Here is a 144,179-nt window from a genome sequence, read left to right on the forward strand (position 1 = left end):
TACCCTCAATAGCCTGAGGTGCCTGAACATCCTATGGCATGGGGTTGTACACCCTACCATAATACAACTGCTGTGATGCCTGTCCCGGAGGCTATGGCGGTGCTGGTAAAGCTGGATATGTCTATCCCTGAATTCGTGGAATCTGTGGAGTGGGTAAAGGTACTGGCACCCTCTGTTCCTGCTGCACATGCTATCCCTATCCTGTTTTAGGACAGTGCCTAGAAGTATGACCAAACTCTCCACAAGTGTAGTAACTTCCCTGGAAAGTGCCAAATGGCCTCCTTTATAGATTAGCCTATGGCTGACCCTGTCCTGCCTGTGGTCCCCCATCCTGTTGCCTCTAAACAGGTGCCCCATTCCTGTGAGCATCAGAACCACCATTGTGCTTCTTCTAAAACTGTTGTCCCTAGAATTTCCCCTTGTCATTGTGCCGGTGTCTATTGCCATTCCCTTTCTCAACTGACTGATTAGCAGAGTCTCTGTCACCCCACTTCTCACCCCTAGCCTGTCTGGAGTCCATGGTTAACTGATACTGCTATAAAGCGGCGTCCACTGTCATGTTCCCTCCTCTGGAGCAAAAAGAGACAAGCATGTGAACTGCTGCTCATACTCTGCCACTGTCATGTTCCCTATTCTAGATTAAGGAATTCTATCTTCATAGCTGTCCTGACTACATATGGAAAATACTTCTTATTGAAGCGAGCACTAAACTGATCATAAGTCAATGAAGTCCTCTCCTCTGCGGTGGTAACTGACTCCCACCACTGTAGTGCATCTCCGACAAGCTTAAATGTAGCAAGCATCTGCTTCTGAACCTTTGTGAACTGAACCATTCAAAGATGTCACTCAATATCCTTCTTCCACTAATGAGCTACTTTCGCATCGGTGGAGCCTAAAAACTCAAGTGGGCTCCCCTTTATGAAAGAACTCTTAGCCTTTTGGTGCCTATTGAGCCTGTAGTTGATTCCAAAGTGCATCTGTTATCCCTACTTCTATAGCCCAAGCAATGAGGTCATTAAGATGAGGAGGATATTCCGGATCTCTTCCCTGATCCTGAGTCTGCTGAACTTCCTCCTGCTCTTCATGTGACTGACCATCATCATCCTGAAACCCACGCACCGCTTCCCTTTGCTGCCTTTTGTTCCGTCTGATTCTAGCGTTAATCATTCTGTTAACACAAAAAGACAGACATCAGTATGATTTAAACGGACCGTAAAGGAATATGACAAATCCTAAACTTAAGCTCTAAACAAAAGAATATGTTATGTGGAAGTGTTATACGATAGAATCCTAGAGACACTTGAACTTGGAGTGCTCTGATACCAACTGTGATACCCCTAGATTCTAGAGTCACATGTGATCAAGTCCGAGCACAAATCCGAAGGATACCAAATAATTAAGTATTTAAACAAGCATGAGTACAAATGACATAAAGAATAAATAACTAAGCTGAAAAGAATTCTAGATAATAATCCTTAAAAAATGTTAATTAAATAATCCTCCAATCGAATCCATAAATCCTCCAATAATAGAACAACTCGGGAATCCACCTAGTGGACCTTTAATAAAATCCCAACTGAAAGTAAACAACTAAAATAAAATCCAAAGGCAAAACTAAAACATAAATAGCAGTCCTATGTAGTCGGAAGAATGAGTGACCGTCTCTGCTCAGCACGAATAATCTCTAAGATTGGAACTGTCCAATACCTGAAAAATATAAGTGGGTCAGGCCCACGAACAAGTTCTACTGTACTTACAATCCAAATAGAGACCCGATAAGCAGATACATCCTAGACAACTCAACCATAACTATATAGTCCATATATGTATAAATACACACTATAGGACGCTCACTAGCCCATAGGTCTGTCTCAACCTGAATAGAAGGTAACATACAAATTGCACCTAAAATGGACATGTATACCTTAACCTACCATGGGACTAGATGTCCTATGTCCAGTTATTCATCCTAGGCGATATACGCACCCTAACCACGATCCTGAAACTCAAGCTCATATCACGGTACCATAATCATATATATATAATTCCATCCAAAGCCAAGGTAATGTCATTCAACTATTTGCTAACCTGACATGAATATAAGTAGGACTTAACTTTTATTGTTAATTCGTTCCCTTATTCCAAAGTATGTAGGACTTAGCGTTTTGAGCTAATCCATCCCTGATATGCAACTGTCCCATTCTAGTGCATATAATCTATAAATCTACTAATTGATGAAACAAATAATTAATCTAACATCAATTAAGTCTAAACAATTGATAATACAGATAATAAATGTAAACGTCAATTACTCCACAATAAGCACAATAAAAATCTATAAATAAACATGCTTATTTGATGCCACTGATACATGATTAAACAGTATAACCATTCACAGAAAAATTTCTAAAATAAAAATAAGCAATTTAAATCATCCGTATCTAATAACAGTATGCATATTTGTTTAAGAAATATATATTGTTCAAGCTATAAACATTATGTGGTTTATTATGCATTAATACACATTCCGAGAGATTAATCTACACCCTATAAATCATTTTAATCCTTCTTAGAAGTTCTTAATACACTCTGGAACTTCAAAATCTAAGCACTGTGGCCCAGAAACACGTCAAAACCACCAACCAAGCAAGGAGCCGCCTCCCCCATGGAAGGAGCCGCCCCCACCAAGCTTGGAGCCGGTTCCCCCCTCAAGGGAGCCGCCTCCCTAGCATGTAGAGCCGGCTCCCTTCCATGGGAAGCCACCTCTTTGAGAGGCGGGAGCCGACTCTCCTCCTGTTTTCCTCATCTGTTTTGCCTCCGACAACGTTTAAACCTCTCTATAATTCTTTGTTAAGGTTCATAGGGTTTCATCTATGTCCTAATTTATTCCATTACTCATAAAAGCTTAATATGAATCATTAACAACAATTACAACACAACAGAGGCAACAATTGATAAGATAAATCAATTTCTCTTTATAACACGTAATACAATTAAAATTTAGAATTAATATGCATACATGATCAGTTTTAAATATCCGATTAAGATCCTGGAGTTCATCTAGGCATGCACAAAACACGAGTTTAAGGAAAAGAACAAGAAATAGAACTTGCCTTTGATTTTAGTTTTGAAACCTTAAACCTTCTTTACTGATAAATCCGACGACCTTGGTTGCTTTCACAGACCCTCCGTTGCTCCTGGTTCAACCCACGAGCAAACTTCAACCACCCCTCCTTGGTTCAGCCCTTCGTCCTAGCCAAACTCTAATTCTCCCTCTCTGTTTTCCTCTCAAACCTCTCTGTATATCTCTCCGCCTCCACTGTTACATGAATATCTCAAACCCTTGGCAGACATACAACATATATATATATATAGGCATATAAAACCTAATTCTAATTATATTAAGAGAAGAAAAAGAAAAATAAAATAAATTATACATCTAAGTCTGCTAGCCCTCAACGTGGTAATCAAATAAATATTAAACACTAAGACTATATAATAATATATATTGAATATTACATCTGATTTAACCATTAATTAGTATTAATAATTAAATTTACCCTATATACATATATACCCATATATATGTGTATAACTATCCATGGGTAAAACTGAACCCATTTAATCTTCTATCCAAGTAATCCATAAGACCCCAAATGGTTGGTCCATTACTTCCTTAAAATAAAATAAAATAAACATTTAAATTAATTAATGTCAACTAAATACTAAACACATAAAACAGATAACACATAACACTTAATCACATTATTCAATTAATCAATTTATTCAAATAAAGCATACAATTTAAGTTAATAAATAATTCAATTAGTCACTTAAACAATTATACAAATATTCAAATAATAAACTTAAAAATTCACTAAAACCATAAAATAAATACCGAGACTATCCTTTTAAAATTAGGGGTATTACAGTAACTAAGCTGGCTCAATTGCCCTGCGACTTGGATTTGAGTTTTGAGGATTCCAGACTTGTTTTCAGGTGTTTTAATGGAGTTCTAGGGTTCCAATGGACCTAATTAAATACTGGAATGGGTATAAATATTAAGAACGCTAAATGGATTGACAAAGGAATGAGTAAATTAATTTAAAGGAAAGTTTGGATACTTATATGGCTATTTGTTTTTGAAGCATGTTTAAACAATTGATTAAATTATTCTATGATATTTATCATATGTTGACATGTTGTAATTGGGATGGAAAGTTTAGAGGATTATTTTATATCTTTTTGTGTATGCTTGTATTGTATTTATGTTGCTTATTATATGTTTTATGGTGCTTTTAATTCATGTTTATGGGATATGGTTAATTTGGAGGCATGGACTATTTGCCAAGGTATAAATATTTTGTTATTAATTTTGTATGTAGAAAACATACTTCAGGAGGCATGGATTATTTACTAGATATATAAATAAATTGTCATTAACTAAGTATGGACAAGAACATACTATTGGAGGCATGGATTATTTGCCAAAGATATGAATAAGTTGTCATTAACTAAGTATGAACAAGAACATACTATTAGAGGCATGGGTTATTTGCAGGATATAATTGGAATGTCAATTGGTTAAGTATAAATAAATATTATACTTGTGGAGGCATAGATGAGTTGCCAAAGCATGAATAAAAATGTTATATGAATTAGATGATTAAATAAACATCTTTGGTTATAGTTATGATTATGAGAATAGGAGAAAATAAAATGCTCTTAGGATTGAGTATGGTATTATTAATGGTTAAATAACCATTTGGATTAATTTTGGGAAAAAAGAGTTCCATGTGATGGGAACGGTTTATGGTAAGAATGGTCATGCTCATATATATATATATATATATATATATATATATATAGATGTATTAATCCACGGTTGTGGATTTTGGAGGTATTAATTATTATTTGTGATGTTATGTATTATTATTTATCACTATATTTTAAAGGCTAAAATTGGAATTATGATGGTTGTGGTTAAAGATACATTATTCATCGGTTTTCAGGGGTTTGTTAGAGGGAACTTGGTCGTGGGTTTTGACCCACCTTATTTTATTTTTCAGATTCATAGAAGTTCAAGTGTCGAGATTGAGGATTCACAGCTTGGAGGCTTATCTATCATTTACTCTCATTTATTTCAAAGTAGGATGTTGTTAAGTCATTTAACTTTAGTTTTACTAATGGATTTCGGATTAATGGATGTTGGTTAAGGGGTCCTTAAATCATAGGACTCCTGAGTTGTAACCTTTGGAGGATTTTTATTTAATGGAAATATTATTTATTAGTCTTCTTCAACGTTTTATTTATTCTTTATTATTCATCTTTTTATTCTGTGCTTGCTAAATATTAATTGTTTTGATATCCCCTAGTTTTATGAGCGTGGACTTGATCAACCCATGTCTCCGAAATTAGGGGGTATCACAAAACCATTCAGCTCGGATCTTCGGCAAGTAAATACCATACCCTATAAGCCAAGCTGGATTGATCCAATTATGATTTTCATACGAGATGGCGTGTTGCCAGAGCAGAAGGATGAGGCAAGGAAAATCAGATCAAATGCTGCAAAATATGCCATTGTCCATAATCAATTGTATAGGAGGTCTTTCTTGGGTCCATATTTGAAATGTGTTACCCCCTCAGAGGCTGGGCAGATCCTGCGAGCTATCCATGAAGGTGTGTGTGGCAATCACTCGGGAGGGAGATCTCTAGCACACAAAGCAATGACACAGGGATATTTTTAGTCAAACATGTTGCGGGATGCAGAAGAATTCTCTAGAAAATGCGATAAGTGCCAAAGGTTCGGACCACTGATCTACCAACCACCTGAAGACTTGCACGTAATGGCTAAACCATGGCCTTTCGCGCAATGGGGGATGGATGTGGTTGGCTCTCTGCCAAAGGCCAAATTACAGAACAAATACGTTCTGCTTGCAACAGATTACTTTACCAAATGGGTAGAACTCGAATCGTATCCTAGTGTGACCCAAACTCAAGTAAGATGCTTCATCTGGAGCAATATCATTTGTCGTTTTGGTGTGCCAAGATCGATCGTTATGGACAATAGGACCAATCTGGACAGTAAGCAAGTAAGGAGCTTGCTAGAAGAGTATGGAATTAATCAAAAGTTGGCAGCGGTTAGCCATCCTTAGGCGAACGGTCAAGCCGAAATCACAAACAGAACAATCTTTACTTGTATCAAGAAAAAGCTTGAAGATAAGAAGGGTATATGGTTGGATGAGCTTCCGAACGTCTTGTGGGCTTATAGAACAATCCCTAGACGACCAACCGGTAAAAGTCCATTCGTTATGGCGTATGGCACCGAGGCAGTAATACCAGTTGAGCATTTAGTTTAAACTGTTCAAAGTTTGGTATGGGATCGAAAGCAGAATGATAGAATGTTGAAATTTAACCTCGATTTGACGGAAGAGAAAAGAGATGCGGCAGCAATAAGACTCGCGTCCTATCAGCAAACACTTGTGAATAGCCACAACAAAAAGGTGAAGCACAGAGACTTTGCACCTGGTGATTTAGTTCTGAAAAAGAAGGTAGGAATTGTCAAAAAGATGATGTCACCCTGGGAAGGTCCATACAGAGTTGCAGAGGCCATAGGAAAGGGGGCATACAGCTTAAAGACCATGGCTGGTAGATTGGTTAATAAACCATGGAATGCCACGTCTCTAAAAAGGTACTACCAGTAAAGATTGAATTCCATTCTGAATGATGTTCATTTAGAACTATGTTCTTACAGATGTATCGATTCGTCAAGATTTATAAAAAAAAAGTTCATTTTGTTTCAAAAATTGATTGAGCAAATAACACTGAGTAAAAGCCAAGTAAGTGGCAACTGATACTTTGAGCCGAATGCTAAACACTTGCACAAAATAAAAAGTTAAGTAGCAAGTGGCATTCTAGCCGAGCACCAAGCACTTAGCCAAGTAAGTGACAAATGGCATTTTGAGCCAAACGCTAAACACTTGCACAAAAAGAAAGCCAAGTGGCAAGTGGTATTCTAGCCGAGCGCTAGGCACTTAACCAAGTAAGTGGTAAATGGCACTTTGAGCCGAACGTCAAACACTTGCACAAAAAAAAAGCCAAGTGGCAAGTGACATTCTAGCCGAGCGCCAGGCATTTAGCCAAGTAAGTAGTAAATGGCACTTTGAGCCGAATGCCAAACATTTACACAAATTAAAAAGTCAAGTGACAAGTGGCATTCTAACCGAGCACCAAGCACTTAGCCAAGTAAGTGGCAAATGACACATTGAGCCGAACGCCAAATACTTGCACAAAAAAGAAAGCCAAGCGGCAAGTGGCATTCTAGCCTAGCGTTAGGCACTTAGCCAAGTAAGTGGTAAATGGCACTATGAGCCAAACACCAAAAACTTACCAAATAACAGACAATTGACAATATTAAAATTCTCATTTCATTTAAGCACAAGACAAATTATGAATACTTGGCAAAACAAAATTGTCATTTCATTCATCATTACAAAATAGTCCACGAGATACAAAAGTAATAATGGAATGAAATGAAACAAGTACATAAGCCAGCAGAACTCTAGTCTATCAGATCTTCTCCTGTACCCGATCCATTGCTTGTTTCACCATCATTGACTGCCTCATCATCACTGGCTAATACATTGTTTCCTCCTTCACCATTGATCGTTTCCTCACCTTTGGATGGAGAATCAAGATAGATGACCTCCTTAGTTGGCAGAGCTCTATCAGTGGCAACAACGGCGGGAGGAACATTGATAGTGATGGGAGAGATGCTCAGAGGGCGAACAGGTGGGATAACACCAGAAGTTGCAATCTCATTACACTCAATGAATATATTCTCAGCAAGACAGGAAGTGGATCCTTGTAAACGTTCGACGGGTCAATTTTTAAAAAGGCGTCAACAGCATCCGGACTTGTGTAGGAGCTTGTTTCACCTTCGGAAGGAGAACGGTCAATGAAACCATCTCTATACCCTTGGGTATATCTAAGAGCCCTAATGTGAGAAAAACAAGCATGAAGAGCCTGCATGCCACCATCAACTCTACCTATAACATTTAGTAAATCAGTACGCTCGTTCGAGAATTTCTCTTTAAAAACAGAATGGGTCAGCCGTTTGGAAACTAGAGTGTGCTAAAGGTTCCCCTTCTCAACTTTCAGAGCATCTCTCTCTATCTGCATAACGTTTCTCTCAGTCTTCAGGACGTCCATCTCATCATGAGGGAAGTCTTGCTAATTCTTCAGAGCATCTCTTTCAGCCTTTAGAGAATCTATTTCCTTCTCTGATTATTCAGCTTAACTAACAACTCTGTGTTTTTGGCTTCTACTACCTTCATTCCCTTAACAGATCTCTCAAGTCCAAGAGAAAGGGCATTAACTCTCTTGTTTGCCAATTCAAGATTTTCTCTAAAAGGTGATCATCCCAAATAGAGTCTGCACAAAGACACAAGCGTTCTGGTAAGTACAAGTGTAAAGTGATTTGAACAAGAAAAACGAATGAAAGTTGGTACAGAAAAAAAAAGAGCTACCTCAACAGCCGCTGCGAGAAAATGGTTAAATATGTCATTGAAGGACATTTTTTCCTGGGTCTGTATATCCTGAGGGGTCCAAATGCCCTTATAGAAAGTAAATGAGGAGGCAGGATCCTTGAACACAGTGTCTGTAGGAGCCACAATTAACCTATCCTCCCATTTGAGTATGGGGCACCATGGAACCACAGCTGGGGAGGAGACAGAAGTTCTAGCTGATTCACCTTCTAGAATGCTTATCTGAGGTGAAGGGAGAGTGGTGGTGACCCTATAGGTTCTAGCCCTTCGAGTCAAGGGAAGGTCATTAGGATTGGAACCACTTTCAGGTTGGGGCCTCTTACCCAAACTTTTCTCCGAAGCAGCTGTTCAAACAGGAGAAGTTTCCTTAGTGATTGGGTCAGTAGGTGGAGGAACTTCGTTTAGAGCCTCATAACGGTTATTAGTTGGCAAAGTGGGTTGAACCTCGGTCGAAGTGGATACAAGAGGCTCAGAAGTAGGCTACCCAGTGTTCTGAGCCATAATCGGAACGGTTGGGATGGCTACAAAGGCAGTCGGGGCAGTTGTAGGAGTAGTTACAGAAGGGGGCCTCTTCTACTGAAAGAAGGAATCTGGATATGTTCCATAGTAGCACCAAGAACTGATATGTCAGAAAGGTTGTCCGAAGTAAGTAAATCAGTAGTAGAGGGAATGTCGTTCAGTACTTTCTCATTCAGATGGTCGAGTCTATCCCTACAAACGCTGAAAACTGATTCATTATGAGGAATGTGAAGGCAACGGCAAAGGAAAGTGCAGAAACGAGGAAGACATGTTTCACAAGGGCAATCGCCTTGTGCTTCTTATGTTTTTTTTATATAAGGGAATAGAACACTCCCCAAAAGTGGTTGAGATAGGGAAAGTCTGAGTGAAGGGAGTTCGCTAAGCTCCACTAACCCCAATTAAATTACTTCTCCAACCCTTTTTAGAGGCAAGTTTGTCCGTACATGTAGTCCATTTTTCAAGGGGCAAGAACTGAAAATACATGTCATTCGTTATGATTTTAGTGACTCGATAACAAAGAATAAGATCTATGATGTCAATATCTAGATTTCTGTCACTATTTAAGATCAATAGAACTGATATCACCCTAAGGAAATTGGGGTTGACTTGAATAGGGGCAAGCCCTAATTTGCTAAAGACGTAACAAAAGAATGGGTGCAAGAGAAATCTAATTACATTTAGGTGAAGGACAGAAAAGAGAACTTTTACGGGAAGAAGACCCTCACTAGATCTCTCATCTAAGTCCTCGGGATAGACCCTAATGGAAACATCGTTAGGGATTTCATTCTTCGAACGAAGAGCCTCTAAGTCAGGAGCCATTATAATGGTGGAGGAAATTCTTAGTTCTAGGGTTTCTTTCTTTTAAGAAAAGTAATAAAGAGAAAAATCCCCAAAAAATAACTGGGGATTGGAACTAACCTCAGGAAGAAGATCTGCAGAGTACACCGCAACAAAATAAAAGTAAAGAGTCATAAAGGAAGAACTCACCGGAGAAGACAAGGAGAACTCACCGGAGAAGGCTGGTTAATGGTAGAAGCGATTAACAAAGACGATGCTTGAAAGTGAAGATGAGAGAGATAGAGTAAGGACAAGAGCTGGGAGTTTGGGGTTTTAAAGAGAAAGCGGCTCAATATCCAAAGAATCATGGCAATGATGGTGCTTCAAATTTCAAAACATGGGTCTTTGAGCCAACCGTTCGCTTCCCCACGTCACCACCTCAAGCAGTCTCATCATGATTAAGTCTCTTCGATAATCTCACCCTAATCAATTAGGGAGAGATTATAGAGGCAGATGAGGATATCAAAAATGACCTGGGCCGGGCACGACCGAGATTACTAGAAACGGGTCTGGAAAGAACACTTCGTCCAATCAGATTATTATTTATCAGGCCCTGTACCCACTAAATCAGTCCTAAAGCCCAATCTAAGAGCAAAGGAAATGGGCCCATATTTAAGATGAGCCCAAAGGATCGACTCAGAGTAAAGAGTTAAGTAGGAAGCTTCTAGAACAATTGTAAAGGTCTATAAATAGACTGAAAAGAGAGGGAAAAGCGATTGAGATATTTTGAAGTGTAAAAACTAATCTTTCTAAATTGAGAGAGTTTGTTTCTTGCATCTTCAATGTAATACACACATACACACACATTTATGTTATTAAATATAAATGATGTCATTACAGGGATTTGACAAGAGCTCAAGTCCAAGAGTTCTTCCTATAGCACAAAACCCATTTGACCACTTCTCTCGCGCCCCTTCCTCAACTACATCTCCCTCCGGTTCTCCAATCCAGCCATTTCCCAGGTATTTCTTTAATATATATACATATGTATACATATATATGTATTTTATGTTTATGTATCTTCAAATTCATATGTATATGTATTTGATCTCTCTTTTGAATCTTTAATTTTCACCAAAAATCATATACAGTCGTTATTGCTTGTGGAGTCAGAGTTTTAACTACTACGTAATTGGTAAGGATACAACCACGTTTTAATGGGTTTTCGAAGTTTATTTTTACATTTTTTCTCAAGTTAAGCTGAAGTTATAGAATTACCTCTGTAACCCTCTCCCTTTCCTCGTTCAGGTTTAAAAACATAGGAAAGAGAGAACAAGAAACCAAAAAATCACAAGAGCACAAAAACAGTGATAATAGAGAGAGAAAGGGAGAGAGAGTATACAATCAAATAATACAGTAAAGTAAAAAAAAAAAACCCTGAACTATTGACTTTTTGCAACTAACCTCCCTAAATTAAAGATTGCCTCTCGAAATTATTAATTTGTTGCAATTAAGGACAAATACATCATAAAAGACTACTTTACCCTTTCTTTTTAAATTTGTCATTTCTTATTAAATTATTTTTTATTAAATTTTCTCTTATTTAAATATTAATTATACCATAATTACCATTTACCTTAATTTTATAATTAGTATCAATTGATTATAAAAATGGAAAAAAAAAAAAAAAAGATTTGTAATTATCATTTTCTAAAATGATTAACTTATTATAATAAAACTTATTATACTCACTTTAAAAAAAAATTAATATAAAAAATATCTTTTTTTTTTTTCAAACAATATTAATGAAAAATTAATAAATTACGTAAATAAAAAATATCTTCTTTTTAATGCAATATATTCATAAAAATTAAGAAATTATTTAATTGTTTCAAAAATTTCTATTTAAGATATTTATTTAAATAATTAATTTAAAAAATTAAAGGCAAACTTATGCAAATTTAATGGACTATATTTCATCAAATTAATATGAATTTTTTTTCATAATTTATTTCAACAAAAAAAATATATCAAGTATAATTTAATAAGAAATGGTATTATAGTTATTTAATGATAAAATAGGTAAGACAATAGAACATTTTGCAACTAAATATAATAACTTAGTGGTTTTATGCATGAAAATTTAGACATAATTGAGAGTTGTGTTTTTTTTTTTTTTTTTTTTTGAAACCCCAGTTTATATATATGCAACACACTCGTACGCGTTTATGCTGTTAAAACCCTTCAAAGCCCTATTCTTTTCTTTTTCTTTCTCACTTCCTCTCTTTTCCTCGACTAGCTCTCTTTTCCTCTCTCAAAGCTGAAGCCATCACAGAGCATCTCCACTCTGCTACTTCTTCACTCGTCTCGCGGAGTTCATCACAGATTCTCTCTCTTTCTTGGATTCTCATCGCCGGCCACCTCTGAGTCTTCTCCGTTCATCTTCTCCGACCAGCATCGTCGTCTTCCTCTCCGAATTCCTGCTTCTCTCGGATCTTCATTCGGGTAAGTCCCTCCCCTCTCTCTTCGTATATGTGAGTATCCATGTTTAAAAATTCTGAAAATAAGGTTTTTAATTTTCGAAATTACTGAAATGGGGAGTTTGGGTTTTGATGTTGATATATATATATATATATGTGGGTTGCTCTGTTGAGATATTATGATGAGGACAGTTTTGCATATATACATATATGGGTTGTGTTTCGAATTTCTGTGAATCTGTGATGATATATATGTGTGTTGTGGAGTGAAAATTGGAGGTTTTTGTTGTTGAATAGGATTGATAAAAATTGGGGGATATTATTTGATTTTATATCCTTTTTATATGCATTAATATTGAGGGATGAATTTGATCATTGTTGGATTGTAACTTGACATATGTGGATATGTGTTGCAAATTTAATAAATTTGGGAGGGGATTTTGTTCTATATGTGTCTTATGCATAGAAACTGAAATTTGGGCAAAAATTGAATTTTTAACTTCTCTAAGTGTTCAATGCATGGCCAAAAATTGAAATTTTGGACTTGGCGACAAACTGTGGAGAATATGCATGTTTCAATGGTTTATACATGTTCAAATGTGGGTATCTTTGTGTACACAAGGTGCTGATTTGTGGCAACTTGAGAATTTAATTGTCTCAACTGTTTGGCATGTTCAAATAATCCATGTATTGAGAACTGAAAAACAAATTTGTGTTATGTGTGGAGGGCTTAAAAATTCTGAAATTGAAACCTTTAATTTCTGAAGGTGTTCTATGTATATATGTGGGCATTTGGGACATTTTGGATAGTGATCTTCAATTCATTGATGCATATACATGAGGTTCTTTGAGGTGTAGTAATTCTGAAAATTTAAAGGCTGAAACTTGTTATATTTTGATATATAATTTCAAAATCTGAAAGTGAGATTTGATACTTGAAAGTTGATATGTGGAAATTGATTCTTGTTTCTATAAATGTCAATCACTCCTTATGCATGAATTCTTATGAGAATGCTTATCTACAATGCGTGTGAAAACAAAATCTCCAAAATTTCAGTTTTGAAACTAAGTGTTTAGAACTTTTCAGAAATTGTCCAAAGTGTCCATAATTGAAATAAATGTGTTCTATATGCTCTATGTTTGATATATCCTCCCAAATGCATGGTCTTGTGGGTTCATGAATGCAAATTTTTCAAAGTTCTTGATTTTAGCCATGTGAGGGCATTTCATGGGTTTTCGAAGTTTAATTTTACTTTTTTTCTCAAGTTAAGCTGAAGTTATATAATTACCTTCCCTCTCTCCTTTCTCGTTCAGGTTTTTAAAACGGAGGGGAGAGAGAGAGAGAGAGGAACAAGAAAATATAAATGATGTCGTTACAGGGATTTGACAAGAACTCAGGTCCAAGAGTTCTTCCTATGGCACAAAACCCATTTGACCACTTCTCTCACGCCCCTTCACCAACTACATCTCCCTCCGCTTCTCCAATCCAGCCATCTCCCAGGTATTTCTTATATATATATATATATATATATATATATATATATATATATATATACATATGTATATATGTATGTATTTTATGTTTATATATCTTCAAATTCATATGCATATGTATTTGATCTCTCTTTTGAATCTTTAATTTTCAAATTCACCGCTTCCGTAACCTCCTCTCAAGCCATTTCAGTCAGCCAACACCCTCCCTTGTCATGGAAGCCCAGAACCCGTCACTGCTGCCGCCGCCGACCACCCGGCTGCCATTACCATCCTCCCTTGTCATGGAAGCCCAGAACCCATCACCAGTAACTTCAGTGGTTGATTGCTCACACAGACCTGACAGTAATCCTAATATCCCATCATAAGACCTAGATGATAAAACAATGAGATGTTCTGTCTGTTTATGGATAAATGGACTGTATATCATGACTGTCTTATTTCTTGTTCCTTTATTATGGAATATGAATAAATAGGAGAGTTCCATACTCTTCTCTTTGTCATACTCTTACTATCCACACTAATTGCATGTTCCTTCCTTTCGATTAGTGGTCTTTGTTGGTTGCTTATTGGTTTCTTAATTTTGGTTCCTTTTGATCCAGCACTTCAGTTACATAGTTTCGATTGTGATATATGGTTTCACTTCTTTCCTCAGATCTCTATAATTATGCCTTATTTTATTTTATTTTTGTTTGTGTGTTTGTTTTTTGCAGGCCTGCTTTATCTCATCCTCCATGGGGTAATCAGCCAAAGGATGGGAAACTGATTGGTCTTGTTGAATCAGCCAAGGTTACCAGGCAGCTTTGCCAGCTCCCTGATTTAACAAGACCAATCAGTTTCCCATTCTTTAGGCACTTATGCTTCTGGAAGTAGCTTTCCAACCAAGCAACAAACCAGGTCCCCAGCTTTGCTATCTGCAAATGAAGTTACCCAGGAAAATTCTCATTTTTCTTGGAATAAATATAAAAGGTACAAGTAATTTTCGCACACTTTCAGCATCATTGATGTCATTTTCTTCTTGGCAATTTTCTAAAAACAATGATGCCAAAAGATGGTTGTTCATATGGGCAGAAAAGTATTTTGCTTTCTTTTCTTTTCTTTCTTTCCTTTATTTCTTTTGTTTTAACTTAAGATGAGCACCTCTTAAGATTAATCTTAGGAAAAGTAAGATTCACCTTTGGAATTCAACATGAAAGGTATCACAAACCTCAAATCTTGAACCTAGAAGGTTGTAATGGCAATCCTAATAGTTTATATTATCAAAGGGATCTACTTACCATTTTATTGAAAATTTTAGAAGTGCTTACATCCTTAGACCTAAAAAGATTGTGATGATGAGATCAGTACTGATCCTCAGAATTAAAAGGAGATTAAGCAGGCCTTTTTACTCTTTTTGATTAACATACATGTCTGAGTCCCTTTTGGAATTTATTGACAAGGTTATCAGAATGGAGAATGATGTAATTGAGCTCCTAGGAGATGAAGAGAAGATAAAAAATCCCTTTGTCATCCTTTCTGTACTAGAGAATCATAAAAAATCGAAGTATATGCCCATAGTTGTTAAAGGCGCATTGGGCGTGCGCCTCGGGCGCCGGGCGCATCAAGGCGCAGCTTCAGCGCCTTGAGTATGCTGAGGCGAGGCTGTTGACAAAGGCGCGTGCCTTTTGCATTTGGGGCGAGAGGCTCAAGTAGTTAAAAAGGCGCGCGTTTGTCTTCTTCCTATTATTTTTGCCTTTTAAACATTTGATGTGTTCAGATTCTTCTAACTTAAGGCTATGTTTGGTAGGGTGGCTTTGAAGAGGAAGGATAACATTAGTTATGAGGGAAAGGGAAGGGAAGGGAAGGATAATTGGTATTGTGTTTGGTTGATTAATGAAGGAAAAGAAGGGGAAGGACAATAATCATGTTTGGGAAAAGAATAGGAAAGAAAAGAAAGGGAATTATTTTATTAATTGACCATTATACCCTTCTATACTTATATATATATACTGTCTCTAGGCCCACAAGAAAATAAATAAAAAAATTTAGGGCAAATCATTTCAGCCTCCATATTCTCGTTCTCAACTCTGATATATATATGTGTGTGTGTGTGTGTATTTATATTGTCTCCTCAGGCCCACAAGAAAAGAAAAATAAATTTTAGGGCAACTCATTTCAGCCTCCCCAATCTCGCCTCCACATATATATATATATATATATATTTATTTATATTGTCTCCTTAGGCCCACAAGAAAAAAAAAAAAAAAAATTTAGGGCAACTCATTTTAGCCTCCCCAGTCTCGCCTCCATCTCCATTCTCGTTCTCCAGTCTGAACTTGCCCTCTCTCTCTCTCTCTCTCTCTCTCTCTCTCTCTCTGCACTACAAGAATCAGGAGTTCAAAACCCATCTATTTCAGTTTATCTATCTGTCTGCAAGAATCAAAAGTTCAAAACCCCTATCGGTATATCATTTCAGATTGTTCAGAAAATCAAAACTTATTTCTTTCAATTTCCATCGCCGCTGTTCTAGTTCGGGTTCGCCGTTCGCAAGCTTCAGCCGCTGGCCCGTCGTCTCTCACTCTCTCTGCAGCTGCTAACTTGTGTGTATATATAATCTTGATGGTAAAATTGGCATCACAAATATTGCTTCAGCCATTGCCTTCCCTTTCCTTCCATTTCCTCCCATTTTGGGAGGATAAGCAAATTACTGTGCAAAACTATACTTAACCCTCCAAAGCCTTCCCTCTCCTTTTCTTTCCTTCCACCCATTTTACCTAAGCACAACTTTTTAATCACCCTCCATCACCTTCCCTTCCCTTTGCTCCCATTTCCACTCTACCAAACTGAGCCTAAGTGGTGGGTGTTCCCTACCACTACCACCAAAAAAGTTAAAAGACCAGTCCAAATAAAAAAGTAAAGGAACCCAAATTAGGGCTTAATTGCTACACGAAATATTTGGGAGCTCTGGGTCTCTTCGTCAAGCTCTCTCACTCTCTGGTAACCTTTTTGTCTCTTCTTCTTCTTCTTCTTCTTCTTCTTCATCTTCTCTGTTTTTTTTTTACTTCTTTCTTCTCTAATTTCTTGTTTTTTCCTTCTTCTTCTCTGTTGTTTTTTTTTTTTCATCATTCTTCTCTGTTTTTCTTTTTTCCCTTCTGTTCTTGCTTTTCTCTCTGTCTGTCTTCTTCTCTGGCAACCAGCTTCTTCTTCTTCTGTATGTTTTTTTCCCTTCTTTCTTCTTTGTTTTTTTTTTTTTTTTTCCCCTTCTTTCTTCTCTGTTTTTTTTGTTCCTTCTTCTTCGCTCTTTTTTTTTTTTTCTTTCTCTCTTTTTTAATTATTTATTTATTTTAGCTATCAAGTATCAACATGCCTGTTAGTTTTTCATCTGGAGTGTGGCTTGTGAAATGCTGCTATTTTAGGCTTTTTAGCTGTGAAAATGCATGCCTGTAACACCTGTTATTGTTTTCTAATGTTGCTATTTTAGCTCTGAAAATGCATGCCTGCTATTGTTTCCTGTGGAGTGTGGCATGTGAATGCCTTCATTTTTTTTGTTCTTTGCTGTGAAAATGCCTGTTGCACTTTTTAAGTGATGATCAAGATGGTGCTATGTTTATTGACGATGAGGATGATATTTAGATCCTTTGGTGGTCTTCTTAGGAGTTAAGGATGAACTGATGAAGTGAACATTTCTATGTTTGTTTTAGTTTTTATTTAATTAGTTGACTTTTGCATCTTTATGTTAGTAATTAGTATGTTACTATGTTGACTATTGAATGCAAATATTTGGTTTAGTTTGCTTTTGCATCTTTATGTTAGTATGTTGATTATTAAACTTATGTGTTTGGTTTACATGATTTTACATCTTTATTGGGTGTTATTTTTAATTTTTTTTCTCAACTTCAGTCGGGCGTGTGCCTCGCCTTGCGCCTTGCACCTCAAGCTCCAAGGCACCTTGGCGCCTTAGTACGCCTTAAGCCTTTAACAACTACGTATATGCCTGTTTGTTTTAACCCCCATCTTGGTGAACCTTATCATGTGTTTTCCTTGTCTACGCCTACTCTATCTCCTCCCATCTCGGGTACTGCATCAAATGTTGTTTCCAGTGCTCCTGATTCTCGAATCCATCAAATGTCCTCGCCACCTGCATGGTGTATTGGTAGTGAAGCTGTTGTCACTAAAGCCTCCAACTTCTCAGTGCCCAAGGGAACACTAGGTCACCTTCTGCTGATCAAGTCTTTCAGGGAAACTATACTAGATCAAATGTTGTTTCCTATGCTCCTGATTCTCAAATTCATCGGAGGTCTCCGCCACCTGCCCATCGATGGTGCTGCTGTTGTGAAGCCTGCCAACTTCCCAGCTATCGAAAGAACTAGGTCACCTCCTTCCCCCTTCTGCTGATCAAGTCATTTTTGAGAATTCCAATTCAGTCCAAGATGATGATGAACGGTAAGATATTATCTGCTTAGAATCTAATCATCATTTGTTACTCTTGTTATTCATTATTAATTCCAGTTCATTATGTTTCTTATGTCTTTTCACTTGTGATTATCAGAGAATTGCAAGCCGAAGCAAAGAGAATGGCCCGTTTCAAGGTCGAACTAAGCCAACCATTGCAAAGCACTCCTGGTAATGGAAACCAGAAATTCTCTACGAATAGACCTGATCGGACTATGGGAAGGCAAAAATTAATGGAGGAACATTCTGCCGATATGGTGGGGGATCTCTCCGGTGGCAATGCTTTATCTGATCTTGAAGCAGCAGAGTCATCCAATATTATAACTGGATTATGTCCTGATATGTGTCCAGGTATGGCTTTCAATTTTGATCAATGTGCAAGCCTGTAAATTCATTGTTTTCGAGCTGCAATGTTGAGGTTGTAGGTCCAGTCCAATTTTGTCCATCCTGCTCAAAGTGAAAAATTGGTTACAATATTGTTTTCCATGTATTTTTAATTTTAAAAGAAAGAAACTGCCATTCTGGAAACGGATAATGTCTGTATATTCTGAACTTGATATGAAATTATATCTAGTTCATTGCTATTCTGAATTTTACAATTGAAAGTTCCATCTTGCAAATGGAATAAAGACTGATTTTATGTTTTCATGGTTGTGCCGGATCAATTCTTTGGTTGCTGAAATGCCATTTAGTTGTTACCGATTGCTGTTGTTGTCAGATAAGACTTCACATAGTTGCCATGCATGAATTATGTGAATACACAAAAGGAGAAGGCTTTTCGGAGGGTGTCGATGCACACCTCAACATTGAACAGATGAACAAGACATCAGTTGAATTGTTCCAATTGTATGATGATCACAGGAAGAAAGGAATAAAGGGGCCAAGTGAAAAAGAATTTCGAGCTTATTATGCACTTCTCAAACTGGACAAGCATCCTGGGTACAAAGTAAGTCGTCTGCAGTATCCACACAATTGTACAATATTCATTTCAAAGTTGCCTGTAAAAATAAGATCTCTGTGCTAGGTTGAACCTGCCGAGCTGTCTCTTGAACTTTCCAAGATGACACCAGAGATAAGACGAACACCAGAAGTGTTATTTGCCCGTGATGTAGCAACGTTGTCTCTTGACTCTCCTTCGTTTATTTAATACATTCAGGTTACCGAGTCGGATACAATCTAATATTAATTGTTATTTTGCTCTTTCAGAGCTTGTAGAACGGGTAATTTCCTAGCCTTCTTTCGGCTTGCAAGGAAAGCGAGTTACCTTCAAGCATGCCTAATGCATGCTCACTTTGCAAAGGTATGGGTAAATACCTCCCATTGTTTTATGATTATGCTTTAATTCGAGCCATCTATTTTGGATTGTTTATCCACTGTAATTATGAGTTTGCTTTATATGTATACCCATGAATTTAGCTGCCACAATAGTAAGTGCTGTGGATAATGTAACAGGTGGATTTAAGTTCCTTTTTTTTTTTTTTTACAATTAATTTGTGCTGTCCATGCTTAAATATTTCTCTTTTGCATGTTTTAATTATGAGTTTGCTTTATTTCTCTTTTGCATGATATTACTGTGTATCTAACATGTGCACATACACATGGAAATATGATAGTCTCATTGTTTTGTTGTCTTAATCGGTTATGAACCCATGCACTTGCATCCTTACATTGTGGTCTACAGAACAACCAAGGTATCCCTGTGGCCCGTGTTGCCAAATGGCTTGGAATGGAGGTACTTTTTCTTTGGCTTGCTGGTGATTTACCTTTGTTTCAAACTAGCAAATATTAATGTATCATGTTTGTACTGGATTTAGGAAGAAGACACAGAAAACCTTTTGGAATATCATGGGTTCTGCTCCAACTACCACAAACAGCATGGTGCTGTTTATGGGGACAAGTTTTTTCAATGGCCAGGGCCAAACTTCCTGTCTCAACAAGTTGAACTGGTGTTGGTTTCTGCTCATAGATCTTAGTCAAGCGGAACTCTTTCACTTCTTCAGCAGACAATGATACCGATACAGGAGGAGATGAAACATCCTCAACTATCCTTCTCGACTTTTTCAGATGAGCAAGTTTTGAAAGCTTCACAAGAAAGTCATTGTCAACATTGAGAAATGGGCCTTCTTTCACCATGTATGGCTCTTCAAAGGAATTTGATAAAAGAATTTGAAGAGCCAAACATGGTGAAAGAAGGCCCATTTCCTATATTTCCGGATGATATATGGTGGCTTTACAAAGGTTCCATTTCGGGCGAGGGTATTGAGAACCAGAGACTACAACTTGAAAATTACTTGATCAAATACCTGACCCAATCAAGTAAGGCGATGGGACTTGCACTGGCGACAAAGGAGGCTTGTGTAATGCTACAAAAGAATGCTTGGCTTGAGCTCCATAATTCAACCTGCTATCTAGTTCCAAAGTGGGTGATGATTTTTCGACAGAATTTTTAATTGGTGGTTAATGAACTTAACCAGTGGAGCGGTTTCTACAGCTTATATCTTGGAGCAGCGAGGTGTAGACGCCACGATATATTTTTTTTAAGACTATGCTAAGCTAATCCATACTCGTTGCAATTATTTGCAACCTAAGCTCACCAACTTACATGCGTTGGGAATTATCCCCATTGTTGTATTTTCTTGTAGTAAAACAAATAAAAATTCCTTTACACACATGGCGCGAAATATATAATTTCGCCAACAGGCTAATGCCTAATCAAACAAAATATAAATAACTCACAGAATGAGGTAATAAATTCCTCCTTATTGCTAAACCACGTTATACCCTTTATGAAAAAATGCTTTAGAAAATAACTTGCTTCCCATTTTTGAACTCTAATTTACGAGTTTACAATAACTTAACTCTAATTTACGAGTTTACAATAACTTAACTATTTCGCCCATTCTGGAAGCACACAAAAGATCTCTAATAAGATTGAGTTCTATAAATATGTTCTTAATTAATGTAGAGCTTATAATTCAATTCCTTTTAAACAATGATCTACGAATGAAAAATCTTAAAAAATCGTCTAGACAAATCTTTAAGCAATGTTAAACCAACAGGCAATTTCGAAAATTTTATTTAATTCTCTTAATCGATTTTGGTCAAACCCCTAAATTAGATTAATTCTCAACATACTAACAATTTTGTATCGTATTGACGTTTGAGAATATCTAAAAATACATTCATCCTTCTTGAAAAATATTGAGTATAGAAGTAATAACTTTCCACAATTCAGTTGTCTGCTCTATCTCGCATATGTGTTTACTGTGTGAACATCGTAGTCTATGTCATTCAATCAGTTTTCACAATAAATATTGTTTAGTATACGATCCTAGCACTTATGCTCTTGCCTCCTTAACAATTAAAGTATTTCAAACAAGCACATAGTATAAAAAGAAAATAAAAAGAATAAATAACTCGTTGAAGTAAACTAATAAATAATAATTTTATTAATACTTCTCCAAAATTACAACTCGGAAATCCCGTAATGCAAGGACCCCTAAAAACATTATTCAATAATCCAGTAAACTATAAATAAAATAAGTCTATCATCCTACTTTAGAATAAACCGAAAGAATAGGTAAGTCCTCCAATTGCGGATCTTCAACCTTGAGACTTGAACCTGAAAGATAAAAATAAGTGGGTCAAACCCATGAGCAAATTTTCTCTACTAGGTATCTAAAAGCCAATAAAGAAATCATCTCAATAATTCACGAAATATAAATAAAATAAAACAATTAATCTAAGCACTCAATAAAACAAATCAATTAAAAATTAAAATAAACGCAATTAATTCTAATTAAATTAAATAAATCATTTAAAAATAAAATAAAAGTAATTAATCCTAATTAATAAATCCTTTAAAATATCGGGGTATTACATAATATGCATTTTTACGTGCATGGTGTGTCCGAGTACCAAAGCACAATTGTGGTAAAGTGTGGCCAAGTTTGAATTTATAGAATGCCACTACCACTACTATCTATTAATATAGCTAGAGTGAGTTAGGATCGTCCCAAGGGATCGGAAGCGTATTTTGGAATCAATGTTAGATTAGTAAGTTGAATGATCAAAAGAGAGCTTGTTGGTTGAATTATACTACAATTTAAACTAAAGTAATGCAATGTAAAACAACTAAAAGAAATTAGGTGTAAAGAATGAGAGAGGAGTCTTGGGATATAGAGTTCACCACTAAACATTGCCTTCCTAGACATTCAATATTTGATGGAATAGTGGGATTGTGTGTTATAAATGAAAGTGTGTGCCATTAATTAAAATATTAAACATAGATGGCCAAGTAAACATACATTGTCTAGTCAATCTAGTGAATAATACAACATATCAAATTAAGCCATTGATCCTTCCATAAGCCCACAATTAATGCAGATTTAATAAATTAGAGAAATATACCACTTGCATTCATAAGCATTGAATATTAAACAATAAGAATGGATTGTCCACCTATCTAAAAAAATAAAACAATTACACTACAACCATGCTAATGACATGAAAATTAAGCTAATTAAACTAAGAAGAAACTAGGGAGGTGGCACAATCCATCAACAAATAAGTATGAACCATCAAATAAACTACAAGAGTAATCCATTTAAGTACCATACCTTGACCATCACTAAATTAATAATATCAACACACATAGACATGCATTAATCTCACAAAATCTAGAGATAAACACATGAACATTCATTTTAGCATACATAGATGTATGGATAGAATTAAATGATCAATTGGAAGTTTTAAACTACACAAATCATATAGAAACAAGATTTATATATATAAGAGGTCAAGACAAGAATTACAACACAAATCCCCATTAATTACAAAACATCAAAGTCTAGGAGACATGCTTAGGGCTATCTCTAGCCCTAGGAGAATGGTTTAGCCACTCATTGATGTTGTCATCTAACCCTCAAGGGCTATCTCCATGGTAGAATTCATCATCTTCCCCTTGTGCTCTTAGTAGAAACCCTAGATGAATAGAAGAACTTTCCCAAATTGTATGTTTCTCTCTCTAATCTCTAACCAAGTCCCTCTCTAACTAACTAACTGTGATACCCCTAATTTCGGAACACGGGTTAATCAAGTCTGCGCACAAAATCAAGGAATATCAGCAAATCAATAATAAACAAGCACATAATACAAGAGGAAAAAATAAATAAATAAAAATAACGCTGAAAGGGGAAATCTAAATTAATAATTAAAATATAAATCCTTTAATACATCAATCTCCAATAAATTCTCATTATAAGAACAGAACCTCCATAGTACAACTTGGGAATGCATACAATGTGGACTCCTAACAAAAATCCCAAGTAAAGACGAAATAAATAAATGTCTAATTCAAAAAATAATAATAATAATAAAAAAAAACAAAAACATAGTGGAGGTCCTACATCGACGACATCGAGAGAGTGATGAAGTCTGGTCTCTGCTCAGTACGAACTGACTCTACGTCTGGAACTGTCGAGGACCTGAAAAGATAACGACAAAGGTGGTCAAAACCCATGAACAAGCACTTTCTACTACATCCCAAATAGAGACCCGATAAACGATACATCTTAGTTCGACTCATGCAATAACTATGTAGGTTAATATACATAAGTATACACCCTATAGACTTTCATTGGATTATAAGACAGCCTCAACTAGATAGTAGGTCTTATGCAAGAGCACACAAGGTAGTCACGAGTACCTCTTTTACCAGGGCGCACACATCCTTATAACCAGCTACTTATCCCATCTGGCAATATACGCCAACCCTAACCATCGATCCGGATATCTCAAGCTCGTATCAAGGTACACTCTCAAAACATACATATGTAAGTAATTATAGCCATATCCTGACAATGGCACAATCTAAAGTTATAACTATATCCTGACATTAGTATGACAAAATGTATGAATCTAGGTTTATTAGCCAGCTCACACAGGTATCAGCAAACCATATCCTAACAATGGTGCTTCTAAGACCATATCCTAACAATGGTCTTACAATATACACTTATATACAAATATGTATACTTAAATTCACCTACATTAACATTAGAATTGATCTGAGTATTTTATGTGCTGGTATAGGCTTCTATATTTATCATACAATTAACTTATAATATAAGTAAAATAATTTACGTTAACTCATGCATGATCAACAATCATAGTAACGGCTATAGAAATAAATATAATGAGCTATTAAAAAAAATAGCATACTAGTAATTTAACTTGCAAGTAAGGCCATGTTCCGTTGCATGCACAATTAATATCCTATTATCCTCTTAGATAATTTCTATGACAAAGTAACCATCAATAAAAATTAAATCAATAACTTTTAACTTAAACAAATTCCATTATATTACACTTTATCCTTATAATAGTTATTATATAATTAATCCATACTAGTGAACTCAAAGTCTAGCAATGACCATAGCATAATAGGAAATATTAAACAATGCAAACAACCTGTGTAGTTGCCCAATTTACGGACCACCCATGATGCCATTGAATTTCTCCTAACCCAACATAACATCCCATTTTGTGATGCCACAGAAATTCGCAAGACCCATAAAAACATACTACCAGCCAAGAGTAGTATTTCGCAAGACCTAATAGAAAACCAGAAACAAAATTTATATAGAAATATATATACAAATATTAAACCATATGATACCCCCAGATTTCCGGATGCGGGTTGGCCAGGCCCACGCTTGATTACCCGAGGATATCAAATCAATTAGCAATAAATGAACACAGAATATAATTAAGATAAAACAAGAATAAATAATTTTGCTGAAAAGAACTAGAACAATAATCCAAAACTGAAAGCCTCATAATAAAATTTTATAAATTAAATAATTAATTTGATGCATCCAACTTCTCCAATTCTAATACAACTCAGGAATCCATCTCTAATGGACCCCTAATAATCCAAACAGACATGAAAGCTACTTAAAGAACATCCAGAGTAAACCATGAAGAAAAGTCCTACATTATCGGAAGAGTGAGTAGTAGTCTCTGCTCAGCACGATCAAGTCTAAGTCTGGAACTAACAAGTACCTGAAAAATAGAGGTGGGTCAGGCCCGCAAACAAAATCTAACCTACTACAATCCAAGCAGAGACTCGATACGCATATACATTCTAACCAACTCAACAATAGCTATTAGTCCGTACGTATGTATAATCACACTACAGGACTCTTACTAGGCTATGCTAAGGGTCTCAACCTGAATAGAAGGCAACATGCAAAAACGCACCTGAGTGGGCATGACTACCTAAGCCTAACAAGGTATACCTCAACCAACATAGCTAGCTACGCATCTTACTACATATACGCTCCCTAACCGTCGACTATGAGACTCAAGTTCAGATTGTGGTACCATAATTTATATATATAAATTCCCATCCAAACCAATGTAGTGCTGCTCAACAGTTCGTTGCCATGACACGACGTAAAATTAGGATTAAAAATGTTTTCATTAAATCCCTATCCATTCTACTAACAGAAAATATAAACAACCATCTAATATGTCGTTCAACTGTTTTAGTTGACAGGACATGAAACCATGGAAGATTTAACTGTTTTAGTTAATCCATTTCGTATGTATGAACGAGTTGGAATTAGTGTTTTGATCTAATCCGTCCCTCCGTATACTACCGTCCCATACCGGTGCATACCATGCATATGATCCGTAAATGATGCAATAACTCAATCAATACATCAAATAAATCCACACAATCTAAATAGTTGATAAAACAGAATTGAAATAGTACATCAACTATAATCCCAAAATACCATCCCTGTAGTTGTTAAAACAGTTTAGTAGTCCAGCAATTAAAATACAAACATTTAATCCAAGAACAAACCATGGAGAAAAGTCCACAATTGATACCATTATGTTAAATATAAGCATCAATTGTACCATGTTAACATGATAAAATAAATGACTATACAGGACATGTAAACCAATTTACTCCAAATAAGCACAATAGAGTATATAACTTCATAGGCTTAGATTCCAAGACACTAGTACCAAAATAATTACAGAACCATCAATGAAAAATTGCTATACTAAGATTAAGCAAGTTCAATTCTCTTCCTCCCAGAAACCAGTAAGCTAATTCATTTAAATTACCTAATGTTCAAGTATAGTCATCAAGACAATTAGAAACTTATACCTTCCATACCTATACGAGATTACTGAAACACATTAACTGTAATCCATCACTGAAAATTATTGTATAAAAATTTCGCAATTTAAACTCCTTTACTTCCATGAACCGTAGTCTAACTTATTTTAAATTTGTCTACGGTTAAGCAAACACCACTTTGGTTTAATTTTTCATTAGCCTATTCACTGAAGTTTTAATACAGCTTAGAACCGCTCTAACTACTCCCAACACAGCCTTTACTGACCCTGTTACCATCAAGAAATAATCCCCGAAGCAACAGAATCACTGGAACACAAAAGAAAACGAAAAAAATAAAGAAAAATGGATGGAGCAGGCTCCAAAACAAAGTGGAGCCACCTCCATCCTCTTGGAGCTGCCTCCACAAATGGGTGGAGCCACCTCCAAGTGCTTTAGAGCCGGCTCCACCCTTGTGGGGAGCCGCCTCTTTCCCCCTCTCTTCCGTTCTGCTTGCTTCCTTCATCTGTGTCCTCTTCGGCGACGTCCAGTTCATCCGTCCTAAATTACTATGGCAGCTACTAGTTTATGTTATGTCTCAGTATGATCCAGAAATAGTTCAATGCCTTAGTCATTCACCGACAACAATCGAAGCAAGAATTATACAACGAGAGATTAGAGCGAGCAATTTATAATTCAAGAACACGCACTGTTTTAAGTAAATCAAACATGTGAACCAGAGTATTATTAAGGCTTCTCAGAGTGTTAAAAACTAATTTAACTCTTGATATATCAGTTTACATGAATTAAACATCGAGTTATGTGAATTAATTTACAAGTTACACACAAAAGATTTTTAAACAAGCAGTGCAACCTATGCTACGTTCAGTTTAAACAAAACAACAGAGACATGCAAACTAATTTACTTTTAATCTTTATAGATTCCTGGAATTGTATTAGAGATGTAAAGAACACGAGCCTAAGGGATAGAGTTAGGATTAGAACTTGCCTTACACCGACATCCTCCTCAATTCTCTGGTGAAACCACTGTTTGCTCCCTCTGGTTTCTCTCTACCTCCATAACCGTGAACAAGGTTCTAAAACCCTAAGCAGACCATTGCTCATATATTTATAGTCCAACTAATCTTAGGTTCAACTAAACCCTAACTGACTTACCCGGCCCATAAACCAACCTATGATATATATAAATATCGGCTACATAAGTGAGATGTACTAAATAGCTAAAACCCTAACCTAATTTAATAACCTAATCTTACAACAGTGAAAAATTAAATAAAATAATACAATTAACAATTTAAATAACACACACTTAATTAAACAATTTAAATAACACAAATAAATCACACAAAACAAGTACATCAATTAAATAAACACATCAATACATAGCCACGTAAGCACCCAGAAATAATAAAAGAAATAATGAAAATAATAAAAATAAATAGTAAAATTCTAATTATATCCCTTTTAAAACTAGGGGTCTTACAAACCACCATAACCCATCACTGAGTTTCTAAAACAGACCCCTTTAGACATTAGATTTCAAACTAGTAACTAATTATATATACATGAATATATACACATTAATTTCACCCAATAAAATCTGATTGAAATCATGAAATTAAAGACTTTATTTTCTGTAATTACACCCTATAATCATACTAGATTTGAACCGCATACAAAGTCTAAGGGAATGAATAGAAGAAGACTTACCTTTATTTTTTTATAAATTTTAGATTGCAACTCTTTCTCCTCCGATTTTCCCTTGACGCCGGTGGCTTACGTGTCACCATCGTCTACCTCTGCGCTCTGAGTGTCGCCCACAACAGCCACCCTCACCACTCTCCTCATTTCTCTTTTCCTCTTTCTCTCTTTCTTCCTCTCTTTCTCTCTTTCTTTTCTTCTCTTTTCTCTCACGCCGCCCCTCTTTGTTCATTGGTTCGTCTCTTTCAATACCCAGATAAAAACTAACCTATATAAACAATAAAAAATAAATAAAAAACTAATTCTAATGTAACCGAACCTAACAGGCCCAACATCTAAACCACACACCAATGGCATGTCCCACATTGAACTCTAATGATATAATAATTTAATAATACAATTACACATGCAAACTTATAATAATAAATTAACATCATAATTACCTTAAACTACTGTGCACATATACTTTATATATATGCACGCCTACATCCATATATATATATATTTGGAATATATATATATATAAACACATTAATATAGTTTATATATATTTATTTATAATATGCTAAATATATCTATATCATATATATATATATATATATATATATGTTTGTATATAACACTTTAATATATATATATATATTAAAGTGTTATATACATACATATATCTATATATATATATATATATCTACCCATCCATACAATTAACTTAAAATAAATAAAAATAACCTCAATGAAAATTTACAATTAACTACAAAATTTCTACAAAATCAGTGCATTTAAATAACAAATAAATAAACACACAAACGACTCCAATTAGCCAAGTAGCTAAAATATATATATATTTAAAATAAACACTAAATAATTAATATTTAAATGGCAAACAAATAAAATCCTAAAACAAATGCACAAACAATACAAATAGCCACGTAGATAAATAAAATGAAATAAAATAAATAAATAAAATCCTGAAAAATTTAGGGGTATTACACTAACTCCTTACTAAAAATGGCCAAATTCCTTATATAGGTAGCTTAAATGTCACACCCAATGGTTAGATCTCGTACATTAAGACCTCCAAATGATTGCACCACGAGTACACCTTCAATTTGGCTTGCAATTTGTTTTTTACGCAATTTGAGGCAATTCGATCGATCACATAGTTGCTCTGATCGATCGAACCACGGCGGCGCACTTTTTGGATAAGGACAAGGCTGAGATATTTTTGGGAAAATGACAAAAGTAGTTGGTGAGGATAAGATGAAAAAGGTTTGATCGATCGGAGGAAATGTTGGATCAATCGAATAAGAAATTTTCCTGAAGATAAGGACAAAGGACTCGATCCATCATGGCAGGGTTGGAACAATCACAGTGTGATCGATCGTAACTTGGTCTGATCGATCGTAGAGGACTTCTTCACCACTTTGCTTCTACTTTGCTCCTTCTTCCAACAGGCTTGAGATTGCTTCTTTTAATGCTCTAATTCAGCTAAATTGACTTATTTTGGGATAAGTGCCTGAAAATGGAAATAACATAAAATTAGACTAAAACGGGAAAATAAGATAGAATAGGTCCTAGAACATTCAAGATTAAGGGGTTTAAATGCGCACTTTTCAGCGCGCTACAATGGCCCGCGGCTTTAACATATGCCAAATACAAAATATCACATGTCAAACCTCCAAAATTCGTAAAGTTAATTTCATAAGTAACACATGAAACCAAGAGTATACATGTAAGCTAAAAGGTGTTTGGCCCTTGGCCACATATCATACATATAAAAAGTGTCTCAAAGAGTGCACTTAGGTACACATTACATATTCCAAAGCAAAAATGACATATCAAAACATAGTTATGCGATAAAACTTCAAAAGTAAAAATTAAACATGCTAATACTTGCATGTGAGCAAAATATATCAAAAAAATACTCCAAGCAACCAAGCAAACCTAGGGATGTTGTGCATCCCAAAATAAATTCTCCTTTACCTGAAATATTCCAAACAACGAGGGTGAGCAACCAAAGTTACTCGTAGGAAAAAGTAAATGCATATACCCTAAAGTTTCCACGAACTTTTGCAACATAATATAAACCAATACATATGATTCATGCTACCTAACGTCTATGTTCTATGGGAGAGCTAAAGGATCATCCTAAGTTATAGAGGAAGCAATTTAAAAGCAATCCACAATAAATAGACAATCTATTACAAAGGTAATATTCCATAAGATGCAACAAGTCATAAACCCTAGGTTATATCAACTTGTAAAATAATATAAATGATCACATGTGGTGCATGCCACCTAACTTCTATGTTCAAAGTGGTACTAAGGAATCATCCTAACCTACCTTAGAACATTTTAAACATGAATCACAGATACTGAAGCAATTAAACGACATTGGACATAGCCAAAACAAAACGGTAAGTTACAACGACTTAATTTAAACGACATTGGAATAACCAATATGAAACAACAAGTTACGACGACTTCATGTTATCAACTTGAACAAAATACGAGATCAACAATATGGATACAACAAGTTTCAAAGATTTAGTGTTATCAACTTGAAAAGAAATGCGAAATCAAACAAGGTGGATATACTTGGACATCACGCCAGATTAAATCGAACAAATAATAGCTATTTTAGGTTACTAGCCTACCGGGAACTACCCTAGTGCGCACATGTAGGGAGAACTCATATCTCCCGCATTAGAGTCGAACTCTAACTATAGTCAAGACAATGACATCCCAAGTTTCCAAAATCAACAAATTATACACAATATACCCTAAGTATATAATGCATTTAACCATTTATCATGCACAAACCAATAGGAATTCACACAAGTCGTGCCCTAAGTCCTCAAGCTAAATGGCATACGAAATGTCGAATCTTCAATCTGTGATTTGTTACACACAATAATGGTATAGACAAAATTGAATCTTCAATGTGCAATTCGTTACACATAACAATAGTATAGACAAAATTGAATCTTCAATGTGCAATTCGCTATACTTAAAAACTATGTTATTAATTCATAAAACCCATTCACGTAAATATATAATAAGTCCTAAATCCATGTTTTAAACATCAATATGATATCAAATACACAATTGAATCGATGGAAACAATTATATAGAATTACTAAAATCACATACTTAAAATCTCTAGATTTCAAAATACTACCAAATGGATTCAAGTTCATATATGCTAAAGATCAAGTCAAGGCCTTTACCAATATTAAGTTCTAAGTGAATTTCATGCAAGGTACAACTATATACAAGTCTTAAGAATTAATGGAAGACATGCATACAACTTAAATTAACTTCAAGAACACTTAAAACACTAAGGTTATAAATATAGTGATTTTTGTCATGCTAACATGGTATTCATTAAATCCTTAACTTAACAATGACATAGTCAAATATCACAACACAATTAGAAACAATAATTGTACAAGAATATCATAGTCACAACTACAAGACTATACAAGAAATTCCAATTTCTACCATGCATAACAACAATATTACAAGTGAATATTCACATATAAGTCTTGTGTAAAATGACACCCTATGTTAGATATAATTAAAATATATCTAATACAACCCTAGAACATCAATTTACATGCATGCAATGTATATCAATAACAAAGGAATAAGAAACCATAACAAGAATATAAACATAGTACAACCCCTACCTCACTAGAGGATTGTCCCTCTAGAATCCAAGGCAAACAAACTCAAAATGTAAAATTGAGAAACGTTCCTCTAGATTAATAAGAGAAGAAGCTATGATCATCAATGTTTAAGACCAAATTCCTCAAGTAAGGGGGTCAAATTTCAAAAATGGCAAAATAGGTTCTAGGATTCCCCACACTACCTACTCGAGATTCACCCCTCTGGAATCCCAAGCAAACAAGGTCAAAATGAAAATTGGAAAAAGGTGTTCTAGATCAAGAAGAGAGGAAGATATGATCTTCAAGGCCCAAGATCAAATTCCCAAGGCAAGGGGTTCAAAATCTGAAAATGGCAAAGAGAGCTCTGTTTGTCTGCAAGGTGGTTAAGTGAGGGTTCAACAAATTTCTCTAACTTTTCCACCCACAATGGCTATGTTAGCCAAACACACACACACACACCAACACCACCTCTCTCACACACAAACAGATCCATACCCTTCACCTGTCACAATTCTAGAGCTCCTCGCAAGGCTTAATCTCAAGTCTACACTTGTCACTAATCTAAGCCAACAAGTGTGCCAACCAAAAGTCTACAAGTGGGTGAATTTTCACCCTCCACATGTCATCATCCAAAGCAATCTTACAAGGCTTAATCTCAAGCCTATACTTGTCATCATCCCACACCTTCAAGTGCCCCAACCAAAGGGTGACAAGTTGGTGAACCTACACCCAACATTTATCACAAAGACAACCTTCCAAGTCACACCACCAACATGTCAACAAGTAGCCCAATGAGAGTGTAACACTTGTCACACTTTCTAAAAATTGAAAAACGGTCCTTCCCCAAAATATCTTGCAAAATAAATTGGAAAATGGTCCCTACGACAAAAATAATTACAAAAATATAATTACACAAAGTATCACAAAAGAGTAAATGTTTCTAATGAAACTATGCATCCATACCCCTACAGGAAAAAAGTAAATAAATAACATGCTTTTCTACAAAAGCAAGACTACGCATTTCATGGAAATAAAATAATGAAGATGCATGTGAAGTCGGAAGTCAAATCCGAACTCAAAACCTTAAGGTCACAAGAAAAGAAAAAATCAAATAATTAAATAAAAAAAAATTTAATGACGGAAAATCGAAAAAAAAAAGAAAAAAAAAAAAGACAGGGTCATTACACTGTAGGCTTACATCAAGCGTCAGTATTATGCCTATACCCTTTTGCCTTAGTTATGGATGAGTTGACAAGACGCATTCTAAAAGAGATTCCATTGTGAATGTTATTTGTCGATGAAACTGTTTTACTCGATAAGACTAGAGAAGTCAATGCCGAATTGGAGGTTTGGAGGAAACCTCTAAAATTAAAAGGGTTTAAGATAAGTAAAAATAAAACTTAATATATGGAGTGTAACTTTAATAAATTTAGAAATTCAAATGAGGATGTAGTGAAGATTGAGAATCAAGAGGTATAAAAAAGTGAACATCGTTGTTGAAGGATTTATATATTTAAGTTACACCATCTCTAACAACTTAAGCTTTTGGAGTATATTGTAGTTAACATGGTATCAAAGCCAAAGGTCTCGAGTTCAACCCTCACCGTCACCCTAATTAAAAGTTGAAAAACACGTGTTGGACTAAAAGAAGGTCACACGTGAGGGGGCGTGTTGAAGGATTTATATATTTAAGTTACACCCTCTCTAATAGCTTAAGCTTTTGGAGTAGATGGTAGTTAACAATCTTTATTATTTAGACTTAATTATTCATAATGAATGAGTATTTGGAGAAGATGTGGATATTAAAATTAAGGTACGATGGGCCAAATGAAGGAATGCATCTAGTATATTATGTGATCGACGAATCCCTTAAAATTGAAAACGAAGTTCTATAGGACAACTGTCAAGACTCACCTCGCTGTGTAGATATTGTCAGCTTTGTGCACTCTCCGTGCTCATGGTTTTTCAAATGCTTCTACAGAGATAGGAGGCGTCCACACATATAAGTTCTTACAACCTCTCCCCCCTGGTGATGTGGGACGTTACAATCACCCCTTTTTGGGACCCAATGTACCATCATGGGTTTATGCACGCTCCCCCATTTTTGGATGGGGATTGACTCTCAGGCCTCGCCCTGCTATGTAAAAATTATTTACTTTGTGCACTCTCCGTACTCAAGATTTTTTAAACATGTCACACAGTTAGGATGCGCTCACATGCAAATATGGGACGTCACAGCAACTATTAGACCAACTGTATTTTATGGGACAAAATGTTGGGTAGTTAGGAAACAACATATGCATAAAGTGAGTGTGGCGGAAATGCGAATGCTGAAATGGATGTTCGCTAAGATTAGAAAGGATACAATAGGAACTGATCACATTCGTGAGATGGTTGGAATAACACCAATTGGAGATAAAATGAGATAAAATCGGTTAAGATGGTTTGGACATGTGCAAAGAAGACTTTTAAGTGCGCCAATGAGGAAGAGTGACGTAATCCACATTGGAATAATACTACAGGAAATGTGGGTAGAGTAAGGAACGATATGGTAACATGCGGTTTGATTGAGGTCATGGCCTTAAGTTGGAATGGAAACATTGTATTCATGCACTTGACCTTAAGTAGTTAGAAAAAGGCTTTGTGCTGTTATAATATAGTCCTCATCATTATGATCCAATGGATGCGCATAGGCAACCACATAAATTAAATAAGAACTGCAAACCATATTCAATGTAGGAGAAAACAATGAATAGACCACCTAGAAAATTTTAGTAGGAGCACATGCAACCATCTGAACACTGAATCTGGGAGATCCTAGCCAGTAACTCTATTAGCTGGCTTATCAGCAAAGGACAATGAGCAAAAGCTTCTCTCTCTAATGATAACAAGGATTTCCTATAGAATAGATGCTACATATTTTGAGGCATAGTTGAACATTCAAAGATTTTTTTTCTTATAAGTTTTAAAAAATGACAACCTAAGCGGCTTGGACTATAAATGTTCCGCTCTCATTTTGAACGCACGTAGGATACTAAAAGTTCATGGATATGCCACTGGGCGCATGCTTGATACTTCAAGGATGTCCATAATTTTTAACATACATTTCATTATTTTCTGGAGTTGGCCCACATATCTTGGAAACTTGGGTCAGACAACTCTGATACTCCTAACACAATTCTCATACAATGGAAATATATCTAAGCGTACCTATGTTTGATAATCTTGGAAACAATGTAAGGACACCTCAAAGAGTCCAACCTTTCTCTATTTCTTTAAGAAACAATTTATACATGGTTACCACAAGTCGAGCATGCAATTTGACATTTTCATACAAGACAAAAATATAATTGTTATGATAAATTAGTAGTAGTAGTAGCAGCATTTATAATATAATAATATTTACGGTATTAGCATAGCTTCATCTTCTAAATTTTTTGACTTGTATTGTAGAAATTAAACATCAATTGAAGTTCTACAGTTGTCTTATTCAATATATGTACATTAGTAGAACTTTTTATTTATATATCACTAAGTTAATGTCCTACATTTTTAGGATTGAATGTGCTAGCGTATCCCTATCATACCATGTCTATGTCCCGTGTCTGTGTTTCTTAAGCAGCTACAACTAGGGATAACTATTTGGTTCTCTATTGGAAAGAATACCTAGAGATGCCATTATTTCCATAATGGATTTCCAAATTCGGAGGGAGATGATGCAAGAGAGAAAAAGGTGAGAACGGGTTACTATAGGCTATAGCCTAATTGCAAAACAGGCATATTGAAGGATCCAGGGGTTTGTAGTCCATGGTATTCAATCTGTGTCTAAAAGGTATACACAGACAGAGAGAAGGTTAAAGCACTTCATTAATTGTTTTGACTGTTGGAGAAAGGTGGCATGGTTTGGGTTATTATGAAGTGAGAGAGTATCTAAAGAGTTACCCTTATGAAATTTTTTTATCAATGGATGATGCCTGTGGGGTTATTTAGGGCCTGGTTACTAATAGAAATGATTCTTGATTTTTGCTGTGAATTCTTAAAATTAAGAATTAAAAGTAAAAATTGTGTTTAATAAAATACTTTCACTTTTTTGTTTTAAGAAAGTACTTTCTAATTTTGTGAAGAGAAGAGAAAGTGAGAAATCCTCACTTACCTATTTTAGGGCCTGTTTACTAATAGGAATGATTTTTGATTTTTGCTGTCAATTCTTAAAATTAAGAATCAAAAGTAAAAATTGTGTTTAATAAAATACTTTCACTTTTTTGTTTTAAGAAAGTACTTTCTAATTTTGTGAAGAGAAGAGAAAGTGAGAAATCCTCACTTTCTTATTTTCTACATTGTTTGTAGAAATCACTTTGTCTACTGTAGCACTGTTTATTAATATATATATACATATATATATATTGGTGTTTGGTTTTGGGTTTGTGAAACAATTGGTGGTGTGTATTAAATACAATTGGTGATTGGTTTTGGGTTTGTGAAACAATTGGTGGTGTGTATTAAATACAATTGGTGATGTTGGTGGCGATGCCCTTTGATTTCACAGAAGAAATGATCTGGGTCTTGCGATGCTGATTTCAGGAGCTTCCCACGGAGCTATATATATATACACACACATAGATAGTATATAATTTAGAAAACAAAATCAAAATTTTAATTATTGAACTTACTTTTTAATTTCTTGCTTTGAAAATATTGAAAGCATGACAAATTAGTAAACATAATTCTACTTTATATTTCAAATTCAAATATGAAAATTATGATTTTACTTTTGGAAAATGTAAAAATAAGAAAGTAAAAGCGTTAGTAAACGGACCCTTAGCAAGTGTATGATGTGTTTGGATTATTGTGTAGCTTTACTTACCAAGTGTATACTTTATCAGGAGAGTAATAGCATATATAATAGAATATAATAATATTTACGGTATTAGCATAGCTTCATCTTCTAATTTTGTCGACTTCTAATGTAGAAATTAAATATCAATTGAAGTTCTACAATTGTCTTATTCAATAGATGTATATTAGTAAAAACTTTTTATTTATATTTATCATTGAGTTCATGTCCTACATTTTTTGGATTGAACGTGTGACCGTATCTATGTCCCATGTTTGTGTCTGTGTTTCTTAGGTAGTTGGGGATAACTTTTTGGTTCTCTATTGGAAAGAATAACTATCCAGCAAGTTATGGCCTTTTTCCATAATCTCAGGCCATAAGTCCGGGGGAGGGGGTAGAGACGCCATTATTTCCATAATGGATTTCCAAATTCTGAAGGAGATGATGCTAGAGGGAAAAGGTGAGAATGGTTTTCTATGGCCTAATTACAAAACAGGCATGTAGAAGATGCTAGGGGTTTGTAGTCCATGGTATTAATTGTTTTGAGTGTTTGTAGGTGCAAAATTTCGCTCAACCAATAATGATTGAGAAAAATAAAACAACCCACTCAAAAAGTAATGAAAACAAATAAGAACAGTGTATAAAGAAGCGTAGAATTGCTTGTATGTTTTGGTCCCTTTTTATTGGAGGACTTGGCCTCTATTTATACATAAAAAGTAGTAGAGTTATGGTAGGACTCACATTGCTTATCCTCCAATTCTTTCTATGTAAACATTCTTTACAATTAGAGTTCTTTCCATTGTTGAATTTTCCATCCACAGAACTTGCTTTGTGTAGAACTTCCTATTGCAGAGTTCTCTTTTTATGGTAAATCCTTCAGTAAGCAGGATTCGTTCATTCTTGAATAACTGGGCTGGCTATAGCATTAACCGGATGGGCTTGAATAACTGGGCTGGCTATAGCATTAACCGGATGGGCTTGAATAATGGGCTGGATGTTTGAAATGAGCAGATCGGGCTAACACTTTCTTGATTTGGCCTGGATAAAGGCAAGAAAGCCAATAACAGTGATCTAAGGTTAGGAGTACATTCACTTTGGGCTTGAGCATGATCAACCTTTTGGAAGACAGACCTGCCTCCGTGATGACGTGGACTAAACTTATTGGAGGGGATTTTTTCCCTCCACACTTTGCCCTAATTCCTCTTTAATTGGACTACGGCTCCTAATTAAAGGGGAATTGAAGTTGTGCAGTTGCCACTTTTCGCACGAGGCGTTTCCATTTGTGTCTATTGTTATTCTGACTCAAGGACTTCTTCAAGACTTGTTTTTGTTCTCACTGCGCTCGTTTCGTCCTTCGCGTTCTTCACATTCTCATATCTCTAGGTTAGTTTTTCTTCTCATTCTTCCAATCTTGCATTATGAGTACTTTGACTACTCCTGAACATATAGAAATCGCGGACTCTGAGTCCACGCCCTCGTCTTCCCCTAATCTTATTAGGGTTCCTCCTCCTAGGGTTTTGAACTTCCTTAGGTCTGCAAATGACTCGGCTAATCAGCCGGATGTTTCTCCAATCTAGGCTGGGACATCCACCTCTGGGTCGGACAGTATTTTTACTAAGGAAGAAAGAGATGCAATTTTATCTGTTTGTCATATTAATTTTTCCATTGAATCCTTAATGGAAGATTTTGAGATTCTCGAGGGGGTAGAAATTGTAGAATACCTCGAGGGTGCCAATTTTTGTGCCTGCGAGGGTGTCGGGGAAGACGAGTTGCTGCTCTCTGTTGGGCATCTCAATGCTCTTAGATTCCCCTTCACCCTTTTTACCATTTAGTTTTTAACAAATTAGGGATTGCACCCCTACAAGTAAACCCTAACTTCCTTTGAATAATCTCGGCACTCCCGATTTGCCGATGGCTGGAGAGTCTTGACCTGACTCTGGCTGACTTGCTGATTACTTACACTATTTCCAAGCATGGAACCGAGCCTAGTTACTTCTATTTTACCTCTCCCTTGCACCAGAGGATATGTACAGACCTCCCTACTTTTGAAAAGAAGTGGAAAGAGAGGATGATAATTGTTAAAGGGAGATGGGCCGTATCTCAATCGAGCAAACTCCCAATCCCACACAAGTTCAGGAAGTTAGGTATAGAACGTCCCCCATCTCTTCATAAAGATTGTACTGGCTGTTTCCCATGTCGAATCTTATTCTTTCGGTATATTTATGAGTTTTTTGGTGTTTTTTCAGTGACATTCCCCTCCTTTGCTGCCAAGAAAAGGCTTTCCTTTCTGGAAGAGCAGGTTTGGAAAAAGCCTATTTCTGTTGAGGACTTACTTACCTCCTATAACCTTAAAGCAATTACTTCTAGAGCCGTGACTGCAGACCTCATGGACCTTTCACTCCCCTCTTTTGATAGCTTCCCAATGACTGAGGAAGAAAAGCAAAGGGCTAAAGCTTTAAAGAGAAAGGCTGCAGAGAGTGCCCCATTGACTATATTGCACTCAAATGAACAAGAAAAAGAGATTGATGAAATTCCTCTGCATAAGAAGGTGAGGTTGACTTCTTCTTCAACCACGAAATCCAAGAGTGCTTCCAATCCAAAAAGTAAAGGAAAGAAGGCTGAGGAGACTGATCCTAAAGAGGAGGTCAGAGCTTACGTCCTGGCTGAGGCTGGGGCACCTTAGACTCTTTCTTTCTCGAGGGCTGACAAATCAGTCCTCCATACCGGTGATTCTACGATCACTGACCCATCTGCATCAACTCTGTCTATTGATCTATTGAAGATCCTCTGTTCGACATTCCAGATGGTAGTAGCAGGATTCACTTGAAACAAGAATGGGAATATATTTGCATACGATTTCCACAGACGGCGCCAAAGTGTAGGTGCAAAATTTTGCTCAACCAATAATAATTGAGAAAAATAAAATAACTCACTCAAAAAGTAATAAAAACAAATAAGAACAGTGTATAAAGAAGCGTAGAATTGCTTGTTTGTTTTGTTCCACTTTTATTGGAGGTCTTGGCCTCTATTTATACATAAAAAGTAGTAGAGTTATGGTAGGACTCGCATTGCTTGTCCTCCAATTCTTTCTATGTAGACATTCTTTACAATTAGAGTTCTTTCCATTGTTGAATTCTCCATCCACATAACTTACTTTGTGTAGAATTCCTATTGCAGAGTTCTTTTTTATGGTAAATCCTTTAGCAAGCAGGATTCGTTAATTCTTAAATAACTGGGCTGGCTATAGCATTAACCGGATGGGCTTGAATAATGGGCCAGATGTTTGAAATGACCAGATCGGGCTAACACTTTCTTGATTTGGCCAGGATAAAGGTAAGAGAGCCAATAACAGTGATCCTGGGCTAGGAGTACATTCACTTTGGGCTTGAGCATGATGGGCCTTTTGGAAGACAGACCTGCCTCCGTGATGACATGGACTAAACTTATTAGAGGGGATTTTTTCCCTCCACACATAGGCATAATAAATAAACAAGTTTTAATCAAATGAACAGTTCACAGCATACACTTGCTAAGTAACCCCACAGGCATCATCCATTTGACACAAAAAATTTCTAAACGGTAACTTTTTAGAGACTCTGACTTCATAACCCACACCATGTCACCTTTCTCTAACACTGTGGAGGGAAAAAATCCCCTCCAATAAGTTTAGTCCACGTCATCACGGAGGCAGGTCTGTCTTCCAAAAGGCCCATCATGCTCAAGCCCAAAGTGAATGTACTCCTAGCCCAGGATCACTGTTATTGGCTCTCTTACCTTTATCTGGGCCAAATCAAGAAAGTGTTAGCCCGATCTACTCATTTTAAACATTCGGCTTATTATTCAAGCCCATCTAGTTAATGTTATAGCCAGCTCAGTTATTCAAGAATGAACGAATCCTGCTTACTAAAGGATTTATCATAAAAAGAAAACTCTGCAATAGGAAGTTCTACACAAAGCAAGTTATGTGGATGGAAAATTCAACAATGGAAAGAACTCTAATTGTAAAGAATGTCTATATAGAAAGAATTGGAGGACAAGCAATGCGAGTCCTACCATAACTCTACTACTTTTTATGTATAAATAGAGGCTAAGACCTCTAATAAAAGGGGACCAAAACATACAAGCAATTGTACGCTTCTTTATACACTGTTCTTATTTGTTTTCATTACTTTTTGAGTGAGTTGTTTTATTTTTCTCAATCATTATTGGTTGAGCGAAATTTTGCACCTACACTTTGGCGCCGTCTGTGGGAATCGTGTGCAAATATATTCCCACTCTTATTTCAAGTGAATCCTGCTACTACCATCTGGAATGTCGAATAGGGGATCTTCAACAGATCAATAAACGGAGTTGATGCAGAAGATACGTGAAGAGTTTCTACACCAGTTTGACGTATTTCGTCAAGCAAACGAAGCTAGCGTGGCTCAGATCGCCTTGCTTCAACAGCAGAATAACACTCTGCAAACGGCGATGGCTCGGTTGGCACAACCGCCACCATCAGATGATACGGCAGCACCCCCTAATCAGAATATTCCTCCAGTTAACGGGCCTCAACTTAATGGAGCACGACCCAATGAGGCTCAGCCAAACGAGGTTTAGCAACAATAGAGGGCAAGGTCTGAGGCAGTCGCTTCAGACAACTTCCCTCGTCACACACAGGATGAGCAAGTCGAGTCTAGCCATAAGCTCACGGTATGGTCCAATGGTATTCCAAATGGTGCAGGTGTTCAGGATCCCTTTGATGAGAAAAGACTCCTGAAGATTCAGACACCCGCTGAGATGGCCAGAGAGTACAAAAACTCCCTGGTGAAGACTCATTTCACTGACGATGTATATATGGTTGAGAGGCCCAAGAAATTAACCATGCCTTCTTTTACTTAGTTTGAGGGTACGGGAGATCCTTTTCGGCACCTGGATCATTATGCCCAAAAGATGGGTTTGGATAACCGTAATGATCCTTAGATATGTAGAGTTTTTCCTACCAATTTGACAGGAGCAGCAATAGAGTGGTTCAGGAATAGGCCACACAAGTCCATCTCGAATTACGTAACTCTGTACACCATGTTCCTAGCACAATACGGCGGAAATAAGAAGCAAAAGAAGAGTATTGCTAGCCTCTTCACCGTAAGGCAAAAGAAAGGGGAAACACTACAGGATTTCTTATCTAAATTCAACATGGAAGCCTCGGAAATAGCATACTGTCATCCCGCGACTGCTATACAAACATTTAAACTTGCAATGATTCAGGGGACGAAGTTTCATATTTCCTTGGTCAAATATTCTCCTCCCGACATGCAGACTCTTAATGCCAGGGCCCAGATCTACATCCGGCTCCAGGAAAATGTAGCCCACCGAGCGCAGTACGCCACCTTCGTGACAGTGGAGAACAAGCCTCGGGCAAAAATTCCAAATTCAAAAATCCAGAAAAGCCAGCGCGCCTCAACGCTGATCACCCAGGCACCTGAGAAGAGGCAAAGGATAGAGTAAAGGTGTACACCTCTCTGAACTACCTTGGCTCGACTCTTCCAAAAGAATAAGATGAGGTTCACAGCCCTGCAGCCAATGAAGCAACACTTGGAGCAGAGGGACAAAAGCAAGCATTGCGCTTATCATCGAGATTATGGGCATTCAACCAATGATTGCAGATCCCTTAGGCGACAAGTGGAAAGTATGATAGCCAAAGGTGAGTTAGCAGATTACCTCATGTCGAAGGAGTATGTGAAGCCCCGCGAGGTCTATCCTCACAAGGTAGAAGGTACTCAAGTAAAGGTCATTCATACAATACATGGCAGATCTAAAGATGATCAAGTACTGAGGAGGTATACAGATCCAGATTGAGGGCAACCCATAAGCTCAGGAAGTTATCCTTGGTCAATGATATCGCTTCAGGCAGCATTAGTATTAGATTCGGCGATGGCGACCTATCCAGAGTTCAACTCCCCCATGAGGATCTATTAGTCATCAGTCTTTTAGTAGCGAATTGCATAATCAAGAGGGTTTTGATACACCCAGGGAGTAGTGCCAACGTCATTACAAATACGGTTTTTGAGTAGTTAGAGATCCCGTTGTCATCAATTCGACCTACCTCCAGCCCATTGATGGGGTTCGATGGCACAAGAGTAGATCCCCTTAGGGTAATAGACTTATCCGTAACTGCGGCGAAGAGGACTCTGAATGAGAACTTTGTCTTAACAGAGATCCACCCTTCTTATAATCTCATCATGGGAAGAGGCTGGATACACCGAATGAAAGGAGTTTCATCCACCCTTCATCAGGTGATGCGGTACTTATCTCTGGACGGAAAAGAGTTTATTAATCTATGGGGCGATCAAGTCACTGTGAAAGAATGTTATATGCTGACACAGGCTGAAGCAAAGAAGGTGTCTAGACAGCCTCAACCAGGCGTGACTCCCAGAGATATACCCAAATAGCAATTACAGAGCCCTTTGCCCAAGTATCTTAAGGTAGAGGAGGAAGAAAAAACTGCGAAGCCTACCGAGGAGATCCTCAAAGCCGTAGAAGTTATCCTCGGTGATCCCTAGAAGATCACTTATTTAGGCTCTTCTACCACATCCGAAGAAAAGGAAGCATTAATCGATGTCATTCAGAGCAATGCAGATGTTTTTGCATGGGATCATTCGAACATGGTAGGGATCGATCATTTAGTCTCCTGCCATAGCCTAAAGGTGGATCCGAAGTTCAAACCAGTGAAGCAGAAACACCGAAGGTTTGCCTCTGAACGCAATCGCATTATTAGTGAACAAGTTGTTGCAAGCAGGTTTCATCCGAGAGGTGCAATATCCACAATGGTTGTCAAACATGGTGGTCATCCAAAAGAAGAATGGGAAGTGAAGGGTTTGCATAGACTATACCAACCTTAACAATGCCTGCCCTAAAGATAGCTTCCCTCTGCCGAAGATAGATCAGATGGTTGATGCCACTACGGGCTACATTCCTCGATGCGTACTCAGGATATAATCAGATTCCTATGAATCCAGAAGATGAAAAAAAAACTGTTTTTTTTACAGAAAAGGGCACTTATTGTTACAGGGTCATGCCTTTCTGGCTGAAGAATGCCGGGGCCACTTATTAACACCTTGTTAACAAGATCTTCGACAACTTGTTAAGGAAAACGGTTGAAGCATACATAGATGACATGGTGGTCAAAAGTGTGAAGAAGGAAGACCATCCGAAGTACCTCGAGGAAGTTTTCAATACTCTAAAGAAGTACAACATGAAGCTGAATCCTTCTAAGTGCTCTTTTGTAGTACCATCAGGTCAATTCCTCGGCCATATAGTGAATAAGAGAGGGATAGAGGTAAGCCCAGCTCAGGCTAAAGCCCTCATACAGAATCAGGAACCAAAAACTCGTAGGGAGGTGCAAGTTCTTACCGGTCGGATCGCAGCTCTCAGCCGATTTATATCTCGATTATCAGATAAGTACAAACCATTCTTCGATGCCATAAGATCTAAGAATAAGGATATATGGGGACCTCAGCAGCAGGTGGCCCTCAACCAGTTGAAACGATATATAGCCGAACCTCCAATTCTATCTGCTCCAAAACCTGGAGAAGTTCTTATTATGTATTTAGCGATTTCTAGCATAGCGATAAGTGCAGTGCTAATTAGAGAGGAAGGAAAGAATCAATACCCAGTCTTCTACACAAGTAAGACAATGACAGATGCAGAGACACGGTATAGCAAAGTAGAGAAAATCATCCTAGCCTTGGTTTATGCAAAGAGGAAGCTTCGGCATTATTTCGAATCTCATAGCATTGTGGTACTCACCAACTACCTTATACGGGGTATACTTTCTAAGCCATATTTATCTGGAAGAATTACCAAATGGGCCATCGAGCTCAATTCCTTTGACATAACCTATGAGCCGAAGGTGTCACACAAGGGATAAGCCTTAGCAGATTTTCTCCTAGAATACGAGGACACTCCCGAAGAACCAGAACTCCCTGAACCACAATGGGAGCTTCGGGTTGATGGTTCCTCGAATCAAACAAGTGCAGGAGTTGGTGTTGTTGTATCAACACCCGAAGGCACCAAATTTCAGCAGTCAATTTGTCTAAATTTCCCTGCTCCTAACAATGAGGCCAAATATGAGGCGTTACTTGTTGGTCTTCGATTGGCCAGCAGCCTTCAAATACGGTGTTTAAAAGTTTTTAGTGACTCATAACTTGTTATAAATCAAGTGACAGGTCAGTATCACCCCAAAGAGGAAAGGATGAAAGCCTACAAAGAAGCTGTGGAGAATGTTACACGAGGATTCGATCAAGTCAAATTCCACTAGGTACCTCGTGTTGAGAATGCTGAGGCAGATCAATTGGCCACAACAGCATCATCCTTAAATGAAGATCTGACTCGGATTATGCCAATTGACATCCTGGACGAACCTAGCATCAACCTTCAACAAGAGGTAATGGTGATTCCAGCTATTTCGCGAGAGCCATGCTGGATTGATTCATTGGAAACCTACCTCAAGCATGGGACTCTTCCAAACTAGAAAAGTGAGGCACGGAAACTCAGACTCACTGCAGCTAAATATGCCATCATCAATAACTAGTTGTACTAGAAGTCATTTTCAGGTCCTTACCTGAAATGTTTAAGCCCTACTGGGCCTCTTGTGGTATTGAAGCAGATTCGTGACGGAGATTGCGGCAACCACTCTGGAGGCGGATCCCTCGCACATAAGGTTCTAACTCAAGGCTACTTCTGGCCATATTTGGCTCGGAATGCTGAAGAGTACGCCAGGAGATGTGATAAATGTTAGCGCCATGGTCTAATGAAACATTAACCTGCCGAAGATTTTCACGCAATGGCAAATCCATGGCCATTCGCACTGTGGGGGATTGATATGGTGGGTCGTCTACCCAAGACCATGGAACAAAAGGAATACGTGTTGCTAGCTATAGACTACTTCACAAAATGGGGTTTTATGGCACAAGAGTAGATCCCCTTGGGGTAATAGACTTATCTGTAACTGCGGTGAAGAGGACTTTGAAGGAGAACTTTGTATTAACAGAGATCCACCCTTTCTATAATCTCATCATGGGAAGAGGCTAGATACACCAAATGAAAAGAATTCCATCCATCCTTCATCAGGTGATGCGGTGCTTATCTCCGGACGGAAAAGAGGTTATTAATCTATGGGGCGATCAAGTCGCTGCGAAAGAATGCTATATGCTGACACAGGCTGAAGTAAAGAAGGTGTCTAGATAGCCTCAACCAGGCGTGACTCCTAGAGATATACCCAAATAGCAATTACAGAGCCCTCTGCCCAAGTATCTTAAGGTAGAATAGGAAGAAGAAGCTGCGAAGCCTACCGAGGAGATCCTCGAAGCTATAGAAGTTATCCTCGGCGATCCCCAAAAGATCACTTATTTAGGATCTTTTTCCACATCCGAAGAAAATGAAGCATTAATCAATGTCATTCGGAGCAATGCAGATGTTTTTGCATGGGATCATTCGGACATGGTAGGGATCGATCCTTTAGTCACCTGCCATAGCCTGAAGGTGGATCTAGAGTTCAAACCGGTGAAGCAGAAACACCGAAGGTTTGCCCCTGAACTCAATTGCATTATAGCTGAAGATGTGAACAAGTTGTTGAAGCAGGTTTCATCCGAGAGGTGCAATATCCACAATGGCTGTCAAACGTGGTGGTCGTCCAAAAGAAAAATAGGAAATGGAAGGTTTGCATAGACTATACCAACCTTAACAAAGCCTGCCCTAAAGATAGCTTCCCTCTACCGAAGATAGATCAGATGGTTAATGCCACTACGGGCCACGAGAGGCTTACATTCCTTGATGCGTACTCAGGATATAATCAGATTCCTATGAATCCAGAAGATGAAGAAAAAACTGCTTTTATTACAGAAAAGGGCACTTATTGTTACAGGGTCATGCCCTTTGGGCTGAAGAATGTCGAGGCCACTTATCAACGCCTTGTTAACAAGATCTTCGACACCTTGTTAGGGAAGATGGTTGAAGCATACATAGATGACATGGTGGTCAAAAGTGTGAAGAAGGAAGACCATCCAAAGCACCTCGAGGAAGTTTTTAATACTCTAAAGAAGTACAACATGAAGTTGAATCCTTCCAATTGCTCCTTTGCAGTATCATCAGGTCAATTCCTCAGCCATATAGTGAATAAGAGAGGGATAGAGGTAAGCCCAGCTTAGGCTAAGGCCCTCATGCAGAATCAGGAACTAAAAACTCGTAGGGAGGAGCAAGTTCTTATCAGTCAGATCACAGTTCTCAGCCGGTTTATATCTCGATTATCATATAAGTGCAAACCATTCTTCAATGCCATAAGATCTAAGAATAAGGATATATGGGAACCTCAGCAGCAGGTGGCCCTCAACCAATTGAAATGATATATGGCCAAACCTCCAATTCTATCCACTCCAAAACCTGGAGAAGGTCTTATTATGTATTTAGCGATTTCTAGCATAGCGACAAGTGCAGTGCTAATTAGAAAGGAAGGAAAGAATCAATACCCAGTCTTCTACACAAGTAAAACAATGAAAGATGCAGAAACACGGTATAGCAAAGTAGATAAAATCATCCTAGCCTTGGTTTATGCAACGAGGAAGCTTCGGCATTATTTTGAATCTCATGGCATTGTGGTACTCACTAACTACCCTATACGGGGTATACTTTCTAAGCCAAATTTATCTGGAAGAATTACCAAATAGGCCATCTAGCTCAGTTCCTTCGACATAATCTATGAGCCGAAGGTGCCACACATGGGACAAGCCTTAATAGATTTTCTCCTAGAATACGAGGACACTCCCGAAGAACCAGAACTCCCTGAACCACAGTGGGAGCTTCGGGTTGATGGTTCCTCGAATCAAACAAGTGCAGGAGTTGAGGTTGTTGTATCAACACCCAAAGGAACCAAATTGCAGCAGTCAATTTGTCTGAATTTCCCTGCTACTAACAATGAGGCCGAATATGAGGCGTTACTTGCTGGTCTTTGATTGGCCTACAGCCTTTAGGTACGGTGTTTAAAAGTTTTTAGTAGCTCACAACTTGTTATAAATTAAGTGACAGGTCAGTATCACCCTAAAGAGGAAAGGATGAAAGCCTACAAAGAAGTTGTGGAGAATGTTACACGAGGATTAGATCAAGTCGAATTCCACCTGGTACTTCGTGTTGAGAATGCTAAGGCAGATCAATTGGCCACAACAACATCATCCTCAAATGAAGATCTGACTCGGATTGTGCCAATTGACATCCTGGACGAACCTAGCATCAACCTTCAGCAAGAGGTAATGGTGATTCCAGCCATTCCGCAAGAGCCATGCTAGATTGATCCATTGGAAGCCTACCTCAAGCATGGGACTTTCCAAACCAGAAAACTGAGGCGCGGAAGCTCAGACTCACCGTAGCTAAATATGCCATCATTAACAACCAGTTGTACCGGAAGTTATTTTCAGGTCCTTACCTGAAATGTTTAAGCCCTACTGAGGCTCTTGTGGTATTGAAGCAGATTCATGATGGAGATTGCGGCAACCACTCTGGGGCAGATCCCTCGCACATAAGGTTCTAACTCAAGGCTACTTCTGGCCATATTTGGCTCGGAATGCTGAAGAGTATGCCAGGAGATGTGATAAATGTCAGCGCCACGGTCCAATGAAACATTAACTTACCGAAGATTTGCATGCAATGGCAAATCCATAGCCATTCGCACAGTGGGGGATTGATATGGTGGGCCCTCTACCCAAGACGGTGGAATAAAAGGAATATGTGTTGCTAGCTACAGACTACTTCACAAAATGGGTGGAAGCCGAGGCTTACTCAAGTGTGACCCATGAGCAGGTAAAAAGTTTCCTTTGGAACAACATCATTTGCCGGTTTGGGGTACCAAAAGTCATTATGATGGACAATGGTAAGAACCTCGATAATAAGAGTACAAGAAAATTCTTCGTCGAACAAGGAATTATACAAAAACTGGCTGCGGTCAGTCATCCACAAGGGAATGGACAGGCTGAAATAACTAACCGAACCATTTTTAGTTGTTTAAAGAAGAAGTTGGAGAAGCTCAAAATAAAATGGTACGAGAATCTCCCTCACGTGCTTTGGGCGTACCGAACCACTCCACGGCGGCCCATGGGGGAAAGTCCATTTGCCATGGCCTATGGTTTTAAAGTTGTGATCCCAATCGAGGTGGCAGTTCCAACCCTTCGGACATTCTTGCTACTTGAAGGACACAATGGGCAGCAGCTTGAACACAGCCTCGATCTCCTGGATAAGAAGAGGGATGCTGTAGCAATTAGGCTTGTTTCATATCAGCAGCAGTTGTGCAGCAGCTATAACAATCGCGTTAGGCTCAGGAGTTTTGTGGTAGGCGATTGGGTTTTGAAGCAAAAGATAGCTCATGTAAAGAAACTGTAACCCAATTGGATCGGACCCTATAGGGTTACCGAAGTAGTGGGGAAGGGAGTATACCGTTTAGCCGAAGCTGATGGCGTCCCATGACGTGTCCTTGTAATGCGATACGCCTTAAAAGGTACTACCATTAGATAAGTTTGTCAATTTTACGAGAATTTCTTCACAAATAAGGCTGCTTATGCCCACAGTCAGCCAATTTATTTCTTTATGTTACTTCTATCATATTCGATGTGGGAAGCCATTATGCTTCATTTCTTTCTTTCCTTAAAAATGGGGGCCATACTAGTACCCTACCCTACAATTATGTGATTTTTATACATTTTTATGCGTACACATAATGCAATTTTTATATGCCAAGACGCATTATGCAATTTTTATGCCAAGAAGCAATGCCAAAATCAAGATATTAAGAGGTATTCTTCACAATGAATCTTTTTGTTTAAAGCTTTCTATCCCACATCGATAAAAAAGTATGTTTTGCATTCTGTTATATATGGGAATATTAAAATAGTTGAGTGTAGTGTAAGGAGGGCCCACTAGTATTGAAAGCGGCCAAGCCTAATACCAGAGGCATTCCTTACACTGACCTTTTTGTAAAGATGGAGTTATTGACCTATATTTGATGAAATCTAATCTATGTCCCACATCGAATACAAGTAGAAAAAGGATGCAGTTGATATATACATAATCCAATACGTCTAGCCGCCAAGAAGAGAGTCTTAGTGGAAGAAAGTCTCCAAAAAATGAATAAGAAACTTCCCAGCCACTGTTACTCACTTTCTTGGCCTCCTATCATTTTTGAGTCTTTGGCCTCATGACAGGTTATTCTAAATAAAAAAAAAAAAATGAATATATATACGAATGGTTCAGCTAACTTCTCCTTAGGCTCAGCACCGAGGAGTCATTCGCTTCGGACCCTAAGTGTCCAGTTTAACAAAATTTCCCCTCAAACTCAGCGCCGGGGAGTAATCCATCTGCTACGGACCCTAAGTGTTCGGTTCAGCAAGATTTCCCCTCAAGCTCAACGCCGAGGCGTTATTCGCTATGGACACTAAGTGTCCGGTTCAGCAAAATTTCCCTCAAGCTCAGCGCCGAGGAGTCATTCGCTACGGACCCTAAGTGTCCGGTTTAGCAAAATTTCCCCTCAGGCTCAACGCCGAGGAGTCATTCGCTACGAACCCTAAGTGTCTGGTTTAACAAAATTTCCCCTCAGGCTCAGCGCTGAGGAGTCATTCGCTACGGACCCTAAGTGTCCGATTCAGCAAAATTTCCCCTCTGGCTCAGTGCCGAGGAGTCATTCGCTACGGACCCTAAGTGTCTGATTTAGCAAAACTTCCCCTCAGGCTCAGCGCCGAGGAGTCAATTGTCTCAGGCTTTAAATTGCCTGGGACAAATGTCTTGTAGAGGTCATACTCAATGACTCTAAGCTCAGTAGTATGAGCCACAAGGTTGTCGCACATCGAAAAAATACCAAAAGAAACAAGTATAAACATACCTACTTCACACAAATCCATTGCAAGAAGGTTTCCCTTGACAGTTAAATCACCAAAGGGAAAAATAATCCTCCGATATCAGGTAAATGATAAGCGCCGAATACTGTATATTCAACCGCCCTAAATTACATTAACAAAGTCCATTAATTGATTATTTTATGTAGATTATCTCCATTTGCATGTTTTTGTACATTTTCAGGTTAAATTGCAAAAAGGAAGCAAAAATGATCCCTTGTGGAATTTTGAACAAAAAGGGTGCCAATTCTGAAATTCTGGCAGCAGTAGAACCTGACTTTTGTTGCCATTTTTGACCTCGCAAACTCAAGAACTGGACTTCTATCATAACATGAAAGATTTAGAGCTCTGAATCAGCTTTCTAAATCTTCAAGCAGTTCATCATTCGGAGTTCGGAGCAGAGAGTTATGATCTTCTTACCAGAGATGCACAGAACTGCCTGGCAGCACTAAAGTGCTGGTCTTCATCAAAACATGAAGTTTTTAAAGCTCTGAATCAGCTCTCCAAATCTTCAAACAGATCATCATTCAGAGTTCGGAGCACAAAGTTACGGTCATTCTTCCACAGTGGGTCAAAGATGGGCAATAATTGCATGTTGCTCATTACACTAATTTCGAGTGCTCGAGACCACCCTTCGAGTGCTCAAAATTCTGGCAGATTGCACTCGGAAATGGCTCAATTTCAGCCACTTGCACATTGGTTTCCTCAATGCCATCTTCCTTCTTTATGAAGTGGTTGGAGGTGTTCCTTGGAGGAGAGAGAGCCTTGACTTGAGCTTGATAAAAGAGAGGGAGGACCACATAGATGTTATGATTCATTCTTACAAGAATAGAGGAGAGAGAAGAGAGCAAGGAAGAGAGTGTTCTTGAGTGCTACAGTAGAGCTCGAAAATGAAGTTGTATTCTTCGTCTTCTTCTTCCATTTTTGTATCAATGGAGAGCTAAACCTCCATCTAGGGAGGTGATGAAGCCTCCTCTTTTGATCATGTTCTAGATTAGGCTATACTTTTGGGGACTATAATGTATAATGTATGGTAGTTTCATAGTCTAAGAGCATATTCCTTCTTGTAATGAATTTTAATGTGTAAATGGTTGATGTAAGTTCATTGTCATATCTTTGATGATTCTTGGATCAGTCTTATTGCTTTTATTTTCATAGTGACAATGAAAATATAGACTATGAATGTTTTTCAAGGAATGTTGATTTTGAAACTTGATATTCCATTGCTTAGGTACCTCCTTTGATGGTTTATACTTGATTCCTACCTTCATGTGCTTCACCATTTGATTGAAAGCTTGATGGTCTTTTGCTTGAGATAGTGTATTTGATTCTACACCTTAGTTTAAGTAGTTCAACTATGGTAGCTTTTGATGGATCATTCTTGTTTTGATTAAGTGAACTTCTTGATGATTATTAAGCAACGAAGTTGCTTCATATTTCTTGACCATTGCATATATGCTATTTATCCCCAAATCTAGACCTAATCTAGCATGTACTTAGGTTGTAGTGTAGATTCATCTTCCTAGTCTTTTCTACTTGTATCTCACTTCTTCAATTTCATTGCAATCTATTGTTTTATGCATTTTAATTTCTTAGTTTAGTGACAAACACACAAACCCTTTATAAACCCCTCATCACTCTAAAATGACTTTAGATACTTAGGTTGCTTTAAGACTAGCGCAGTCCCAGTGGTTCGACTTACCCGTCCAATAGCCCTATTTTACAATGATTCGTGCTATTGCGAAGAGAGTTGATTTATAATTGATTTCGACCGCCAATCAATTTTTGGTGCCGTTGCCGGGGACTTGCAAACGGTTTAGCAACCAAAGTTTAGGGTTAAATTTAGTTTGATTGTGCATATTGTGTTTTGTGCATTTTTTTTTTCGTGTGGTTTAACCATTTTCGTGTTGTAAGGTTCTAGGAACTCGAATCTCGCCGTGGGAACGCTAGCAAAGCGTAAGTCTAGAGGACCCCAGGTAAGTTTCTTGACCTTTTAGTTTCACATTGTAAGATATCGTGCATGTGTTAAGCTTAGAAGTAGTTAATTTATTTGCAAGCCCTTGTTGAGGCTACATTATTGTTTTAATTCTATGTATAAGCATTGGTCCTTGTCGTGGCCATTGATTTTCTGTCTTGATAATTGAGGAGAAAGGAAACATCGTATATGGAGTTGTGGATAATGAATTGCTTTGTTGATTATATGTTGTGCTGTTGATGTTCGGTCGTAGGTCACTCTTTCTACCCACAATCGATTCGCCCATTGATATCAATTCTCTTGAAAGAACTCTTAGAAGAAACCTTAGGGAATCTACTCTTACAAGGGATCTTGAAACTGAATTTAATACAATGGGAGATAATATAGGAAATCCGGGGAATGAAAGGGGCTGAAATTCCTAATATTGAGCCAATGACTCTTAGAGATCATTTCATCCTTACCACCTATGCTTCTCCTTCTTGCATAGTAATACCAAACATCGATGCAACTCAATATGAGATCAAATCAAGCACCATCCAAATGCTTCCATCATTTCATGGCTTTGATAATGAAGATCCATATAAGCATCTTGATGAGTTCCTTGAAATCTGTTCGACCATCCGGTTGAGAGGTTTTCCGGACAATGCACTCCATCTCCATCTTTTCCCATTCTCCCTAAAGGATAGGGCAAAATATTGGTTGAACTCCCTCGCTCCCAATTCCATTACTTCTTGGGCTCAATTGCAACAAGAATTCCTTAAGAAGTATTATCCGGTGAGTAAAACCAACCAAATGAGGCGTTCCATTCTAAGCTTTTCTCAAATTGATGGAGAACAACTCCATGAGACTTGGGAAAGGCTACAAGATCTTCTTCGGAAATGTCCTCATCATTTGATCCCAAAATGGCAATTAGTGTAAGCTTTCTATGCCGGCTTGACCGAAACCCATAGATTCATGGTTAATTCTTCTTGTGGTGGGATGTTCATGTCCAAGAATGCGGATGAGGCTTGGACCCTACTTGAGAATTTAAGCGAAAATTCACTTCAACATAATTCTCGTAGGGCTCCGACCTCAACCATTGCAAAGAACATAAACCCTTGTCAACTAAAATCAATAAGGGAGGAATCATCTCAAGTGGATGCCATAGCTCATAAATTCTACCAATTGATGGCACCACATCTTCCTCCTTCATTGTCTCAAAATTCGGTAAGTTTGGTTTGTGCTTCATGTACTAATCCATTCCATCTCTCGGAAGATTGCCCCACACCGGAGTAATTTCCCAATCCCAACCAAGAGCAAGCTAATGCCATGTTCTTAAGGCCCGGGCATAACCCGTATTCCAATACATATAATCCGGGTTGGAGGGACCATCCGAATTTTTCGTGGAGGCAACAAGCCCCACAAAATTCCAAATTTCAAAATCAAGGGCCTCAAAATCAGCCCTCTTCTCAATATCAAGGTAGGCCTTTCCAAGCCTCTTCAAGCTACCGTCCTCCTTACAATCCAAATGTTTCCAATCAACCTCCTGTGTGTCCAACTGACGAGATAGTAGCTGCAAACAAGCAAATGATGGAATCATTGAACAAGCAAATCATGGATTCTAATAAGCAACTCTTGACATCTTTGCAGCCTACTCTCCAAAGGGTTCACTCACATACTCAATCCATAGCTAAGCTCGAAAATCAAGTGGGCCAAATAGCTAATTCGGTGAACTAATTGCTCCAAAAGGACAAGGGTAAGCTTCACGTTCAACCTTTTGAAAATCCTAGAGGAATGCATGTGATTGATGAAACCCCTCCTCCGAGTAGGCCGACTCATGAACAAGTTCAAGCTATCACCACCCTTCGGAGTGGCAGAGTGGTTGACAACAAGGTTGATGGAGACACAAGTGAGAAAAACCCTCCTTTGAAAAATCCAAATCCATGCTCTTCTAATCCAAATCCAAGCTCTTCCAATCCAAATTCTTATCCAAATACCATTCACGGAAATCCCACACATGTCACCCCAAATGTGGAAACTACTTCTGAGCCAAAAGCTCCGTTTCCTCAACGTCTTCAAGAGTCGACACATTTTGGGAACAAGAATTGTAAAATTCAAGACATGTGGGAAGTTTTCAAGCAAGTGAAGATTAACTTGCCCCTCTTGGATGCTATCAAGCAAATCCCTCCCTATGCAAAATTTCTCAAAGATTTGTGCACTCAAAAGCGCATTTCTAAAAATCATTTGCCAAAAAAGGTGAGGTTGACTGAAAATGTTAGTGCTATTATTCAGCACAGCACTCCTCCGAAGTATAAGGATCCGGGTACCCCCACAATCTCTTGCGTCATTGGTGACAGGAAAATTGAGAGGGCCCTCCTTGACTTAGGAGCTAGTGTGAATTTAATTCCATATTCAGTCTACCTACAACTTGGTTTGGGAGATCTTAAGCCGACTTCCGTGGTTTTGCAACTTGCCGATAGATCGGTCAAGCATCCACGAGGTATTCTCGAGGACGTTATCATCAAAGTGGACAAATTCTACTTCCCGGTAGATTTTGTGGTTCTTGATATGGAACCGGTCCATGACCCAAAAAAGTACATTCCCGTGATCCTTGGTAGGCCATTTTTAGCCACGGCTAATGCATCAATTAATTGCCAAACCGCGGTGATGGACATTGCTTTTGGAAATATGCAAGTCAAACTCCACATCTTTCATGCAACTCAACATCCCTCCAATGAGGATGATTGTTTTCTTGTGGATGTCATTGATGAAGTGGTCGAAGAATCTCTCCCCTTCATTCTAAGCAAAGATCCTCTTAAAACTTGCATGTCCCATTTTGACTTCTCAAACTTTGATGTTGATTAAGCCATTCAAGAAGTCAATTCCTTGCTTGATATTAATGCTATCATGGATGTACCTCCTTGGAAAATTCCAAAAGAACCACTTCCCCAACTTTCCACTACTCCTCCGGTCCCATCATTGCTATCTCCACCATAACTTGAGCTTAAGCAGCTCCCGGCCCATCTCAAGTATGTGTTCCTTGGTCCAAAGCAAACCCTTCCGGTCATCATTGCCTCGGACCTTCAAAAAGACCAAGAGACCAACCTTTTAGCGGTGCTCCAAGAGCATAAAGAAGTTATTGGTTGGACAGTGGCAGATTTAAAAGGAATTGACCCCTCCATTTGTATGCACCGTATTCATATGGAGGATGATGCAAAGCCTACTAGAGAGGTCCAGCGCCGGTTAAATCCAAATATGAAGAAAGTGGTCATGAAAGAGGTGATCAAATTGCTAGATGCAGGAATCATCTACCCTATCTCTGATAGCAAGTGGGTGAGCCCCACACAAGTTGTTCCCAAGAAATCTGGTCTCACCGTTGTTGAAAATTCGGAGGGTGAGCTCGTGCCACAACGAACTACCACCGGGTGGCGTGTGTGCATTGACTACCGGAAACTTAATTCATCAACTAGAAAGGATCATTTTCCACTCCCATTTATTGATCAAATCCTAGAAAGGTTAGCCGGCCAAAGCTTTTATTATTTTCTTGATGGTTATTCCGGCTATAACCAAGTGGCAATCGCCCCCCAAGATCAAGAGAAAACAACATTCACATGTCCCTTTGGTACTTTTGCCTATCGACGCATGCCTTTTGGGCTTTGCAATGCGCCGGCGACGTTCCAAAGGTGCATGATGTCCATATTCTCGGATATGGTTGAAAAGTTCTTGGAAGTTTTCATGGACGATTTTTCCGTATTTGGCTCTTCCTTTGACTCGTGTCTCAAAAATCTGTCTCTTGTGCTCCAAAGATACAAAGAGACGAATCTCATTCTAAGTTGGGAGAAAAGCCACTTCATGGTCCAAGAAGGCATTATTTTAGGACATGTCATTTCTAAGCGGGGAATCGAGGTAGACAAGGCAAAAGTTGAGTTAATCTCTAATCTTCCTCCTCCGAATTCCGTCCGTGAAATTCGTTCTTTTCTTGGCCATGCCGGATTCTATCGTCGCTTCATCAAAGATTTTAGCAAAATCTCACAGCCCTTGTGTAATCTCTTAGCCAAGGATGTTCCGTTCAATTTTGATGACGCTTGCATGAAAGCTTTCATCAAACTTCGCACTCTCCTCTCATCCGCCCCAATCATGAAACCACCTAATTGGTCTCTTCCCTTTGAGATCATGTGTGATGCATCCGACTATGCATTAGGGGCGGTTTTGGGCCAACGTGTGGATAAACTTCCGCATGTCATTTATTATGCCAGCAAGACTCTCTGCGATGCCCAATTGAACTACACCACCACTGAAAAAGAATTGCTAGCTGTGGTGTACGCCTTGGATAAATTTCGCTCTTATCTTCTTGGCTCCAAGGTCATCGTCTTTTCGGATCATGCCGCTCTTAGGCATTTGTTAGCGAAAAAAGAGACAAAACCCCGTTTAATTCGATGGATCCTCTTACTTCAAGAGTTTGACATTGACATCCAGGACAAAAAAGGGACCGACAATGTTGTCACCGATCATCTCTCTCGCTTACTTATTAAAAAATCTTCCGAATTCGCAGCCATCTGTGATTCCTTTCCGGATGAGCAACTTCTTCAAGTTTCACATTTCAATCTTCCATGGTTTGCGGATATTGTCAACTATCTTGCGGTTGGCAAAATTCCAACTCATTGATCCAAACAAGAGAAGGACCGGTTTTTCTCCCAAGTCAAGCATTTCATTTGGGAAGATCCGGAACTATTCAAGTATTGCCCGGACCAAATCATCCGGCGATGCATTCCTGAAACCGAGACCACAAGCATTCTAAATTTTTGCCATACTCTTGCTTGTGGAGGCCATTTCAGTGCCAAAAAGACCGCTAACAAAGTTCTTCAAAGCGGATTCTTTTGGCCTACCTTGTTTCGGGATGCATACAATTTTTGCAAATCATGTGAACGATGTCAAAAACTTGGATCCATGTCCCGAAGAGACATGATGCCCCTCACCAACATTTTAATTGTTGAAACTTTTGATGTGTGGGGGATTGACTTCATGGGACCATTTCCATCTTCTTATTGCTATGAGTACATCCTTGTAGCGGTGGATTATGTGTCTAAATGGGTTGAAGCCGAGGCTACCAAAACCGATGATCATAAAGTTGTGATCCAATTCATTCAGTCCCATATCTTTAGTCATTTTGGTACGCCCCGAGCAATCATTAGTGATGGCGGATCTCATTTCCGAAATCGTTATCTCAAATCCGTCCTTACCAAGTATTCCGTCATTCATAAGGTTGCTACACCTTACCACCCTCAAACGAGTGGTCAAGTAGAGATTTCTAACTGGGAGATTAAGCACATTTTGGAAAAAACGGTTAGACCGGACCGCAAAGATTGGTCATTAAGGCTAAACGATGCACTTTGGGCTTACCGGACAGCTTATAAGACACCCATTGGCATGTCACCATATCGACTTGTCTTTGGCAAAGCATGTCATCTCCCTGTAGAATTAGAGCACCGTGCTTATTGGGCCATAAAAAGGTTCAATTTTGATCTCAAACAAGCCGGCTCTAATCGTGCGTTGAAATTAAATGAACTTGAGGAATTGCGTAATGACGCGTATGAAAGCGCAAAAATCTACAAGGCAAAGACTAAAGCTTTTCATGACAAACACATCGTCAAGAAGTCTTTTGCCCCCGGACAAAAGGTTTGGCTTTTCAATTCCCGCTTGAAACTCTTTCCCGGTAAACTCCGATCAAGATGGGATGGTCCATACATTGTCACTACTGTCTTTCCTCATGGAGTAATCGAACTTCATGATCCTACAAAAGGATCACTCTTCAAGGTTAATGGCCAACGGCTTAAGCCTTACATTGATGGCACAATCCCAACCCGAAAAGTTGAGGAAATCCTCTTGCCGAACCCAATTTATGAGGATTAGTGCCAACTCTAACTTCGTCTAGCTATCGACATTAAATTTAGCAAAGCAAGGGAAGCAATTCTTCCAATTTCCAAGCTTTCCCCCCCCCCCCCCCCCCCCCCTCTTTCCATTGCCTGAGCCTTGAAATTTTCTGGGAAATGGTTTCGAAAAGCCAAAAATTTGATTTTTCTGAAATGGTCTTCAGTTGTGTTCTGCAATTTTAGACCGGCCTCTTAGACCTTCTTAGCTCTAATTTTCATTCCTGGAAATTTCCATCGCTTTCTAGCAATTTCATAGGATCTTTGGCATGCAACTCATGTGCACAACCTCTCATTTTCAATGCATTGTTGGATCATGGTTCCCCAAAATTTTCCATGCATTGGAGATGAAGTGCAAGGTTTTAAAAAAAAATTTCCTACATTCATCCATGCATTTGAAGAGACCAAATCCCATCCATGCATTGAAGAGATGTTCCAAGGCTTGAAAATTTTCTCAAAATCATCCATGCATTGGAAAGGTAAAATCTGACGAGGTCGCTTGTAAATGCCAAACTAAATGTAGTGAATGTGTGGTTCAAGAAAAGCCTTTTATGTCAAATTTAAATTTATAAAAACCACTACCAACACCACTTCTAACGTAGCAAGAGTGAGTAGGGATCATCCCAAAGGATTATACGTGTTGGAATTTCAACTTCGACTCTAGCATACCAAATGATTGCAAAAGAGAGTTGGGTTGGTTGATTACTTCTAGAAAAGAATTAATTAAAATGCAATAAAAATAAAACTAAGTAGAGATAGGGATTTAAGAGATGAGAAGAGAGGACTTAGGGTGTTGGAATCACCACTAAGCTCATGTAATTAAGCACTTTCTTTCCATTAATGGGGAATACATTGTTGTGAATAAAATTGGTTCGACTAGCAAAGGTGACTTAACAAGTGTATAATGTCTAAACAACATGTGAAAGGCTACAATATATCTATTGGAAGAGGAATTTATTGTCTAGACAACATGTGAAGAGAACAAAATATCAAATCAAGTCATTAAACCTTTCATTAAGCTCATAGTCCAAATAATTCACAAGGATGACTTAGTTAAACATGTATTGTCTAAACATTATGTGAGAGGCCACAATATAACTATTGGGAGAGGAATATATTGTCTAAACACATGTGAAAGATACAATATATCATAACAAGTCATTAATCCTTCATTAAGCTCAAAATTCCATTACACCACAATATTAGAGCATATGCTTCTTGCATTCAAAAACATGGAACATCAAAGAACAAGCATGAATTGTCTCCCCATCTAACACTACACTACAACTACACTACTAGCATGAAAATAAACTAAAGGAGAGGCACAATCCATCAAGGAATAAGTATGAACCATTAAGAGACATAATAAGAGCATTCCATTAAGCACTAATGTCTAGCCATCACTAGATTCTCAATTAACCACACATAGACATGCAATTAATATAGAAAAACTAGTGTAGAGATCAATTCCCCAAATAATCACACATAAGACAACATGTAATTACAATAAAGAATCAATGGAAGAATTAACCCATATGAATCATGTGAGACATAATTCCTAATTTAATCACACATAGACATGTAAATAAACTAGAGAATTAATAGGAAGAATTAGACCATGGAAATCATAGAAATATACCAAGATTCATGAAATTCACAAGGCTAGAACACTAATCACAACAATATATATATAAATCCCCAAAAATAGAAATACAAGGGTTTAGATTACACAAGACTTAGGGCTCATCCAAGCCCTAAGTGTAGATCTAGTCAATCATGGAGGAGGTGGATGTAGTCATGGAATCAAGCTCCAAACATGGCTCCATCTTCTTCTTCCTCTCCAAGAATAGCCTCCAAGATGATTTTCAATGTGTGACAAGAGACTCTCTCAAAAAGTGTATCATATTCCTTATATAGGTAGGTCAAATACACCCCATGATGAGCTGTGGTCGTGCAAGGCATATTCTCCAATCATTGGATGAAGGACGGAATAAATGAGCTGGACTTTAACTTTTTCTCGCTGGAGGAAGTTTGATCGATCGAACCTTAACTTGGATCGATCGAAAATGGGTTCGATCGATCGAACTGCATCTTGGATCGATCGAAGTGGTCTGACTCCTCCGGATAATGACAAGGCTGGGATATTTTCAAGATATTTATGGGGAAAAAGACAAAAGTGGTTGGTAGGCGTACAGCTATGGATAAGATGAATCATTTGAATAGGACAAAATAGGGTTCGATCGATCGAAGGTGATGTTCGATCGATCAAACTTGGAATTTCAGCAAAGGCCAAGGTTGGATCTATTGAGAAGTACTGTGATCGATCATAGATGTTCGATCGATCGAACCTTAACTTGGATCGATCGAACTCTTCAGCTGCACAACTTGATTCCTTTTTGCTCCTTTCTTTCTCCACTTTGCTCCCTCCTTTGGTTTATCTCAGGATTGCTTCAATTAAGCTCTTATTTGGCTGAGTTAGCTCAATTTTGGGATTAGTGCCTAAAAATATAAATAACACGTAATAAGTCTAAAACGGCAAAGTAAGATAGATAAAGGTACTAGAATGCTTAAGCTTAACGGGTTTAAATGCGCACTTTTCAGTGCTCATCATGTTACATTTTGAAAAAATTTCCAATTTGATCCATGCATTAGAAAGAAGTTGAAAAGTTTTCCAAATTTTTCTAAAAATCCATCCATGCATTGGATTGGAATAATGTGCCAAGTTTCAAATTTTCCATGCATGGCTTGAATTTAGGACTGACATGCAAATTTTTAAAAAATTCTCTATGCTTAAAATTTTCATTTTTGAGAATTCCATCCATTTTACATCATGTTGCAATGTTTTAAGCTTGAAATTTTCATTTTTGAGATTTCCATCCATTTTGCATCATGTTGCAAAGTATCAAGATTGGAAAATTTTCCATTGGCATAATGTTGCAATTTTTCAAAAATCCTTCCCAGTGATTTCATCCGGTTTGCATGCCCACTGTCCTAATTTAGAGCACTCTACTACCAAGCTTCAAGTGCTCGCTGATGCCCTTCAATTTCAGCCCTTCATAAGCAGCCACTGCCTCATTTTCGAGCCCTCTCAAGTTCCTTTGGAGTGCTCGCAGCTGCTATCCATTTTCAGCCCAAAATACCGAACTCTCTGTCTTCAACTCGCGCACTCGAAATCCCATTTCGAGTGCTCGAAATCCCTTCCACCAAATCCCCGAGCCTACTGGTCCCAATTCGAGCACTCTACTTCCATGCTTAGGGTGCTCGACCACACCATTCACCATTCCACCCCCTTCTCCTAACCATCAAACCCACTCCATGCAACCATTCTCCACGACCTGCATGCATGCATGTAATCATGCCACCAAACAACCCCCATCAACCCATCTTTCAACTCTCGGCATCTCCCTCTCCTTCCGCAGCCACTGCCAGTTTTTTGAGCACTCGAAGTCCAACTTCGAGTGCTCGAACCCCCTCTCAACCTCACCCAAGCTCTCTCACTCACCACCCGAGCACTCAACCTCTCTCACCCCTCGGCTCCCAACTCTCTGCCCATCTTTCGAGCACTCGAAGTCCAACTTCGAGTGCTCGAACCAAGCTTACCCCCCTCCCTTTTAAAAACCCCGAAGCCCTACCACTGTCACTCAACCTCAACACCCCTCCTCGGCTGCAAACCACCCCAACTCAACTCCCTCTCCTCCACCATCAACCCAACCCACATTATCACCACCTTTTCTCTCTCTACCCACAGCATCCCTCTCTCTTTCCCGCAGCCTTCAATACAACCCCACACACCCAAGCTCTCACTCCCTCTCGGAACCTCATCCTTCCCAAAGCCACACCAACTTCTCAACTCTCCACACCACTTCTCACTCACCTCAATACCCCACCACCCCATCATCTCACCTCCCTCTTCCTGCCTTCCTTCTTACTCTCGGATACACTGAAATTCAGATCTGTGTCCTCTTCATTTGTTTTTCTTTTCCTTTGTTCATTCATGGTGTTTTACAAGGAGGATGGGCTTGTAATGTTGGAGTTTGGTTCTGTTGATGCTTTGTTGATGCTTTGTTGTTGATTTGTTGATGATAGAGCTTGATTTGCTTGTCAAAAAATTTGGGTTTCATCATCCACCCCACTCATTTTCACCTTCTCCTTTTTGTGGTGCACGCCAGGTGTTCGCTGAAATTCCTCAACCAAGTCCACCTCTCTAAATGTCTCATGCTGGTCCTTTTCGCCCTCCTAGACCCTCTGCGGGTGCCCGTGCTGTCAATCGTGAGCGACCACGTGATCCTTGGGATCACAAATAACTCAACTACGAGCTTTCTTTTCCGCTCACGGATGCCTTTGACATTCTACCCACTACTTCATGGGCTGTAGCCGAATTGACTAACCGGCGTCTGCAGCATATTTGCGCGCCCCTTACCAGGGTTGCCTACCCCCGTGTAGTGCACCTCTTCTACCAGAATCTCCAATGCCCTGAAGAGCCACCCATTTCTCTCACTACATCCATTGATGGCACCACCTATGCATTCACTATGACTGACATCATTCAGGTTTCTGGTTGCCCCATTAAGTGCCCCGCTGACCTTTTGGACCCTACTGGCCATACGTTGTATAAGCAGGTCGATGATATGACTGTCGAGCAGGTAGTGGCCGCCATTGGCAATGTTGACGATCCTAATAGGCCCCGGTCTTTTATCCGCAAAACCAATCTTCCGAAACGCCTCTGGTTCATTGACACTGTTTTCAAGCACAATGTTTGCCCTTTGGTGCATAGCATCGAGCGTAGGGGCCTCTTTTTGCAAGCCTTATATGCCATGGACCAAGGCCAATGGTTCTCCATCCCGAAGCTCATTTGGACAACATTTATGAAGTTTTAGCATGATGCTCATAATGCACGGGTTCCGCGAGTTGAAAATCAGAAATTGCCTTTGCCGTTTTTCATCACTCGGCTCCTAAAGCACAAGGGTTTCATTGTTCCTCCCCATGAACCAAAAGGCGAAAAGATTAAAAATTTTACCAAGCGCCGGTGGATCAATGTTCTTAGCCATTCTAGTACCCCTCAGCTTGCTGCCCCCCTGTTCATCCAAGCTCCACCTCCTCCTCCTTCTGAGGATGCTTCCACGGCCGCAGCCGCTACAAGGTTAGAGCCTCCGGTCGACTCTCAGCAGGACCAGGCTTTCATCCGGGCTAACATTGCCGGTATTCATGAGCGGATGGATCGTTTTGAAAATTCTTTGTCCGCGTACACTCGGACTATGTGTGCGACTTCTTCCCATGCCGAAGAAGATCGTCGTCTTGCTGCTGAAGACCGCCGTATCGCAGCTGAGGAATGTCGTTTGGCTCAGGCCGACCGGCGTAAGACTCAGTCTCTCCTCTATTCCATCCTCGCCCGTCGTCCCTCTGGACCATAGCTACTGCGAGTGTTGGACCTTATCTTTTTGTTTCATATGTACATATTTCTCTTGTATCTGTTGTTTTACTTTTGCACTGTAAGAATTTGCTATGTATAGGTTGCTCTAGTAGACATGATCCCTATACAGCTCTTTTTGTAATCATGTAAACTCTTTTTGAAATGCAAATTCTCTCTTTTCTGTTAACTTTATGTACATTATTTTTCTGTATTTATACTTGTGCTATTAATGCTTTTTGTAGTTGTCTCTTTTTGTTTTTCATGATGCTATCTAGGTTGCGCAGTCCAATTCAAGTTTGGGGGTTCTTCTCCCCATGCCTTTTCCTCCCCCTAGGTATTTTTGTTCCTTTTTATTTTTCATTTTTTGTCTTTAACTTCAACCCATGTCCACATTGAGGACACTGTGTAGTTTAAGTTTGGGGGTGCAATATTGCATTTTTGGCATAATTTTAGTATCACTATTTCGTAAAGCAATGATAGTATAGCTTGAAACTTGTCGGAGACAAAGCATATGTTTAATACCTTGTGTATAGAAGCAATTGAGAATTTTTGAAAATAAAGAAATTTGAATTTGAAGTAATCATGCAAAATATAATGTAGTCTGTTTAAATGCCTCAATTAGATTCTTGCTAGATTTACACTCTTATAAGCTTCACAATGCACAGATGCACATTGGAAACTTAACTGTGAGGCATGCAACTTGATTGACCTTGACCTTGGCCTAGTTAATCTGATTTGATGAACCTGATAGATGAATATCTTTGGCATGTTATAAGTTGTCAAAAATAAAAAAAAAATAAAATAAAATAAAATAAAATGAAAATGAGAAAGAAAGAAAATAATGACCAGTTAAAGTTCGTAGCCTTTCTAACTCGAGCTATTAAGCCCTATGGAATGTCTCTACACTTAACACCCTAAAGCCGTCTGGTTTGGGAGTTGTTGGCCTAACGCTTGCTACATGGGTTGGTTAGAAAGCTTAAAGGACTTAAACATTGTACGGTCATTCAAAAAAATGTGTGTAATAAACATGGTTTATTGGAATTCGTAGCCTTTCCAACTTGAGCTATTAAGCCCTAGGAGTGTCTTTACACTTAGCACCCTAAAGCCGTCTGGTTTGGGAGTTGTTGGCCTAACGCTCGCTACATAGGTTGGTTAGAAAGCTTAAACGATTTCAACACTGCACAACCATTTTATGTTTCACTTTTGAGTTATAATAAATTCTTAACAGGCAACAAAAGTTGTCTTGAAAATAAAATCATACCTTAGGGACTTCATGTAAAGGGGAATTCATTGATTTGAAAACTTGTGCCTTGGAATTGGAAAAGAAAGTAAAAGCCGCATGTTGAGAATTCAATTCACTTTCACTGGAGTTTGAGTTATTTCCATTTAAGAGATGACAATTGAATTATTTATATGGACTATGATGTTGATGCATGCATGTTGAAATGGTTTTTGCCAATTTTTGTATCAATGCTTCATATATGCAAGGTAGTCTTCCCAATGATCCCGTCTCCAGCTCTTTATCTGTTTCAAGTTGTATTTGAGCTATGTTTATATTTATTTTTGCCATGGTGGATATTTTTGTAATAGCATTCCCATGTTTTTCATTCCATTGAGCTTTGCATTTTGGTTTGACTAAGGGACTAGCAAAATGTAAGTTTGGGGATGTGATAAGCGTCGAATACTGTATATTCAAGCGCCCTAAATTACATTAACAAAGTCCATTGATTGATTATTTTATGTAGATTATCTCCATTTGCATGTTTTTGTACATTTTCAGGTTAAATTGCAAAAAGGAAGCAAAAATGATGCCTTGTGGAATTTTGAACAAAAAGGGTGCCAATTCTGAAATTCTGGCAGCAGTAGAACCTGACTTTTGTCGCCATTTTCGACCTAGTAAACTCAATAACTGGACTTCCATCATAACATAAAGATTTAGAGCTCTGAATCAGCTTTCCAAATCTTCAAGCGGTTTGTCATTCGGAGTTCGGAGCAGAGAGTTATGATCTTCTTACCAGAGATGCGCAGAACTGCCTGGCAGCACTGAAGTGCTGCCTTTCTCCCCATTTTCGACCAACTAGACTTGAGAATTGGGTCTTCATCAAAACATGAAGTTTTTAACACTCTAAATCAGCTCTCCAAATATTTAAACAGATCATCATTTGGAGTTTGGAGTACAAAGTTATGGTCATTCTTCCACAGTGGGTCAGAGATGGGCAAGAATTGCATGTTGCTCATTACACTAATTTCGAGTGCTCGAGACCACCCTTCGAGTGCTCGAAATTCTGGCAGATTGCACTCAGAAATGGCTCAATTTCAGCCACTTGCACATTGGTTTCCTCAATGCCATCTTCCTTCTTTATGAAGTGGTTGGAGGTGTTCCTTGGAGGAGAGAGAGCCTTGACTTGAGCTTGATAAAAGAGAGGGAGGACCACATAGATGTTATGATTCATTCTTACAAGAATAAAGGAGAGAGAAGAGAGCAAGGAAGAGAGTGTTCTTGAGTGCTACAGTAGAGCTCGAAAATGAAGTTGTATTCTTCGTCTTCTTCTTCCATTTTTGTATCAATGGAGAGCTAAACCTCCATCTAGGGAGGTGATGAAGTCTCCTCTTTTGATCATGTTCTAGATTAGGCTATACTTTTGGGGACTATAATGTATAATGTATGGTAGTTTCATAGTCTAAGAGCATATTCCTTCTTGTAATGAATTTTAATGTGTAAATGGTTGATGTAAGTTCATTGTCATATCTTTGATGATTCTTGGATCAATCTTATTGCTTTTATTTTCATAGTGACAATGAAAATATAGACTATGAATGTTTTTCAAGGCATGTTGATTTTGAAACTTGATATTCCATTGCTTAGGTACCTCCTTTGATGGTTTATACTTGATTCCTACCTTCATGTGCTTCACCATTTGATTGAAAGCTTGATGGTCTTTTGCTTAAGATAGTGTATTTGATTCTACACCTTAGTTTAAGTAGTTCAACTATGTAGTTTTTGATGGATCATTCTTGTTTTGATTAAGTGAACTTCTTGATGATTATTAAGCAACGGAGTTGCTTCATATTTCTTGACCATTACATATATGCTATTTATCCCCAAATCTAGACCTAATCTAGCATGTACTTAGGGTGTAGTGTGGATTCATCTTCCTAGTCTTTTCTACTTGTATCTCACTTCTTTAATTTCATTGCAATCTATTGTTTTATGCATTTTAATTTCTTAGTTTAGTGACAAATACACAAACCCTTTATAAACCCTTCATCACTCTAAAATGACTTTAGATACTTAGGTTGCTTTAAGACTAGCGCAGTCCCAGTGGTTCGACTTACCCGTCCAATAGCCCTATTTTACAATGATTCGTGCTATTGCGAAGAAAGTTGATTTATAATTGATTTCGACCGCCGATCAGTAAACTGTCAAAGGAGATCCCTTATTCACATGTTATTTATTTTTACTTCGGACTATAACAAATGTGGAACCCTCAGGCAGGGTACTTTCCTTAAAATGTTCACATTCAACAAAGTGTGTGCAATATTAAAGGCATTCAAGAATGTTCAGTCAAAGCAAAATTAAGGTGTCACAACCTAAGAAACATATTTATATCATTCATAGTTATATCATTCCAAAAAAAAATTTATTACAAAAAACGAGGTTACATGATCCTACTTCCTCTTCGAATCGAACGAAGTAGATTCAAAAGCGTCGTCCACCACAGCTGGACTCGAAGTTGGAGGAATTGAAGGGCCAGGAGCAACCGCAGGAGTTGGTGCACTGGGAGCCGAAAGGACTTCAGGATGAGCCTTCACCGTCTCGGCAAAGAGCACTTCAGCTTCCTGAGCCTTCGGACCCTCATCATAGGGGAAAGACACCCCCATATGAGCATCAAAAACCACGGGATCTGTTATTTTCTCGCTTGAACCTTGATTAAAGCCGGACCTGAAGGCCTTAGCGCTAAACAAGCGCACTAAACTGGAGTAATGCCCCTACATTTGCCTCCCTACAATGATGCATGTGCTAAAGGCATCGTTCAAATGCTAAACCTCAGCCTCCAGTAACTCCACTTTCGCGTCCGAAGCAGCCAGACGTTTCTTATACACATCCCTAGCTTCGTATGCAATTTGTGCATTCGCAATGGCATGAGATGCCTTCTTCTCAGAATTGCTGAGGTCCTTCTCCAGCTTCTGAAAAGAGAGAGACTGAGCCTCAGCAGTGGCACAAAGAGCCATGGTGTGATACAGGCCTTGCATTATCAGATAGTAACAATAACGATGTAAGTAAATTGGCGAGATGATTACGAAAATCGAAGAAGAAGGGAGGAGCAAACCTCTATAGCACGAACAGGGGCAGAAGGGAGTAGCTGTTCCAATCCCATTCTACCAATAATCTCTTCATCTTTGGGGACCCACATTCCCCGAGCAACAGCCAGCGCTGCAGATGGGTCAGTGATCGTAGAATCACCGGTATGGAGGACTGATTTGTCAGCCCTCGAGAAAGAAGGAGTCTAAGGTGCCCTAGCCTCAGCCAGGACGTAAGCTCTGACCTCCTCTTCAGGATCAGTCTCCTCAGCCTTCTTTCCTTTACTTTTTGGATTGGAAGCACTCTTGGATTTCGTGGTTGAAGAAGAAGTCAACCTCGCCTTCTTATGCAGAGGAATTTCATCAATCTCCTTTTCTTGTTCATTTGAGCGCAATATAGTCAATGGGGCACTCTCTGCAGCCTTTCTCTTTAAAGCTTTAGCCCTTTGCTTTTCTTCCTCAATTATTGGGAAGCTATCAAAAGAGGGGAGTGAAAGGTCCATGAGGTCTGCAGTCACGACTCTAGAAGTAATTGCTTTAAGGTTATAGGAGGTAAGTAAGTCCTCAACAGAAAGAGGCTTTTTCCAAACCTGCTCTTCCAGAAAGGAAAGCCTCTTCTTGGCAACAAATGAGGGGAATGTCACTGAAAAAACACTAAGAAACTCATAAATATACCGAAAGAATAAGATTCGACATGGGAAACAGCCAGTACAATCTTTATGAAGAGATAGGGGACGTTCTATACCTAACTTCCTGAACTTGTGTGGGATTGGGAGTTTGCTTGATTGAGATACGGCCCATCTCCCTTTAACAATTATCATCCTCTCTTTCCACTTCTTTTCAGAAGTAGGGAGGTCTGTACATATCCTCTGGTGCAAGGGAGAGGTAAAATAGAAGTGACTAGGCTCGGTTCCATGCTTGGAAATAGTGTAAATGATCAACAAGTCAGCCAGAGTCAGGTCAAGACTCTCCAGCCATCGGCGAATTAGGAGTGCTGAGATTATTCGAAGGAAGTTAGGGTTTACTTGTAGGGGTGCAATCCCTAATTTGTTAAAAACTAAATGGTAAAAAGGGTGAAGGGGAATCTAAGAGCATTGAGATGCCCAACAGCGAGGAGCAACTCGTCTTCCCCGACGCCCTCGCAGGCACAAAAATTGGCACCCTCGGGGTATTCTACAATTTCTACCCCCTCGAGAATCTCAAAATCTTCTATTAAGGATTCAATGGAAAAATTAATACGACAAACAGATAAAATTGCATCTCTTTCTTCCTTAGTAAAAATACTGTCCGACCCAGAGGTGTATGTCCCAGCCTAGATTGGAGAAACATCCGGCTGATTAGCCGAGTCATTTGCAGACCTAAGGAAGTTCAAAACCCTAGGAGGAGGAACCCTAATGAGATTAGGGGAAGACGAGGGCGTGGACTCAGAGTCCGCGATTTCTATATGTTCAGGAGTATTCAAAGTACTCATAATGCAAGATTGGAAGAATGAGAAGAAAAACTAACCTAGAGATATGAGAATGTGAAGAACGCGAAGGACAAAACGAGCGCAGTAAGAATAAAAACAAGTCTTGAAGAAGTCCTTGAGTCAGAATAACAATAGACACAAATGGAAACGCCTCGTGCGAAAAGTGGCAACTGCACAACTTCAATTCCCCTTTAATTAAGAGTCGTAGTCCAATTAAAGAGGAATTGGGGGCAAAGTGTGGAGGGAAAAAATCCCCTCCAATAAGTTTAGTCCACTTCATCACGAAGGCAGGTCTATCTTCCAAAAGGCCCATCATGCTCAAGCCCAAAGTGAATGTACTCCTAGCCCAGGATCACTGTTATTGGCTCTCTTACCTTTATCCGGGCCAAATCAAGAAAATGTTAGCCCGATCTGCTCATTTCAAACATCCGGCTCATTATTCAAGCCCATCCGGTTAATGCTATAGCCAGCCCAGTTATTCAAGAATGAACGAATCCTGCTTGCTGAAGGATTTACCATAAAAAGAGAACTCTGTAATAGGAAGTTCTACACAAAACAAGTTATGTGGATGGAAAATTCAACAATGGAAAGAACTCTAATTGTAAAGAATGTCTACATAGAAAGAATTGGAGGACAAGCAATACGAGTCCTACCATAACTCTACTACTTTTTATGTGTAAATAGAGGCTAAGACCTCCAATAAAAGGGGACCAAAACATACAAGCAATTCTACGCTTCTTTATACACTGTTCTTATTTGTTTTCATTACTTTTTGAGTGAGTTATTTTATTTTTCTCAATCATTATTGGTTGAGCGAAATTTTGTACCTACACTATGCTTAAGCACTTTTCATTTGTAGAATTCTGATTGTGTAATCAAATCTCTACTTTTCCTCCACTTGCAAAACTTTCTAATGCTTCATGACATTGTCGGACTCTGATAAATATCCTTCCTAGTCCATAGACGGCCACAATTCAGGTGTTGAAGAAGGTTGGCCGAGCGTCCCTCAAAACGTCTGGTGAGCCATGAGAACTACAGATTTATGAAACCAATGGAGCATGAGTGTGTGCATGTCCACGAGATAACAGAAGGTGCTAGAACTAAAGAGGCGGAGGCCAACGCGGAGTATGATAATGCTCTCAAAGAAGCCATTGGAGGGGTGCAGGATGCAGAAGCCATTACATAATTTGACATTGTTATGTAACTTGTTTCCCATTTACTCCGTTTGTTTCAACGTAAAATATTCGTTTTGGAAAATATTTTTCTTTTTCAAGTAAAATATTCTTTTATTTTTATTTTATCAGTGTTTGGCAAAGGTCTACGTTGAGTTCGAGTCCATCGGGCTGGACATGTAAAATAACTTGTCGAAAATTTATAAATAAATTATTTTTGTTAAATTTTAATATTTTTTTTTCGTATATATTTTACAACAACCAAACACCAAAAAATTAAAATTTATTTTTTAAAAATTATTTTACGTCCAAATAAACAGAATCTTAGCATCATTTATAGGGTTACTAAGGTTTACCGTGATCCTCATAATGATGATTCGCCTGGAATATTGCAGAAGCGCGTAAGCATGGAAGTCCCCTTTGCAGGAAACATAGTGACGTAGTATATATGGACTCCCAAACGAGCCTGTGGTGGTAGCATTACATGGAGAGGAACTCTCTCTGCGTAAGCCCAACATTCACAACTAGTTGAACTCTCAAGGAGGCATTTCAAATGCATGTAACATGCATAATGCACTGTTGAATCTTTTTTGAAATTTTCTACTAAAAATTCATGGCCTAGTTTTTTCTCAACACTTCCAATCATAATAAAAGTTTTTAAAACTTTTAATATAACAATATATATATATATAAATAAAGCATTTTGAATTCTTTGCTGTGTTTGGAAGTTTGGAATCAAATCCTTGTGAGAATGGGATTTAGAAAATAAAATGAAATTGGATTATGTTTGAAATGAAATCCTATTTTTTGTGTTTTTTTTTTTTTCGGTAAATAAGAGAATCCTATTTTTGTGTTTGGGACAAATTAGAATATAATCATAAAACAATTAGAAGTACATAAATTTTCTGCTATTTCTTCAAATAATAGAAAGTAGAAAGTGGTTGGGGCTTAAACAATATGAAAATGCATTATCTGTATATTGCTTAATATTTCGGGAAAAAAAAAATGAAAATACATTAGTAGTGTTGTGCCTCGTGATTTTATTTTATTTTATATTTTCTGAAATATTTGTAACAAAAGGTTATTATAGACTCATTTCAACTCGTCCTATAAAATAAAGTTGGTTGATTGAAATAATACTTTTTACATTGGCATTTTCATTGGATTTAATTAAATGAGACACCTTCATTAATACACTTGCACTATAGCGGTTCAATGTATTGAAATTTAAGTACATATATCAAATAGTCAAATCACTTTAAAATTGTGTAAAAATTGATGAGATCATAATGCAACAAGTCTCCTTAATTTCAATCTTTGTGATGAGGACCGGCCCTGGCCCTGGCCCAAGGCAACCAAGGCGGTCTCCTTGGGCCTCAAAATCCATAGGGGATGGAAAAAAAAAAAATTAAGTTAGGACACGTCTGGGTTGGGCCTCAAATTTTAGAGGCGACAAATTTTGAGGCCTACAGGGGATGAAAAAAAAAAAAAAAAAGTAAGGGCAAGTTTCAGACGACACAATCTGCTTGGACTCTCCGCAGGGCGCAGCCTCCGCCATCGCCTCAGTTGACAAGGTATGTTCATCCTCTCTCTCTCTCTCTCCTTTTGCATGAATCTATCTTTTATATATGTTTTTTTTTCTTTCGTTCATCTCATCATTTGATTTGTTCTAACTTTGGTTCGTTTGATTCGGGCCTTTACCTTTGTTCCAATAGTGAAAAGTAGCTTCCAAACTAGGGCTTTTTTTGTGTGTGTGTGTCACTGTGTGATGGCTATCAAAAGCTGAATGAATATATTATGGTTCTCTTAGTATTTTAATAAATGTGTGCCTTTCTACATGTGTCTTTCATAGCGATCGAGTCCATAATCTATGGCAGGTACTTTTTATTTTTTATTTTTAATTTTTCCTCTTTCCTCTCCCTAATTCCACTCCAATCTCACAACAGCAGCAACCATACCCCTTTTCCTCATAATTTTTTGCATTTTCACATTCAATCCTACGAAAATTAAGGATCCCTTCTAGTGGGTTGAGCCTTTGAGGTAATAATTAACTTTTTCGATCTCTAAATTATGCTCATACTTAAAAGTGCCATATTAAGGTTTTTTTATATATTATATTTTTATATGAAGATACATTCCACCATTATTGATGTTATTTGAAGTTGGCTCAGCTAGAATTTCAGTTAATAATACTGTCAAAGCACTTGCCATCAGAATGTACAAACACATGGAAATCAAGAGCAGGCTTTAACAAAACAAAAGTTAATGGTTTTTCTATTAATTTGCACAGGTCTTCTGTAGCAATGATCAACCAATCACTGCTACTAAAGTTGATTCCTCATCCTGAAATCAAGAAAGGGTTAATTGGTTCCCAAAAAAAAAAAAGGCAAACATAGTTAATATAAAGAGTGAAAGACAAAACTATATATGATAGTGGATGCCACATATAACCTAAAAGTCCCACTACTTCTTCAGTACTACAAGTTCAGCCTCCTATAATATATATAGTCACCTAATCTCCACATATTTTTGTCATTTGTAATCATCAAATTTTAGTAGCTATATAAACAATGAATGTAAAAGAAGCTGCAGTTTTCTGTTCTCTAGTAAACTGTTTTCTTCATTTTTTATTTTGTGCCTGTGAAAAGTTCTCACTCTTTAATTGATTGATTTATTGTTATTAGTCAGCTGTCTTATGCACACTGCACATGCGCACAATTATTTATTGGTGATGATAGATTTATAGTTATTAGTTAGTTGTCTTATGCAATCTGCACAGGCGCACAATTATTTATTGGTAGTGATAAAATTTTATAGTTATTAGTTAGTTGTCTTAAGCACACTGCACAAGCGCACAATTATTTATTGGTGGTGATAAAAATTTATAGTTATTAGTTAGTTGTCTTATGGACACTGCACAGGCACACAATTATTCGTTGGTGGTGATAAATTTGTAGTTATTAGTTAGTTGTCTTATGCACGATGCACAGGCGCACAATTATTTGTTGGTGGTGATAAATTTGTAGTTATTAGTTGTCTTATGCACAATGCACTAGTGCACAATTATATTAGCTATAGAATTTGAAAACATCGTATGAAAATTTCGCACTCTTATAATTTTTTTTTTTTTTGCGCGTGTGAAACTTAAGGGCCTCACATTTGAAAGTTCGCCTAGGGCCTCTCAAAATATTTGGAATCTCAGGCTGGCCCTGTATGTGATCTGTGTGTATGACAATAACTGCATTATTGAGGTATTCTACTCCATTTTTTTTAAACCTGGCCAGACAGCCACACTTATTTTATATTTATATTTTTATTTTTCTTTATTTATTTACGAAAGTTCAATATATCATTATTTTTTCCTAAAAAAGTTCAAATTGAAGCACCACCCTTTTAATTAGGGTAAAATCAAGTTAAAAAAATCACAGTAAACCGAGTCTCTGAAAACCATTTACTCTCTAGAAAATTCGTCTATTTATACACAGTACGCCGAGTCTGAAACATATTACTCTCCAGGAGGATTTGCCGACTTATACACAGTACGCCGAGTCTGAAACAATTTACTTTCCAGAAAAATCCGCCTCTCTCCAAAACCCTAGCAAATAAACACAATACGCCCATTCTGGAAACCATTTGCTCTCCAAAAAAATTCGCCTCTCCCTTTCTCCAAAACCCTATTAAAGTCTTCTATTTCTTAAAATTTATACAATGATGTTATTTTTAAAATAAAAAAAAAATTACATTTTAATATTTAAAAGTTATTGAACACTTCATAAGTTATTATTATAAAATTATAAATAGGTGTAGAAAAATATCAGATACAAACACAATAGGCCGATTCTGGAAACCATTTACTCTTCAGAAAAATCGCCGCCTCTCCCTCTCTCTCCAAAACCCTAGCAAAGTTTCTATTTCAACTTGTTCGATCTATCTGCGATCACTCCATCAAAATATTGTTTGATTCAACCCCTCAACAATCACAGCTATCAGTGTCAATCTTTCTCGACGAAGACAGAAAATACAGGTTTGCTAATTCTATACGTCTCAAACTTCTAGGGTTTCTATTCATCACTGTAACTGGAATTTTTCAATTTTTAGGGTTTCGATTTTTAGGATTTTGATTTTAGGGTTTCGATTTTTAGGATTTCTGTGCTTTGGATTCTTTTAAAGTTATTTTATTCGTCTTTTGTGTTACCGAATGATTGAAGGCGATGGGAGAGATCAGGATTCTCTTTGGAATTGAAGGATCAGAAACCATTTAGGTTTTCATGGATTTGTTAGGATTGGGTTTTTGAGTGTTTGAACAGCATCTTCTGTCGATATATATATGCGATTAACTGTATCTATATTTTGTGTGTATAGTATGGCTATAAACGCAAGAAGATCAGTTTTTGATCGACTTGGAGGAGGACCAGTGGTCAACAAGGTTTGCACCTTTTGGCTTGCTGGAAGATGTACCAGACAGCCATGTCAGTTCTTACACATCCAACCATCTCCCAGGTATTTCTTTTATATATATATACATATGTATATATGTATGTATTTTATGTTTATATATCATGTATTTGATCTCTCTTTTGAATCTTTAATTTTCATTGTAGTCGTTAATCCGGTTTTGAGAACCCAAGAATGTGATTTTTGTTTTTAACTATATGCAAACTGCAGAAACCCTAAAAAACTTGTTTTTAACACTTTAAGAGAAGGGTTGCAAGTGTCAGAGCTAAAGTGTTTTTGGGCCTCATAAGATCGCTGATCCAAAAAAGAGTAAGAAGGAGGAGAGTGTAAGAACACATAAATATATGATGGTGTTAATGGGTTGTGATGGCTTGACCGCTTCTGTAACCTCCTCTCAAGCCATTTCAGTCCGCCAACACCCTCCCTTGTCATGGAAGCCCAGAACCCATCACCGCTGCCGCCGCCGACCACCCGCCCACCTGCCATTACCATCCTCCCTTGTCATGGAAGCCCAGAACCCATCACCAGTAACTTCAGTGGTTGATTGCTCACACAGACCTGACAGTAATTCTAATATCCCATCATAAGACCTAGACGATAGAACAATGAGATGTTCCGTCTGTTATGGATAAATGGACTGTATATCATGAATGTCTTATTTCTTGTTCCTTTATTATGGAATATGAATAAATAGGAGAGTTCCATACTCTTCTCTTTGTCATACTCTTACTATCCACACTAATTGCGTGTTCCTTCCTTTCGATTAGTGGTCTTTATTGGTTGCGTATTGGTTTCTTAATTTTGGTTCCTTTTGATCCAGCACTTCAGTTACATAGTTTCGATTGTGATATATGGTTTCTCTTCTTTCCTCAGATCTCTCTAATTATGCCTTATTTTATTTTATTTTTTTGTGTGTTTGTTTTTTGCGGGCCTGCTTTATCTCATCCTCCATGGGGTAATCAGCCAAAGTTACCAGGCAACTTCCCAGCTATCAAAAGAACTAGGTCACCTCCTGATACGTGTCCAGGTATGGCTTTCAATTTTGATCAATGTGCAAGCCTGTAAATTCGTTGTTTTCGAGCTGCGATGTTGAGGTCGTAGGTCCAGTCCAATTTTGTCCATCCTGCTCAAAGTGAAAAAATGGTTACAATATTGTTTTCCACGTATTTTTAATTTTAAAAGAAAGAAACTGCCGTTGTGGAAACAGATAATGTCAGTCTATTCTGAACTTGATATGAAATTATATCTAGTTCAGTGCTATTCTGAATTATACAATTGAAAGTTCCATCTAGTTTTTAAGTACTCTGAGAAACTAGTGCACCTTGTTAGTAATGTGGGAGACTTCTGGAGTAAGTTTTGTCTAAATCTTGTAATACATGTTAGCCTCTTGTTTTATGTTTCAGAGCGAGAGAGAGCTAAACGAGAGAGGAAAGGAGATCTTGACCAGTATGAACGCTTGGGAGGCCCATTGAAGCTTTCAAAACTTGTTCTTCTGAAAAGGTCGAGAAGGATAGTTGAGGATGTTTCATCTCCTCCTGTATCGATATCATTGCCTGATTATGAAGCTATCTCATCCCAACTTCCAACTTCTCAAACTGATTCTCCTACGGGTAATATAGCAATGCCATTGCAAATTATGTTTGGAAGTGTTGGTGAAGAGAGACTTCCAACTTCTCAAACTGATTCTCCTACGGGTAATATAGCACTGCAAACTATGTTTGCTGAAGACCTTGATGATGAAGAGCGTACAGATATTACAGATATACACCAAGAAGTTGAAAATGATGTTAGGAGTTATCATGATGAAGAAGTTGCTGAGGCAAGACTAAAACTAATCTTAAGGTTGTAGCTTATTCCTACTCGTTCAGCTGTAATTTGTTGCATTTGTTTTACCTTTTTTTTTTCCTTTTTTTTTCTGTTTTTTCTTATTGTTCCTGCATTTCTCTTTGGTCAGAATATGGAGGCGGCACTCCTCAAAGAAAAGGCAGTTACGTAAGCAAAGGCAGTTAGCAGCAAATGCTGCATTAAATTCCCCCTCATTGGGTCCACCAATTCGACATAGGAAAGACGTAAGTCTTTTTGTTCCCCACCTTCTCTCCAATATATAACATGAACCAATCCCAAATCACAATATACTTTTTGTTATTCTATTACCTTCCTTACTCTTCTGTTGGATTTCATTTTATTGCTTCTCTTGTCCCCTCCCCCCTCTATCTTTTTGTCTCTCCAATATATAAAGTGAAGTAATCCCAAAAGATGAAGATATACATACATGACTTTGTTTGGGCCATCTCCCATGGTCACACATCAATGCAGTCTGTAGTGATTGGAGAATCATGGTTGTAATATCTAATCCTAAAGACAAAAGACCTTGGTTTGACATTTATTCTTATTAGTTTTGCCACTTTGGCCTTGTTTAACCAGACATGAATGACTCACTGAAAATAAAAAAAAAATTCCAAAATGACAGAAATTTTATCCGTCATAAACTAAAGAAGTGGAATCCTTGGAGTGGAGGTCAAATCGAGGGTGCCTTCTGTGTTTTACTTCAATTAATTTTTTGACTTTGTATGATAGAAAATGAACTAGGACAGACATGAGATGGCTTCTTTATAAGGCCATTATCCAATGTTGGTTTCCCCAATTCAAGATGGTGCTTTTGTATCAAGAATTTCCGCGCAGATGGAAGTTTGACTTACCTAACATATGTGCATAATACATAATTACCTTTTTCTTTTCACTTAGTGAATTTATAATTAACTACTACACATAAATACATGTTTGTGTACACACCCATTACAAGCCCCTCCCTCCGTGCCAAGACATACAGATATTCAATCGCTTTGCATATGATAATATACATAAGAATTGAAGAATTAATGGCATGCTATGGGCATATTCTCTCGTTCATCTTTCTCAACATTACTTTGTTTTGCTGAAGTTCCTAATTCCTTTTTCATCTTGTAAAGCGACCAAGCATGTTTGGCGAGTTCGACATTGATCGTGTTATGAGCGAGAGATACCAAAAACATGAAAGATCATGGTCAAGGCTCAATGTTTCAGAGGTGATAGTGGGCGAGCTTGGTAGAAAGAACCCAGAAGCGAAATGCCATTGCTGGAAAATTGTTTTGTGTTCTCAGATGGACAACCCAGCGGGAGAGAAACTGGGACAATGAAGCCAAGCTACCCCTTTAGCACCACACCCGTGGTTGCTTTCTAAGCTTATGCCGACTGGAAAAGACGATGACGATCCTGTAATCTCGTCCCCTGGTCTGTCAGTTTGGAAGAAATGGATTCCTTGCCAATCTGGTGGCAACCTCACCTGCTGTTTGTCAATCATCAAGGATACAAAAACTGATTATCTGAGTGAGGCGGTATTAGGTGCAAGTGCCATTCTTTTCCTTGTATCTGAAAGCATTCCTTGGGAGCTCCAAAAGATCAGGCTCCATAACCTTCTTATGGCTTTACCTTCTGGTTCCTGCTTGCCTCTTTTGATCTTGAGAGGCAGACTCGAAGAAAATTCGGATTCTTCATCAACCGTGGTTGAAAATTTGGGGCTCCATGATATTGACAAATCACGTCTAAGTAACTTTCTGGTGGTTCATCTCGTTCAGGACCATGAAGATGAAAGATTTGATGGGTTTTTCAGTGACGAGCAATTGAGAGATGGGCTAAAGTGGCTGGCAAGTGAGTCGCCTTTACAACCTGTTCTGAGTTGTGTTACAACACATGAAGTGGTTCTGACCCATTTGAATTCTTCATTGGGGGAGCTTAATGAGATGAATGCTTATGATGTGGGTCCAAACCACTGTATCTCAACCTTCAATGAAGCCCTGGACCGATCATTGGGAGAAATTGCTGCTGCAGCTAATGCGAACCCTGCTTGTTGGCCTTGTCCAGAGATTTCTTTGCTGGAGTAGTCCAGTGATGAATATAAAGCTGTGAAGTTGTACTTGCCAAGCATAGGTTGGAGTTCAGCAGCAAGAATTCAACCACTTGCGAGTGCACTAAAAGACTGTAAAATTCCTACATTTCTGGATGAAATGGTTGAAGTCGTCTGCAGCCCCCTTATTTCCAGGATAGGTTATTCAGAGCATGAAGCTTCTCAATCTCCATCAGTGGTTGTTTCCAATGTTGGTAAGGATCAAGATTCTGCCAATGCAAATGACTTAGAAGATGAAATGAATATTGCACAGAATGATACACTGGTAACCAATGGATCAAACTACACTAGTAGTGAATGGGTGGTGACCAAGGTCACAAAGGAAGCTGACAAACTTTGCAAGTTGTTAGAACAACGTAACATAATTCAGGACATGTTTCTTATTGTGAGAGAATTCTTGTATCATATATGTAGCTTTTTGGCAACCAGTGTGTCGTCCGTTTTTTTTTTTATTTTTTTCCTTCAAAGTTATTTCAAACGCACCATTCCTATTTGTTTTGCATTTTGTTCAGTTTGTGTGCGCATTTTAACGTCAGCTTTCATTTTCCCTTTGCTTTTGCTTGTTTAATTTTTGTGAAGTTAGTTAGTTTGGCCCTAAAAGCCCAGGTAGGGATTGCTTTTCACCTAGTTGAAAGCGTATTTATTTAAAATTTTGTCCTAAAAGTCTGTTTGGAATTGTTTTTCACTTGCTAAAAAACACGATTTTACCATCAATTTTTTCCCTTTTTTTTTTTTTAAAAAAAAAAGACGATTTCAACCCATTTCTAAAGTGCTATTATCAAATATGGCAACGTTATATTAAAGGATTTTATTATAAGTTATATTAAAGGATATTATTATAAATTAGCAATACAATACAAGTGTTTTAAAAAATATTGTTACCAAACAATTTAAAAAATAATTAAATTATGCAAAATATTTATTATAATGTGTCTCCAAATACCGAACATATTTTTCACCCACCTCAATTTTTGAACACTAATGACGAAAATGTTTTTATTTTATTTTATTTTATTTATTCTAAAAGCAACATCAAACGAGCTATAAGCCAAATAGAGTGGTGGCAAATATAAAAATTTTGCTACAGTTCGGGAGCGCCTCGAGCGATTGTGTGCTACTAAATATATGTGTATATATAAAATATTTTCAATATTTGTACATATGCTAATGACCTATATATTTTGTGGAATAATAAAAATGTAATTTCATTAACATAAGATATACTTTGTGGAATAATAAACATGTAATATGAAAATGTGTTTGTATCATCCTAGTCTAATTTATAATATTAGTAATCATTAAAATACAAAAAATTATAGTATATTTTTTATTTCTAAAAAAATACAGTGAGAAATCCACATATTTATTATAAATAAAAATATATTGTTTAAATGAAAACCCGTTATGAATAAAAGGATTCACAAATTGAATTCGACAAAATTGAGTTTGCGATTTGGAGAAGGATTTACTCTCAAGATTCTACCTGGTATAGGTTTAGGATAGGGAAGCTAGGAAGGTCGGATTGGACTAAACTTGGGTGGAGTTTGGGTTGATCCACACAAGTGAATAAACCCTATACCATAAGCTCACACCATCTATACACATAACCATTCCATTCCATCCAATATTTCACATAACATTTAGCAATCACAATATACTCTTTTCTGCCACCACAGAAAAATGATCGCATTGACATTACTAAATCTACTCTTCATACTTGTCATATGATAAAACCTATTTTCTGCCGATTACGTTGTTAGAAACCTCTTCTTCCAACTTGCAATGTGGATTATGCATACCTTCACTATCCTCCTGGCGTACATCTTTAGCAGATATGGTGGTAAAATAATGATCAGAGTCATCTGACACCGAACTTCCGACCAGAACCTCACTGAAACTCTCCAAAACTTGTTGCATTACCCTGTTATTCGTGTTGAGTTAGCAGGCTTGTCCTCCATAATGATGCAGGTCATATCGTGCAATTTGTAGTCACTGATATTGAATGCACGGAGCAACGGAAATATAAATCTTGCATGGGCACATAAAAAATGGCTTCTGCTGCCAGTAGGATACAGCAACCTCTCTTACCCCCTTACCTGCCATATATCGTTTGTTTGAACAGATCATTAGTAACTCTACAGTCAGCTAAACCACCGACTCCTTCCATTTTTAATTTTAATAATTTATTTGACAGAAGAGTAATGAAATCAAGCTCCCTAAAACGGGCACGCAGATAGTACCATCTGAAGACAACAGAAACGAGAAATGTGAGGAACTTCCTAAGTGCTCATGTTAGCTCAGTCACTGCAAATAATGGGAAAAACAATGTCATGAGAAACAAATAATATAGTACGTCTGTAAAGAACAAATTATGAGAAACCCACAATTCTGAAGGCTTGGGAAGTGGAGGAGATGAAACAACAATCCCGGCATTTTGATCAGTTGATACAATATGTTGACACTGCTGCTGCAGATCTGAAAAATCACTTCTCACGGAGCGGTAAAGTTCTGATCCAGAAGGAGAACGAAATACATCAGAACTTCCTTTTCCTGTCTTCAGTGCAGCTGTCTTCATATTAACTCCACCACTACTGTAGGTGGTATCGACACCTGACTATTGCAATATGAAAACATATCAGCTCATCATAAAAAGATATAAATGGACTAATATGGTATAATAATAATTCTTCAACAGAGAGTTTTATGTTCTGCAAGTGGCATGGGAGAAGGAGAAATTTAGCAGGGAAGTATGGAAAATTCTAAATTATAATTCTTCTTATGAAAACGGATCGTCTTGCATCCACAAGGCTACATCCAGAAAAGTAACATGTCATCAATTATTTAACTACCCACAATTTTATCCCAACCAAAATGCGATTTTGTATGTTTCTATTTTCTGATCATTTGATGTAGACTTGTTGATACTTGGAGAAAAGGCTCGGAGAGGATATGTATCCTTCATTTTTAGTAATTGATATTATTTCTAAAGGGGAGGGATCTAGGTGGGGGGTGTTATATTAGGTTCTCGTTGGTAAAAAATTCAATAAACTCTGATGGCAGTAACCAATTCCAGACACGCACTCTTTCAGATAACAAAGAATGAAGTGATCACAAGGTATCTATAAACCTATAGAAACCAACATATCAGCTGCAATTCCCAGCAGGTCCCCCTAGAGGGACCCATACAAAATGTGAATCTCCTTTGATTATTATTCCCACGTGTACCACAATTCTTACTTGCTCCTCATTATTATTCCCACATGTACCGCCATTCTTACTTGCAGAATCTCTCCTGATTATTATTATTCCCACATGTGCCACAATTTTTACTTGCAGAATCTCTTCTGATTATTATTCCCACATGTGACACAATATTTACTTGCAAACTCTAAATCAATGTGTGAGATTCATGCAAAAATGAACAACAATGAAAGACAAAATGATTCTTACAGAATTTACTTTTATGTGTACAATGATGATTGTTATATCATCCGTCCGGTTTTCATGCTCTAACCATAGCTTGTATGATTCTCCAGCAATTGCAGAAGATGCATCTCGAGAATCTGTGCATCTGCTCACCTACAAAGCCGAAGGGAAAAGAGAAACAAACAAAAAAGACATAAAAATTTCAAACATAATAATGGAACAGTAAAAAGGATTATATAAGACTGAGGGTGTTTAGAAACAAATCAGAGGAAACACAGATGGCTTTATATCTTATAGGCCAAAAACGCTAGTAGGAAACAACCCGTATAAAGGGTAAAACAAGAATTTAAGAGATTAAAAAAGGATTATATAAGCTGGATAGAACTCCCGTTAAATGGATAGGCTTCCTCAAAGGTTAAAAATCCTATTAAGAGGTTCACAGCATTCAAATGTGTTTAATACACAATATACATGTCTGAACAGCAGAAATTGGAGCTGCTTACAGGATAACAGCAAGTCTGCAACAAAAAGCTCTTTCAATGGCAGAGGATAGAATAGCACTTTAAAAGATTCAATGTCACTTTGTCAAGGGGTAATGATAACAAAGCAATTTTATTGGTTTCAATTGGCTGATGAACAGTTCTGTCAACAAAGAACCAAAAAAGGACAAGTAAAAGTACACCGAGCATATAATCAACTGTCCAATACAAAATGAAGATAATGGTAATTTTCATTATCTCGTTCAAATGACTGAAATCAGAAACTGCAGATTTAACAGGGTGAAGCAGGTTTTGTCACATGACAACTCCATCTTTCCGCATTACTGCCTCTAGGGCTGCCACAAATGGCAAATGTTATTGTAATATAGGAGCATATATCAAAATATGTCAGGATTTTTAAAAATATATATTTCTATCTCCTGGGCAGGCATGCCAAGTAAGTTTTTGTCTGATGTAAGCTGTCCAACAAACATCCCACATTGTTTTATGTTAGACTCACATACTTTCACACTATTTGAAGTATCTGTAACTAACAGCAGATCCGTTGGTAATACTAAACAGGCAACCTAAGGATGTTACAAGTAGACAAGTAGCACATGCGATAATGATACAATATAACATTGATACTCCAACAAGTCAAATCTTATGAAAGCGCAATACTGACACCTTCGATGCATTAACATACAAATAAATACATGTACTATATAAGACAAATACATGACTTTGATTAAAGGGAAGCTTCCGCCACTGTAGGGTCTGGAAATGTACACAACCTTACCTCTGCATGCTGAGAAGTTGTTTCTTGTTTTGAATCTGTGACCTCAACCTTATCGTCTCCAAGGTTCACCTCTTAGAACTTTGATTAATTTTCTAATTTCTATACTAGAAGATGAAGATATGCAAACATCACAAAGATTTTTATTTTATATTTAACACTACCACCACCAACACAACCACTACTGTTACTACTACTCTCCAATTATATTCCTGTAATTAAGAATTGTATTTTTCGCCTATATTAAAAGTTGTCCATTGCATGATTGACTTGTGATGTCCATGTGTGCAACATAAATTTTTTTTCTTATGGGAAAAAAGGTCAAACAGTTTGGGTGTGTTTATCTCGTTTTCAATATTGTTAAACATGATCCTCTAAAGACGTGCTTGAACTACATAAGAATTGTGTTGGAGACTTGGAGTGTGCCTAAGATGTGTCAGACAAAGTGTCTACCGATGTGCTAGTTGCCAACAAATAAAGTAAGCATTTGTCAGATCTTCAATATTCTGAATGTATCTATTATCAGCAGCTTTAATGTTATCCTGCCTACACTTCCTATATATATCTATTTTATATAAGTTCCTGTCTACACGTCGCATGTAAAGTTCAAAACTTGTACTCTGAAATCTGAATGTCTCTTGTTCACGACACTTATAGCATGTGAGTACTGAGTACCACCTTTCCAGGTGTTCCATTCCTCAACAAAAAAACTTGAATAAAATAAGATGTTATAATAAAAAATGTAAAATACAACTCAAGTACAATTTGATAACAATTTTAAGAATTTGTAATTTTCTCTTATACATGTACACCAACAAACTAAAGCTTTTTTCTCTTCCCTAATAAGAGTGGCAATTGGGTTGATATTTCTTTATACTAGTGTATGCTCCACAAAGATGTGTTTAAGACACAAGCAAACTTGATCGACAATGATATCAAATTCAGGGCTGACTTCTACAATTCTATCACATGCCGTCAAAGTTGGTATTTTGTTCCTTATGCTATTTGATCCAATCAGGTAAATTTATCAGCTGAAATAGAAATGAGTAAGCCAAAATCTGACACCAACAAAGTTAAAAGTACATCAACATTTTAGCTCTATCAGATAGTATAATATGATCTAATGATTGACCTTGACAAAATGAACTATTAAAGCAATCGAGTGACCATGGACCTCACCACAGTAATGAACTCTCGAATTCAACTGAAGAACCTAATTTAAACTAAAAATATTTACACTCAGATCACAACAATATCAACCCTTCAGGATTACATTAGCAAGGAAATGCACCTTCATGAAAATGCCATAGACCAGAGGTGGACTACCAAAAGCAGAAAGATATCAAAGGTGTCAAAACCTTAACAAACCTTCAAAATTCAATAATTTAATAACATCGAAATTAACAAAGAAAAATACTTGTTGCAGTACTTCAATGAAATGTGGCATGCTGATGAAACAAAATAAAGGTACAATGGATTAAAGTGATTTCCTATTTTAATGTATTATGTTGTCATTAGTTAGCACATACCATATCCACAACAGTTTGGCTCGATAGGAACTCAAAAACTCCATCACTTGCAACTACGAAGAATAGATGATTAGGTGTAAGCTGAATCATTGACACCTCAGGAACAGCAACCACACCAATCTTCTCAGCTAAACTATCGCCTACACTCCGTGTAAATGCAGTCCCTGGGTAAATACCATCTTGAACCCACAACCTAGGTGGATCACCACCTTCAGTCTCTTCATCACCCCATGATTGAATACGCGGATCCTTTAGCCCTTCGACTTGATCAACACTTAAAACCCTGGCACCACATAGCTTCACTCTCTCGCATTCATCTTTCCGGAACGGCGTCTGATCATGAGACAGATCTTTAGCAACAATTAGGTCCCCATCCTTCACAGCAATCACAGCTCTTGAATCACCCACATTCGCCACATATAGGGTATCCCCAACAACCAGAACTGTAATTGCCGTAGTACCACTCATTGAATCATCTATATAGCTATTATGTAGTTCGGTATTTGTTGCTAAAAATGCAGAATTATAAGCTTTAACAGGATCATCCAACAGTGAAGTGTCACTAGACAAAATTTCAACCAACCTTTCCTTAACAAAATCCGAACATTGGGTACCAAATAGTCCATGCCCATCAAACACACCAAAGAAATGGACATTTGGGTTACCTTGAAGTTGTGTTTTGACACAGAAACTATCTTGGTTTTCTTTCTCTGGAGTTTCTGGGTAGTACCCTCGTTGTGTGAGGATTGAATACTCCAATAAGAAGTTGTGGGAAGGAACAGAAACAATATCTAATAACCCATCCCTAATTATATGTGTTCCAGCGCCAGTACCTGCACCCAATTCTTGAAAGCTCCTGTCATCACCATCTGAAGATGGTGGGCGTCGCTTACAACACTTCCCATGAACACAACCCATGTTTCAATACAAAATATGAAGAGCCTAAGAAATCAAAAATTCATATATAAACCAAAATTTTCCCAAAAAAGGCTCCAAACGAGGAACAGAAATGAAGCAAACCTTCACAGAAATGCAATATTTGTTGAACAAGGACCAAGTGGGTACTCCAAACAGTCAACATTGAAATGCGATTCTTTGTGAACAACGGGGAAATGGGTACTCCAGAAATTGAACATTGCGGTTGTTGCCAATGGATTTATGCAGAAAACCCACAAGAACTGAGAAACGAACAAGAAACCCTAGAAGTAAAACACCCTTGCAGCTGTCACCGATGAGAACTATGATAATGATAAGACCCGTTAATTTGGGCAATTATTAAGTATCATATATAAAAGGTAAATGAAATAATTACAGTATGTTCATAGATTTGACATGTTTTCAAGTTTTTGAATATGAGTGATTTGATTACGATTCTTATGCTTAAATCTTTTAGATTCCTTTTATATGGATTTGTCAAAGAATTGAAATAATGAGTCATAGACTAAAGCACCCACACGTGACCACATAAATTTTTTTATTACTTTTATTAACTGTAGCTTGAATTATTTTTTCACAAACTCTCCTCCACTTTCAAATCTGAGCACAAAATCTTTCTACATTATTTTTTTATTATTTTCAAACTAACTTCCTAATTCTTTACGTTGCAAAATGCTTATAATAATGAAAATATCCCTTAATATAAATTTAAGAAAATTTAAGTTTTCTTTAAAATGATTTTTATTTTAGGTTTAATTTAAAATGATTTCATTCTAGGTTCTCTTTTCTTTTCTAATTTTTAAAAAATAAAGATTTAAAAAAATTGTGTAAATTATTCTTAGATATTTTTGAAATAATTTTAACAACACTATGCCAAATGAGTTATTTGTATTAATTCTACTATTATATTAAGGCTATATTTAGGGATATTTTTTATCCTTACAACATCACTTGCAGCAAATAGATGGTTAAGGGGATTCTATGTCAAGGAAAATTTTGAGATACAAATTAAAAGTAGAAGGGAGTTTTTTTCCCGATTTGCCTTAGATTGACATAAAAGAAGCAGGTAAAATTTTCAGTTTACACTTCTGACAATTTGTTGACCTGGCCAAGATGATCTCCAACCCAAATTTTAATGTTGTACCTTGTTGTGCAAATAAAATGCTTTTATAATGTCCCGAATTTTTCTGGATTTTTTTGAATTTTTATTTTATTTATTTTTTGTGCCTCGTTCTGTGTGCCACGCTGGCTATGGGGGCCGTTTCTGTCATTTTTCGAGCTGAGGGTTTTAGAAATGTATTTTAAATTATTTTAAGCCAATTAGAATCGACGGGGTCATTTTAGAATTTTTCGGAAGTCGAACGATTTTCAAGCTTGGGAACTTCTCCCAGTTTTGCCATTTGCATTGAGGGGCATTGTAGACATTTCACACGCATATACATATGCATGCATCTATATATTAGAGGTAGATATTTTTGGGACAAGCATGGTATTATGATAAAAGAGAAAGGACTTTATGGTAACTTGGCATAAAGTGAAATCCACTCAAACGTGGACACATGACCCTTAAGACCACAAGGGCAAATTGAAGACCAACATACTTCATCATTCTCTCAGCCAAGCACTATCTTTCTCTAACTTTCCCTCTCTCTCTCTCTCTCTATATCCATACATACACACATATACTTTCCATGTTTCAATCTAGAATTTGAAAGGTTTAAAGTAGGATTTGGAGAAAGACCATGAAGGGAAAGATGATGAGCTTGGAAAAGGCTACCATTTGACACCAATCCTGCTAGGGCTTGGAAGGATTTCAAATTTTGGGAGGCTTAAGGGCTTGTTGGGCTTCATGATGATAGGGGTTTTCTAAGTCCTTAAACTTTGCCTTTTATTGAGAACTATGATCTTGTTCTTTCATTTTTCTCTAGTTAGATGCCTTAGTGTGGAATTATTGTTAAATAAATGCTAAAGAGATGTTTAAGTGTTCAAGCATACTTATGTGTGAGAAATACTCCATTCCATGTTAAGTTTGAGTGCTAGCATGATTATGTTTTCATGACTTACTTGAGAAGTATGCTTGTAGCGAAACGTTATGGAAATGTCCTACTTGCACTTATTATGTGAAAAAATGTTATGCTTGTTGCTATATTGTGGAGAATGTTATACTAGTATTCAACACCTTATCAATGCCATGTATATGTTCATTAAGTTGAGAATGTCATGCATATACCATTGCATCCATATTAACGAAATTGAGGCTAAGAGTAAGAAAAGTAGTGCATTGCATGACATGGCGGGAAAAAGGAAACTGGAAAGGATTGGAAATGAAATTTTATAAAAAGAAGTGGATTTCGTGAGTCCGGTGCTAATTTTGACCTAGAGGGAGCGCGTACCGGTTTAGGACGCGTAAAGTTAATTACTAGGCCCCAAATAATCGTCGATATAGAGGTCAGGGATAGCTAATCAATATTGTCTCAGTAAAGTCGGTTAGCGGTTTTCGGTATGAGTTAGGGTCGATAGAGACCAAGGATGAGATATGGAGCATTGCATTGTATTGCATTTTCGTGCATACTTGTGATGTGAATGTATAATTGTCTTCATAGAGATTGGTATCATATTTTGAGTGTCATATGAACCCAATGTATAGTATTCCTTTATTCTTATTACATGTTGCTCGGCTCAAGGGAGTCCAAAGTTGACGCCTTAAGCGGCTTCTACTGAGTCTTCGTGCTTACCCCTTCCATTAAAAAATTTTAGGTCATGGCAAGGACGTAGTTGATGATGAGCTTTCCTAAGGATAGCCAGAGTTGATAGAATCATCCTTTATAGTATTTTGTAACAAATGCTTAATTGATGTATTTTTTCCTTGTAAGGCGCTGTAATTCTGACCGTAAGGGTCTACGATTATAACTTGTAGTCAATTGGACCACTTTTAATGTATATTGAAGTGTGAGGAAGAATTGTTATTAATTTAAATGCTAATAAACTATTGACTCTATAGGTGTTAGATTGATGTCTAATGTTGAGGTATAAACTTTATTTATCAATGTACCCAAGTGTATGACCATATTTCAAAACAATTTTGATCCATGAGAATGCACCCAGGTGCCTAAGCAACTTGCTTGACCCATACCATAGTTTTACAAGAGCATTTGGCTATTTTTTAGGCCAGTGCTCAAGCACAAGCCTTGGCCAAGGACTGTCTGTTGCAGGGTGGTTAATACTCGAGCATAAGGGGTCTGTGCTCAAGCATTGGGGTCTAGAGCTTGAGCACAAATGTTTGTGCTTGAGTATTGGGGTGGTTTTGGTGAGATCCTGAGAGCAGCTCTCAGGACTTTTCATTTTTGGTCCCAGAGCTCGAGCACAAACATTTGTGCTCAAGCACAAGGTTGAGCTCAAGCGCAAATAGTTGTGCTCAAGCACAAAGTGGTGTGACCCTATTCTTATGTTAGCCCAAACTTCGAACGCCCACAACTCTTTCGTTTTAAACCCGAATAGGGTTGGTCTTGAGTCTAACTTGCATATTTTAAGCCATCTGTCAAATAGTGTAGGCTTCATCCCATGATTTTGACAAGAAAGGACCATTTTACTCTTGTCAATCATAGGGGCCTAGGGTGAGCCCGAAGTCAAGGTTATCAATTTTTTTTTTCTTCATAATCCGTCTTGGTTAATTATGATTGGTATGCCATCGTTATGACTCCTAACATATAGTAAGGTTCATAATGACCATTTTGCCCCTAGTGTCCCCGGGTCGAGTTGGGACCCAGTTAGCTATCTGAATCCTCCAGATTTGGGTCGTTACAGCTTTTATTTCAAAAATGTAACATCGATATTTTTAATTCAAAATAATGGTGTTGCACCCTAAATTTCAAAATAATGATATTTCATTTTTAAGTTTTTTTTATTTTTTATCAAATTTCATTTTAAAAGTAAATGGGTTACATTCTTGAAGTAATGTTGTTCCATTCTCAAAAAATCATAAAAAAATAACAAAATAAAGGTTGTATTACATATCCACACATAAAATAAAGCACTAAATTTATACAGAACAACATCGACTATAAGGAACACTCCCCTTTCTCCTCATTTCATCCACCATTCACACTCCATTCCAGCCTCATCAACCAAATCAAAAACCTCTACTGCACTGAAACCACCCCTCACCAGTAGAAAGCCACCTCTCCACCCCTTATCCAGAGCGCCTTCGAAATTCATTAAAAAAAACCAACCCTTCTTATCAGTACCACATCCCAATATTACTTCCATACATAGTATATCTTCCCTAAACCATAACAACCCTGATCTTCACCCTCGGCTTTCTACTGTTACCTCCTCCACCATAGACAAGATTAAGAAAGCCCTTCAATGTGATAGGATCCTCAATCCTTTTAATGAGCCAATTTATGATATTTGCTACTTACTTGAGGGGTTAGATGCCACAATCATGGATGTATCTAAATTTGAGCTGATTGATGAAATTACGATGCTAAAAGATCGCCTAAAAGTTGCTGCAGAGGAGATTTAGTTGCTGAAATCTTCATGTCATGAAGCTCCCCAGCTTTTGCCTCTACAAGCCTTTGTGGTCTTCATAGAGAATGTCTCTGGGAACCACAAAGAAATGATGATTAACTTGAGGGCGCTTCACGATCAGGCCACTATGTTTAGCTCCAGTCACCTACATGATGATCAAGTTTGTAACGTGTAATGTCCTGAATTTTTTTGGATTTTTTTCAAAATTTTATTTTATTTATTTTTTACATATTGTTTTGCGTGCCACGCGTGCCTCAAAGGCTATTTCGGTCTTTTTTTTTTGAGTCGAGGGTTTTAGAAATGTATTTTTATTTATTTTAAGTTAATTAGAGTTGACATGATCATTTTTAGAATTTTTTTGAAAGTCGGGGCGATTTCCGGGCTCGAGAACTTCTCCCGATTTTTTCATTTACAGTGGAGGGCGTTATATACATTTCACATACATATATATATATATATATATGTAAGTATATATTGGGAGATATTTTGGGGATAGGTTTGACATTGTAGAGGAAGAACAAGGGCAAGGTGGTAACTTAACCAAATGTTAGTACTCCACAAGATCTTAACAAGTGGCATGTTATGGGCTAAGGAATAAGTTGCAAGACCAAGCCAAGACGCCCTCTTTCTTTTTCATTTTTGAAAATTTCCTTCTTTCTCTAGTCTTCTTCTTTACTCTCTCTACATCTATATACACATATGCATCTACATATTTGAAGGCCTTAAGATGAGATTTAAGACGAGAGCAAGGAGAAGAAGCTGGAGTACTCGAAGAGAGCTTCCATTGGAGACCAATCTTACATACACTTGGGAATTTTGAATTTTGGAGTGGCTTAATGCTTGTTTGGTTGCACACTCTTGAGGTGGGGATGTTTAATGTGTTGAACTTTGTCTTTTATTAAGTTTCTTGCTATGATGTTTGTATTAAGCATGCTCACATGAGATTGAATTGAAGTGGGATACTAGTTGTGTTTTTTAAAGTAAAAATCTATGTTTAAAAGTGATATTGATGCAACTATGTGTTAAATTATTCATGTGGCTTGCTATAAATGGAACATGCTTCATTGAAGATGATTGAATGACCATGATATGTTGTATGATGTAAAGCATGAATATTTGACTAATTGAAGTCTTAAGCATGCTTTGATTACTTAGTATGATATCCATGAAATGCCTTCGTTATATACTTACGAAATGCTAAATGAGTGCAATGATCATTGTGAAAATAATTGAACTTATGTTCATAAGGAATGCATTCATGTCATGGGCATAGTGGTGGAAATAGGTTGAGTTTTCAAGGGAATTAAGACTCAAAAAGTTTATGGAATGGTTTTAAAAAGAAACCGGATTTTGCGAGTCCGGTGCTAATTCGATTTAGAAGGAGCGTGTGCCGATGAGGACGTGAAAAAATTGATTACTAGGCTCCAAATGGTTGTCGAATTTGGAACCAGGGATAATGTTAATTTCGCCTCGGTAAAGTCGGTTAGCGGTGTTCCGGTGTGAGTTAGGTTCGGTAAAGACAAGTTTAAGGCCGGTAGAGGCCAAGTTAATGAGTCAATTGAGACTAAGGTTGTTAAAATTGATTCGTGAATTAAATGTTATGAAAACCCCAATGTATGATCCCGGTTCTCTTTTATCCACAGTGTGTGATGTGTGGCGCAAGGGAGTCCAAAGTTGGTGCCTTAGGCATCTTCTACTGAGCCTCCATACTCACCCCTTCCATTAACATTTTTTAGGTTATGACGGAGTCATGGTTGATGACGGACCCTCATAAGTATAGTTAGGGTTGATGTCCATGAAGTCACGGAACTTAACGAAAATGAAAACGAAAAATAGGGTTGAAAATAGACCAAGTATAGCCCCAAAGGCACAATGGTCTTTCACTCAGAAAAAAAGTCTAAAGAGATGCGCGTCATCTCTAATACACCAACATAACTTCCTATGAAGTTACGGAACTCAGAAGATAACAAGATGCGGAAGTGACGTTTTAAAAATGGACAACTACAACCCTATGGGCAAATTAGTCATTTTAAAACATATATGGGTGCTACCAATCACGCCATTGGAAACACAATGAAAAATTAATATAGTTAGACTCAAGAATCGCCTGATTCAGAGTCCGGATGACCAAGATATAGGACCTCGAAGTTTTGGGGTAAAAACAAAATTTTGACAAGTATCAGGGCCTTTTGGATCAATTGAGAATTTTTGGATCGATCAAGAAATTTTGGATCGATCAAGAAATTAATGGATCGATCGAAAATTTCTAGATCGATCTACAGGCTGCACCAAATTTTCCAGAACAGAGAGCAGTTTTCGGTACCAAGACGATTTTTTTTTTTGGAAAAATGCCGTGAAGGTAACTCTCCTAAAATCATGTTTTCTATGCAACCATATTAAAATAAATTCTTTTTTTTCAAGTAACATCCCCGAAATGCCCTTAAACCAGATTTTTGTAAGAAAAGTGAAAAATGCATTATGCATCAAGTGCTCATTTCATGCAATATGGTATTCTGTGCAAAAGTAAATATGCACGCAAACATAAAATACATATTTAGACATGTTACAATAGCTTACGGCCTTAAAATACCCCCAATGCAAAATATGGTATGCCAAACCTCAAATTCGCATAAAATTGCTTAATAAGCAAAACATGAAACCAAAAGAATACAAGTGTAAGCAAAAGACGTTTTGGCACTTGGCCACATGTCATACATATACAAAGAGTCATAAAGACTGTGCTTATGCATACTTTACATGTCCCGAATTAAAAACGACATGTTAAAACCCTTAATTTCTTAATATTGCTTTCAAAGGCAACTTACAATACTAAAGTACATAAATGTAAATAAAGTGGTGTTTGGCCCTTGGCCACACCTCATACATATAAAATGAGCGCCAAAAAGTGTACCTAGGTACATGTTACATACTTCAAAGTAAAAACGACATATTAAACCAAAAGAAGCATTACAACTTCAAAGACAAAAAGTAAACATGCTGTCACTTGCATGTACTTAAAATTACAGAAAAGCACATTCATGGAACCAAGCCATTTTAGGGATATTGTGCATCCTAAAACAAAGTCTTCAAACAAATTACTCGTAGGAAATGAACATGCGTATAACCTAAAGTTTTAATAATTTTGCAAGTTGATATAAATCAATTTATATGGTTCATGCCACCTAACGTCTATGTTCATAATGAATTTATAGGATCATTCCTAGGCTACATTAGAACAATACAACATAAATTACAATATTTATGCAATTTAACAACATGGGAACATCCAATACGTCGCAACAAGTTATAAATTTTCAAAGTTATCAATTTAAAATCTAAAATGTGAAATCAACTAATTGATGCAATTTAACAAAATTGGAATGTCCAAAACATCGTAACAAGTTGTAAATTCTCAAAGTTATCAGCTTGAAATTTAAAATGTGAAATCAACTAAGTGATGCAATTTAACAAAATTGGAATGTCCAAAACATCGCAACAAGTTATAAATTCTCAAAGTTATCAACTTGAAATTAAAAATGTGAAATCAACTAAATGATACTATTTAACAAAATTGGAACATCCAAAACATCGCATCAAGGTATAAATTCTCAAAGTTATCAATTTTAAATTTAAAATGCGAAATCAACTAAATGTGAAAATACTTTGACATCAAATCGGATCAAACCGATACATAGTAATTTTCGGGTTGCTATCATGCCGGTTACTAACCCAGTGCATACGTGGCTGTAGGGGGAACTCTTATCCCCCGTACTAGAGCTAAACCCTAGCCGTAGTCATATAAATGACATCCCAAGTTTCCAAAATCGAGAAATTATGCAACAAGTATATATACATATATACTGAAAGTACTTAACTACTTACCATGCACAAACAAATTTTTTGGAAACACACAATATATGCACTAAGTCCTCAAGCTATAATGGCATACGAAATGTCGAATCTTCAAATATGTGATTCGTTACACGTACAAGGCATATAAATGTCAAATCTTCAATCTGCGATTCGCTACACACACAAAGCAAGTTAAATCGAATTTTCAATGTGCGATTCATTACACTTAACAACAATATTATCTAATATTCAAAAACATATTCCTATAAATATACAACGAGTCCAATTTCATGATTTAAACATAAAAGTAACTCTAAATACATGATTAAATCAATAGGACAATTAAATAGAATTTAATTAAATAAAATAATTAAATTCTCTAGATTAAAAACATATTCACATGAATATATTACAAGTCCAAATTCATTATTTCAGCATGCAAACAACATCAAATACATGATTAAATCATTGAAATAATTAAATAGAAATTAATTAAAACATTTAATTAATTTCTTTAGATTTCAAAACTCATCCAAATATTCTCAAATTAATATATATCAAAGATCATGTCATGGTCATTATATATATCAAGTCAAATGCCTAAATAAATCAATGGAACCATTAAATAAAAATTAATTAATTCATTTAATTAAAATCTCTAAATTTCAAAACTCATCTAAATGATTCTAAATTAATATATGTCAAATATCAAGCCATGGTCTTTGATAAAATCATGTCTTAACTTAATTTTCATGCAAGGTACAACCTTAAACAATTCTAAAATTCATATAATAACATGCATACAAGTTATATAAACCTCAAAAATAATTAAGACACTAAGATTATAAACATATAGACACCCCTTACCTCAATTTGAGATGAAATCTCAGATAACACCAAAACAAAACCCTTCTGAATGCGAAGATACTTCGGGGTTACGATAGGGACAATGAGAGGAACAACAAACCCTTTTGCGGCAACACCAAAATCCAAACCCAAACTCAAAAATGGTCGAAATCGGATTCTAGTTGAATGGAAATGAAGGCCTTGTCAAAGCCAACGATAAAGCCTTCATCGGCTAGGGAAGAATCAAATGGGAAAACAACTAAAATGAGGAGAGAAGGAAGAGTGAGGAAGAAAAGAGAGGGAGATCTGATGATTTCTCTCTCCTCCCCTTATTTATACTATTTCTAAAAATGGCCCTGAACAACCCCATGTGGCCCAGAAAAGTGAAATATGTCCAAACACACTCAAATGGAAAAGGTTTGTGAACAAAAAAGAACCGACATGATAAAAAATAAACAACGAAAGAAACAGAGTCAAAAACCGAGTCCCGAACAAAAAGATATGCCCCAAGCAAGTTCGACGGCAATCGGGGTCAAAAACCCTAAAACGGGGGGGAAAAAAAAAAAAAAAACAACCGGAAGGCAATTCTAAGAGTACGCAACTCGATGAAAAGTAAAAATAAATCCCGTACTAGAATCCAAGCCTAAAACAGGATACTTGGCATTAACTTTCATTAATTACACAAAGGACCCTCCATAAAAGGATAACTGCACAAATGACCCAAAATGAAAATATCTTCCAAAAGATACTTTTTTAAAAACTTCTGAAATAAAATATCTTTAAAAGATATTTACTAAAAAACACCCCAAGAAAAGAAAATGTTTCCGAAGAAACTTCGCATCTATACCCCTACGGACACAGTGAACAACCAGCGTGCTTTTCCACAAAAGTAAAGATACGCATTTCATGGAAATCAATTGAAAAGAAGGTACGTGGAGTTGGAAATCAAATCTGAGCACAAAATGTGAGGTTACGCGAAAGAAAATGATAAATAGGAAAAAAATGAAAAATAAAAATGTCGAAAAAAGTGAGGAGACGGTCCTCACAAAACAAAGCAAAATCTCAAAAGAGAAGAGTGCCGGAGGTTATTTCTAAGCACTCAAGACAACCCAAAGGGACAAAACTCGAACTCCGAAAGGAAAACATCATCGGAAAAAGAAAATCAGTAAAAATAAGAAAAAAGGAAAGGAAGGAAAATGACAGGGTCATTAAACGAGCTCAGGCCAAAGCAAATATTATCATACCATGTGGTGGAGTGGATCATTACATAAAACATTTGATAAGTTATACTCATAACAGTAATGTATATCGTTTTCTTGTGCATAAATCATACAACGAAAACAACGATAAGCTTAGATGTAGCAGGAGGGCTAGAACATCTAAATCATTTGGTCTTGATTTTCTAAATTGGAGAATGAGTCACAAAGCTTTAAGGAAGTAAAGTTTTCTTCTGAATATTATTATTAAATTATTTTTTAGATTAATTATGTGATATAATTAATCATGTAATATAATATTAAACTATATTGTTTTATGTGAGTTCAATATTGTTTTTATAAGTGCTTACATTTATTGATACTATAACATTGAGTTATGTAGTTGAATTACTTAGTGTGCATAGTAATTCAATTTTACAATATAGTTTATTTAATTGTGATATTATTAATTTTATATAAGTCCATGATTGGTTTATGTATTTAATACAACAGAAAATAATTGATTAGTCCGATTATGTCAATACTCTCGATAGTAATGGGAAAAAGATCTATACTAGTGTCTAAGACACGTATAGTAGTGAATGGGTTGAATAAGAGAAGAATTTTCAGTAACACAAAGGATTTTAATGGAAATTGTTATGGATACACTAAGCTAAAAGCGACAAGCTAATTAAAGCTAGCATCTATAAAGTACAATTTAGCTAAAAACTAAAATGTTATTGAGGTGCAAGCTAGTTAGCAATAGAGTACAAGTTATCTAATTATAAGCTAAAACGATTATTGAGGTATACATCATCAAAGAGGTAGATTAAAATATGTTAGTTGGTCCATTCTCAACTTGGTAGAAAAAATAAGAGGATGATGAGTAGTCATTTTAGCTATAAGTTATTAAGTTATACATTATATCTGATCCTGTATGAGGGAAGAATACTACTTGTAAAGTTGTAGTTTTTTTTTTTTAAGAATATTTTTTAAAACAAATTCATCTACTACCAAGGTAGACTACTTAGATAAGTGTGTACTAAACCTAAGAGCTATTAGAAATGATTACTGAGCAAACTTAACTTCAAGCTAGTGGTAATAGTTAAGAAGTGAATGTTCACTATAAGTTAGTAGTGATTAATGAGAATATTGTGCTTAATCTAAGTTAGTAATGTTAGCTAAGAACTCACTTTTAACTAGTAATGATAGTTTAGAAGTGAGTGCTCACTGATGTATCCAAAGTTTAAATAATAAGTGAATTATTTGTTTAAATGATTGAATCATGTGATGTATGACACATGAAAGGTTATGGCATTTTAATATGATTGACTAAATACGAACCTAAACATGAATAACTCAATTCATAAATATGAGAGATATAGAAGTAAATATTAATTAGAGCCTATTATAATTAGTATCTCTAGCATTAATTTACAGTAACGTCTGTGACATGTTGTAAGAACAAGTTAGAGATAAAGTGAATACACATGCATTAGAGACTATTATACATATTTGTTAAGAAACAAGTATATAGAACGTTAGAAAGGTAGATGAGGTGAAGTATTTAGTATATGGTATTTCAAGAGTCTTTGTGCGAGCCGTATGCGGTGAGAGTCGCACGTACGGTAACGAGGGGGGTTCGTACGGGGATGAACTGATCAATCTATCAGTAATGTTAGAAACTTGGTCCATTGTTGTGCTTTCTTAAATTGCATAGCGTTCTTGACGTACTTACGTTATAACATTTGAATTTCTCTTACATTCCACGAATGGGGGTCCTACTTCGATCCAGCCTTGTTAGGAGTAGGTTTTAGCTTTAATATAAAAGATTTAACGTCTGATAACATTGTATATTCTGAATAGAGTGAGATTGAGATAATACTAGTTATGATAATAAAAGCTTAGCTAACTTTTGTAAATGTAAATCTCAAATATAAATACTAGTCAAAGTATATCACTGGTTGAGATTGCAAGGATTCTTAATAACTATGATTAAGCACACTTTCAATCCAGGATAAGATCATTGAAAAGCAATAAATTGGGTAGTTAAGATACACCCTAAATCTATCTCAATTTAGCATTTATATAGTATAGATGCATTTTTGAGTCAGAGAGAGTATTACACAAAGGAGGTTCGCCGTATCCACGATTTTTTAGTGTTGCTACTGGTTGATGTCAACCATTGTATCTTGGGAAACAAGCTCCACAGAGTCCGTCAGCACCATGCGAGTTATAAATTGTCTTAAGCACATAGTATAATGTACTAGCCTCAGTCCAGGTTCTTTATTTATTATTATTACTATTTTATTGCTTTAATTTACATGTTTAATTAAATATCGAGTTGCATATTTAATTAATTAATTTTTAGCACATTATTAATTATCACATAAGATATTAGTATAAAGTTCGTTAGATCTTAAATATCATTTGAAGCATATCTTTTCCAGCAAGTTCATGGAAGAAAATCAAACATTTGATATCTTGAACTTATATGTTGTCCAAGCTACCTTGGTTTGATCAATCATTTTCTCAGCCTTAATCTTGGATGCTTATAGTTTGGAAGCATTTGAGCCAAAGTGAAACAAAGATCTTAACACTTGGATGTTTCTTACTGAAGTACTAGCCTGATATTCCATCTTCTGTTGAGCCCTTTGCAGGGAAAATGGGTTTTAAAATTTTTCGGAAGCGAAAAACTGATCCAAAACCTTGATGATACGTAAAGACAACATTTAGTATGAACATATATTATGTACAAAACATATATATGTATACGTATATATATATAAAGATTGAGAATCATATATGTAAGAGATTTGAAAATATTTCTAACCCCACCCTCTTCAATAATATAAATGTTTAGAGTTTTGATCTTCAAGCTCTCATTCCTCCTCCTTTATCGATTACCTTTTGCCCTTTAGAATCATCCCTACGACCCTTGTGGTGAAAAACCCGCAGCTTGGTTTATAGGAACCATATGAGATATCTCTAATTATTGTAGAGAGAAAAACATCATCTTGGCCTTGAGTGCATTGACTTTGGTCTTTACCACTTTAACTAAGTTGATGCAAAATGTTATTTGGCTCCATAAGTGTTCTTTTATGATTAAAATGACATTTTCACCTTCAATATTCCATTAAGATTAGTTAAGGCAACTAACCCTCATTATCCGTTACATTATTTGGCTCCAAAATTAGCCCTTGAAAAAGTGGATGGCATTGCACTATAAATATACACACTGCTTCCACTTCATACATGCTTGAAGGCCAACTTCTTCAATTTATTTGCCTTAATTGGTCAAGGAAGTTTTTGTGTTATTAATTGTTGATGCTAAAATCGGTTGGCTAAAGCCGATTCTAAATTTGTATGTTGCGCGCGTGCCAGAACCAATTATATGGTTCAAGTGTGTTTAGTCAACGATAGTCTCTTTAAGAATTTTGAATTTCAGACGATGCGAAGAGAAAGAGAACAAATATACTCTTCTTATGAGTTCAAATTGCCTTAATTAAAAGGACTTTAGTAAAGTGAATAAATAGTAATAGTTAAGAGAATAAAAGGGGGAGAAAATATAGATATAGAAGGAGATAGAGAGAAAGATAAATGAAATGAGATAGAGAGAAGGAGATGGAGATAGAGAGAGAGAGAAATAACAAGGTTGCTATATGGGGAAAGAGCTTGAGAAAGCAATAATAATAATATAAAGATTCTGAGGGCGCTGGACCTCTTTCTCAGCATGCCTCTACAATTATTTATAGAAAAATGCATAAACCAACTCCAACACATAAGTATTTCACTTACATTATAACTCTATAACCTAACTAACTATAAATTTAAATTAAATAATCTATGGAGAACCAGTAGCATATGATTGAAACAAATTAAAAGATAAATACTTAACACAATAATCCTTACCCATCACTTAATTGAAAACAATTCTATCTATACCACCTCTGCATGCAATTCCAATTCTAACCCACATAGAAATATCATCCACCTTTAGTCCAAGCCACTGTCACATTATACCCAAATTAACTGCCATATCATCAATACAAAATTTTACCAAAATGGGTGTCAATAATGCCCTCCAATTTTAAATGTCTTATCGGCTGTCGACCGCCCAAGCCGATAAAATATTTGAAATATAAAGTACATTGGAAAGAAATTTTGAACAAAGGCTGCGCTAGTCACTTGGAATAAGATTGCAAATCAACGAGCTCCAAACCTTTATTTTTTCTGAATCCTAAGATTATCTTTATTTCATATTAGCCAAATCTGCCGATTTAGGCTTCTTCCTAGATTCTCAGAAAGTTTGCCAATATCGCTTGCCCATAAACCCAGAAAGGATTTTCCCCCGATGCATTTTCTAACTCCATTAGCAAATCATGATCATAATCGACAAGAATTAAATTGTTGTGAAGCGTCATTTTAGTCAATTTACCTATTATCACTATAACATTGTGCTAGGAAGGAGTTTTCTTAGCTGATTTCATTTTAGCCGATTTCATCTTAGCCAATTATTTTTCAGCCGATTTTGCATTCAGCTCCATTGGTAGGATTGCATCATGCCCAAAAGTCCATTGATCGGCAAGCATGACCTTACTATAATTGGTAGTCTGAAGTGGAGCGTATGGATCAACTAACTTTTATTGGGGGTTAACGATCGCATGTCCCCCGATAGCCACTGGTCTTTCAGCCGATTTTCTCAACTGAGCTCTAAGTAACCTTTTAAAATTAACATCGGCTAGTCTTTTTTTCTTTTCTTAAAATTTGGCTGAGGACAGCGAACTAAAACAATTCTTTCAGCTGATGATTGTTTTTGCCGATTATTAGATATCACAATTGGCAAAGAATTCTGGAACATAGGCCGCTTTGCATTTAGTTGATTTGTACCCTTCTATTCATCAGTACCAGGCTGATAGCTTTTTCCAACTTTGTTGTTGATAAATCATCTGTTGTGACTGATTTACTACCTGCCGATAATCAGTTGCTGGAACTTGCCAATAATCTGATACTGGTGGCTAAAATTTTGCTAGTGACCAATAATAATTGTGCCAATTATACTACTGATATTCTCTGCCGTTGAGAGTCGCAAAATCATTGTTAGGCTGAAATGGATCACACTGATCAACCCATTCCCGTTGTGGGTTTGCAATCACATGCCCCTTGGCAACCGTCGGTGGTACTAATGAAGCTTGTGGATTATTTCTTCCTCAGTTCTGATTGCCCCCCATATCTTGTTGTTCTCTCTGAGGGGGAATCGGCATCACTGGTAGGCATTGTAGAATCACCTTTGCCAATTTTACATTCAGCTCCATCGACAAGACTGCATCATGGTCAAAAGTCCTTTGATCGGCAAGTATGATCTCACTATAATTGGCAGGAGTCGAGATATGTTGTTGAATAACCTTTGCCGATTTTACATTCAGCTCAATCGGCATCAATGGTATTTTTGTTATTATCGGCGGATTGCCGATGGGCATACCAAGGGTTACATTCGGCGTGCAAGTCCTACCATCGTTTGTGGCCCTTGAGAAATATATATCAACGGTGAAGAAACACGTTGAAAAATTAATTCATGAGCTGTCGAGATTTCGGCCCGGATGAAGGCCTCAAACATCTGAGCTAAAGGAGCATCGGATGACATAATAGATTCTACCATATTAGATCCTCCTGGGTCGATCTGCTGGATTGATTCATGAGCTGCTGAAATTTTGTCCTTGATGAGGGCCTCAAACATCTGAGCTATAGGAGCATCGAATGGAAAAACCGATTATGCCATATTAGATCCTCCTGGGACAATCGGCTGGTTTTCTGACCAACTTTGTTGTTGATAGTGTTGATCGGCAGCATGTAACTGGTATACCATTGGTGGTTAATCTACAACAAGTTACGACTGATATTCTGGCCAATCATATGGCTAATTAGTCATCGGTTGCCCCCCTATGTATTAAAAGTGGCTGATTTACCATATACCGATAATCGACTTCTGGAACTTGCCAATAATCAACTACTAGTGACTAGTTTGCGACTTGCTAATAATCAACTGCTTGTCGCTGATGAGCGCTGAAAAGTGCGTATTTAAACCCCTTAAGCTTAAGCATTCTAGTACATTTATCTATCTTACTTTACCGTTTTAGATTGATTTCGTATTATTTCCATTTTCAAGCACTTATTCCGAACATAAGCTAACTCAGCCAAATAAGAGCAGAAATGAAGCAATTCTGAGATGAATCAAAGAAAGGAGCCAAGTAGAAGCAAAAGGAAGAAAAATGTGGAAATCAACATCTTCGATTGATCTCAGATCAAAGTTCGATTAATCCAACATGATCGATCTCAGCACTTCAAGATGGATCAGAGCCATAATGACGTTTTCAAAGATCTCAAAAGTTCAATCGATCCAATATCATTCTTCGATCGATCGAACTACCTTATCCTTATCCAAATGATTGATCTTATCTAGTTGTACCACCTTACTAACAACTTTTGTCCTTTTCCCAAAAATATCTTCAAAATATCTCAGATTTGTTTTTATCCAAAAAGCGCCGCCATTGAAGATCGATCCAGCCTAAGTTCGATAGATCTCAGCCATGTTCGATCGATCCAAGTCCAAGGTTCAATCGATCGAACTTCCTCCAGTATAAAAAAGTTAAATTTCCAGCTCACAAAAAGTTATCCTTTATCCAATTATTGGGGAATATTTTGTGCACGACCCTAGCTCATTTTGTGTGTCATTTGACCTACCTATATAAGGATAAGGATTACTTTTTACATCATATCATATCATCTCATACCTTGTAAAAACTCTTGGAGAGCAAGCTTAGAGGAGGAGGAGGCTAGAGACACCATTGGAGACTCTTCATTAACCAAGAAGCAAATCTCTACCATAAAGTTAGCCCTTGAGGGTTGGAGAAGCACTACCATAAGTGGCTAGACATCCTCTTGGGGCTAGAGTTAGCCCTAAGCATGCTTTCTACATCTTGATTTTGTGTATTATTGAGGGATTAGTGTTGTAATACATGTTTTGGCACTTTTATATATATAGATCTTGTTTATTCAATGATTTATGTAGTTTAATGCTTCCAATTGATCATTTCATTCTATCCATATGTCTATGTATGCTAGAATAGATGTTCATGTGTTTGTCTCTATTTCTTGTGTTATTGGTGCATGTCTATGTGTATTAATGCCATAGATCTAGAGATTGTCAAAACATTATGCTTAAAGGAATGCTCTTGTAATTTTCTAGATGGTTCATGCTCATTTCTTGATGGATTGTGCCTCTCCCTTAGCTTAATTAGTTTAATTTTATGTCATTAGCTTAATTGTAGTGTAGTTGTAGCATAGTTGTTAGATGGGAGGACAATCCGTGCTTGTAGTTTGATATTCCATACTTTTGAATGCAAGTAGCATATGTCTCTATCCTTGTGGTGTATTTGGCTTGTGAGCTTAATGAAAGGATTAATGACTTGCTAGATATATTGTACTTTTCACATACTATTTAGACAATAGATACTTAATTGCTAGATATATTGTGCTTTTCACATGTTGATTAGACAATGTATATTTAATTGGTCACCCTTGCTAATTGAATTAACCAAACACACACACACATCAATATTACAACACACATTTCCCTCATTAGTTACTTGTTAAGGGTGTGAAAAAGTATTGCTTGGTGGTGAACTCTAAACCCCAAGAACTCTCTTTCTCTTACTTACTCTTTATTGCATTCAATTATTTATTTTAATTTGCTCTCTAGTTTAATCAACCAACCAACCATTTGTTTGATCACTCGACCTACTAACCCTAATTATGATTCCACAAGCTAGTACGACTCCAAACCCTTGGGACGATCCCTACTCACTCTTGCTACTTTAGTAGTGGTGGTGGTAGTGGTTTCATAAATTTAAACTTGACCTAAAAGGCTTTTCTTGAACCGCACATTCACTACATTATTTTGGCATATATCAAGTAGCCTCGTCAAATTTTTGGCGCCGTTGCCGGGGATTAGGAAACATCGTATTTATGGAATTCATTAGGAATTAGTACTCTTTTAATTGTGTCTTTACTTTGTTTTTATTTTTCTTTTTGTTACTTATTGTGTTTGTTCATCTTTGACAAGGAGCATTGAGCTAGGAGGCAAGCAAAGGAGCATCTAAGCAAAGGAGCTAAGCAAGCAAGGAAAAATGCTAAAAAAATTAAAAAATTGCTAAGCTAAGCTATAAATTTGGAGTTGAAGTGCTATAGGACCTTTGTGAGCTTTTTTTTACTCAATCCCTTAGTTAAATAGTCAGCCCGCGTGGAGGCTTGTTGTTTTTAAATTCTTAGATAAATCGTGAGTCCATGTGGAGGCATTTTTAATTGTTCTTTGCATCATTGTTGTTAAAGCATAGGAGTATGGGTTAAGTGTTTGTGGAGGAAGTTTCATTGAATTGTTGTGAAGTCGTAGTGTTTGTTCATTCATTGTGATTGTGTGTTTTTACATTATGCATGCATGGTCGTAGATCACTAAGACCAACTCTTGTCCCTCTTAATTTGTATCTTGAATCCATAGTTAGAAATCCTAGGGGAAGAGGAAGTTCTAGTTCTACCCAATCCATTACATTAATGGAAGGCCATAATGAAGAGCATGTAGAGGACCTTGGTCACATAGACCAACAAGGTACCCTTCATCCAAATGTGCACCATGAGAACATGCAAGCACCATTAGACATGCCCAGGCCATTCATTCACCAACCACAACAACAACAAGGCCAAGTTCCATTTGGAATGCCAAGGCCAATGTATGCTCCACAACCTCCCATCATTCAAGGAAATCAAAATCAAGGTGCCCACGTTGTACCTCAAATTGCTAATCCTCCATTTGCTTTAAGATATCACTATGTGCCTAATGAATACAATGCACCCACATGCATTCAATTGCCACCATTTAGAGCACATCTATGAAATTAAGCCATAAACCATTCAAATGCTTCCTAATTATCATGGACTTCCAAGTGAAGAACCTTATAAGCATTTGGATGAGTTTCTAGAAGTATGTTCTACCGTAAAATATACAGACATGCCGGAAGAGGTCTTAAGACTCAAACTTTTTCCATTCACCTTAAAAGACAAGGCAAAGTATTGGTTTAACAATCTTAGGCCTTTTTCAATCACTTCTTGGGCAGAAATGCAACAAGAGTTCTTTAAGAAGTACTATCCGGTTTCTAAGACCAATGCCATGAGAACCTCAATTCGGGAATTTTCACATGGGGATGGAGAAACGTTTCATGAGGCATGGGAACGCTTCAATGAATTGCTTAGGAAGTGTCCATATCATGACATGCCCAAATGGCAATTAGTTCAATATTTTTTTGAGAGCTTATCAGACAATTACAAAGGCATGGTTGATGCTTCCATGGGTGGCTCATACATTGATAGGCATGAAGATGACGTGTGGCGTCTTTACGAGAGCATGAGTGAAAATTCTTTGCATAGAACATTATCATCCAAGAATGGTAGAAATTCACAAGGTAGGAAGAGTGTTGGTTTACATCAAGTCAACCATTCAAATGAAATAGTCGCCGAAATGAAGTCTTTGTCTCAAAGGTTTGATCAATTTTTTATTAACCAAAACTCGGCGAACCAAGTATCTTCCTTCCCTAACCATTCTTATCGTGCATAAAATGAAACATGTATGACTTGTTCTGGTGTTCTTCATTCTACTTCTTATTGTCCTCACGAACAAGTGCAAAATGAACCTAATGAACAAGTCAATGCAGCTTTTGTGAACCAACGGAACAATCCTTATGGTACTCATTATAATCCAAGTTGGAGGAATCATCCGAATTTCTCTTGGAAAAACCAAGGAGAGGGCTCAAACCCTTCCCAATGCGGTTTTCAAGGGAAGTACATTCCACCTCCACTTTAAAACCAAGGATCCCATGCTTATAGACCTTATCAATCATAAGGGAATCAATTTGCTAACTCTCATTCCCAAGGAAATGCTAGAAATCCCACCTTTGAAGAAAAAGTTTTGAATGCTTTGGTCACTTTAGAGGCTAACACACAATTACTTCATTCCCATTCTCAATCTATTGCGAAGCTAGAAACCCAAGTAGGGCAAATAACAAGCACTCTTAATGCAAGAGAAAAGGGAAAGATGCCTATGAATGCCCCACCTAAGCAACAATGTGTTATGGAAACCCATTCCTCATCGGAAGGCCACACCATTAAACATGTTAATGTGGTGACTACCTTACGGAGTGGTAGGATTATGGACAATCAAGTTGGAATATCCAATGAAGAGAGTGAACCGGTGCAACCTCAAGTTGTCACCCGTCCCGTTTCACATCCCATTCCTCCTTCATTGTATATACATGATCTTGTGAATGAGAAAACTTCAAAATGTGATTTGAAGAATGATTTTGAAAATGATTTGAAGAAAGATTTGCCGAAAAATGAATTTAAATAGATTTTGTTGAAAAATGATTTGAAACAAAGTGATTTCAAAAATTCTTGTGTTAAGAACTTTTTAAAAGGAAATTCTGAAAAAGTGTTTGAACCAAAAATTCCATTTCCAGATGCCTTAAAAGGATCCATTTCGAAAGACAAGCAAAAGGCAAAAACCAATGAAATCATGGAAATGTTTAAGCAAGTGAAAGTCAATCTTCCACTTTTGGATGCAATCAAGCAAATTCCGGCTTATGCCAAATTCTTGAAAGACTTGTGCACCCAAAAGCGGAAGAACAAGAGCCAAGCACCAAGAAAAGTGGTTTTGACCGAGCAAGTAAGCTCAATTTTGTAACATAACACTTTACCAAAGTTTAAGGATCCCAGTTCACCTACTACTTCATGCATTATTGGTGATCATATCATTAATCGAGCGCTTCTTGACTTAGGAGCAACTGTTAACCTTCTTCCATACACCGTTAATGTCAAATTGGGCTTGGGTGAATTGAAACCGACGTCGGTAGTTTTACAACTTGCCGACCGATCCATTAAGATGCCTAGGGGTATAATTGAGGATGTATTGATTAAGATTGACAAATTCTTCTTCCCCGTTGATTTCGTTGTCATTGACACGGAACCGGTCCCCAATCCTAAAAGCCAAATTCCCGTTATCCTTGGCCGTCCTTTCTTGGTAACCGCTAATGCCAACATCAATTGTAAAACGGGGATAATGAAGATCTCATTTGGCTACATGAAGGTGAAGTTGAATATCTTTAATCCCACACCCAATTCATTTGACAAATATGAAGGAGAGGTTAATGTTGTAGATAAATGTCATGATCTTCAATGTCAAGGAAGTGAGCTTTTGTATAAGACCAAAACTTCAGAAGGATCATCTTCAACCTTACATTCTCAAAGTCTTGTTTCAAATTCTTACTTTGAAAGGGCATGGAAGCCCAAAGGTTGTGATTGCATTGACAATAGATTAAAAGTTTCTTTTGAGCTTAATCCAACAAGTTCTTCAAAGAATTATTTGTTGGGTAGAGTTCAAAGCATCTATCACCCCAACAAAGAGGGGATGCATTACAAGATCTTTGATCCGGGCTAAAAGAGCCCAATGTCTTGCTAGAGACGTTAAAGACTAGCAAAGCATTTCGTAGAGTGTCAAAACCTTATTCCTCCCTTATTTTTATCTTAAATTTCATTTCTTGCGAAGTCTAGATATTGGCTTTGGGTTCATATGCATTGCTAGGAACTGTGATTAGGATTGCATGATTTTTATGTTGTGATTGAGCATTTTGCATAATATCGATCGATCTCAAATGAGAGTTTGATCGATCGAACTTCCACCTGCATCCAACACTTAAAAAAAATTTCGACCTGTATCCAAATCACCTCTCTGTCCCATCGTTCGAACTTATTCTCAGATCGATCAGAAGACTTTAGATCGATCCAACTTCAAAGTTCGATTGATCTCCTAATCCAACACTTAGAAAATTTTGAGCCTGCATCAACCTGCATATTTCAGCTCTCTGTCTTATCGATCAAAAACATTTCAAGATCGATCTGAAGTTCTTCGATCGATCCAACTTCAAAGTTTGATCAATCTGCAAGTTCCAACACTTAACCAAATTTTTGAACCAAAAACCTACATATTTTTGCTCTTTGTCTGATCGATCGAACATTTTGTTCAGATCGATCTCAGTTCTTCAATTCTCTATTCTGACTTTTGTTTGACTTTATTGGATTTTTTTTTTTAATTTTCAAAAAAATCCAAAAATATTTATTTTATTTCATTTTATTTTCCAAAAATAAATACAAAAAAAAAAAAAAAAAAAAGATTTTCTTTTATTTTCTTTTATTTACTTAATTTTTCAAAATAAAAAAATAAAAAAAAAAAGAAGAAGAAAAAGATTTTTACTTTATTTCAAAAATCCAAAAAGATTTTATTTTCTTTATTTTATTTTATTCTATTTTTCAAAAATCCAAAAATATTTTCTATTTTTCAATTTTAATTTTTAATTTTAGTTTTTAATTTTTCAAAAATTTCAAAAATCCAAAAATTACTTTGAAGAGAGATCATCAAAGTTCGATCGATCTGACATCTCAGTTTGATCGATCGAACTAATCGGGAAAATTTTTTAAAAATAGACCTAGAGGGTCTCAAGATCGATTCATTAGATCGATCCAACCCTCCAAACCCTTATCCCTCATTCCCGTCACCGCTGCACTCACCCATCTTCATCATCTTCTCCGGCGAACCTCCGGCGAGATCCAAACTTTAATTCTCTCTCTCCTCTCGGATTTGCATCACCATCTTCTTATCATCTTTTCTCGCGACTTGAGGTAAGATCCGAGCCACACCTTGTGAATTCAAGCTTCAACGTGTTCAATCCATGTTTTAAATGTTGAAACTATGATATATTGATGATGAAATCCACCATTGATGAGCTTGAAGCATGTTGTGTATATATGTATATAGATTTATATATATGGTTATATATTTTGAGTTTTGAATTGATTTTGGGAGTATGGGCTTTGTAAAGTGAGTAGGATTGATTGAATGATGTGTTAATGGGCCCACGACCTTGTTCGTATGGCCCCCGTGCTTCCAAAGTCACAGATCTGTGACTTTTCAGTTTTCACCTTCGCACAGTTCGATCGATCGAACTTCTATCTCAGATCGATCTTGAGAGATCGATCGAACTTAGTTTTTCAAATTTCTCAGATCGATCGAAGTTTTAAGATCGATCTCAAACCTTTTTATGATCAATCGAACTTCACAGATCTCGCACACACACTTCATTCATCATGCATTATGTTCATGCTATCTCATATATGCCCAATGCCTGTGATATTCCACATTGGATGCATTTCATACTTACATTGTTTAGCATGTTTCATATCCTGTCACTTGCATAGATTCATGTCATCTATAAATTTTGTCTATCTTATTTGACATGCGTGTTTCTATTTTGTGCTTACAATTCTTAATTCTGGCACTGACTCCCCTTGCAAGTTTTTAAATTATTTTTCAGGCAATGACTAAGCACAAGACTATTGCCAAGAGGCAACACGAGCCTCAGAGACATATCAGACCGAGGATAGAGGAGCTAGCAGAGCCCTCTTATGCACAGAAGGAACCATTACAGCCTACTCCACCTCAGTCACCTGCTCATGAGGCTGAGGATGATCATGTTCCATCCACTTCTGCGGCTCAGCCTGCGTTTACACCATCCCCATCTCCATCACATGCTGGAGCTGAGTATTCACCATTACCATCTCCACCACGCCAGCAAACTGGAGAGCGTGATAGGCACGCGCCTAGATATGCGCACATGACAGTGGACCATGAGTCAATGTTCGACATAGATTTCTTCTCCAGATCGGTGCTGACCCGATCAGCTTACCATGATATTATCCAGAGGGGCCTTATAGTTATTCTTGCCCCAATTACAGAGCTAGTCTACCCACGGCTAATACGGATGTTCTTCCAGAACCTCCGACCGTCCCCGCGTACCACAGCAGAGCTGGTCACTACTATAGATGGCCATCAGATTACTATTACTGTGGACTCGCTAGCCCGATCATGCCATTGTCCACACCGATGCCCTCTGGAGCTATAGGAGCTATATTCGAGGCTATATAGGCTTTCTTATGCCGACATGGCAGTATTTCTTACAGGTCACCATGCCGATGGTGAGACTTTCGCCACCCACACCTTTCTTCCAGATGACCTATGGCTCTTTGATTCCGTTCTCTTTCGGAACATATATATGGCTGGGCACAAGATTCAGCGGCGAGGAGACTATCTGACAGCCCTCTACGCATTTTATACAGGCCACTGGGTATCTATCCCTACGCTCATCTAGAGCGTGATGAGGAAGCTCTTCGACCAGTATATTAGCAAGGAGAAACCCGGAAGGGCTAAGTCTCTCCTTTTTAGCCACCTCATCACCTAGATATTGATCAACCATCGCTACCCTTTTCATCCTCGGGAGCACCCTGAGAGAGGTTCCTGTCACTTCTTGAAGAAGGACTGGGATAAGAGCTACAACGCTATCATCACTAGACTGCAGGACCACGCAGTAATGGCTGTAGAGGAGCTCGAGGCTGAGGAGGCAGAGGCAGCAGCAGCAGACCCCGCAGCGGATGATGTACCAGTAGGTCCAACTACCGAGCATATAGACATTGATTTAGAGCGACCTGCAGATGACGCAGTGCAGCACTCTCCAGCCGGGTCGCCAGTACACGAGGAGGAGCAGACTCAGGATCTTTCTTCTGATTCATCCATACCTGAGGCTCCTAGTCAGACCCCCAACTTTGGAGAACGTCTTCAGGCTTTTGAGGATGCAGTGGTTACTATCAGAGCTGATACTGCTGCCATTCGAGCCGATGCTGTAGCCCACCGAGCTGATTTTGCTACATTTCGCACGGATGTCATGATTGCACTCCGAGACTTATCTCGCGATATCCGCAGAGCTCGCCCTGCCCGTCCTACCTCCTCCACTTGAGATTTCTAGTTTCTTCTATCTTTCTATACTTCACCTCTGTGCTCTATACTTTATTTTTATCATTGTATATTATTTGCAGCTGATCTGTCGACTTTGATCTTTTGATGTATCCAGTACTCTATTTTCCTTATATATGCTTTTGTTATGGATGTCATGTGTTATATTCTTATCTCTGTATATTTGACTCCATCAGGTACATCACAGTGACTTCAGTGAGAGAGTGCTACCCGATTTTCAGGACCACCCTTATATTACTCTCATTGCTTTATTTCATTTACACTTGCATGTCCACTATGCACTGATTATCCTTTTTTGTTATCTGATGAGTTTATCCGAGTGCCAAATTTCAGGACCACACTTAATCCCAAGTTTGGAGGGGCCATGCCACCCAATTTGGATACTTCAGTCCCAACCATTCTTTGCCTTAATTGCACTAGTATACTCTTTCCTTTTGTTCTCTTTGCACGTTGAGGACATTGTGCCATTTAAGTTTGAGGATAATGGTGTACTTTACAGTGTTAACTTTAAAATTCAAAATTTAAGCATGACTTGTGTATTTGAGGGATTTTCTATGATTGGTCCATATCTAGCTATGATTTTGATCTTTTGAGGACTATATTGCTTAAAATTTAAAAATTACTTGACTTGAGAGTCCAATACTCCTTGTATGCCTTATGGATGCCATTTAGGAGTAAATTTTTCGAAAGATTGATATCTTGCTTGCACTTGTGGTCCACATCATCTTGATTTTGTGATTGTTTTGAGATTCACTTTAGAATTCTACACTAGCACCGGCGCACACTAGCATTCACTTGTGGGGTACATGCTTTGTTAATTATTGAATTGGTTATATCCTAATTGAACTAGTAGTGCATTGAAAGCTTTCATTCTTGATAAATGTGGATAACAACCCCTTTTCACTAAGTAGCCGGGATTCTAGCTTCATCAAGCACAGAACTTCTCGCGCCGAAAGGTGGAGGGCCCAAACTCTATGTTAATAATTGAACTTAAAAAAAAAAAAAAAGTTGCAAAAGTAATAAAAAGTGAGGACTTCTCCCAAAAAGTGAGAAGTGGGAAATGATTAGATGGAGGTTGTCTTAATTTGTAGCCTAGTTGATTTGAGCTTGTAAGTCCTTAGGGGTGTTTGAACACCTAATGCCCTAAAGCCGTCTGGTTTGGGAGTCATTGACCTAACGCTCGACCTCATGAATCGCTAGAAAGTTTAATAAATCAACACATTGCACCATGCTTCCATCTTTGATCCTAAAAAAAAAAAAAAATCGAGTGAAAAGAATATGCGCACCTAAATGAATGAAATTTTAATAAAAGGTCCACTTTTTGTCTTGATGATCGGTACTAGATTTGTGTGCTAGTTTGAGTGTAAGGATGCGATTAATTCTTTAGTTGGCTAAGATAACAACATATTTGATGCCAGTCCACTCAAAAGGATTCTAGAGTTGTTTTAATTTGCATGATCATTTTCTTGATGTGTGGAGGACCATACTTGCTTGCTTGATATTGAGATTTTGGAAAATTGCTTAGAAATGTTTGAAACATTGCATACTTGAGGTAGTTTTCTCCCAATGCTTGTTTGCAATATTGGTGTCTCTTTTGAAAGAATGAGCTTAATGTTTGTGGGTACCATTTCTGGAAACCCTTACGAGACTTCACTCGTCCACTAGGGGTAACCTGGGGGTTTAAAAGGCTTGTTGCATATGCTAAGTGCAATCGTGTTCCCTACGAAAGTGGCGTTATTCATTTATTGTTTTCCAGTTCATAGTTGTATAGTTATTCATTTCATTCTTTTACTTTCTAGTTCATTGCTAGGGACTAGCAATATTTAAGTTTGGGGGTGTGATGAGCGCTGAAAAGTACATATTTAAACCCCTTAAGTTTAAGCGTTCTAGTACATTTATCTTACTTTACCGTTTTAGATTGATTTCGTATTATTTCCATTTTCAGGCACTTATCCCGAAAATAAGCTAACTCAGCCAAATAAGAGCATAAATGAAGCAATTCTAGGATGAATCAAAGAAATGAGCCAAGTGGAAGCAAAAAGAAGAAAAAGGCGGAAATCAACATCTTCGATCGATCTCAGATCAAAGTTCGATCGATCTAACATGATCGATCTCAGCACTTCAAGATGGATCAGAGCCATAATGACATTTTCAGAGATCTCAAAAGTTCGATCGATCTAACATCATTCTTCGATCGATCAAACTACCTTATCCTTATCCAAATGATTGATCTTATCTAGTTGTACCACCTTACCAACCACTTTTGTCCTTTTTCCCAAAAATATCTTCAAAATATCTCAGATTTGTTTTTATCCAAAAAGCGCCACCATTGAAGATCGATACAGCTTAAGTTCGATAGATCTCAGCCATATTCGTTCGATCCAAGTCAAAGGTTCGATCGATCGAACTTCCTCCAGTGCGAAAAATGTGATACCCCTCGGATCCGAGACACAGGTTGATTAGGCCCAGGCCCAAACCCGAGGGATATCAAACAAGTAAAGTATTTTAAATCAAACACGGAATACAAAGTGAAATATGAAATAATATAATAAGCTGAAAGAAATTAAAAGAAAATCCTTGTATCAAATCCGATAATCCAAAACTCCATAAGTTTACAACTCGAGAATCCATCCATTGGACCCCTTATTAAAACTCTCAAACCAAAACTGAATTAATAGAAATAAAATCCAAAACTAACATAGAGAAGATTCCAACATAATCGGAGGAATGAATATCTGTATCTGTTCTGCACGTCCAAGCTCTAACCTTGGAACTGACGAACAGCGAAAAATAAAGGAGTGGGTCAGGCCCACATGCAAGTCTGATCTACTATAATCCAAACAGTAATCTGATACGCAGATACATCCTAGGAAGACTCAACAATATCTAGAGTAGTCCATATATGTATATAGCACACACTATAGGCACTCGCTAGTCCAGTAGGTCTGTCTCAGCTTGAATAGAAGGCAACATGCAAATACGAACCCTAAGGTGGGCATGAGTACCTAGACCTACCAGGGAACAACACCTATGTCCAGTTATCCATCCTAGGCGATATACACGCCCTAACCATGGTCATGAGACTCAAGCTCATACCACGACACCATATAATATATATATAAAGTCCGTACTCCCCTAATACAAAATACCATCCATCTATGTAGTGGTCTGATATATGTATAACAAATCCATCCTGAAACCATAATAGGTCATTCAATTTATTTGATTGACATGACACAAGTAGGTGATGGACTTAACCTTTATGGTTAATCCATACCTTAATCCAAATTAGGTAGGACTTAGTGTTTTGAACTAATCCATTCCCAATATAGGTAGGTCTTAGTGTTTTGAACTAAGCCATCCCTAATATGATACCGTCCCATACCGGTTCATATATATCCATATAAGTAGGACTTAACCTTATTATGGTTAATCCAACTCATTCCAAATTAGGTAGGATTTAGTGCTTGAACTAATCCATACCTAGTATATCACCATCCCATATCGGTGCATACAACCCTCCAGTTAACATAGTTGATAAAACAGTATTAGATGCAAACAAACCATACTCCAATATAAGCGTACATAACAATCTAACAGGTGTAGGATCGAATTATGCACTCAATATAAGGTTTAGAAGTTCTAAACCAACCCTTTAAACTGATCAAGACTAATTGATCATTTAACTCCTCCGAACTGCATAGTTAATAAAGCCACACTATATAATCAACATCCATCCTCCACAGTATGTATCAATATATATACATAAATATATAACAATGTAAGGTAATCACAACAGAACCTAAATATCATGTTCCAACAAATTTAAATAGCTAGAATCAGTCATAGCATTTAAATTCTCATGAAATCCATAAATTGATAAAATTAACAGAATGTATATATCAATTTATTTTAAATCAAGCACAAATGATTTCAAGAACTTACCATATTTATAAATCTGTTTAAATATAGTTAAATAGAAATAAATTATGTACCACAAAAAATCCAAGTTCCAGAAATAAATTTAAGTATTCAAAACCATGCGCAACCTTCGAATTTTCCATAGGTTCATCCTGATTCTTTTCTTAGTCCAGTTGGGAATTAATGTTTTCCAAAGTATTATAGGTACATTACAGTCTCAAACCACATTTAAAACAATTTAAAAACCATGCCAATACACTGTATAGTCCAAACCCACGCCCAAAACAACATACTGTATGTAAAACTAGGCAAGAGCGGGCTCCAAAATTTGAGAGCCTGCTCTATTTAAAGGGAGAGCCGGCTCTAGGCTCCAAGAGCCGGCTCTAGAGCTGCAAGAGCCTGCTCCCCACCCTTTGGGAGCCGGCTCTAAGAGTAGGAAGAGCCTGTTCTTCCTCCCTTAGATGCTGTCGTCTGTTTCTGCGTCTTCTTCTCCAACTCCGATGATTAACAGAGCCTCTGTGGTGTTTTTAAATCCTTGTTCTAGGTTCAACCTCAGTCCTAGGTACATCTTAAACCACTGACATCCAACCATAACATGTATTGAACACAACCTTTTGAAGCAACGACTACAGAATCTCAGTTAAAAACTTAAGCGATTCAAAATAGAATTATTCAGTGAAGTTGAATACTATTTTTAAAACTTGATTCAGGGTTCAATCTTAGACCCAGATTCATTACAAATCATCAATACATAGTTATGACCTCAATTTTAATCAAAGCTTAAACGCAACCACCGAGAAGAATAAATAACAGAAAACCATCAAGGTTTATGCAAATCACTTATTTAAACGAGATTAATATAATTCATACATGTATATAAGATTTGATATCATATTTGTTTAATCTGTTTTTAGCCTTTAATTAATCCCTGGAGTCTAACTAGGCATGCACAGAACACAAATTAAAGGGAAAGAGAAGAATATAGACTTGCCTTTGAGACTTTGATTTAAAATCTCTAACTGTTGTCTCTATCAACTCCGGCAACGTCGGTTGTGTTAAATGACCTCTACTGCTCCTAGTTCAGTCCAGTATCATCCACCAAACTCCCCTCCTTGATTCAGTCTTAACTCAAGACCAAAACCCTAGCCTTCCTCTCTTTAGCTCTCTCTGTAACTCCCTGTAATCTCTATCTGTTTCACGATATAAGGGAATAGGATGAAAAGAGTTTTATTTGTAACCCTAAACCAACGTATAATATGTATTTATAGGCTTTATCCCACAACCTAATTCTAATATGACACCAACTCTAAGTCCAACACCAAATATATTCTAAGTCGGCTCCATTCCCAGTCACGATTAATTAAAACTAAACCCTAATGTAAACCAACTCACGTAATTAATTTGGTCCATTTAGAATAAAACAAAATTTAAATAATAAATTAAATACCATAAAAACAAAAGCAATTAATTAAATACACCATGTAAATAAAAATCCACAAATAATGCAAATAAAAAAAAAAAAAAACAAAACAAAACAAAACAACCAAGCCAAATAAAGCAATTAAATTAAGAAAAATTCACGTAAATAATTAAATTAAAATTCCAGGATTGTCCTTTTAAATTAGGGGTATTACGAAAAAGTTAAATTTCCAGCTCACAAAAAGTTGTCCTTTATCCAATCATTGGGGAATATTTTGTGCACGACCCCAACTCATTTTGTGTATCATTTGACCTACCTATATAAGGATAAGAATTACTTTTTACATCATATCATATCATCTCATACCTTTTAAAAACTCTTGGAGAGCAAGCTTAGAGGAGGAGGAGGCTAGAGACACCATTGGAGACTCTTCATCAACCAAGGAGCAAATCTCTACCATAGAGTTAGCCCTTGACGGTTGGAGAAGCACTACCATGAGTGGCTAGACATCCTCTTGGGGTTAGAGTTAGCCCCAAGCATGGTTTCTACATCATGATTTTGTGTATTATTGAGGGATTAATGTTGTAATACATATTTTGGCACTTTTATATATATAAATCTTGTTTATTCAATGATTTATGTGGTTTAATGCTTCCAATTGATCATTTCATTCTATCCATATGTCTATGTATGCTAAAATAGATGTTCATGTGTTTGTCTCTATTTCTTGTGTTATTGGTGCATGTCTATGTGTATTAATGCCATAGATCTAGAGATTGTCAAAACATTGTGCTTAAAGGAATGCCCTTGTAATTTTCTAGATGGTTCATGCTCATTTCTTAATGGATTGTGCCTCTCCCTTAACTTAATTAGTTTAATTTCATGTCATTAGCTTAATTGTAGTGTAGTGGTAGCATAGTTGTTAGATGGGAGGACAATCCATGCTTGTTGTTTGATATTCCATACTTTTGAATGCAAGTAGCATATGTCTCTAACCTTGTAGTGTATTTGGCTTGTGAGCTTAATGAAAGGATTAATAACTTGCTAGATATATTGTGCTTTTCACATACTATTTAGACAATACATACTTAATTGCTAGATATATTGTGTTTTTCACATGTTGATTAGACAATGTATGTTTAATTGGTCACCCTTGCTAATTGAATCAACCTAACACACACACACATCAATATTGCAACACACATTTCCCTCATTAGTCACTTGTTAAGGGTGTAAAAAAGTATTGTTTGGTGGTGACCTCTAAACCCCAAGAACTCTCTCTCTCTTACTTTCTCTTTATTGTATTCAATTATTTAGTTTAATTTTCTCTCTAGTTTAATCAACCAACCAACCATTTATTTGATCACTCGACTTACTAACCCTAATTGTGATTCCACAAGCTAGTATGACTCCAATCCCTTGGGACGATCCCTACTCACTCTTACTACGTTAGTAGTGGTGGTGGTAGTGGTTTCATAAATTTAAACTTGACCTAAAAGGCTTTTCTTGAACCGCACATTCACTACATTATTTTGGCGTATATCAAGTGGCCTCGTCAGTCGCTGATGACTTTCAGGCCAACCATATGATTGATTGACCATCGGCTGCCCGCTGAGTGCCGAAGATTGTGATGAAAAAGGTGACATGCTGATTTACTACCTGCCGATAATTGGCTACTAGTGACTAGTTTGCCACTTGTTGATAATCGGTTGTTGGTTGCTGATAACTTTAAGGCCAACCATATAGTTGATTGGCCATCGGCTTCCCCCTGTGTACCGAAGGGTACTGTGGTGCAAGAGCAAAATTTTGATAGTCCATCTGCCGAGAATCGACTGTTTGGGTCTGCCGATAATCAACAACTGGTTACTGATAAATGTCTGGCCAACCATATGGATGATTAGAATACTGATACATTGGCTTATATGACCGATCAGAATATTCGAAAGTCAGTTGAGAAGCCGACTGCATATTTTTACTATAAATCACTCACCTAGTGGGGTCCCATCGGGTGTGCCCAGAATGGTGACGCTAAATTGGCTGGCTAAAACTAATTTTAAATTTGTACGTTGCAGGCGTGCCAGAACCAATTATATGGTTCAAGTGTGTTTAGTCAACAATATTCTCTTTAAGAATTTTGACTTTCAGGCGATGCGAAGAGAAAGAGAACAAATATACTCTTCTTATGAGTTCAAATTGTCTTAATTAAAAGGAGTTTAGTAAAGTGAATAAATAGTAACAGTTAAGATAATAGAAAGGGGAGAAAATATAGATATTGAAGGAGATAGAGAGAAAGAAATTGAGAGAAAGAATGATAGAACGAGACAGAGAGAGACAGAAATAGCAAGGTTGCTTTATGGGGAAGAGCTTGAGAAAGCAATAACAATAATATAAAGATTATAAGGGTGCTGGACCTCTTTCTCAGCATGCCTCTACAATTATTTATAGAAAAATATGTAAACCAACTCCTACACATAAATGTTTCACTTACATTACAACTCTATAACCCAACTAATTATAAATTTAAATTAAACTAATCTATGGATAACCACCAGCATCTGATTGAAACAAATTAAAAGACAAATACTTAACACAACAATCCTTACCCATCACTTAATTGAAAACAATTTTATTTATACCACCCTTGCATGCAATTCCAATTCTAACCCACGTAGAAATATCATCCACCTTTAGTCCAACCCACTGTCACATTATACCCAAATTAGCTGTCACGTCAACAACACAAGATTTCCCAAAATGGGCGTCAACACTAATTGATGATGGTACGAGCTTTGTCAGTGGTGATTGGAGGTGTAATAGAATTTTTTCATGAACATATCCATCTTTGGGATAAGTATAACAGATCGATCTTCTCTGCTTCGTTTTTACACTTCTTCCAAGTTTCAACTTGGAGTCTATATATATGTTTCATATGCATATGTGTAATGCATATGCATATATGTATACATAAAATTTTATTTTTTGGGTCCTGAATTTTTTAAGATAAATAAAGTGTCAAACTGCCACAATCATTCATACAACATATTGTCTCTAAGTTACAACGAACTTTCAAACCAAAATATTGATGAGGGGTATAATGGTCATTTAAGTAACTTGATATTTTAGAATAAAAGGTAAAGTGCAAATAAAAACCTCAAAACTATGTTTGAATTTGTAAATAACCCTCTTAAACTATATTTTGTGCATAAAACCCCTTAAACTATTTTGTTGCAACATATCCCAAGGACTATACTATATTTCATTAAATGACCATAATGCCCCTTCTTATTGAATTACATTTAATATATTTTTCTTATCTAAATAAACTATGAAAAAATTCATACTAATTTGATTAGATATTTTCTATTAAATTTGCATAAATTTACCTTTAATTTTTTAATCAATTATTTAAATAAAAATTTTAGTATAATGTTTTTTAAAATTAATCAATTTTATAATTTTTAATGAATATATTACATGAAAAGATAGTATTTTTTTCAAAAGTATTTTATTAATTTTTCATCAATATATTGTACGAAAAAAATAATATTTTTTTACGATAAAAATGTTTAAATTGGTTATAATACGTTTTATTATAAATAATAAAGTTTTATTAATAAGTTAATCAATTTAGAAAATGGTAGTTACAAATCTATTTATCTATTTTTTTTTTTCATTTTTATGATAAATTGATACTAAGAATAAAATTAAGGTAAATAGTATAATTAAAATTTACATAAAAGAAAAGATAATAAAAATAATTTAATAATAGTCTTTTGTGATGAATTTATTCCTAATTGCAACAAATCAATAGTTCATGGGTCAGTTTTTAGTTTAGGGGAATTATTTGCAAAAGGATAATAGTTTAGGGAGATTTTTTGCACTTAATCCTAAAATAAATGAAATTAAAAAATTATAGATAAAGTTGTCTTTTTTCATGAAAAAAAAAAAAAAAGAATAAAAAAAAAGAACTAAGTAATAATTATTTTAAAGGTAATATCTGGCCAAACCTAAAGGCATGTCAATGAAATTAAGCCTTGAAATTAATTTGAAAAGGACACCAATCAACCAAATAGTATGGTTTCCATTTTTGCATCATGATTCATAGTACATGAAAATCTGCCTGAAAATCATGGGAATGTACAGTAATTGACAAAGAAAATATTTCATTTTTCAATAAACACATATATGTGCCGCGCCCCATATATAAATAATAACTATATTGTATACTTACATGTAAACCCTGAAAAAATAATAACAACTATATAATATACTCTAACAAGAGAAAAACAGGGAAAAAAACAAAAAATGAAAGCTTTGAAGGCTTTTTTTGATTTATATGTGTCGCACCCCTATTCCCTCCAAAGCCGGATATCGTATCTTTCTTTCTTGATCTTCTCTCCAAGGATAAGCCAGATCTTTCATAATCTCGTTCAAAGTACAGAAAAGCTTCATATCTAGGACTTTTAACTCCATACCATGCTCCAACATCACCTGCGTTCCATGATATGCAATATTCTGTCAGGTATTATCCACAGAACAATATATAAATTGCTAGTATGTTAATTGGTTACAGTTTTGTGCGTCTAAAATAATTTCAACTTACAGTCTAAAATGCCTATTAATGTGTACAGATCCTCAAGTATATGCCAGACAAGATAAGAATAATTCAACGTTGTCAAAAAAAAGAAAAAAGAAAAAAGAAAAAAGGCAAAATTGTTATATAATGATTAAGGGAATACACAATGATCCCCACACACCCAAACGACAAATGACACCTGATGTTAACCAAGAACAATTTTTAAAGTACCGAACACTAAGCAAATCAGAATATTTTTACAATTGTCTCATAATAATTCCTAAAACCAATCTACTTAAAATGAAACATTTTGAATAGTTTCCACCAAAACTAGAAACGAAAAGGTCATTTTCTCAATCTTTTGGTCATTCTTTTCTCAAAGGAATTCATAATTTCAAACCAGACCTTTAATTTAATAACAAATCTCACTAACACATTAAGAAGGGAGGCTGAGCTTCTGCACAGAATAGATTACGTAAAATACTCAACAAAAGTTGTCAAAATATTATGATAGAGATACATCCCTGGAGAATAAGATTGATCGAAATTGAAGAATGGGGGCTAGCGATCATCTGACTACTTTTGTCATGTTCTATATGGCACACAAATCCTTAGGATAAAAGCCTGTTAGATTTTGTAAAGGCAGAGATGGCTTATTAGCTAAAGCCATAGTGCAAGAAATTTTTGAAAAATAGTGTATATACATTTGGTTTGAATAGGTGTTGGTGTCTTTTCACTCCAGAAAGGAAAGAAGCATTGCAGTACTAGAAATTGGCCTACTAAATACCTATACCGTGGTTGACATTTCAGGATTTAACCAAAAAGGAAAGTTCCATAACAATACAATTATTAGCATATACAGCCAAGTCTTCAGCCCCTTTCCTTATTAAAGACAAAATGGAATCAATAAGGGTAACAATTTAAATTCTCTAACTAAAATAAAAAGATAGGCGCAAGGGAGAAGCAGTCAACAACATTAATAATGGTACATATATGAAATATATATAGAGATAGAGAGAGAAGTACCAAAATAAGAAGTGAGAAAAGAGTGACATGCTGAAAACTAACATAGAGAGAAAGAGAGACGCAGAAGTTGAAAAAGAAAAAAAAAAAAAAAAAAAAGAAAGGGAAAATTAGATTTTGTGACCAAAATTGAAAAAAATTGCTCTAGGATGACCTTAAACTCGAGAAAAGATAAGTTGCTACCAAATCTGAAAAATAATTGCCAACTAACGACCATTTAAAGTTTATGTCCTAAATTCCCTTCTACCGGTCCACAAGCCTAGCATCCTCCACCATCACCACCAATGGAATTGAAAAGAACTGCTTGAAAAGAATTTGAATGTCACTAACGAAGGAACTGAGGAAAATGACAAAAATAAATAAATAAATTCCGGATGGCGCTGATGAAGGGATTTTTATGCAGGAAATGGCTATGTGTGCTGTTCCGATGGTGATGAATTGCATTGCTTGGAGTTACGTCTCGTCGTCTCCATTGTAAAATCACATAGCGCTTCAAGTGCATCTTGAATGATGAAACATGCCTGCCTCCATCCATTGACTAACAATTGTAACAATGGCTGCATCTTGAAGTGAACTAACCTTAGGTTATGCATAACCTGTACTCATGTCTGAAATAAATTGATCTGATTCATAAATTTTTAGTCTATAAAAGAATGATACATCATGCTATTAATGGATAAAGAATGTGGAGGATGGTGGGTAATGGGTCGTCGTAGAAGGGTATTGAGGACATAAACATTAAATAGTCACTAATTTGCAATTATTTTCAAGATTTGGTTACTATTTATCTTTTTTTGACTTTAAGGTCACCTTAAAGCAATTTTTTTTTTCAATTTTGGTCACTAAAATCTAATTTTCCCAAGATATATATATATATATATATATATATATATATAGAGAGAGAGAGAGAGAGAGAGAGAGGGAGGGAGGGAGAGAGAGAAATGCTGGAAAAGAAAGAAAGAACATAAGGGAATAAAGAGTACCAGTAATATAATATTCCAGCGTTCATCTAATGATATTATTGAATGAGAGAGGTGAGGACAGGAATAACGATAAAAGGAAAACTTGTGCTAGGTTCTGGTTAATTGCATTGGAGGTAGGAAGTTAGTTACACCCTCATTTAATCTTATTTAAGCATGTCTCATCTTGGTTAAAATTCTCAAATAATTGTTTATTATATTGGATCATTTAGAAGTGTTTTCTAGCAAATATTTTGTTTACAATTCATTTAAAAAATTAGAAAAGGATTTGTATGGTATGCCAATGTGATGAGAAAAGCAATATTTGTTGCAAACGAGACATGTTGAATCTGGTTAGATTTGAACTAGCTTGACGGACTGTCGAGTGGGTGGAATGCCCACCACCTCTAGAGGGGCACTGTAGCGTCCTTGTGAGGCGCATAGGATTGCAATGATCCTGGAAAAAAAAAAAAACTCAAAATGTGTTGCACGCTATTGTGAAAACATGGGCTCGTCGATTTTAAAATTGATAGAATCTTTCTTATTGGTCATGAATTATTTGCATACTTGATATACTTGCTCTTGCATTTATGGTCAAATATGAATAACATGGCACTATGGTGCTTAAGAATCTTTCGTCAAATGATTGTGATACTTTATGAACTTGTTTTATGAAGAATTTGGTGCCATGAATATATATATATATATATATATACACACACACATATATTTACTATATGCTTTTGTAGCATGTTTATGAAGAGTGGATCAAGTTCTTTCCTACTGGGCTATCTAGCTCACTCCAATCATTTTCAGGCCGTGATTGTGAGAAAGATTAGAATAGCAAAGACACATTTTCGGCATGAAGAGGTACAAGCTTCTAGGAGATAAAAATTACCCTTTTGAATAACAAAAATCCCCCTTCCAATTTCCTACATATTTTTAAAAACAAGGCCTTGTTTGGATGGGATGCAATTTTTCCTATCTCCTAGATTCTCTCTAACTTTTGGTATACAAATATAAAAATTAATATATAAATATATATATCTCTAACTTTTGATATACAAATATAAAAATTAATATATAAATATATATATCTCTAAATTTTTGTATACAAATATAAAAATTAATATATATAATATATAGATATATATTCACCACAACTCTCACTCGCATTCCGCCATCACCAATACACCACCTAGGACTAGAAAGCTAAGTGAGCCATCGCCTTTTCCAGGGTGTTCAAATCTATAAAGCTCTGAGGTTGTAGAAACAAAGCACCAGCAAATACAAACACCCAACAAAACAACACAACCACTGTTTTGTTGTCTAAACCAGTCATGGCTAATCAGTGGAGATGACCTTATCGATCTAACAGAAAACCCAATAAAGCACTGTACTGAAAAAAAATATTTATAAATTGGACCTTTACATACTTATGATAAGTTATAGCAATGCCAAATCCAGCATTCTGTACAATGACTTGGCAGAAAACCAAGCATTCAATCTCTTCAAACCGAATTGGATTTTAGTAGTTTTGACCTTTTGATATATTGGTTTGAAGAGGCCCAATTTGTTCTAGTTTCTCCAGTGAGAGAATATAGAGAGAGAGAAAGATAAATGTTGGAAAGAGAGATGACGATTAGTGGATCCCGTGATGATATATGTTGTGAAATTTATAAGTTGGAATTTTCATAAAGGTTGTTAAGTGATTTACTTATTTGTAATCAAAAGAAATTACTTGGATAGTAGTTAAGTGATTGGTGATTCTTTTTGTATCACACTCCAAATGCTCGGGTTTCATAACTCAAGTTTCGGAGCGTGACAATGACAGAATGAGATTATATGAGTATTTCATAATTGATGTTGTCGATATATTTTTTTAAAACCTATTCTGATAAATCAATAAATAGGCTAACAATTTGGTCTACCTATTAGCAATATCATTAATATTAAGGTAGAAAGGTTTTCCAAACAATTTAACATAAATGGGCTTAGTCAAATTTGGAGTTGAAAAGGACTAAGAGTAACTGATTTTTCACTCTGGTGCAAACATTCACCGTTGAAGAAGAGCATGTTGACTAACTCAGCTACTTGTAACAAATATAGGTTTGATGATATTGAAAATATAAGTGCACAACAATATAATTCAAGTATAACTATAAACTACATTTTTTTTTATTTTTTTATTTTATAAGTATAACTATAAACTACATCAAAGAAAAATTTTCAAAGCAAATGCTAGAAGTTGTATAATATAGTGGCATATGTGATGTGAATACATGAAAATAATTCACCAAAGATAAAATATATTACCTCTTTCTCAAGTTTTCAATGCCTTTATAAAGTTGGTAATGGGGGCGAGATAAGGCTCTCCACATAGGTCATCTTTGCTCGAAACTTAGACGGAATGCCATTCACCTTTATATCCCATGATTCCTCTTCCTCAGAAATGTATCCAACCAATGTGTTGTCATCTACATCCAGTAGAACTACCCCATTCACCATAGAAATCATTCGCGGGGTTCGGCAAAATGACCACAAATCGATTGTTAAAAATTTGGTCCAACTCTCAGTCACCCCATACTCCTTCATCACCCAAACATCAGTTTTCGAATGATTATGACATACAACCATAGCGAGACACCCTCCAAGAACCCCCAAACCACTTGACTTCTTACAGTTTTCAAGAGAGCAAGGTACCAATATATCCCGGAGTTTCTCATTTGTTACATCAAATGCACAAATCACATATGGAGAATCAACGGAACATTTTTTATTAGCTAACCAATGTAAAGAACCATTTACAAGAGCTCCAACCGAGAATGACTCTGTCCCAAGAAGAATAGGATAATAGGGGAAATGAGAAACATACCTAAAAACCCAGGAACCAATTCTCGATGTATAGAAACTTATATGTGTATCCCAAACTACCACAGCCTTGTAATCATCTGTAGATGAATCGTACCCAAAACCATACATTCTGAATTTAGGAATGGGTGGTCCGGAGAGACGATGAAATTTGGGCAATTCCTTGAATTCTTTAGTGGATGGGTTCAACGGGTTGTTCAGAATCCGCCACTAAAATCAAGCCGTTGCAAGAACCCACGATGTTGGTACAATGAATATTCGATGGTCGAGCTTGGTTGCAGTGACGGCATGGTTATTGGATGCTTCAGTACAGTCGACGGAGTAAAGAGAGTCACCGTCGATGATGATCTTCTCACATCTGTTGTTTCGATTGAGGTGTGTTTTGACAAAACGATGGTCTGTGATTAAACTACGCCATGGGATCGATACGCACTTGAATCGGCAGAGAGACTTCACCGGCAGTCGAGAGAGTATGTCAAACAGGTTTTCTTCGGGAAGGTATGTGCCGTTCGACATGATCACGCTTCACAGAGGGCGGCTTATTTTCGGCGGCTTATATATCTCTAATTTCCATAAACCTACACCATCATGTGTACTGTCATATATATATATATATATATATATATAGGTACATGAAAATTTTTCTTTTCATATATTTTTTAATTATTTTATTTTATTTATATATATCCTAGTCTAATTAGATTTTTTTATTAAAAAACTCATAGATAAATACCGAAGTTATATGTGATAAAGTTCTATTTTAAAATTAATTAATAATTTTTTTATATTAAAAAATAAATACTGAAATGCTAAAACTATTACACTTTTATATTCTTCTAGGAAAAAACACTTGCGATGCACGTGATGAATATTTTATAACTTATTTTATTATTTGATAAATTATTTTACTAAACAATTATCTATTTTACCTATTTTTTTAGTTGTTTTAATAATGATTTGAAACTCTTTTATTTTAATTCATTTTATTTATAAAAACTCTTTTATTTTAACTCATTTTATATCAATTAATAAATATTTTTTATATTAATAAATAAATAATGAAATACTAAAATTAATAAAATAGCTAATTTCTGGTAGAGTTTCATAGAGTATTTTTTCTATTAATAATTCTTATTTAATTAGATTTCCTTTTATTAAAAAAACCATAATAAAAGGTAATTTGTGGTACAGTTTTAGAAAAATTATTTAATTTTTTATATCAATTAATAAATATTTTTTATATTAATAATTATTATCTAATTATATTTCCTTTTATAAGCTTATAATAAATAGATAAATGTGGTAGAGTTTTTATGCAAATTATTTTATTTTCTTTAAATATATCCTTGTCTAATTAGAATTCCTTTTATTAATAAACTCGTAATAAATAGATAAATACAGGTTATATGTGATAAAGTTTTATAGAAAATAAAATAGTTAATTTGGCGAAAAGTTTAGGTAATTTGTGTTAGAATTTTATAAAAACTCTTTAAATATATCCTTATCTAATGTGATAGAGTTTCATTGAAAATAAAATTGGTAATTTGTGGTAGAATTTTATATAAATTATTTATTTTCTCTAAATACAAATATCCTTGTCTAATTAGATTTTTTTTTATTAAAAAATTCATAATAAAAGGTAATTTGTGGTAGAGTTTTAGAATTTTTATTTTTATTTTTTATATCAATTATTAAATATTTTTTATATTAATAATTCTTGTCTAGTTATATTTTATTTTATTAAAAAAACTTATACTAAATAGATAAATAGGTAATTTATGTTAGAGTTTTATATAAACTCTTTTTAAAAAATATTTTATTTTATTTAAATATAATGTTGTCTAATTAGATTTCTTTTTATTAAAAAACTCATAATAAATAGATAAATATAGGTTATATGTGATAGAGCTTTAAAGAAAATAAAATAGATAATTTGTGGTAAGTTTATAGAAATTATTTTATTTTCTGTAAAAATATTCATAATAAATAAATAAATACAGGTTATATGCGATAGAGTTTTACGGAAAATAAAATAACTAATTTGTGGTAAAGTTGTATAGAAATTATTTTATTATGTTTAAATATATTCTTATCTAATTAGATTTTATTTTATTAAAAAACTCATAAAAATAGATAATATGATAGAGTTTTATAGAAAATAAAACAGCTAATGTGGGGTTAGATTTTATAAAAAAAAATTATTTTCTTTAAATATATTCCTGTTTAATTATATTTTTTATTAAAAAAACTCATAATAAATAGATAAATAGGTAATATGTGTTAGAATTTTATAGAAAAATCTTTTAAAATCCCTTTTCATATGAATTAATAAATATTTTTATATATTAATAATTATTGTCTAATTAGATTACCATTTATTTAAAAAGCTCATAATAAAAGCTAATTTGTAATAGAGTTTTAGAAATATTATTTTATTTCTACTATCAATTAAAAAATATTTTTATATTAATAATTCTTGTTCAATTAGATTTTTTATTAAAAACCTCATAATAAATAAATAAATAGATAATTTGTGTTCAAGTTTAATATAAACTCTTTTAAAAAAACTCTTTTTATATCAATTAATTAATATTTTTATATTAATAATTCTTGTCTAATTAGATTTTTTTTATTAAAAAATCCATAATAAATAGATAAATAGGTAATTTGTGCTAAAGTTTTATAGAAACTCTTTTAAAACCTCTTTTTATATCAATTAATAAATAATTTTTTATATTAATCATATTTGTTTAATTAGATTTCCTTTTATTAAAAAACTCATAAGAAATAGATAAACAGGTAATTTGCATTAGCGTTTTATAGAAACTCTTGTAATATATCTTTTTTTTTAATGTGATATAGTTTATTAAAAATAAAATAGGTAATTAGTGAAAGTGTTTTGTATAAATTATTTTATTTTCTTTAAATATATCTTTTTCTAATTAGATTTAATTTTATTAAAAAACTCATAATAAAAGCTAATTAGTGGTAGAGTTTTAGAAAAATTATTTTATTTTATATATCAATTAATAAATATTTTTTACATTAATAATTCTTATCTAATTAGATTTTCTTTTATTAAAAATTCATAATAATAAATAGATAAATAGTTTAATAGGAATTTTATTATTTAGATTTTAGAGTGTTTTTTTTTATTTTTATTTTTTATAAAAACTCTTTCATATCAATTAATAAATATTTTTTTATGAATAAATAAATATTGTGAAACTCTTTGCACATTTAATAATTAATAATAATAATAGTATTGATAAAAACTTCTTTGGCAGAGCTTCTATAATTTATAGATAAAAACTTTTTTATATCAATTAATAAATATTTTTATATATAAATAAATAGTAAATAAATACTGAAACTTTTTGGCAGAGTGTTTACTCTACAATTCTGGGTCTATGCCCCTTTAAATTTCTCTTTGAAATTCTGAATTTCTAGATTTATCAATTTATGTACCCCTTCCTCCTTCCTCCATACCTCTATTTATAGGTTTCTTGAATTAATAGGATGATGACATATGGCATCTCCTGATAATGACATGATCATAACTGGGCCGGGCCAGTTATATTGTGATAATTATCCATAAAAAATAACTATTCTTTTTATATCAATTAATAAATATTTTATTGTGATTGATTTTATTAGGTAATTTTAAGAGTTTTAAAAAAACTTTTTTTATAAAAAAAAATTTATTTCAATTATAAAATATTTTATAATAAATAAATAAATAGGTAATTTGTGTTAGATTAATAGAAACTCTTTTAAAAACTCTTTTTATACCAATTAATAAATATTTTTTATATTAATAATTATTTTCTAATTAGATTTCCTTTTATTAAAACAAACTCATAATGAATAGATAAATAAGTAATTTGTGTTAAGAGTTTTATAAAAACTCATTGAAAACCTCTTTTTATATCAATTAATAAATAAGTTTTTATATTAATAATACTTGTCTAATTAGATTTTCTTTTATTAAAAACTAATAACAAAAGATAATTAGTGGCAGAGTTTTAGAAAAAATAAGTAATTTGTGGTAGAGTTTTATAGAAATTATTTTCTTTTCTATAAATATATTCTTATCTAATTATATTTCATTTGATTAAGCAACTCATTATAAAAGTTGATTTGTGATAGAGTTTTAGAAAATTTATTTTATTTTATATATCAATTAATAAATATTTTTTATATTAATAATTATTTTTTAATTAGATTTTCTTTTATTAAAAAAATTCATAGTAACAAATAGATAAATATGTTAATTAGAATTTTATTAAGTAAATTTTAGAGTTAGCTAATTTATGGTAGATTTGGTAGAAACTTTTTTATTTTCTTTAAATATATTCTTGTTTAATTATATTTTCTTTTCTTAAAAAAATTTATAATAAATAGGTAATACGTGTTAGAGTTTTATAGAAAATCTTTTAAAAACACTTTTTATATGAATTAATAAATGTTTTTATATATAAATAATTCTTCTCTTATTAGATTACATTTTATTAAAAAAAAAACTAATAAGAAAAGGTAATTTGTGGTAGAGTTTTAGAAAAATTATTTTTATTTTTATATTAATTAAAAAATATTTTTTTATATTAATAATTATTGTCTAATTATATTTTCTTTTATTAAAAAACTTATACTAAATAAATAAATAGCTAATTTGTGTTATTAATATAAACTCTTTTAAAAACTCTTTTATATCAATTAATAAATATTTTTTATATTAATAATTTTTGTCTAATTAGATTTCCTTTTATTAAAAAAACTCATAATAAATAGATAATTTGTGTTAGAGTTTTATAAAAACTTTTGTTGTACCGTTGTTGATGATGAGATGAGACAAATTTGTTTGTTTTGAATTATGGTGGCAATGCCTTGTGCTTGTCATTTTCTACATCAGTGGAGTGGGATATAACGTGACGATCCAACTTTTGTTTTATAGATATAGATAACTCAAATATGAGTGTGCATATATATATATATATATTTGAATTATGGTGGCAATGCCTTGTGCTTGTCATTTTCTACATCAGTGGAGTGGGATATAACGTGACGATCCAACTTTTGTTTTATAGATATAGATAACTCAAATATGAGTGTGCATATATATATATATATATATATTTGAATTATGGTGGTAATGCCTTGTGCTTGTCATTTTCTACATCAGTGGAGTGGGATATAACGTGACGATCCAACTTTTGTTTTATAGATATAGATAACTCAAATATGAGTGTGCATATATATATATATATATATATATATATATATATATATATATATATATATATATTTGTCATTATGCAATTATACATAATAAATTGTAAACACTGCTTAAGCGATTTAAATTTCTATAGAACTCCATCGTATTTACTACTACACTTGATCTTAGCCAAAAGGCCGAGAAGGTGTGATTATTATTTCTTTAACTCTATACTTTTATAAAAAGCTTTCATGTAATCCTTTTTACTTAAAACCAATGTGGGACTTTTTAATTTGAATTAAACTCTTTTTATATTTTGTTAATTAATTTATATCGTGGGATATAATAATTAATGATAGCTCTTTATTGAGAATTAAACTCTTTTTATATTTTTTTTAATTTGAATTAATTTTAATTTTATTAGGTAATTTTGAGTTTTATAGAATTTTTATCAATTAATAAATAAATAATGAAATTTTTTGCACAAAAAACGAGAAAGTAGTACTACAGTTGATCTTAGCGAAAAGACCAAGAAAGGTTAGCCAAAAGGCCGACCTAAAAAAATTTAGTACTACACTTGATCTTAGCTGAAAGGCCGAAAAGATGTGATTATTATTTCTTTAGCTCTATAGTTTTATAAGAGGCTTTCATGTAATCATTTTTACTTAAAACCAATGTGGGACTTTGTAATTTGAATTAAACTCTTTTTATATTTTGTAAATTTTAATTAATTTTAATTTTATTATATAATTTTGAGTTTTATCGAATTTATATCAATTAATAAATAAATACTGAAACACTTTGCTTTGAATTTTATTAGGTAATTACTGTTATTATATTTTGTGTGAGTAGTATAGTATAATTTGAATTTATTATATTTTATGTGAGTAGTAGTATACTACAAAATTTAGTACTACACTTGATCTTAGCCAAAAGGTCGAGAAAGTGTGATTATTATTTCTTTAACTCTATAGTTTTATAAAAGGCTTTCATGTAATCCTTTTTACTTAAAATCAATGTGGGACTTTGTAATTTGAATTAAACTCTTTTTATATTTTGTAAATTTTAATTAAATTTAATTTTATTATATAATTTTGAGTTTTATAGAATTTATATCAATTAATAAATAAATATTGAAACACACTCTTTTTATATTTTGTTAATTTGAATTAATTTTAATTTTATTAGGTAATTTTGAGTTTTATAGAATTTATATAGTGGGATATAATAATTAACAAGAGCTCTTTATTGTGAATTAAACTCTTTTTATATTTTGTTAATTTGAATTTTATTTGGTAATTTTGAGTTTTATAGAATTTATATCAATTAATAAATAATGAAACTCTTGGCACAGAGGCAAAGAAAATAGTATTACAGTTGATCTTAACCAAAAGACCAATAAAGGTTAGCCAAAAGGCCGACCTAAAAAAATTTAGTACTATACTTGATCTTAGCCAAAAGGTCGAGAATGTGTGATTATTATTTTTTTAGTTCTATAGTTTTATAAGAGGCTTTCATGTAATCCTTTTTACTTAAAACCAACGTGAGACTTTATAATTTGAATTAAACTCTTTTTATATGTTGTTGATTTGAATTAATTTTAATTTTATTAGGTAATTTTGAGTTTTATAGAATTTATATCAATTAATAAATAAATACTGAATTACTGAAACACTGAAACACACTATTTTTATATTTTGTTAATTTGAATTAATTTTAATTTTATTAGGTAATTTTGAGTTTTATAGAATTTATATCATGGGATATAATAATTAATGAGAGCTCTTTATTATGAATTGAACTCTTTTATATTTTGTTAATTTGAACTCATTTGAATTTTATTAGATAATTTTGAGTTTTATAGAATTTATATCAATTAATAATAAATACCGAAACTCTTTGCACAAAGGCCGAAAACGTAGTACTACACTCGATCTTAGCTAAAAAACTAAGAAAGGTTAACCAAAAGGCCAATCCAAAAAAATTTAGTACTATACTTGATCTTAACCAAAAGGCCGAGAAGGTGTGATTATTATTTCTTTAGCTATATAGTTTTATAAGAGGCTTTCATGTAATCCTTTTTACTCAAAACCAATGTGGGATTTTGTAATTTGAATTAAACTCTTTTTATATTTTGTTAATTTGAATTAATTTTAATTTTATTAGGTAATTTTGAGTTTTATAGAATTTATATTAATTAATAAATAAATACTGAAACTCTTTGCACAAAGGTCCAGAAAGTAGTACTACACTTGATATTAGCCAAATGACCAAGAAAGGTTAGCCAAAAGGCATACCCAAAATTATTTCTTTAACTCTATAGTTTTATAAGAGGTTTTCATGTAATCCTTTTTACTTAAAACCAATGTGGGACTTTGTAATTTGAATTAAATTCTTTTTATATTTTGTTAATTTGAATTAATTTTAATTTTATTAGGTAATTTTGAGTTTTATAGAATTTATATCAATTAATAAATAAATACTGAAATACTGAAACACACTCTTTTTATATTTTGTTAATTTGAATTAATTTTAATTTTATTACATAATTTTGAGTTTTATAGAATTTATATAGTGGGATATAATAATTAATGAAAGTTCTTTATTGTGAATTAAACTATTTTTATATTTTGTTAATTTGAATTAATTTGAATTTTATTTTGTAATTTTGTGTTTTATAGAATTTATATCCATTAATAATAAATACTGAAACTCTTTGCACAAATGTCGAGAAAGTAGTACTGCACTTGATCTTAGTCAAAAGACCAAGAAATGTTAACCAAAAGGTCGACCCAAAAAAATTTAGTACTACACTTTATCTTAGCCAAAAGGCCGAGAAGGTGTGATTATTATTTCTTTAACTCTATAGTTTTATAAGAGGTTTTCATATAATTCTTTTTATTTAAAACTGATGTGGGACTTTGTAATTTAAATTAAACTCTTTTTATATTTTGTGAATTTGAATTAATTTGAATTTTATTAGGTAATTTTGAGTTTTATGGAATTTATATTAATTAATTAATAAATACTGAAATATTGAAATACTGAAACACTGAAACACTTTACACATTTAATAATAGTATAGATATAGATATAGATTTATATGTATTATTATATTATTATATATTGTCTTTAAATATATCATTGTCTAATGTGATATAGTATTATAAAAAATAAAATAGATAATTTGTTGTAGAGTTTTATAAAATAATTTGTCTTTTGTGGTTGAGTTTTATAGAAATTATTTTATTTTCTTTAAATATATCCTTGTCTATTTAGATTTCCTTTTATTAAAAAACTCATAATAAATAGATAAATACAAGTTATATATGATACAGTTTTAAAGAAAATAAAATAATTAACATGTGGTAGATTTTAGATAATTTGTATTAGTGTTTTAGAAAAATTATTTTATTTTTTATATCAATTAATAAATATTTTTATATTAATAATTATTGTTTAATTAGATTTTCTTTAATTAAAAAACTCATAATAAATAGGTAAATCTGCAATTTGTGTTAGAGTTTTACATAAACTCTTTTAAAATTTTATTTTTTTTCTTTAAATAGATTCTTGTCTAATTAGAATTTTTTTTTTATTAGAAAACTCATAATAAATATATAAATACAGGTTATAAGTGATAAAGTTTTTTTTTTTTAAAAAAATAGGTAATTTGTTGTAGAGTTTTATAGAAATTATTTTATTTTTCGTAAATATATTCATAATAAATAGATAAATACATGTTATTTGTGATACAGTTTTATAAAAAATAAAATAGTTAATTTGTGGTAGCGTTTTATAGAAATTATTTTATTTTTTTTAAATATATTCTTGTAATTAAATTTTACTTTATTAAAAAACTCATAATAAATATATAATATGATAAAGTTTTATAGAAAATAAAATGCTAATTTGTGGTAGATTTTATAGAAATCATTTTATTTTATTTAAATATATTATTGCTTAAATATATTTTCTTTTATTAAAAAAACTAATAAAAAATAAATAAATAGGTAATATGTGTTAGAGTAAATCTTTTAAAAACTTTTTTTTATCAATTAATAAATATTTCTTATATTAATGATTCTTGTATAATAAGATTACCTTTTATTAAAAGAAAAACTCAAAATAAAAGATAATTTGTGGTAGAGTTTTAGAAAAAATATTTTTTTTTATATTAATTAATAAATATTTTTATCTTAACAATTATTGTCTAATTAAATTTTATTTTATTAAAAACTCATAACGAATAAATAAATAGGTAATTTGTGTTAAAGTTTTATATAGAAACTCTTTTAAAAACACTTTTTAAAACAATTAATAAATATATTTTTTATATTAATAATTCTTGTCTAATTAGATTTACTTTTATTAAAAACTAATAATAAATAGATAAATATGTAAATTGTGTTAGAGTTTTATAGAAACTCTTTTAAAGCCTTTTTTTTTTATTTCAATTAATAAATATTTTTTTATATTAATAATACTCATATAATTAGATTTCCTTTAATTAAAAAAACTCATAATATATAGATAAATAGGTAATTTGTGTTAGAGTTTTATAGAAACTCTTTAAATATATCTTTATGTGATAGAATTTTGTTGAAAAAAAAAATAGGTAATTTGTGGTAGAGTTTTATAAAAATTATTTTATTTTTTTTAAATATATCATTGTTTAATTAGATTTCTTTTTATTAAAAAATTATAATAAAAGGTATTTTGTGGTAGAATTTTAGAAAAATTATTTTATTTTATATATCAATTAATAATTTTTTTCTATTAATAATTTTTATCTAATTAGATTTTCTTTTATTTTAACTCAAATCAATAAATAGATAAATAGGTAATTTGTGTTAGAGTTTTGTAGAAACTCTTTAAATATATTCTTGTTTAATGTGATAGAGTTTTATTAAAAATAAAATGGGTAATTTGTGGTAAAGTTTTAAATAAATTATTTTATTTTCTTTAAATATATCCTTGTCTAATTAAATTTTCTTTTATTAAAAAACTCATAATAAAAGATAATTTATGGTAGAGTTTTAGAGAAATTATTTTATTTTCTATATCAATTAATAAATATTTTTTATATTAATAATTTTTTGTCTAATTAGATTTTCTTTTATTAAAAAATTTATAATAAATAGATAAATAGGTAATTTTTGTTAGAGTTTTATAGAAACTCTTTAAATATATCCTTGTCTAACGGTTTTATTAAAAACTCAGATAAAAGGTAGAGAAATTATTTTATTTTACCTATTTAATTTTAATTGGTAAATGATTTATGTCAAAGTTAACATATTTGAAATTAATTAATCAATAGCACTCCTTTTCATACTTAATGTATATATTAATGTTGTTAACTTATTACTCTGTATAATATATTAATGTTGTTAACTTATTAATGTGTATAAGATGTAATTCCACTACCCGTATGAGGATAATATGTGGTGAATTATTAAATATTTTATTATGCATTAACACTTTTTTTTATGAAGTAAATAATAATTAAATTATTAATTTATAAAAATTAAGTACAATCCTCTGATCCTTTGTTGGTTGGATTCATGTGCTGACGAATCTCGACACAATTTTAGATGTGCTTATTGGTCTTCGTCTTCGTCTCTAGATGTGCTTGTTGCTTTTTGTCTTCAGAGAATTTGTGGAAGAAGTCTCTGAATTTCTGCCCCCTTGGATTTCTAGAATTCTCAATTTCTGTACCCTTCCTCCTTCCTCAATGCCTCTATTTATAGGCTTCTTGGATTAATAAGATGATGACATGTGTCCATAATCATAACTGGGCTAGGCCGGATGAATGTCATTATCTTTTATAATAATAGTATAGATATAGATTTTATGTTACAGTTTTATAGAAACTCATTTAATAATAATATAGATTTATTAGGAAATTTGTAATTTCAATTTATAGAAACTCTTTTAATAATAGTATAGATTTATAGGGAATTTGTAATTTGAATTTTATTAAGTAATTTGAAAGTCGTGATTTATTTTATTAGGTAATTTTTTTAGAAATAAATAGATAAATAGGTAATTTAAATTTTATTAGTTAATTTTTAGAGTTTTATATCAATTAATAAATATTTTTTTATATTAATAAATAAATATTGAAATATCGAAACACTGAAACACTTTGCATATAAAATAATAGATATAGATATAGATATAGATATGGGAGTGCAAAAAACACCATTGTAGTTTAAAATATGTACAAATAATATCCCTCGTGTTTAAATAAAGTGAGCAAATAAGGGCTTATTGTCAGGAAAATAAACTGAGATAGGCAAATAGACTAAAATGCCCTTCACTATACATATAACAAAAAATAATTAAAAAATCTTAAAAGATGAAATTACCTCAAAGGACCTCTGGGGATATGACACCGTTTATATCATCTCCCACAAAAAATGCACAAACAACTCCCATAAATAGCGCACCATCACCATAACCATCCCACCACCACCACCACCACCATCCCCACCCCGCAACCACGAACACACCGGCACCATCACCAATACAGCCCACCACCACTATAATCCTCTTCCCACAACCATAATAAAATATAAAAAATACTAGTCACCTATCCACCGCCGTCGCCACTACAACACTCACCGGGAAGTGCCATCATCGATTCACTTTTCCCGATCTATTTTTTGACACTGTATTCCGGCGAAAATCTACCCTCAAGAACCACATTCACCATCCTCACCCTCATAACCATCGCAACCACTGTGTATTCCGGCGAAACAACTACGCCCAAAGTCTCACGATCGGCGGCGACAAGTTTGATATGGTGGAAATAGCCCTTGGTTCACGATGGCAGCGTGGTTCAGACCACAAAACGGCAGCGTGATCACATCGACGACATGGTTCAGCTGGTGACACTTGTACTCTTCGGCGTGATTTCAACTCTTCCATTATTGTTGCAACGATAAACAAATCAATTTACACCAGCCATCGTTGCTTTATCAAGATCTTTACCAAACTTGCCCAAATTTGAACTCCGAAGAACCCTAAAAACAAGGGTATCAATCATCTCCCACAACCATAATTCGGTTGTGATATCAACTCTTTCATGAAGAGGATCGAACCTGTCGGTCACTTTACTTCGAAAATCCCCTCCCACCGTTGATGTCCCCAAAGAAAAAGACGATCTTTCTTGACCTAGACGAGACTTTGGTTCATTCCACGCCGGATTTGCTGCCAAAAAAGTAGGATTTCATTGTCCAGCCGATATGAAAGTGTAGAAAGAGAGATGTAAAGTTGATGTGTAAAGATTAGCGATGAGGTGTAATTTTTCTAGACAGATGGATGGCTAGGATTGTCTGGACCATAGCTAAGGTGGTGCATCGGGACTACCTAATAATTTCTCATTGAGTGGTATTTTGGGTAATGCAAAAGGGTAGTTTTGGTATTAAAGGCCATTTTTTGGTCACATGCACAACGCATGCCAATTTTCTTGGTCAGAAACTCTTATTTACACTATTTTGAAACTACAAGTAGCTTTTGAACACTAGAAATGTAATGACCCGGTCATTTTCCTCCCTTTCCTTTTTTCTCAAATTTTATGGATAAATTTTTTTTCGTTTAATTTTCTTTTCCGAGTTCTATTTCTCGACGCTTAGTGTCTTCTCGAGTGCTTAGAAATGGTTTCCGAGACTCTTTCCTATGGATTGACAACTTCCTTTGAGGACCACGTCATTTCCACATTTTCACTTTTTGGACACTATTCATTTTTCGTCATTTTCCCTATTTTGTCTTTTCCTCGTTTGTCACTTTTTGGCACAACCTCACTTTTTGTGCTCGAAGTTGGTTTTTGACTTCACATACCTTCATCCTAAGTGGTTTCCACAAAATACGTATCTTTACTTTTGTAAGAAAGTACTCTAGTTGTTCTCAGTATCCATAGGGGCATGGATGCATAGTTTTTCAGAATCTTTTTCTTTTCTTGGGGTGTTTTTCATAAATATCTTTTGAAGATATTTTATTTTATTTAAGAAAATATTTTTGAAAGATATTTTCATTCTGGGTCATTAGTGCAGTTTTCACTTTTTTGAAGGGGCTATTGTGCAATTAATGAAAGTTATTGCAAAAATGCCTCGTTTTGAGCCTGGATCCTCGTACGGGATTCATTTTCACATTTTTTCGAGTTATGCGCTCTTAGAATTTCCTTGCGGTCGTTTTTCTCCAGTTTCAGGGTTTTTGGCCCAAGTTGCCGCCGAACTTGTTCGGGGCATATCTCTCTGCTCGGGACTCAGTTTTTGATGTTGTTTTTTTTAGTATTCATATTTTCTCATTTTGAATCTTTTTTGTTCACCGAGTTTTGCCGTTTGAGCGTGTCTGCTCAAATTTCACTTTTTCTAGACCCGGCAGGGCCCTTTCGGGGCACTTTTAGGGTTTTCCTATAAATAGGGGGTTATAAAATAAAAAAGTCACTTTCTCCTTTCTTCAAGCACGACCAGCAGCTCCCATGGCAGCCCAAGGGGGAGTGCCACCCTTCTCCTCTCATTTAAACCTCCTTCCCTTTGTTATAAAGTCATAATGCCTTTGCATTTTGTGTTTATCTTGACTGCGCACTTCTTTCCCCCTTATTAGAACCCGTTTTTGGCCTATTTTTGAGTTCGGGTTTGAGGTCAAGTTAGGATTTTGGTAGGTCCTTTTTGGAGTTTAATGTTTACGACGTTGTCCCCGACAAAACCCCGAAGTATTATTGGATTCGGAACCGTTTCATTTTGGTGGCTTTTGAGATTTTCATCTCAAATTTAGGTAGGGGATGTTTTAGGATTATATATGTGTTGTATTGAGTGTTTCCCATGATTATATAACTTGTTTGCATGCCTTGTATCAAATCTAGAAAATTAGTAATATTTATTTCTTTGTATGAAATTTAATTTACAAGGATGTATATAGCTTAGAATTGAATTGTGGCATGATGATAAATTATGATTTGATATCTTTGTTAACATATATTAAATTAGAATTATTTGAATAAGAATTGCACTTTTTATTTAATAATTATCTTTTGTGAAAGTTTAATTATCATGGATGTACCTTGTATGAAATTAACTTGTGATGTACCTTGTATGAAATTAACTTGTGATATGCTTTTAAATTAAGTCTTGGCATGTTCTTTAACATACTTTAATTTGAAAGTATTTTGATAAGTATGAAAATCTAGAGATTTTAATTAAAATAATTAATTAAAATCTATTTAAAAGTTTCATTGGCCTAATTAAGTTTTTAACTTGATATTTGTGATGACTAGGGCCTGTATATTAGCATATGTTAATTTGGGACCATTTGATGTTGTTTTAGAATTTAGAAATTTGATTATCATGATTTAATTAAATTCTATTTTATTGTTCAAATGGCCTAATTAAGTTTTTGAATTGGTACATGCAATGACCATGCTATGTTGTTTAACAAGTGTTAATTAGAGGTCATTTGATTGAGATTTGAAACTTGGAGAAATTAATTAGTTTACTTGATTAATTTCCATTTCTATTTTATTATTGATTTAAATCATGTGTTTGACATTGGTATTATGTTTGAAGCATGATTTTAGACTTGTAATGGATTTATGAGATTATGTTTCAATATTGAATTAAATTGTTATAGCGTGTAACGAATCACATACTGAAGATTCGACATGTGATGTTATTATAGCGTGTAACGAATCGCACTCTGAAGATTTAACATTGTCATCCTATAGTAGTTGTGAATTTAGAGCATGTATTGTGTGGTTTCAACCTACTTGTGCATGAAGGTAGTTTCGTATACTATTTAATACGTATATAAGTTGTTAACTTATTTATTTTGGAGTTATTTGGGACATTGTTTCAGAGATTGGTTAGAGTTTGGCTCTAGTGCGGGAGGTATGAGTTCTCCCCATTTTATAGTGCGCACTAGGGGTGGTATGACCCGCGGGTTAGTGCCCGGAATAACCATTGAGGTCTCGGCAGAATTTCGAGCTTAGATGTCCAAGTCTCCCACTTTTGTTTTCGCATTCAATTCCAAGTTGATAATCATGTTTAAATTGTGACTTGTGGTTTTGGCTATTGGCGATTTTGATGTTGTTAAGTATATCTATGCTTTATGATTTTAATGAATCATTGTAAATTTTGATATTGTTAAGTACATCTATACTTTATGATCTTAATGAATCATTGTAAATTTTGATGTTGTTAAGTACATCTATGCTTTATGATCTTAATGAATCATTGTAAATTTTGACGTTGTTAAGTACATCCATGTTATATTGTTCAAATGCAACTTTGGAATGATCCTATAGATTCATTTGGAACATAGACGATAGGTGACATGACTCACTTTTGTCGTTTTCACACTTTTAGATTTCAAGTTGATAACTTAGAGAATATATGTTTTGATGTGTGGTATTAGAAATTCTAATAATACTAAATTGCTATATTTAGTTGTTTTCGTACTTTAGATTTCAAGTTGATGACTTTGAGAATCTATATCTTGTTGCTTTATATAGCATGCTTCTACGTGGTTTGAATTGCATGAGTGATGTGATTTATGCTAGAAATGATCTAGGGTAACTTAGGATGCTCCCTGAGTCTCACCCTTGATATAAGCGTTAGGTGGCATGAGCCCTTTAAAATGTTTCACCTTAAGGTGATAAAATTGTAAAATGTCAGGTCGATGCATGCTCATTTCCTACGAGTAACTTTATGTTACTCACCCCAAAGTTACTAGGGCATATTTTCAGGTACAGGAATCAAGGTTGAGATTCTCATCATGCTTGGATGATTTGTGGACTTGAAGGTTCCATTCTTGTAAAGGTTGGCTAAAAAAGCCGCTTGTAGCCTTTTATATCAAAATGTGTATATTTGATTCTAAACATGTAATGTGTATATGAGTACACTCTTTACAATGTATTTGACATGTATGAGATTGCCGGAGGCCAATGACCATTATCTTGTATCCTATGTAAATTTTTGATTTCATGAAATATTATGAAAATATTGAAAAATGTCAAGTCATTGTCTCACCATGGTTGTATCGGGTGTGGGAATTTCATTTTTATTCTTTCATAGGGTCTCATTAATCATGTTTGAAGTGTGGCCAAGGGCCAAATGGTAATTTGAAATCATTTGTTAATTTTGGTTTTCAAATTTCCCATTTCTTGTTCATTTTTGCCTTTTTGGCCATCGGGGGATCGAATTTTGCATCGGCGATATTTTTAAGCCGTGGACTATTGTAGCATGTCCTAATGGGTAAGTTACGTTTGCGTGCATGATCGTTTTCAAGAAAAACCTCATCCTTGGTGATTTGAGCCTCGTATGGACTCATTTTATATTTTTATTGCATATTATGATTTTAGGGCATTTTGGGGTTTTCTTTCGGGAAATAAATTCCAGTCTCGACATGGTCACTTAGAAAATGTGATTTTAGGGGGGGGGGGGGGGGGTTTCTTCTTTGTTTTTTTCTAAAAAATGTCGTCTTGGTACCGGAAATCCCTCGCAAAGTTCAGCTTTCAGTTTTGCAATGTAGCAGCTTTTTCACTCTCACTACCAGATTTCATGGAAGGGCATTCTGGGAATTTTACAGTGCATTTTCCTTGTTTCCGTCTATGTTGTTGGGTATAAAATTTGATTTTGGAAGGGGTTTCTTCTTTGTGTTTTTCTAGAAAAATTCGTTTGGTAGCCCGTTTTTGATCTCAGATGCTGTAGTAGCTTTTTGCCCTCTTGTCTAGTTCTGATCTAGGGACATTTTGGGGATTTTATATTGATGTTTTTTCGCCTCCTTTCACGTAGTCAGGTAGAAAACTCGATTTTAGGGAGGGTTTCTTATTCGTGTTTTTCCAGAAAAACTCGTTTCGACATCCGTTTCAAGCCTCAGTTCTAGACACTCAATTTTTTTTTTTTTGGCTGCTGTCAACATGTGCATGCCATTGGGTGTTGGCATGGGCGCCGGGCGCGCCATGGTCTTCGTCGGATCACCGCGACGTCTCAACTCAAACCCTCGTTTCTCCCTCATCCGGACTCCAAATCGAGTGCATTTTTTTTTTTTAATTTGACTAATTTTTCATTGTCTATCCAACGGTGTGCTCTGTTACACCTAGATCTTCCTAGATAATTACCAATTTACCCTTTTAGCCTTAAGTGGTCGTTTTTCTTCGTCTTGTTGTTTCTCCTTCATCCAGAATCCAAATCATGCAATTCTTGAGTCTATCTTGATTAGTTTTTCATTGGCTTTCTAGCGGTATGCTTGATGGCACCCAAATCCATAGTTTCAGAAATGACTATTTTGCCCTTGGGGCTATTTTTGTCCAGTTTTTCTTGCTTTCCGCTTCCACTACTTTCTTTTGAGTTTCGTGACTTCATAAGAAGTCACAGATTTGTTTTGAGAATGATATACATTTCGTGACGTCATTTTCATGTAAAATGATTATTTTGCCCCTAGGGGCTTAATTGTTATTTTTTCGATCTTTTGCTTCCGCGCCAGTTCTCAT

General features: G+C 35.5%; 4 protein-coding genes, 2 long non-coding RNA genes and 3 pseudogenes across 17 annotated transcripts; 3 read left to right on the top strand and 6 right to left on the bottom strand.

Moving 5' to 3' along the window:
* Nucleotides 1-12,046: 12,046 nt before the first annotated feature.
* On the top strand, nt 12,047-20,943 carry LOC132295191 (SAC3 family protein B-like). Of its 5 annotated transcripts, none has more exons than XM_059793363.1 (10): nt 12,064-12,347; nt 13,637-13,823; nt 14,527-14,782; nt 17,693-18,235; nt 18,342-18,595; nt 18,963-19,190; nt 19,269-19,360; nt 19,451-19,544; nt 19,926-19,976; nt 20,059-20,943. In XM_059793363.1, exons 6-10 carry the CDS (start codon nt 18,984-18,986, stop codon nt 20,215-20,217), a joined length of 603 nt encoding a protein of 200 aa, XP_059649346.1. In that variant the 5' UTR covers nt 12,064-12,347; nt 13,637-13,823; nt 14,527-14,782; nt 17,693-18,235; nt 18,342-18,595; nt 18,963-18,983; the 3' UTR covers nt 20,218-20,943. The 5 variants fall into 5 exon arrangements, 3 of the variants coding, with proteins under 3 accessions (XP_059649342.1, XP_059649346.1, XP_059649352.1); XM_059793369.1 differs by having other exon boundaries at nt 17,893-18,235; XM_059793359.1 differs by having other exon boundaries at nt 12,048-12,347; nt 14,527-18,235.
* A 2,074-nt stretch (nt 20,944-23,017) lies between these two features.
* LOC132295217 (uncharacterized) lies at nt 23,018-28,382 on the bottom strand. Of its 3 annotated transcripts, none has more exons than XR_009478370.1 (4): nt 28,113-28,368; nt 25,245-25,312; nt 23,656-23,733; nt 23,018-23,347 (listed from the first exon to the last, which is right to left on the bottom strand). It is a non-coding gene; the product is annotated as an uncharacterized LOC132295217 (long non-coding RNA). The 3 variants fall into 3 exon arrangements; XR_009478369.1 differs by lacking the exon at nt 23,018-23,347 and adding an exon at nt 24,719-24,861 and having other exon boundaries at nt 23,429-23,733; nt 28,113-28,382; XR_009478366.1 differs by lacking the exon at nt 23,018-23,347 and having other exon boundaries at nt 23,429-23,733; nt 28,113-28,364.
* A 14,324-nt stretch (nt 28,383-42,706) lies between these two features.
* On the top strand, nt 42,707-43,039 carry LOC132271126 (uncharacterized). Its single transcript, XM_059772411.1, has one exon. The coding sequence runs from the start codon at nt 42,707-42,709 to the stop codon at nt 43,037-43,039; it is 333 nt and encodes a 110-aa protein (XP_059628394.1).
* Nucleotides 43,040-72,123: 29,084 nt separating this feature from the next.
* Nucleotides 72,124-79,642, top strand: LOC132295178 (SAC3 family protein B-like). 3 transcript variants are annotated; one of them, XM_059793347.1, is made up of 7 exons: nt 72,124-72,325; nt 73,901-74,002; nt 75,114-75,251; nt 76,170-76,233; nt 76,610-77,048; nt 77,161-77,275; nt 78,176-79,642. In XM_059793347.1, the coding sequence occupies exons 3-7, from the start codon at nt 75,204-75,206 to the stop codon at nt 78,380-78,382; spliced, it is 873 nt and encodes a 290-aa protein (XP_059649330.1). In that variant the 5' UTR covers nt 72,124-72,325; nt 73,901-74,002; nt 75,114-75,203; the 3' UTR covers nt 78,383-79,642. The 3 variants fall into 3 exon arrangements, with proteins under 3 accessions (XP_059649330.1, XP_059649322.1, XP_059649313.1); XM_059793339.1 differs by lacking the exon at nt 73,901-74,002 and having other exon boundaries at nt 72,125-72,325; XM_059793330.1 differs by lacking the exons at nt 72,124-72,325; nt 73,901-74,002; nt 75,114-75,251 and having other exon boundaries at nt 75,259-76,233.
* A 1,076-nt stretch (nt 79,643-80,718) lies between these two features.
* On the bottom strand, nt 80,719-86,727 carry LOC132295227 (probable protein phosphatase 2C 35). 4 transcript variants are annotated; one of them, XM_059793409.1, is made up of 5 exons: nt 85,380-86,726; nt 82,609-82,728; nt 81,534-81,763; nt 81,390-81,453; nt 80,719-81,245 (listed from the first exon to the last, which is right to left on the bottom strand). In XM_059793409.1, the coding sequence occupies exons 1-4, from the start codon at nt 86,295-86,297 to the stop codon at nt 81,447-81,449; spliced, it is 1,275 nt and encodes a 424-aa protein (XP_059649392.1). In that variant the 5' UTR covers nt 86,298-86,726; the 3' UTR covers nt 80,719-81,245; nt 81,390-81,446. The 4 variants fall into 4 exon arrangements, with proteins under 4 accessions (XP_059649392.1, XP_059649385.1, XP_059649408.1 ...); XM_059793402.1 differs by having other exon boundaries at nt 82,600-82,728; nt 85,380-86,725; XM_059793425.1 differs by lacking the exons at nt 80,719-81,245; nt 81,390-81,453 and having other exon boundaries at nt 81,568-81,759; nt 85,380-86,727.
* A 19,237-nt stretch (nt 86,728-105,964) lies between these two features.
* On the bottom strand, nt 105,965-106,063 carry LOC132284289 (small nucleolar RNA R71; annotated as a pseudogene).
* A 15,140-nt stretch (nt 106,064-121,203) lies between these two features.
* On the bottom strand, nt 121,204-127,038 carry LOC132295247 (uncharacterized). The gene is made up of 2 exons (XR_009478386.1): nt 125,917-127,038; nt 121,204-121,533 (listed from the first exon to the last, which is right to left on the bottom strand). It is a non-coding gene; the product is annotated as an uncharacterized LOC132295247 (long non-coding RNA).
* Nucleotides 127,039-131,763: 4,725 nt separating this feature from the next.
* LOC132282454 (U2 spliceosomal RNA) lies at nt 131,764-131,895 on the bottom strand (annotated as a pseudogene).
* Nucleotides 131,896-134,367: 2,472 nt separating this feature from the next.
* LOC132282437 (U2 spliceosomal RNA) lies at nt 134,368-134,530 on the bottom strand (annotated as a pseudogene).
* Between the last annotated feature and the right edge of the window lie 9,649 nt (nt 134,531-144,179).

The sequence above is a fragment of the Cornus florida genome, unplaced genomic scaffold (genome assembly GCF_030987335.1).
Source record: "Cornus florida cultivar Cherokee Brave unplaced genomic scaffold, ASM3098733v1 CherokeeBrave_3.0.0_Hap2_Chr01, whole genome shotgun sequence".
Taxonomy (NCBI): Eukaryota; Viridiplantae; Streptophyta; class Magnoliopsida; order Cornales; family Cornaceae; genus Cornus; species Cornus florida.

What these genes read in the sequence shown, in the direction of transcription:
- LOC132295191 (XM_059793359.1), top strand. Translation starts at nt 18,984, where the DNA reads ATGCATGAATTATGTGAATACACAAAAGGAGAAGGCTTTTCGGAGGGT. An exon ending in TGCATGCTCACTTTGCAAAG is followed by an intron (nt 19,545 to 19,925) that starts GTATGGGTAAAT and finishes TGTGGTCTACAG; the next exon opens with AACAACCAAGGTATCCCTGT. An exon ending in CCAAATGGCTTGGAATGGAG is followed by an intron (nt 19,977 to 20,058) that starts GTACTTTTTCTT and finishes TACTGGATTTAG; the next exon opens with GAAGAAGACACAGAAAACCT.
- LOC132271126 (XM_059772411.1), top strand. Translation starts at nt 42,707, where the DNA reads ATGGGGTTCGATGGCACAAGAGTAGATCCCCTTAGGGTAATAGACTTA.
- LOC132295178 (XM_059793330.1), top strand. Translation starts at nt 76,092, where the DNA reads ATGCCTTATTTTATTTTATTTTTTTGTGTGTTTGTTTTTTGCGGGCCT. An exon ending in AGACTAAAACTAATCTTAAG is followed by an intron (nt 77,049 to 77,160) that starts GTTGTAGCTTAT and finishes CTCTTTGGTCAG; the next exon opens with AATATGGAGGCGGCACTCCT. An exon ending in CAATTCGACATAGGAAAGAC is followed by an intron (nt 77,276 to 78,175) that starts GTAAGTCTTTTT and finishes CATCTTGTAAAG; the next exon opens with CGACCAAGCATGTTTGGCGA.
- LOC132295227 (XM_059793402.1), bottom strand. Translation starts at nt 86,297, where the DNA reads ATGGGTTGTGTTCATGGGAAGTGTTGTAAGCGACGCCCACCATCTTCA. An exon ending in GCCAAACTGTTGTGGATATG is followed by an intron (nt 82,729 to 85,379) that starts GTATGTGCTAAC and finishes TCGGCTTTGTAG; the next exon opens with GTGAGCAGATGCACAGATTC. An exon ending in TACACATAAAAGTAAATTCT is followed by an intron (nt 81,764 to 82,599) that starts GTAAGAATCATT and finishes ATATTGCAATAG; the next exon opens with TCAGGTGTCGATACCACCTA.